At 40.6% G+C, this 140,504-nt stretch overlaps 22 protein-coding genes across 25 annotated transcripts; 14 read left to right on the forward strand and 8 right to left on the reverse strand.

Annotated features, from left to right (window-relative positions):
• The first annotated feature begins 9,737 nt into the window (after positions 1 to 9,737).
• Positions 9,738 to 13,670, forward strand: LOC121869719 (adhesive plaque matrix protein-like). Of its 3 annotated transcripts, none has more exons than XM_042371280.1 (3): positions 9,738 to 9,835; positions 10,006 to 10,221; positions 10,392 to 10,752. In XM_042371280.1, the coding sequence occupies exons 1-3, from the start codon at positions 9,830 to 9,832 to the stop codon at positions 10,677 to 10,679; spliced, it is 510 nt and encodes a 169-aa protein (XP_042227214.1). In that variant the 5' UTR covers positions 9,738 to 9,829; the 3' UTR covers positions 10,680 to 10,752. The 3 variants fall into 3 exon arrangements, with proteins under 3 accessions (XP_042227214.1, XP_042227216.1, XP_042227215.1); XM_042371282.1 differs by lacking the exons at positions 10,006 to 10,221; positions 10,392 to 10,752 and adding exons at positions 13,001 to 13,198; positions 13,317 to 13,670 and having other exon boundaries at positions 9,828 to 9,835; XM_042371281.1 differs by lacking the exons at positions 9,738 to 9,835; positions 10,006 to 10,221; positions 10,392 to 10,752 and adding exons at positions 12,795 to 12,825; positions 13,001 to 13,198; positions 13,317 to 13,670.
• Positions 13,671 to 15,550: 1,880 nt separating this feature from the next.
• Positions 15,551 to 16,594, forward strand: LOC121869721 (cuticle protein 7-like). Its single transcript, XM_042371284.1, has 3 exons — positions 15,551 to 15,693; positions 15,869 to 16,066; positions 16,240 to 16,594. Exons 1-3 carry the CDS (start codon positions 15,688 to 15,690, stop codon positions 16,525 to 16,527), a joined length of 492 nt encoding a protein of 163 aa, XP_042227218.1. The 5' UTR covers positions 15,551 to 15,687; the 3' UTR covers positions 16,528 to 16,594.
• A 3,221-nt stretch (positions 16,595 to 19,815) lies between these two features.
• LOC121869720 (cuticle protein 7-like) lies at positions 19,816 to 21,028 on the forward strand. Its single transcript, XM_042371283.1, has 3 exons — positions 19,816 to 19,839; positions 20,307 to 20,534; positions 20,701 to 21,028. Exons 1-3 carry the CDS (start codon positions 19,834 to 19,836, stop codon positions 20,968 to 20,970), a joined length of 504 nt encoding a protein of 167 aa, XP_042227217.1. The 5' UTR covers positions 19,816 to 19,833; the 3' UTR covers positions 20,971 to 21,028.
• Positions 21,029 to 23,363: 2,335 nt separating this feature from the next.
• On the forward strand, positions 23,364 to 24,611 carry LOC121869715 (cuticle protein 7-like). The gene is made up of 3 exons (XM_042371275.1): positions 23,364 to 23,439; positions 23,925 to 24,170; positions 24,337 to 24,611. Exons 1-3 carry the CDS (start codon positions 23,434 to 23,436, stop codon positions 24,604 to 24,606), a joined length of 522 nt encoding a protein of 173 aa, XP_042227209.1. The 5' UTR covers positions 23,364 to 23,433; the 3' UTR covers positions 24,607 to 24,611.
• A 2,473-nt stretch (positions 24,612 to 27,084) lies between these two features.
• Positions 27,085 to 28,349, forward strand: LOC121869717 (adhesive plaque matrix protein-like). The gene is made up of 3 exons (XM_042371278.1): positions 27,085 to 27,127; positions 27,611 to 27,856; positions 28,022 to 28,349. Exons 1-3 carry the CDS (start codon positions 27,122 to 27,124, stop codon positions 28,289 to 28,291), a joined length of 522 nt encoding a protein of 173 aa, XP_042227212.1. The 5' UTR covers positions 27,085 to 27,121; the 3' UTR covers positions 28,292 to 28,349.
• Positions 28,350 to 30,683: 2,334 nt separating this feature from the next.
• On the forward strand, positions 30,684 to 31,984 carry LOC121869716 (cuticle protein 7-like). The gene is made up of 3 exons (XM_042371276.1): positions 30,684 to 30,759; positions 31,245 to 31,490; positions 31,657 to 31,984. The coding sequence occupies exons 1-3, from the start codon at positions 30,754 to 30,756 to the stop codon at positions 31,924 to 31,926; spliced, it is 522 nt and encodes a 173-aa protein (XP_042227210.1). The 5' UTR covers positions 30,684 to 30,753; the 3' UTR covers positions 31,927 to 31,984.
• A 2,607-nt stretch (positions 31,985 to 34,591) lies between these two features.
• On the forward strand, positions 34,592 to 35,846 carry LOC121869718 (DNA-directed RNA polymerase II subunit rpb1-like). The gene is made up of 3 exons (XM_042371279.1): positions 34,592 to 34,617; positions 35,107 to 35,352; positions 35,518 to 35,846. The coding sequence occupies exons 1-3, from the start codon at positions 34,612 to 34,614 to the stop codon at positions 35,785 to 35,787; spliced, it is 522 nt and encodes a 173-aa protein (XP_042227213.1). The 5' UTR covers positions 34,592 to 34,611; the 3' UTR covers positions 35,788 to 35,846.
• A 1,433-nt stretch (positions 35,847 to 37,279) lies between these two features.
• Positions 37,280 to 38,381, reverse strand: LOC121869724 (DNA-directed RNA polymerase II subunit RPB1-like). The gene is made up of 3 exons (XM_042371286.1): positions 38,341 to 38,381; positions 37,756 to 37,935; positions 37,280 to 37,628 (listed from the first exon to the last, which is right to left on the reverse strand). The coding sequence occupies exons 1-3, from the start codon at positions 38,344 to 38,346 to the stop codon at positions 37,341 to 37,343; spliced, it is 474 nt and encodes a 157-aa protein (XP_042227220.1). The 5' UTR covers positions 38,347 to 38,381; the 3' UTR covers positions 37,280 to 37,340.
• A 4,918-nt stretch (positions 38,382 to 43,299) lies between these two features.
• Positions 43,300 to 47,398, reverse strand: LOC121869725 (cuticle protein 7-like). The gene is made up of 3 exons (XM_042371287.1): positions 47,358 to 47,398; positions 46,835 to 46,996; positions 43,300 to 43,630 (listed from the first exon to the last, which is right to left on the reverse strand). Exons 1-3 carry the CDS (start codon positions 47,361 to 47,363, stop codon positions 43,343 to 43,345), a joined length of 456 nt encoding a protein of 151 aa, XP_042227221.1. The 5' UTR covers positions 47,364 to 47,398; the 3' UTR covers positions 43,300 to 43,342.
• Positions 47,399 to 49,628: 2,230 nt separating this feature from the next.
• On the reverse strand, positions 49,629 to 50,733 carry LOC121869461 (cuticle protein 7-like). The gene is made up of 3 exons (XM_042370812.1): positions 50,645 to 50,733; positions 50,143 to 50,322; positions 49,629 to 49,960 (listed from the first exon to the last, which is right to left on the reverse strand). Exons 1-3 carry the CDS (start codon positions 50,648 to 50,650, stop codon positions 49,673 to 49,675), a joined length of 474 nt encoding a protein of 157 aa, XP_042226746.1. The 5' UTR covers positions 50,651 to 50,733; the 3' UTR covers positions 49,629 to 49,672.
• A 1,099-nt stretch (positions 50,734 to 51,832) lies between these two features.
• On the reverse strand, positions 51,833 to 53,609 carry LOC121869462 (cuticle protein 7-like). Its single transcript, XM_042370813.1, has 3 exons — positions 53,549 to 53,609; positions 52,456 to 52,557; positions 51,833 to 52,297 (listed from the first exon to the last, which is right to left on the reverse strand). The coding sequence occupies exons 1-3, from the start codon at positions 53,552 to 53,554 to the stop codon at positions 51,980 to 51,982; spliced, it is 426 nt and encodes a 141-aa protein (XP_042226747.1). The 5' UTR covers positions 53,555 to 53,609; the 3' UTR covers positions 51,833 to 51,979.
• A 1,999-nt stretch (positions 53,610 to 55,608) lies between these two features.
• Positions 55,609 to 56,369, reverse strand: LOC121869463 (cuticle protein 7-like). Its single transcript, XM_042370814.1, has 3 exons — positions 56,309 to 56,369; positions 56,128 to 56,223; positions 55,609 to 55,990 (listed from the first exon to the last, which is right to left on the reverse strand). Exons 1-3 carry the CDS (start codon positions 56,330 to 56,332, stop codon positions 55,679 to 55,681), a joined length of 432 nt encoding a protein of 143 aa, XP_042226748.1. The 5' UTR covers positions 56,333 to 56,369; the 3' UTR covers positions 55,609 to 55,678.
• Positions 56,370 to 62,355: 5,986 nt separating this feature from the next.
• LOC121869735 (cuticle protein 7-like) lies at positions 62,356 to 63,411 on the reverse strand. Its single transcript, XM_042371297.1, has 3 exons — positions 63,339 to 63,411; positions 62,868 to 62,960; positions 62,356 to 62,686 (listed from the first exon to the last, which is right to left on the reverse strand). The coding sequence occupies exons 1-3, from the start codon at positions 63,360 to 63,362 to the stop codon at positions 62,429 to 62,431; spliced, it is 375 nt and encodes a 124-aa protein (XP_042227231.1). The 5' UTR covers positions 63,363 to 63,411; the 3' UTR covers positions 62,356 to 62,428.
• A 4,308-nt stretch (positions 63,412 to 67,719) lies between these two features.
• LOC121869736 (cuticle protein 7-like) lies at positions 67,720 to 68,796 on the forward strand. Its single transcript, XM_042371298.1, has 3 exons — positions 67,720 to 67,760; positions 68,223 to 68,288; positions 68,473 to 68,796. The coding sequence occupies exons 1-3, from the start codon at positions 67,755 to 67,757 to the stop codon at positions 68,728 to 68,730; spliced, it is 330 nt and encodes a 109-aa protein (XP_042227232.1). The 5' UTR covers positions 67,720 to 67,754; the 3' UTR covers positions 68,731 to 68,796.
• Positions 68,797 to 71,024: 2,228 nt separating this feature from the next.
• On the forward strand, positions 71,025 to 72,283 carry LOC121869733 (cuticle protein 7-like). Its single transcript, XM_042371296.1, has 3 exons — positions 71,025 to 71,064; positions 71,654 to 71,785; positions 71,967 to 72,283. The coding sequence occupies exons 1-3, from the start codon at positions 71,059 to 71,061 to the stop codon at positions 72,222 to 72,224; spliced, it is 396 nt and encodes a 131-aa protein (XP_042227230.1). The 5' UTR covers positions 71,025 to 71,058; the 3' UTR covers positions 72,225 to 72,283.
• A 1,754-nt stretch (positions 72,284 to 74,037) lies between these two features.
• LOC121869732 (cuticle protein 7-like) lies at positions 74,038 to 75,297 on the forward strand. The gene is made up of 3 exons (XM_042371295.1): positions 74,038 to 74,077; positions 74,668 to 74,799; positions 74,981 to 75,297. The coding sequence occupies exons 1-3, from the start codon at positions 74,072 to 74,074 to the stop codon at positions 75,236 to 75,238; spliced, it is 396 nt and encodes a 131-aa protein (XP_042227229.1). The 5' UTR covers positions 74,038 to 74,071; the 3' UTR covers positions 75,239 to 75,297.
• A 1,789-nt stretch (positions 75,298 to 77,086) lies between these two features.
• On the forward strand, positions 77,087 to 78,341 carry LOC121869731 (cuticle protein 7-like). Its single transcript, XM_042371294.1, has 3 exons — positions 77,087 to 77,126; positions 77,712 to 77,843; positions 78,025 to 78,341. The coding sequence occupies exons 1-3, from the start codon at positions 77,121 to 77,123 to the stop codon at positions 78,280 to 78,282; spliced, it is 396 nt and encodes a 131-aa protein (XP_042227228.1). The 5' UTR covers positions 77,087 to 77,120; the 3' UTR covers positions 78,283 to 78,341.
• Positions 78,342 to 80,116: 1,775 nt separating this feature from the next.
• LOC121869729 (cuticle protein 7-like) lies at positions 80,117 to 81,375 on the forward strand. Its single transcript, XM_042371292.1, has 3 exons — positions 80,117 to 80,156; positions 80,746 to 80,877; positions 81,059 to 81,375. Exons 1-3 carry the CDS (start codon positions 80,151 to 80,153, stop codon positions 81,314 to 81,316), a joined length of 396 nt encoding a protein of 131 aa, XP_042227226.1. The 5' UTR covers positions 80,117 to 80,150; the 3' UTR covers positions 81,317 to 81,375.
• Positions 81,376 to 83,168: 1,793 nt separating this feature from the next.
• LOC121869730 (cuticle protein 7-like) lies at positions 83,169 to 84,438 on the forward strand. Its single transcript, XM_042371293.1, has 3 exons — positions 83,169 to 83,208; positions 83,677 to 83,808; positions 83,990 to 84,438. The coding sequence occupies exons 1-3, from the start codon at positions 83,203 to 83,205 to the stop codon at positions 84,245 to 84,247; spliced, it is 396 nt and encodes a 131-aa protein (XP_042227227.1). The 5' UTR covers positions 83,169 to 83,202; the 3' UTR covers positions 84,248 to 84,438.
• A 2,045-nt stretch (positions 84,439 to 86,483) lies between these two features.
• Positions 86,484 to 87,430, reverse strand: LOC121869512 (cuticle protein 7-like). The gene is made up of 3 exons (XM_042370866.1): positions 87,416 to 87,430; positions 86,848 to 87,039; positions 86,484 to 86,741 (listed from the first exon to the last, which is right to left on the reverse strand). The coding sequence occupies exons 1-3, from the start codon at positions 87,428 to 87,430 to the stop codon at positions 86,484 to 86,486; spliced, it is 465 nt and encodes a 154-aa protein (XP_042226800.1).
• A 2,053-nt stretch (positions 87,431 to 89,483) lies between these two features.
• On the reverse strand, positions 89,484 to 94,617 carry LOC121869464 (cuticle protein 7-like). 2 transcript variants are annotated; one of them, XM_042370816.1, is made up of 3 exons: positions 94,585 to 94,617; positions 93,960 to 94,079; positions 89,484 to 89,967 (listed from the first exon to the last, which is right to left on the reverse strand). In XM_042370816.1, the coding sequence occupies exons 1-3, from the start codon at positions 94,588 to 94,590 to the stop codon at positions 89,692 to 89,694; spliced, it is 402 nt and encodes a 133-aa protein (XP_042226750.1). In that variant the 5' UTR covers positions 94,591 to 94,617; the 3' UTR covers positions 89,484 to 89,691. The 2 variants fall into 2 exon arrangements, with proteins under 2 accessions (XP_042226750.1, XP_042226751.1); XM_042370817.1 differs by lacking the exons at positions 93,960 to 94,079; positions 94,585 to 94,617 and adding an exon at positions 90,108 to 90,237.
• Positions 94,618 to 107,887: 13,270 nt separating this feature from the next.
• Positions 107,888 to 110,573, forward strand: LOC121869465. Its single transcript, XM_042370818.1, has 3 exons — positions 107,888 to 107,961; positions 109,356 to 109,793; positions 110,150 to 110,573. Exons 1-3 carry the CDS (start codon positions 107,899 to 107,901, stop codon positions 110,396 to 110,398), a joined length of 750 nt encoding a protein of 249 aa, XP_042226752.1. The 5' UTR covers positions 107,888 to 107,898; the 3' UTR covers positions 110,399 to 110,573.
• Positions 110,574 to 140,504: the final 29,931 nt, after the last annotated feature.

Here is a 140,504-nt window from a genome sequence, read left to right on the forward strand (position 1 = left end):
CAGCATAGTGTCTGCGTTCTTGTGCCTTAATGAGTCAGGCCAGTGGATACCCCTCATCTCTTCCCTCATCCCGTCGTAATTTCCCTTGTAATATTTGCACCTTGGCCTGGCCTTATCTTGAACTAGGTAACAGTTAAATCTGAATGACAACACTATATGGTGACTGGTGCCAACTGGGGCAAGGTGTTCCAGTTTGGCCACCATACCCTCCTCGTTTGTTATGATGAGGTTTAGTGGCTTGGGTGTTTGCTCCCCTCTGTAATGTGTCGGGTCTCTAACATGTTGGAACAAATAATTATCTCCTAAGAGTTTCTACAAAAAGAGTAGCAGGGTTATTCTAGTCATTTGGGGTGAACTCGTTTCTCCAGTCGATGTCGCCATAGTTAAAGTCCCCCATGATAAGGCGGTGGATAGGGTTGAGCATCGCTGCCTTGTCTATTAAGGCTCTTAAGTTTAGGTTATGTTAAAGTTATAAACATAAGAGAAACAGAAAGAGATAGAGAAAGTTTGGGGGGGAGAGATTGAAAAACCCTATAGTCCAAATTAGTTGAGTTTATCAACTTTACATTTTCTTTAATAGCAAAAATTGCATATTAAAGACAATAGTTTATTGGTAACTCAACTATTACGAGTATAGGGTTCCCTCGCTCAGTTTATTTCATCTGATGATTAAACACCCTAACGCTATCTTTGAAGGGGTACTTAGGTTATTTTACATTAGAATAGGCCAGTTTTGGTTAGGATATACTAGGCTTGATGCGGTTAAGTTAGTATTAAGGCGATTAATCTAATGGTGAAATAAGCATGTTGTGCCCAGTCTTCATCGAGCGTTTGTGTGGATATTTCAGTGTTTTCTGCAACCCCTTTTACATTTATATATAGCACTTAAATATGCTCTTATATAAACATTTATAAAAATACGTGAGGAATGTCATAGATTAATTCATCTTTACCTTGACCGTGAGAGTGGCGTAGAACCCTTGGGTTAATGCTTACACCAAAAGGAATTTACCACCAAATTAACTATGATTTAAAATATTCTTGATAGATATGACAAAGTACACATATTATCATCTTATATTATTTCAGTATTACGTTTTCTCTAAATATTTAAGATATGTTACTTGGAAGACATTGTTGTAGGTAATACCTTCACCATTATTTTGTTGAGTTCCCCAGCGAGTATACACCATTTTCTCTTATTGTTAGCATATACAATTCTCAGGCCTTCGGTACAACGTATTCTTAGATATAAAAAGACATACACAGGAATTTATATGTACGTAAACGTATTGGGGAACATCTACGAACTCTTGCACGGGCATAATTATACAGTACACATGCACTCTCGGACATTTGCAAACACACAATAAAACACATCGCCTCTCCACACTCATGATTAACAATAACCTGAATACAAAATAACAAAAACACTAGTAAATAATAATAATATAAACTAGAAAAAAAACAAATGCTGGAATAAATCAAATTGACTTGTTGTGTATATTCCAAGCGTAACTACTGAAGGGTTTCCCACCACTCACCACACTCCACTGAACTGAATACATTTGTTTACTAATTCCACAAATTCCTCTGGTATCTTTAACCCGATCTGGTTGAAACTCAGTGTGTATACTCTCTGGTCCACAAGGAGTGTCCTATTGGGTGTAGATCGTTGGTCCAAGGTTGTAATATATCATGATAAGGAGATAGATTTAGTACGTCAATTCATTATTTCCTCCAGGGTATTTGAGGTGATGTTAGTGATATTTTGCGAGGTATGAGGAACGTTCTTTGAGGTTCAATCTCATCCAGGTTAACGTTCACACTATGATCCTTGAACCTCGGTCAAATCTCACCCCAGTCGATTCCAAGTGACTTGATAATTTGGTGACTACGTTGTAACCTGTTTCTGCGATGACTTGAAATCCGTGAAATGATAGAGAAAAATGAATTTACTTCACGTATAATAGGAAGCTATATTTGTTTAGGAGACCTTGGCTATATAGTAAAATAGACTAAAGTATATATGATTTTGTATTTTGTTTCTTATCATGGTCTTTTGATGATAATATATGGGAATTTTTTAATATAATACTACATATACTTTACATACTTTTGTTTGATAGACTAACAACCATTATTATATTACCAAGAAAATATTATTATTTTGAGAACAACCGATTATAAAATTTGGTAATATGTAAGGATTTTTTTATATATTATTTCTCCTATATATTTGTTTAGGGAAATATTGCATGGTTGGTTTGAGATAAATTTTACCCAGGCATCGTAAATCACTATCTTGCCTATTGTGTAGAGGGATCTTTAACCTTAACAGCTGGATGTCATAAGGGTGAGAATACCTATAAGTTTCGTATGAATGTATGACCCACACTCAGAAAACCACTGAGTGAGGAACTATATATAGAGAAATATACGTGTGGTGAGAGAGAGAGAGAGAGAGAGGGGAGAGTTTAGTGTTGGTCTGTGTGTGTGTTACGGAGGTCGTTCACTTATCCAGACATAAAACAACAAGAATACGAACGAACAGACGTCTGGCGTAGTAGTCAGGGCTCAATGAGGGTATAATATGCGCTAAGATTTCATTCATTAAAAAATAAATCCCTTTACGCTTGTGTTGTATTGCGAGTAATCCATTAAACCTAATTCTAGTTTATACGTGAGAACCAGTATGCAAGAATTAACACGTGTTTGATCAGTTCCGCTCTGAATGAAGATTGTGTACTCGAGTTACCTGACTGTCTCTCAGGTGTGCTATGGTAAACACACCCTCCTTTATTGTCATATATTGTACACCGATAGAGGTGGGGGAGGTGGCACGTGACTCAGGTGTTGGACTTTTCAAAGCTGCTGTGACCTTGACGAGAATTAATCACAGATGCGTCTACCACAGGTGTTAAGAGTCTTGGTGAGATTCGATGCGTGTCTTCCTTGTGCCGTAACTTACATTATACTTACATCATTATATACGAGGAATATTCATCTTACGAAGCTTCGGGATACGACCCATAATCTTACGAAGCTCGGTGATACGACCCCTAGTCTTACGAAGCTCAGTGACACGACCCATAGTCTTAGGAAGCTCAGTGACACGATCCATAGTCTTTCGAAGCTCGGTGATACGACCCCTACTATTACGAAGCTCGGTGATACGACCCCTAATGCCTAATGATGCCTGAAACCAAGTGTGTGTGTGTGGAAACGTTATCGTACCGTACTTATTGTTGTTGTGTAAAATCTACATTGATAAAATTCATGTCTTGTCCCTGTATAAACACACATATACACTGACCCATCCTAGTTCCTACTCTCTCTCTCGTCGGCTTTATTATCATAGATAATGACAACGCGGAAAACAATTTAGGTGTGTTTGTGTGTGGTTGGTTGGTTGGTTGGTTAGGTATGTCGCATGCTTATATATGTGTGTGTGTGTGTGTGTGTGTGAATGCATTTATTTGTGCTTGCCTCCGTGTGTTTGTGTGCTCGGTGTGGGCGCGTGTTTGAAAGCATTCAGAATAAGATCTCGTGTTTATTTTACACTCACTTTTAACCAGTACGTGACCTTGTGCTTTTGTGTGTGTGATAGACGTCTGTTTGTGCCTTCAAGCCTCGGTAACAGCAGAGGAAAGTGAGGGTGAAGTAAGAGCAGACAGCAGACACTTCAGGTTTAGCAGGCAGCAGCCTCTTCAGGTGTAGCAGGCAGCAGTCACTTCAGGTGTAGCAGGCAGCAGTCACTTCAGGTGCAGCAGAGAGCAGACACAGCAGGCGTGTCAGGCAGCAGACACAGCAGGCGTGTCAGGCAGCAGACACAGCAGGCGTGTCAGGCAGCAGACACAGCAGGCGTGTCAGGCAGCAGACACAGCAGGCGTGTCAGGCAGCAGACACAGCAGGCGTGTCAGGCAGCAGACACAGCAGGCGTGTCAGGCAGCAGACACAGCAGGCGTGTCAGGCAGCAGACACAGCAGGCGTGTCAGGCAGCAGACACAGCAGGCGTGTCAGGCAGCAGACACAGCAGGCGTGTCAGGCAGCAGACAGGGCAGCAGACACAGCAGGCGTGTCAGGCAGCAGACACAGCAGGCGTGTCAGGCAGCAGACACAGCAGGCGTGTCAGGCAGCAGACACAGCAGGCGTGTCAGGCAGCAGACACAGCAGGCAGTGTCAGGCAGCAGACACAGCAGGCGTGTCAGGCAGCAGACACAGCAGGCGTGTCAGGCAGCAGACACAGCAGGCGTGTCAGGCAGCAGACACAGCAGGCGTGTCAGGCAGCAGACACTTCAGGCGTAGCAGGCAATAAACACAGCAGGTGTAGCAGGCAGCAGGTGTAGGAGGCAGCAGACACTTCAGGTTCAGCAGGCAACAGACACAGGAGGTTCTCGGTCACACAGTCGCCGGTAATGACTCGAGATGATTACACACTTGGCCGGGCTGGAGGTCTGGGTCAGCCTGGTGAGAGGGTGTGGCCTGGTGACCTTGTTGGTGCACCTGTAAGTTACCACAACCAGTCACCAACTATCACTTATCGACCACACTCCCCTCCATTCACGCTCACCACTATCACTTAACGACCACACAATCACCACTCACGCCTACAAACAAGTCACCACTACCAATCACAGTCATCAACACCACTCATAACCCAGTAGACACAATTACCACTACCAATCACCAAACATAAACCACCACTACCACCAGTCACCAAACATAAACCACCACTACCACCAGTCACCAAACATAAACCACCACTACCACCAGTCACCAAACATAAACCACCACTACCACCAGTCACCAAACATACCACCAGTCACCAAACATAAACCACCACGTCACCAAACATAAACCACCACCACCAGTCACCAAACATCACCAAACCACCACTACCAGTCACCAAACCCACCACACCAACCAAACATAAACCACCACTACCACCAGTCACCAAACATAAACCACCACTACCACCAGTCACCAAACATAAACCACCACTACCACCAGTCACCAAACATAAACCACCACTACCACCAGTCACCAAACATAAACCACCACTACCACCAGTCACCAAACATAAACCACCACTACCACCAGTCACCAAACACCACCACCCATCAACCGCTGTCACTACCACCACCACCATCATCAATCACTAACCACAATGATCACTGCCACCACCAATCACCCACCACAATCACTCACTCTGTATAAACGACAATATCTTAAAGTATTATTCTGAATTTCTGAATGACAGTAAAAGCTCTGTAACTTGGTCATTTGGGTACAGTGGCTGAGTAGATACAGTACTCGCGTCTTGTCTGAAGGGTCACTGGTTTGATCCCTAGGCACTCTTAGTCCACCCAGCTGTAAATGGGTCCCTAAATTTACAAGTTAGGGAAGTAATCTGTGACTTAATATGATGTTTTGCCTTTATAACTTATAGCCATTGCTCAGGTGAAAATAAGCTTCGGTGTCTAATCTTCACGTGATCCAAATCTTGTTTTATAGCTTGAAAGAAGTATTCCTATAATCTTCCCATATATCATTGGTTGTAACTTAACCTGGATATAAGTAGGAATAAACGTACAATATACTAAACTAGGTCATACACTTAGTTACCTGGCAACTAGCCGTGATGACCGCGGGGTTCTCACGAGCTTACCTGTGTTAGGAGTCAGGATGTATTAATTGGATCACCTGAAGATTTAGGCACCTTAGCTTGTTTTACCTGATGACTAAATACCCTAGCAGTTGCCTAACCTATCCTACCCTATCGTAACATATACTACCCAACCTACCCTAACCTACCCTAACCTAATCTATCCTATCCTAACCTTATCTATGCTATCCTAACCTAACTGAACCTCATGAAAACGCCTCTAGACTCCTTGCCTCTCTATTGGTTGTTGCTATTAATAAATAAATTCATATTTGTTTTTCTGACGTCTGTGGTTCACTGTAATTGGCTGTTGTTAGTCTGTGTTTCTCCTCGTAGGTGGAACTTAGCCTAAGGTTCGTGTTTTATGGCTGGGGGGGTGGGGGGGAGGAAGAAGTAGAGAAGGTGGACGTGGAGAAACAGGAGGAGAGAGGAGGAAAACAAAAAGAGAGGGAAGGATAATTATCCCCATATTCTATACACATAAGGGACCAATACACACACACATACATACATACATACACACACATACACACACACATACACACTCGAAAACACAAAATCATTCACGTGGAAAGTAGTTTCTATAAATATAATATCCACAATGTTTCTATATCTATCCAGTAATTCCTAAACATAGTGAGTGTACAATAACAACACACACATACACACACACACACACACACATATACACACACACACACATACACATACACACACACACACACACACACACACAGACAGTCACATCAGCTAGTCAGCATGAGACAATAATATAGCAGGGGTCGGAGGAAGGGAGGGGAGGGAAGGGAAGGGACGGGACGGGAAGGAGGGAGGGTAGGGTAGGGAGGGTTACTCTAGGTGTTAGATAATGTTGTGCTGAGAACCCAAACTCAACCAGATCACTATTAGGTAGCCCCACTTTCACTGCCACTCCTCCACCTTGGTTACAACAGCGGCGAAGTCAGACCTCTCTCCCCCTCTCTCACCTCTCCACCACCGCCTCCTCCATCACTACCTCCACCCACATACCTCCACTACCTCACCTCTCCACCACTTCCTCCACCCACCCCATCTCCAATACCTCCTCCATCACCCCCCTAATTCGGAAAGACATTATCAGTTTGTCAGAAAAGACGGGCATAGGGCTGACTTACGCAACCAGAAATATTCAACCTCGGTTTTTCTGTAGAAGGAATTAAACCATTACAATTACCAGATAAACTATATATATATATATATATATATATATATATATATATATATATATATATATATATATATATATATATATATATATATATATATATATATATCTCTACCCAAGGTTCAGTGACATGACTTAATGGCTCGAGTCAGTGATATGGCTTAATGGCTCGCCTCCGTAGTATAGAGTATGATGGATAAATCTCTCATGACTTTAACTCTTTCAAGTCTTGGTGGTTTAAGTTTTAATGGTTTAACTCGTAACGGTTTAATTACTCAAGTTCAATTTGGTTTAACTTTTCATCTTAATGGTTTAATTTTTTATGTGGAATTGGTTTATTTTTTTAGTTCTAATGGTTGATTATCTTTAAGTTTTAATGGTTTAATTATCCTCTTCTAATGGTTTAACTCCTCTATATGGTTTAACTCCTCAATGTGGTTTAACTTTTCAGGTTTAAGTGGCATAATCATACAGGCATAAATACATATAATACAAATAGGCTAATTACAGGATCATTATAGTTAAAACCATTAAGCCTGAGTAATTATACAACAATAATCTAAACCACTATCTGCTCATTATTTAATCACCAAATAGTAATTAATTAAGAAGGCAATAATTAATAACTTTATTATTAATACAACAAGGTGTTAATAGTGGGGTTGTAATTTATTTATGTCTCAGATGTTCAGTTTATAAATTAATTTCTTAATGGTGTCAATTAATGGTTCTCTGTTTAGATTCTAATGGTTTATTGGTTAATGGGTTTATTGGTTAGGCTTTGTGGCTTTATTGGTTAATGTATTATGGCTTTATTGGTTAATGTATTATGGCTTTATTGGTTAATGTATTATGGCGTTATTGGTTAATGTATTATGGCGTTATTAGTTAATGTATTAATGTTAATTATTATGGCTTTATTGGTTAATGTATTATGGCGTTATTGGTTAATGTATTATGGCGTTATTAGTTAATGTATTATGGCTTTATTGGTTAATGTATTATGGCGTTATTGGTTAATGTATTATGGCGTTATTAGTTAATGTATTATGGCTTTATTGGTTAATGTATTATGGCGTTATTAGTTAATGTATTATGGCGTTATTGGTTAATGTATTATGGCGTTATTAGTTAAGGTATTATGGCGTTATTAGTTAATGTATTATGGCGTTATTAGTTAATGTATTATGGCGTTATTGGTTAATGTATTATGGCGTTATTAGTTAATGTATTATGGCGTTATTGGTTAATGTATTATGGCGTTATTAGTTAATGTATTATGGCGTTATTAGTTAATGTATTATGGCTTTATTAGTTAATGTATTATGGCTTTATTAGTTAATGTATTATGGCGTTATTGGTTAATGTCTCAAGCTTCATTGGTTAAGGTCTTCTGGTTAATATCTCGTAACTTTATCACATTAGTCCTCATGATGTAAGGGTAAAGTGGGTGGTGTGGGTGCAGGGTGTGTAAAGTGTGGGTGGGTGGGTGGGTGGGTGTAGTGTGGGTCGGAGGGTAAGGTGGGTGGTAGATGTGTGGGTGGGAGGTTGAGGTGGGTAATGGGCGTGTGAGTGGAATGGGTGACTTAGGTGGATTGATAAAGTTGAAAAATTGGATGCGCGGATGTGTGTGTGTGTGAAGGGGGGGAGGTAATAAAGGTCCTATATACTGTGAAAGAAAACATAATTAGAACGCTTTGATAGACTGAATAAGTTAAATACTCTTGAATAAAAAAAAATCATTTGTTTCACATTGATCTGACACTGGAATTTTTTTGGCCCACAACTCAGACGACAAGGTGACAATACCCACCTGTACCCGTGAGTAGGTCAGTAACTGCTTCATTGTGTCTCGTGTGATAGTTCATTCAAGTGGTTCACCGGTTATAAGACGATGTAACTCATTATCTTCTGATGTAATGAAGAAAATTTGCATTCCAATGGCTTATGAGGCAACGATGAAACAATCAACGAAACTGGTTCATGAACTAACGAGGTTGTTCATGATGTAATAACAAGTAACGATGGATTGTGTTGATTCAGAGACAAGAGATGAATCGTCTAGTAGTGTTTTCGTAGTTTACACCGTGAAATTCTTGATCTCTAAAGTGCTCAAGGCTAAATAGATACTTATTATAGTTTCCTCTGAACCACAACCCACATTTCTATGGATTTGTTATTATTTCCTCTTGACTTGGAGTGTCAGAATGTATCTCACCGACTCACTGAACTGGTATACAGATAATTAAAAAAAAATGGATCGAAAGTGCACAAAAAATCTACTATACTATACATCACCTTTAAAAAACATCAAGACAAAACACAATATAATCTCTCTCTCTCTCTCTCTCTCTCTCTCTCTCTCTCTCTCTCTCTCTCTCTCTCTCTCTAATGATTCATATGCAATAAAATAAGAAAATTATACGGATTTTGGAAGATAATTGTTTGTCCCAACGTCAAAAATATTAAATAAATCTGGACTAAGACGGATAACATTACATTCGGCATTCTTAATATGTTCTTCGTGTCTAAATAATAACTCAGTGATGCGGAATTTTATGCAGCTTAGATTAATAGTTTTGATGAATGAGTATCTGTAATGAATAACTGTGATGGATTAGTAAGTGTGGTGAATAAACGGCTGTGGTGAATACATGTAAGTAACTGTAGTCAATAATTACGTATAAAGTATAAGTGTGAATAATTATCTAACTTAAAATCACATTAAGTAACAGTAACAGTTTTATTATGTCATGCAGGAACTAAAATTGGTGATAGGATGGGCGTGGTAAATGACAGAAGTAATGCTGGACCCTCCCACCTGTCATTCACCTGAGGACCTAGAACACCGCCCTGCCTCACCCCTCCTCCTCCTCCTCCACACACACTAACCTTGGCAGCAAGTATATAAGAGGGAAGTGTAATGGCCACAACACAGTCTCTCAACAGTAACCAACATGAAGGTGAGCCAATACTACTATACGGATTTTTGGTTTTTTTCCTTTTGATTTTTAAAAATATTTTCGTTTTAGACATATTGTGATATATTGTTTATATGGCTGGTGTATTTAGATTATGATTGATGTTGTTGTTATATTTTACTAAATATTAGGTTTGTCTTTCCTCTATACAGGTCGTTCTCGTTTTAACACTGGTGGGTGTGGTTATGGCTACCCCGTCCTACAGGCCCACTCCATCCTACAGACCCGCCCCGTCCTACAGGCCTGCCCCGTCCTACAGGCCCGCACCGTCCTACAGGCCCACTCCATCATACACTCCCGCCCCAACCTACGCCCCAGCTCCCTCCTACAGGCCTGCTCCATCCTACAATCCAGCCCCATCTTATAATGTAAGTCACTTGTGTCCATTTCAAATTTTATGTCAGATCTTGTGTCGTCCAGATAAAAAAAAAATGCATCAGCTGTGTAATAATAGGATCGTGTTATTGTTTATTAGAAGTTGAACCAACTTTTATTTGAAAACCACAATGTATAACAAATCTTTACTGCAATCTTCCAGACTGTTCCCCAGTACAACTTCAACTACGCTGTGAAGGACGACTACTCCGGCAACGACTTCGGCCATGATGAAGCTCGTGACGGTTACAACACCCAAGGGTCGTACTACGTGCAGCTTCCCGACGGTCGTCTGCAGACTGTGACTTACACTGTCAACGGAGACTCTGGCTACGTGGCCCAAGTCTCTTACCAGGGAGAGGCTCAGTACCCCCACTACCAGCCATCCTACTCCCCCGCCCCAGCCTACAGACCTGCACCAAGCTACACACCCACACCCTCCTATGGCTAACCGTCATTATTGGTGGAAAAAGTGTTGATATATATGTATTATTTTTAATAAAGAAGATTCAAGAAACAATGAATTTCATGTTTGAGATCTTTCTTCAGTACATGACAGTTATTTACATCAGGTAGACTCAAGAACACCTCGTCATACATTGAGTTTTTATTGCCATCTGCTAACAAGACGACACCATCGATAGTGAGATGGTGGGTCGGTGTTAACACAGTACCTGTCTACCCACCAGTCGAAAAAACAGGAGACATTTATAAGACCAAAACACAGGCCACTGGAACACCAAAAACCTGTTTATCCTTACACTAAAATACTGAGACGGGTCATCCTCAGAAGCAGTTGAAGACAAGACACATGTGGAGAAATGTGTAATGCGTCATAGAGCGGTTGATGAACACTGCCATAACCAACCAATGTCATAGAACTATATTGAAAGGATTTATGCATGAAACGGCAGAAGACGAAATCGGAGTTACAAAATGATGACTAACTAAACTCACTCCAAGAATTCTTAAGTATAACGAGTCTACTTGCGAGAGCTGTACTAATCTTTAACCTATTGATAACTAGCTATTGATTGTGTCTTTGAGGCATTATATTAAGCTTCAGCCTACCAACAACTCAATAGTGTTCGTGTAGTGAAGTAACGCCAGCAGAAACATGTCCATGCTCAAGATTACGTCACGTGTCACTACAATGAAAATCAGTGGAATCGGACACAAAAGTTGCCCTGTTTATAGAGAACCCGAGGAAACGTTGGTGTTTTTACTAAGTTGTCCATCTACGCCAATACACAGGGACCTATTTTTGGAAACATTTCCCTGGTTAAACTTTTTAGTTGAAAACTTTCAATAATTTGTATACTTGAAATAATGAGAATTGTTACACGATATACAAGACTTCATTAGACCTCAGCACACAAGCGTCTTTTTTCTACTGTGGACACAACCCTTTAGTTTCCAATAGTACAAACTGTTAAGGTTTTATGGATCAAAACACACTGATGGACTTGATCTAATAAGCATTTTACACCGGTTTCTTATACCAGCATCAGTCATCAACTCAGTCGTCTGATCATTACGAAGAGAAAAAAATAGCAAAACGGACAAGTATCACATACCTCCAGGACCAGGCAAGTATTCTCACCTGTCTTCTTACAATAACAATGTTTCTGCAGTCGACCAGTTTACTGTTGGCTTCAATTTAAAGGAAGCTGTGGATTCTGTAGACTATGGTAGCGGTAAGTTGCGTAATAATTAATGGCTCATACCAAATTAATAAGACTCTCCAGTCTAGTGTTTACCGTCTCGCCCCTGTCACCCCTGCTGCTTCATGTGATACGGTTATCCCAGATTGTATTACTCCTCAGTCTTACACATTCCCTTCAGCTTAATTCATCTTAGCAGTGTAAAACAGGATTAATGAAAATGAAAAGGAAGTTATGAAATTTGTCTTAAAGTTCAGCATATTAGGAACCATAGAAATAGGCAACACAGTGATACAATTCTCCTATCTGAGTTTTGAGATAAACATCACAAATGCACTGCATGTTGCAGACTATACTGTAAGGGAGGGTAGTTATTTAACTTTCATTTAACGAAGTTAATGTCTGATAGAAAGTAAGTTCATAGTCAATGGACAACAAACAACGACAGATAGTTATTTCGTAATTATTGAAGTCCGGGATCAGTCAAGGACCAAAACATGTTGGTTATACCCTGGAGCTGTAGACACACCTAAAAATTCACAAGGAAGTTAGAGAAAATAGAAAGGGAAGTATGTTTAGTCTCGACAGTATTTCAAGTCCTCATCAGAACATAAAATCAAATGGTCAGAGCCTTTGCTTAATTTCTAATAGAGAGTTTTAGTCACTGACTTAATTTTACGTGTTTGTGAAATTTTATGATAACATGTATACATATCTCGACACCAATCTCTTATGTAAAGGTTAATGCCCTGTAGGTAAGTTGGCATGGTAGTAGTGGTGACCTGAGACCCTCCCACCTGTCATTCACCCGAGGACCCAGAACGTTGCCCAGCGTCCCCCCTCCTCCTCCACCCACACTAACCTTGGCAGCGAGTATATAAGGGAGAGGAGAGGCGTTCACAACACAGTCTCTCATAACCAACCAACATGAAGGTGAGCTAATACTACAGGGTATACGGATTATTTTTAATGTTTTCCTTTTGATTTTAAAGATGTCTATGTTTTAGACATTTTTTGATATATTGTCTATATGGCTGGTACGTTTAACATGTGAGTGATGTTGCTGTCGTCTTTTACTGAACATTATGTCTTTTGTTCCTCTACACAGGTCGTTCTTGTTCTAACACTGGTGGGTGTGGTTATGGCTGCCCCGTCCTACAGGCCCACTCCATCCTACAGGCCCGCCCCGTCCTATAGGCCCGCCCCGTCCTACAGGCCCACTCCATCATACACGCCTGCCCCGACCTATGCCCCAGCTCCCTCCTACAGGCCTGCCCCATCCTACAATCCAGCCCCGTCTTATAATGTAAGTCACTTGTGTCCATTATTTTTTTTTGTCGGTTCTTGTGGCGTGCAGATAAGAAATATATTGACATCAACGGTGTAATAATAGGATCATGTTATTCTTTACTGCAATCTTCCAGACTGTTCCCCAGTACAACTTCAACTACGCCGTGAAGGACGACTACTCTGGCAACGACTTCGGTCACGAGGAAGCTCGTGACGGCTACAATACCCAGGGGTCGTACTACGTGCAGCTTCCCGACGGTCGTCTGCAGACTGTGACTTACACTGTCAATGGAGACTCTGGCTACGTGGCCCAAGTCTCTTACCAGGGAGAGGCTCAGTACCCTCACTACCAGCCATCCTACTCCCCCGCCCCAGCCTACAGACCTTCACCAAGCTACACGCCCACACCCGCCTATGGCTAACTCTCATTATTGGTGGAAATAGAGTTGATAAATATGTATTATTTTTAATAAAGAAGATTCAAGAAACAACGAATTTCATGTTTGACCTCTTTGTTCAGTACATGACAGTTACTTACATCAGGTAGACTCAAGATCATCTCGTCTTAAATTGAGTCTCTTACAAACTACCAATATAGTTCTTCAGGTCTCATCATCAGAACAAGTTTTTCTTGCCATCTGCTAACAAGACGACTCCATTGATAGTGTGATTCTTGGGTTGGTGTTAACCCAGTACTTGTCTACCCACCAGACGAAAAACAGTTGACGTTTATAAAACCGCAACAGTGATTAATGTAAAACACAGGAGACTGGAACAGCAAAAAGCTGCTTATTCTTACATTAAAATAGTGCAACGGGTCATCCTCAGAAGCGGTGCCCTGAGAAGAGTTCCAACTTAAATGGTTGAGGACAAAATAAGTGGGGAGAAATGTGTAGTGCGACATCTGACGGTTGATGGACACCGCCATAACCAACCAATGTCATAGAAGTATATTGAAAGTTTTTATGCATGAAAGGGCAGAAGATGAAATCGGAGTTAAAAAAATTAAGACAACTATCAGATCACACTCCAAGAATTTTTAAGTATGACAGAGTCTACCTGCGAGACATAACTAATTTTTTGCCTGCTGATAACTAGCTATTGATTGTGTATTTGAAGCATTAACTTTCAGCCTTCCAACAACTCAACAGTGCTCGTGTAGTGAAGTAATGCTCAAGATTACGTTACATGTCACAACATTGAAAATAAATTGAATCCGTCCCCAAAATTTGCCCTGTAGATAACCCTAGAAAGCATTGGAGTTAGCACTAAGTTATCCATCCACGACAATACTTGGGGACCTAAATTTATAAGCATTTCCCTGGTTACAATTTTTAGGTGAAAACTTTCGATAATTTTTATACCTGAAAACATGAGAACTGTTTCCACGACTTATAAGACTTCATTGACCCTCAGTACATAAGCAGTTTTTTTCCTACTGCGAACACAACCCTTTAGTTTCCAATTATACAAACTGTTAAGGTATTCCAGCATTAGTTATCACCTGAGTCGCCTGATCATTAAGAAGAGAAAATTAATAGCAGAAGGGTTAAGTATCACGTACCTCCAGGACCAGGTAAGTGTTCTCATCTGTCTTCTTACAATAACAATGATTCTTTGGTTCACCAGTTTACTGTTGAATTCAATTTGGAGGAAGTTGTGGTGTCTGTATGCTATGCTAGCGGTACCATCCGAGCTCATATGCACTGGTCCTACTGCTTCATGTGATACAGTTATCCCAGCTTGTATTGCCCCTCAGTCTAAGGTGTTCCCTTCATCTTAATTCACCTTAGCAGTATAAAACAGGATTAACGCGAATGAAAAGGAACTTATGGCATTTGTTTTACCATTCAGCATATTAGAAACCATAGAAATAGCCAAAATAGTGATATAATTCTCCTATCTGAGTTTTGAGATCAACATCACTGAGGGTAGTTGTTTCAGCATCACTTTACAAAGCTAATGTCTGATACAAAGTGAGTTCATTGTTACTGGACAACAACAGCGGCAGAGAGATATTACGTGATTACTGAAGTCATGGATCAGTCAAGGACCAAAACATGATATATCAGTAATGTAGGTAATACCCTGGAGCTGTAGACACACCTAAAACCTCACAAGGAAGTTAGAGAAAATAGAAAGGGAAGTTTGTTTAGTCTCGACAGTATTTCAAGTCATCATCAGAACATATAATCAAATGTTCAGAGCCTTTGCTTCATCTCTAATTAAGAGTTTTATTTTGTAACTTAATCTTACGCGTTTATGAATTTTATAATAACATGTATACATATCTCGACACCAATCTCTTATGTAAAGGTTAATGCCCTGTAGGTAAGTTGGCATGGTAGTAGTGGTGACCTGAGACCCTCCCACCTGTCATTCACCTGAGGACCCAGAACGTTGCCCAGCTTCCCCCCTCCTCCTCCACCCACACTAACCTTGGCAGCGAGTATATAAGGGAGGGGAGAGGCGTTCACAACACACAGTCTCTCATAACCAACCAACATGAAGGTGAGCTAATACTACAGGGTATACGGATTATTTTTAATGTTTTCCTTTTGATTTTAAAGATGTCTATGTTTTAGACATTTTTTGATATATTGTTTATATGGCTGGTACGTTTAACATGTGAGTGATGTTGCTGTCGTCTTTTACTGAACATTATGTCTTTTGTTCCTCTACACAGGTCGTTCTTGTTCTAACACTGGTGGGTGTGGTTATGGCTGCCCCGTCCTACAGGCCCACTCCATCCTACAGGCCCGCCCCGTCCTATAGGCCCGCCCCGTCCTACAGGCCCACTCCATCATACACTCCCGCCCCAACCTACGCCCCAGCTCCCTCCTACAGGCCTGCGCCGTCCTACAATCCAGCCCCGTCTTATAATGTAAGACACATGTCGATTTCCAATTAGTATTAAAGATTCGTGCCACACAGGTAAGAATTAATGTTACATCAACTGTGCAATAGTAGGCCCATTCGTTATACTTTATCAAAGATGAACCAACTTTTATTTACTGAAGCACAAGGTTAAAAACAGTCTTTAATTCAATCTTCCAGACTGTTCCCCAGTACAACTTCAACTACGCCGTGAAGGACGACTACTCCGGCAACGACTTCGGCCACGAGGAAGCTCGTGACGGCTACAACACCCAGGGATCGTACTACGTGCAACTTCCCGACGGTCGTCTGCAGACTGTTTCTTACACTGTCAACGGAGACTCTGGCTACGTGGCCCAAGTCTCTTACCAGGGAGAGGCTCAGTACCCCCACTACCAGCCATCCTACTCCCCTGCCCCAGCCTACAGACCAGCACCAAGCTACACACCCACACCCGCCTATGGCTAACTCCCTTTCTTGACCGAAAAGGGAAAGAAATATTTATCATAATTTCTAAGTAAATCTAAAGAAATCATTCATTTCCTTTTGCTATCCTTTTCGACGATTGATTCTCATATCATATCATCAAAGTTCAAGAGTTCCTCGTTACATATTTGTCAATCTGATTTTTTTTTCAGGTTTTGTTATAGAACGTTCTACAGTATTATTATTTACAACTTGGCTCAACTTTAGTAAGGAATTATTTTCATCCATTAGCCAATTTTGACCTGAAGGTTATTTTTGTGATCCATACCGTGTGTTTATTTGTGGGCGGATCTGTAACTCGAAACTTGTAAGTAGTCTACAAAAATGAGTTGGATCAACTTGAAGGTTGGTTGTCTTCACCATTACCACTCAGGCGAGTCCATAAACATTTTGGGGGACACAGACTAGGAGGAGAAAGTTACTCCTGGAAAACAAACCTGACTTAGTTTTATATAGAAGTAAGATTAATCATAGTATTTCTAGATAAAGTATCAGCGTAAGACACCTCTAAATTTTCCTTCTCGGTTCCTAAATTCAACCACTAGTTTAAGTGAAATCTGGAGTTCTGCTTAAAACACAAAAACAAAAGGTCATCTGCCTGATTTGGTAAAGTAGTTAGCTCGTGGTTACAAGCACAACAAATCTTGGTTATACCTGTCACCTCAACCTGTATTAGTTGTCACAAGACTCACTAGATGGAGTAACTAAAGAAGAGGAAACTGAATGGATGAAAAAGTATTTTTTGTTTTTAGTATTTCACTTGAGAAGGGACGTGTAGCATGCACAGACCTACAGGGACTTATCTGCTAGTGTATTTGGAGGCAGAGATAAAACAAAACTGCGAGGCAGACGGTTGTAGGACTACTGCTGCTGCTGACATTCCTGTAATTGTATTATACCAGTGTGAATGTTTTATGGTCCAATAATATCTATCAATTTATTGTTGCCTTTAATTAGGAGGGAATTCTAGATTATGTACAGTGAGGTAGCGGCTTCAGGCGCGTGGGACTTGACAAACTAATTGAAGTGTTATACCAGAGAAGTTTCTGATTGATGCAGTATTGGGCGTCTTGCAGTATTAGCGAATATGAAGAAGTCACTTAAATTTAGTTTTGTTTCACAATATGAAATGAAATTGATGTGATAAACAACGTCTTGCATCAGCGCCTTCTCTAGTGTTCGACAATTACGAAAAATCATCAATAAGGAACACAGAGTTGTGATACTGATATCTAAACTTAAACAGCGCTTATATGTATCAAATTCCAAGTCATGGCGGTAGTTAGTTCACCTGAGTTTATCGTGAAAGTGAAGGTGAAAGAGGGTCCCATAGCCATGACTGTTTGTAAGGGACAGTGTCAACACAGCACACAGGGCGGCATCGTGGTCGGCACTGCATTCGAATACCTTCACCTCCCAACTATATAGTTAAGTACGGTACGAATTACAGCTGGGTGGAATTGGGGTGATCCGGGATCGAACCAACAACGCTTAGTACAAGAGGCAAGAGATGTGCCCTCATCCCGTGAACTTATCGTAACAAGTGGAAAAATATGAGCTTGCGTTATAGAGATGGCTAAGCTGTTTTAACCTGCTGAAACACTACCATCTGAGGTCTGTTAAAATATAGTGCGCCATACTCTTGACGTGCTTACCTGAGCTGTTCTTTCCCGCTCTCACACTTACTCCGGGGTACTGGACCACCCTCACATCGTCTTCTCGTGTTTACACCCAATCTGGGTGCACTAGGCTGAATCTCAGGTTTTCCTTGACGTCCACCAGCACATAACCACAATCATTTCCTTATTTCCTTCCCAGGAGGAACGTTAGGGGCCTCCAGGGTGCAGACGGCTCCTTCGTCTTAAAGAGGGTGGATTGTCGGGGGACAGTAATTGCTGACTGACGTAAGACCCGACTCCACTTCCTTCTGCAGCCTTCACTGCTTCCCTGACAACCATTCCTCTGTGGAATGTTATCATCTGTCTATATCTCCTGACATTATCTTTCTCTCTGACACCAGTTATCTAGGCTGCCTCTACTCACCTCTACCAGATATCTGACAACAAACTTCACCATTAAATCTTCTTTACCTTCTATGTCCTTTATCTTCCACCTGACTCCTCAGTTATGTGGAATTCTTCAACTACTTCACCACTTGTCACGGATATTGATCTCTTCGCGGGATCCCTTGTTGCAGGAGAATACACTTTACACAATAAAGAATGTTTCAACACTACCGTGGATGATCCCAGTAGAGTCAAGACCCTTTATTCACTCCAGGTTAAGGTCATAGATAGATAATAATCAAGCATCCAATCCTAATACCTTGTTATCACAAACAGTTTTCTTACACAATTGAGTTCTTTTTCACTTTTAACTTTTTGGGGAGTTTCCTGGTGGTCTTCTAGTCATAATACATCCACCCTCACTCCCTCCCTGTCCACACCGACGGCTACGCTCTGGGAAGGCTCGGTGGTCTTCCTCGCGTGGTTTAAACTATGAGTTTCCCTGGGATGATTATCGCTTAACTGGCCACGACGCCTCAGGATATGCTGACCACAAAGCGGAAGTCATCGTGTCTGGGAAGTAATCCAACATCTTTTATTTTACTAAACTAAGTCTTTCTCTTAGTCGTTCGTGCTCTGACGTCAGAGATAAAGCATCATACCCTGAAACTCTTCCCTTCTCCTGACTCTCATTCTGCCTTTACTCCTACTCCTACTCGTCAAAACAAGTACACTTATATTCAGATTAAGTATGTCTTCACTTCCTCTTCATCTGATAACATTATTTTGCTTTTACCTATCCACTTAATTCTTTTGATAATTGAATATCTTTCTTCACTTTCTATCCCTACAAACACCCAGAGATGTTGTTATGATTGTGTAAATAATCTATTGCATTATTCAATGTTTTTGAAATTTAAACAAACTTGAATGGTAAATGCTGATTAAAAAGAAATGAAAGAATTTTGATTTAAATATATTTTTTTTCATACAATTCGCGGCTCATAACAAATATATAGTTGCCGACCAACACGTACCAACATGAGAGTGCATCGAGGTGTTTGGTACAGTTCACAAGGTTAACGATTTGACAGTAAGAGGGCGTGGCCTATGACAAATCAGGGTCAAGACCCACCTTTCAGAGGAACCCAGAACTCCCCCTCACTCCCCCTTCCTCTCTCCTTGCCCCCCTCCCTGCCTCCTCCTTCACCATGGCACTGAGTGAGTATATAAGTGGGAAGCTCTGGCAGTCAACAACACAGTTCCTCTCATCTCCCACAATATGAAGGTGAGCCAAGACTACACTAGTACATCCTATAGAGTGTTGTTGTTCATATACTTACGCTACGATGATAATATTTGCTATAACACAATGTACTCCAATATGACTTCTTTACATATTAATTATATCGAGTTGTTTCAGATATCATTCCAGTGTTAGTCTTGACATTGAAAAACGGATTAAATACAAAAAACTGTAAATAGATTGATAGACTATGTTAACCTTAAATAATTATCGTTTTAAAGTATTGAGTTAAGTTACGTCTTGCTGCCTATAGGAAGTATGAGAACTGAAATATCGTGAAGAGCAACAACCTTTTCATTACAGTTTAGCAAATTGCATAGTGGCTAAAAAAAATGTTAGTTCAGGTCTATATTACTGCACCAAACATAGGAAAAAGAAAGTGGATCATGTGAGGCTGGTGCGTGTAAAATACTGGTGTGGTGAATTACGTCCGCTGTTCCTCTACACAGGTCGTTCTTGCTCTAACTTTATTGGCTGTCGTTGTGGCTGCCCCGTCCAGGCCCCGCTATGGTCACTCTCCAACTCCATCCTACAGGCCTGCCCACTACAGGCCTGTTCCATCATACAGTCCCACTCCCTCCTACAAGCCCACTCCATCATACAGGCCCACTCCATCCTACAGGCCCACTCCAACCTACGCCCCAACTCCATCCTACAGGCCTGCACCATCATATAATGTAAGTCCCCCTATTAGTTTTATATTTTCTCTCAAGCAAATATATAGTTATTCTGTCATACAAAAGACTGTAAATATAATAATGCATTACAGGGTTCAATAGATGTGTTGCGAAGTAGAATATTTGTCCATTATATATAATAATATTTTTATTGAATCTTCCCCAGACTGTTCCTCACTACACCTATAACTACGCCGTGAAGGACGACTATTCCGGTAACGACTTCGGCCACCAGGAGAACCGTGACGGCTACGACACCCAGGGGTCGTACTCTGTGCAGCTTCCCGACGGTCGTCTGCAGACTGTGACTTACAATGTCAACGGAGACTCAGGCTACGTGGCCCAAGTCTCTTACCAGGGAGAGGCTCAGTACCCTCACTACCAGCCATCCTACTCCCCCGCCCCAGCCTACACACCCACACCCTCCTATGGTTAACTGATAACATATTACCTTGTTCATATTTATTCCTGACCAATAAAACGCAAGAACTTTACCCAGAAGTTATCTTTCCCTGATGAAGTGTGTAAGAAGGACAATTATCCACACAGCCATCGCCAGTCACTTAAATGGTGATCAGCTGCTAGTTACAAAATATATATGAAGTTTGTAGCTTTTAAGTAAATATAATCTTTACTGACCCAATTAGCGTACCTTACCCAATCTAAACTAACCTAGCCTAACCTAACCTTACCTTACCCTAATAATTCAGGTACACTTTGGTCTACAGTGCATTGTGATATTGAAAAACGTCTTAAATTAAATAAAATCAATGATATAATTTACTGACTAATTTCCATAAAATTATACCATGTCATTTTTCCTACTAGTCTTGTTATTGTAAACTCGACCACTGATAAAATTTTATCCTGGTGACTTGAGTGTAGACCTTCCTGATGGTGGTGAAGTGATGGCTAATGGTAGTGAGTGTTTGTTATGTGTTTTGTCCTTACTCGTGAGGAAGGTGTTAAGGGGTGAGGGTGAGAGAGGGTGACAGTGAGAGGGGAAGAGCACTTAGTCTTATAAATATAGACTGCGCGGACGTGTCTCACATGAGGTGCATAGAAGAAAGAATAAAATTAGAAGAGTAAGAAGAAAGAAGAAAGAAGAAAGAAAAGAGCAGGTCCAGCCAAAACAGCAGAAAGGTAAAGTGACCATTTATCCCAACACCAGGCAGCCACACACCACCCACACCTTCCTACACCCATGTTGTAACCTCCTACACCTTCAGTCAACACCTTCACCGGTCACTAAGCATGGCAACTCTGTGAACATTCATACTCAGTCACCATGTAGTACAGTGAAACTCTACCGAGGATTTACACTATTTCTAATCAACTAAATTCTCCCAGATGCTATAGAAATGGTTAGTCTTATTACAGTATTATAACGATAAGTCAGGTTAATCACTAGGCCTCAGTTCATGTGCAACTATTTGCATCGTTACACTGCAATAATGTTACACTGCAACACCTTGTTACAATGTAACACTCTGTAACACTACAACACCCTGTAACAAGGCAATACCCTGTAACATCGCAACACCCTGTAACAAGCCAATACCCTGTAACATTGCAACACCCTGTAACATTGTAACACCCTGTAACACTACAACACCCTGTAACACTAGGACATACTGTAACATTGCAACACCCTGTAACACTGCAACACCCTGTAACATATCATAATACACAAGTAGAAAAGTAACTTGTATCAACATATTCTCACAGCTATTAAGAAAAACACAATATTTATAAAGTAATCATAAACTCTATATTTGTTAGGAAGTAGATGTGATGTGTTATAGAGTGGTAAAGTGCCTCTCTACCCTCGGGAACTGAGGAACTGACTCTCCCTCACCTAGACCTTTATCAACATCATGACATTTACTTTCATTGGTCGTCTGTTTATTTTTTCTTACTCATTTGTCTTTTTCCTCTATGGTTATCATGTAGTGGTTATCATGATTTGTGGTCATCATGCACTGTGGCTATCGTGCAGTGTGGTTATCATATAGTGTGGCCGGATTCAAGAACAATCACACACTCTCCCTTCTCGCGTTGCCATTCACTCACTCGTTTCTTGTTTTCGTAAATGACTTTCCGAAATAAACATCTGATGGTCTGAAGACAATAGCTTGAACCGCTTAGACCTAAAAAAACAAAAGGGCAATAATTATTATATCGAGAGACAGAGACACTTCGACGTATTCCATAATTGACTTAACTAATGATTGTGTTAATTAGCTTTTGGAGACGCAACAAGAGAAGCACAGTTGAGGGTGTGTCCTGACATTATAAGTCTATTACCTATACTCAAGCTAGGCTGACACAATACACCGTGGGGTTTGTGAATCAACCCAAGGCGTCAGTCGCATGGGCCTGGCCTCATATATCACAGATAGGTTGAGACATATAACTTCTCCTGTGGTATGGAGATTTGTGAGTCAGTTGTGTTTTTACGAGGTGATGGTGATATGGTTTTACTACTGGTACTGTCTCACTCCTGTTATCAGTCACTTATTACATCCTGAGACACGATAACTATCAACCCAGTGTGATAGCCATCCTAGCAACGCATACAGATATAATGTGTTGATCCCCGTAAAGAAAAACAAAGACGGTCATAAGAAAGTACATGTTCGTTGCTGACCAAAATATGGGTATTATAGAGTGAGTCGAGGTGTTTGGTGCAGTTCACAAGGCTAACGATCTGGTAGTAAGAGGGTGAAGAGGGCGTGGCCTATGACAGACCAGGGGCAGGACCCGCCCACCATGGAACCCAAAACACCTCCCCCCCTCACTTTCAGCTCCCGACCTCCTCCCTCACCATGGCACTGAGTGAGTATATAAGTGGGAAGCTCTGGCAGTCAACAACACAGTTCCTCTCATCTCCCACAACATGAAGGTGAGCCAAGACTACACTAGTACATCCTATAGAGTGACGTTATTCATATATCATGTTACGATCGTAATATTTGCCGTAACACAATGTACTACAATATCACTTCTTTACATATTAGTTACTTCGACTTATTTCAGATAGCATTTCAGTGTGAGTCCGGACGTTGAGAAAAGGATTAAATACATAAATGGTAAATCGAGTTAGACTCGATGTTAAACTAAAATAAGGATCGTTTTAAAGTACTGAGTTAATTTTCATCTTGCTGCCTCTAGGAAATTATGAGAACTAAATATCATGTAGAGTAAAAACCTTTTTCTTTAAATTTTAGCAAATTGCGTAGTAGCTAAAAAAAATGTTAGTTCAGGTCTATATTACTGCATCAGACATAGGAAAGAGAAACTGTATTATGTGAGGCTGGTGCTTCTAAAATGTTGGTGTTGTGGTGGTGGTCCCTGACTGAATATTACGTCCGCTGTTCCTCTACACAGGTCGTTCTTGCTCTAACTTTGGTGGCTGTCGTTGTCGCTGCCCCGTACAGGCCCCGCTATGGTCACTCCCCAATTCCCTCCTACAGGCCTGCCCACTACAGGCCTGTTCCATCATACAGGCCCACTCCATCATACAGGCCCACTCCATCCTACAGTCCCACTCCCTCCTACAGGCCCACTCCAGCCTACAGGCCCACTCCATCCTACGCCCCAGCTCCTTCCTACAGCCCTGCACCATCTTATAATGTAAGTCCCCTTATTAGTTTTATATTTTCTCTCAAGCAAATATAAAGTTATTCTGTCATATAAAACACTGTAAATATACTAATGCATTACAGGGTTCAAATGATGTGTGGCGAAGTAGAATGTTTGTCCATTATATATTATAATATTTTTATTGAATCTTCCCCAGACTGTTCCTCACTACACCTATAACTACGCCGTGAAGGACGACTATTCCGGTAACGACTTCGGCCACCAGGAGAACCGTGACGGCTACGACACCCAGGGGTCGTACTCTGTGCAGCTTCCCGACGGTCGTCTGCAGACTGTGACTTACAATGTCAACGGAGACTCTGGCTACGTGGCCCAAGTCTCTTACCAGGGAGAGGCTCAGTACCCCCACTACCAGCCATCCTACTCCCCCGCCCCAGCCTACACACCCAGACCCTCCTATGGTTAACTGATAACATATTACCTTGTTCATATTTATTCCTAACCAATAAAATGCAAGAACTTTACCCAGAAGTTATCTTTCCCTGATGAGTGTGTAAGAAGGACAATTATCCACACAGCCATCGCCAGTCACTTAAATGATGATCAGCTGCTAGTTATAAAAATATATGAAGTTTGCAGCGTTTATGAGAATCGAATTTTTACCAACCAAATTAGCCTATCTTTCCCAAAATAAACTAATCTAACCGTAACTAACCTAACCATACCTTAGCTGATTCAGGTATAGTTTAGTCTACATTATGAGACTAAAAAACGTCTCTAATGAAAAAGAACCAATTTCATCATTTGTTGACTGATTTATATTAAATCATGTCAGGAAGGACTTAAATACTTAAAAGCTCCCTAAAACAATATCGTGTCCCTCTTCTTACTAGTCTTGTTATTGTAAACTCGACCACTGATAATAATTTCCCTTGCTGACTTGAGTGTAGACCTTCCTGATGGTGGTGAAGTGATGACTAATTTTAGTGAGTGTTTGTAATGTGTTTTGTCCTTACTCGTGAGGAAGGTGTTAAGGGGTGAGGGTGAGAGAGGAGGGCACGGGGCGGTGGTACGAGGGTGACAGTGAGAGGGGAAGAGCACTTAGTCTTATAAATATAGACTGCGTGGACGTGTCTCACATGAGGTACATAGAAGAAAGAATAAAATTAGAAGAGTAAGAAGAAAGAAGAAAGAAAAAAGCAGGTCCAGCCAAAACAGCAGAAAGGTAAAGTGACCATTAATCCCAACACCAGGCAGCCACACACCACCCACACCTTCCTACACCCATGTTGTAACCTCCTACACCTTCAGTCAACACCTTCACCGGTCACTAAGCCTGGCAACTCTTTGAACATTCATACTCAGTCACCATGTAGTACAGTGAAACTCTACCGAGGATTTACACTATTTCTAATCAACTTAATTCTCCTAGATGCTATAGAAATGGTTAGTCTTATTACAGTATTATAACGATAAGTCAGGTTAATCACTAGGCCTCAGTTCATGTGCAACTATTTGCATCGTTACACTGCAATAATGTTACACTGCAACACCTTGTTACAATGTAACACTCTGTAACACTACAACACCCTGTAACAAGGCAATACCCTGTAACATCGCAACACCCTGTAACAAGCCAATACCCTGTAACATTGCAACACCCTGTAACATTGTAACACCCTGTAACACTACAACACCCTGTAACACTAGGACATACTGTAACATTGCAACACCCTGTAACACTGCAACACCCTGTAACATATCATAATACACAAGTAGAAAAGTAACTTGTATCAACATATTCTCACAGCTATTAAGAAAAACACAATATTTATAAAGTAATCATAAACTCTATATTTGTTAGGAAGTAGATGTGATGTGTTATAGAGTGGTAAAGTGCCTCTCTACCCTCGGGAACTGAGGAACTGACTCTCCCTCACCTAGACCTTTATCAACATCATGACATTTACTTTCATTGGTCGTCTGTTTATTTTTTCTTACTCATTTGTCTTTTTCCTCTATGGTTATCATGTATTGGTTATCATGATTTGTGGTCATCATGCACTGTGGCTATCGTGCAGTGTGGTTATCATATAGTGTGGCCGGATTCAAGAACAATCACACACTCTCCCTTCTCTCGTTGCCATTCACTCACTCGTTTCTTGTTTTCGTAAATGACTTTCCGAAATAAACATCTGATGGTCTGAAGACAATAGCTTGAACCGCTTAGACCTAAAAAAACAAAAGGGCAATAATTATTATATCGAGAGACAGAGACACTTCGACGTATTCCATAATTGACTTAACTAATGATTGTGTTAATTAGCTTTTGGAGACGCAACAAGAGAAGCACAGTTGAGGGTGTGTCCTGACATTATAAGTCTATTACCTATACTCAAGCTAGGCTGACACAGTACACCGTGGGGTTTGTGAATCAACCCAAGGCGTCAGTCGTATGGGTCTGGCGTCATATATCACAGATAGGTTGAGACATATAACTTCTCCTGTGGTTTGGAGATTTGTGAGTCAGTTGTGTTTTTACGAGGTGATGGTGATATGGTTTTACTACTGGTACTGTCTCACTCCTGTTATCAGTCACTTATTACATCCTGAGACACGATAACTATCAACCCAGTGTGATAGCCATCCTAGCAACGCATACAGATATAATGTGTTGATCCCCGTAAAGAAAAACAAAGACGGTCATAAGAAAGTACATGTTCGTTGCTGACCAAAATATGGGTATTATAGAGTGAGTCGAGGTGTTTGGTGCAGTTCACAAGGCTAACGATCTGGTAGTAAGAGGGTGAAGAGGGCGTGGCCTATGACAGACCAGGGGCAGGACCCGCCCACCATGGAACCCAAAACACATCCCCCCCTCACTTTCAGCTCCCGACCTCCTCCCTCACCATGGCACTGAGTGAGTATATAAGTGGGAAGCTCTGGCAGTCAACAACACAGTTCCTCTCATCTCCCACAACATGAAGGTGAGCCAAGACTACACTAGTACATCCTATAGAGTGACGTTATTCATATATCATGTTACGATCGTAATATTTGCCGTAACACAATGTACTACAATATCACTTCTTTGCATAGTAGTTACTTCGACTTATATCAGATAGCATTTCAGTGTGAGTCCGGACGTTGAGAAAAGGATTAAATACATAAATGGTAAATCGAGTTAGACTCGATGTTAAACTAAAATAAGGATCGTTTTAAAGTACTGAGTTAAGTTTCATCTTGCTGCCTCTAGGAAATTATGAGAACTGAATATTATGTAGAGTAAAAACCTTTTTCTTTACATTTTAGCAAATTGCGTAGTAGCTAAAAAAAAATGTTAGTTCAGGTCTATATTACTGCATCAGACATAGGAAAGAGAAACTGTATTATGTGAGGCTGGTGCTTCTAAAATGTTGGTGTTGTGGTGGTCCCTGACTGAATATTACGTCCGCTGTTCCTCTACACAGGTCGTTTTTGCTCTCACTTTGGTGGCTGTCGTTGTCGCTGCCCCGTCCAGGCCCCGCTATGGTCACTCCCCAATTCCCTCCTACAGGCCTGCCCACTACAGGCCTGTTCCATCATACAGGCCCACTCCATCATACAGGCCCACTCCATCCTACAAGCCCACTCCATCCTACAGGCCCACTCCATCCTATAGGCCCACTCCAACCTACGCCCCAGCTCCTTCCTACAGGCCTGCACCATCATATAATGTAAGTCCCCTTATTAGTTTTATATTTTCTCTCAAGCAAATATAAAGTTATTCTGTCATACAAAGACTGTAAATATAATAATGCATTACAGGGTTCAATAGATGTGTTGCGAAGTAGAATATTTGTCCATTATATATAATAATATTTTTATTGAATCTTCCCCAGACTGTTCCTCACTACACCTATAACTACGCCGTGAAGGACGACTATTCCGGTAACGACTTCGGCCACCAGGAGAACCGTGACGGCTACGACACCCAGGGGTCGTACTCTGTGCAGCTTCCCGACGGTCGTCTGCAGACTGTGACTTACAATGTCAACGGAGACTCTGGCTACGTGGCCCAAGTCTCTTACCAGGGAGAGGCTCAGTACCCCCACTACCAGCCATCCTACTCCCCCGCCCCAGCCTACACACCCACACCCTCCTATGGTTAACTGATAACATATTACCTTGTTCATATTTATTCCTGACCAATAAAACGCAAGAACTTTACCCAGAAGTTATCTTTCCCTGATGTAGTGTGTAAGAAGGACAATTATCCACACAGCTATCGCCAGTCACTTAAATGGTGATCAGCTGCTAGTTACAAAAATATATGAAGTTTGTAGCTTTTAAGTAAATATAATCTTTACTGACCCAATTAGCGTACCTTACCCAATCTAAACTAACCTAGCCTAACCTAACCTTACCTTATCCTAATAATTCAGGTACACTTTGGTCTACAGTACATTGTGATATTGAAAAACGTCTTAAATTAAATAAAATCAATGATATAATTTACTAACTAATTTCCATTAAATTATATCATGTCATTTTTCCTACTAGTCTTGTTATTGTAAACCCGACCACTGATAATAATTTATCCTGGTGACTTGAGTGTAGACCTTCCTAATGGTGGTGAAGTGATGACTAATGGTAGTGAGTGTTTGTAATGTGTTTTGTCCTTACTCGTGAGGAAGGTGTTAAGGGGTGAGGGTGAAAGAGGGTGACAGTGAGAGGGGAAGAGCACTTAGTCTTATAAATATAGACTGCGCGGACGTGTCTCACATGAGGTGCATAGAAGAAAGAATAAAATTAGAAGAGTAAGAAGAAAGAAGAAAGAAGAAAGAAAAGAGCAGGTCCAGCCAAAACAGCAGAAAGGTAAAGTGACCATTTATCCCAACACCAGGCAGCCACACACCACCCACACCTTCCTACACCCATGTTGTAACCTCCTACACCTTCAGTCAACACCTTCACCGGTCACTAAGCATGGCAACTCTGTGAACATTCATACTCAGTCACCATGTAGTACAGTGAAACTCTACCGAGGATTTACACTATTTCTAATCAACTAAATTCTCCCAGATGCTATAGAAATGGTTAGTCTTATTACAGTATTATAACGATAAGTCAGGTTAATCACTAGGCCTCAGTTCATGTGCAACTATTTGCATCGTTACACTGCAATAATGTTACACTGCAACACCTTGTTACAATGTAACACTCTGTAACACTACAACACCCTGTAACAAGGCAATACCCTGTAACATCGCAACACCCTGTAACAAGCCAATACCCTGTAACATTGCAACACCCTGTAACATTGTAACACCCTGTAACACTACAACACCCTGTAACACTAGGACATACTGTAACATTGCAACACCCTGTAACACTGCAACACCCTGTAACATATCATAATACACAAGTAGAAAAGTAACTTGTATCAACATATTCTCACAGCTATTAAGAAAAACACAATATTTATAAAGTAATCATAAACTCTATATTTGTTAGGAAGTAGATGTGATGTGTTATAGAGTGGTAAAGTGCCTCTCTACCCTCGGGAACTGAGGAACTGACTCTCCCTCACCTAGACCTTTATCAACATCATGACATTTACTTTCATTGGTCGTCTGTTTATTTTTTCTTACTCATTTGTCTTTTTCCTCTATGGTTATCATGTATTGGTTATCATGATTTGTGGTCATCATGCACTGTGGCTATCGTGCAGTGTGGTTATCATATAGTGTGGCCGGATTCAAGAACAATCACACACTCTCCCTTCTCTCGTTGCCATTCACTCACTCGTTTCTTGTTTTCGTAAATGACTTTCCGAAATAAACATCTGATGGTCTGAAGACAATAGCTTGAACCGCTTAGACCTAAAAAAACAAAAGGGCAATAATTATTATATCGAGAGACAGAGACACTTCGACGTATTCCATAATTGACTTAACTAATGATTGTGTTAATTAGCTTTTGGAGACGCAACAAGAGAAGCACAGTTGAGGGTGTGTCCTGACATTATAAGTCTATTACCTATACTCAAGCTAGGCTGACACAATACACCGTGGGGTTTGTGAATCAACCCAAGGCGTCAGTCGCATGGGCCTGGCCTCATATATCACAGATAGGTTGAGACATATAACTTCTCCTGTGGTATGGAGATTTGTGAGTCAGTTGTGTTTTTACGAGGTGATGGTGATATGGTTTTACTACTGGTACTGTCTCACTCCTGTTATCAGTCACTTATTACATCCTGAGACACGATAACTATCAACCCAGTGTGATAGCCATCCTAGCAACGCATACAGATATAATGTGTTGATCCCCGTAAAGAAAAACAAAGACGGTCATAAGAAAGTACATGTTCGTTGCTGACCAAAATATGGGTATTATAGAGTGAGTCGAGGTGTTTGGTGCAGTTCACAAGGCTAACGATCTGGTAGTAAGAGGGTGAAGAGGGCGTGGCCTATGACAGACCAGGGGCAGGACCCGCCCACCATGGAACCCAAAACACCTCCCCCCCTCACTTTCAGCTCCCGACATCCTCCCTCACCATGGCACTGAGTGAGTATATAAGTGGGAAGCTCTGGCAGTCAACAACACAGTTCCTCTCATCTCCCACAACATGAAGGTGAGCCAAGACTACACTAGTACATCCTATAGAGTGACGTTATTCATATATCATGTTACGATCGTAATATTTGCCGTAACACAATGTACTACAATATCACTTCTTTACATATTAGTTACTTCGACTTATTTCAGATAGCATTTCAGTGTGAGTCCGGACGTTGAGAAAAGGATTAAATACATAAATGGTAAATCGAGTTAGACTCGATGTTAAACTAAAATAAGGATCGTTTTAAAGTACTGAGTTAATTTTCATCTTGCTGCCTCTAGGAAATTATGAGAACTAAATATCATGTAGAGTAAAAACCTTTTTCTTTAAATTTTAGCAAATTGCGTAGTAGCTAAAAAAAATGTTAGTTCAGGTCTATATTACTGCATCAGACATAGGAAAGAGAAACTGTATTATGTGAGGCTGGTGCTTCTAAAATGTTGGTGTTGTGGTGGTGGTCCCTGACTGAATATTACGTCCGCTGTTCCTCTACACAGGTCGTTCTTGCTCTAACTTTGGTGGCTGTCGTTGTCGCTGCCCCGTACAGGCCCCGCTATGGTCACTCCCCAATTCCCTCCTACAGGCCTGCCCACTACAGGCCTGTTCCATCATACAGGCCCACTCCATCATACAGGCCCACTCCATCCTACAGTCCCACTCCCTCCTACAGGCCCACTCCAGCCTACAGGCCCACTCCATCCTACGCCCCAGCTCCTTCCTACAGCCCTGCACCATCTTATAATGTAAGTCCCCTTATTAGTTTTATATTTTCTCTCAAGCAAATATAAATTTATTCTGTCATATAAAACACTGTAAATATAATAATGCATTACAGGGTTCAAATGATGTGTGGCGAAGTAGAATGTTTGTCCATTATATATTATAATATTTTTATTGAATCTTCCCCAGACTGTTCCTCACTACACCTATAACTACGCCGTGAAGGACGACTATTCCGGTAACGACTTCGGCCACCAGGAGAACCGTGACGGCTACGACACCCAGGGGTCGTACTCTGTGCAGCTTCCCGACGGTCGTCTGCAGACTGTGACTTACAATGTCAACGGAGACTCTGGCTACGTGGCCCAAGTCTCTTACCAGGGAGAGGCTCAGTACCCCCACTACCAGCCATCCTACTCCCCCGCCCCAGCCTACACACCCACACCCTCCTATGGTTAACTGATAACATATTACCTTGTTCATATTTATTCCTAACCAATAAAATGCAAGAACTTTACCCAGAAGTTATCTTTCCCTGATGAAGTGTGTAAGAAGGACAATTATCCACACAGCCATCGCCAGTCACTTAAATGATGATCAGCTGCTAGTTATAAAAATATATGAAGTTTGCAGCGTTTATGAGAATAGAATTTTTACCAACCAAATTAGCCTATCTTACCCAAAATAAACTAATCTAACCGTAACTAACCTAACCATACCTTACCTGATTCAGGTATAGTTTAGTCTACATTATGAGACTAAAAAACGTCTTTAATGAAAAAGAACCAATTTCATCATTTGTTGACTGATTTATATTAAATCATGTCAGGAAGGACTTAAATACTTAAAATCTCCCTAAAACAATATCGTGTCCCTCTTCTTACTAGTCTTGTTATTGTATACTCGACCACTGATAATAATTTCCCTTGCTGACTTGAGTGTAGACCTTCCTGATGGTGGTGAAGTGATGACTAATGGTAGTGAGTGTTTGTAATGTGTTTTGTCCTTACTCGTGAGGAAGGTGTTAAGGGGTGAGGATGAAAGAGGGTGACAGTGAGAGGGGAAGAGCACTTAGTCTTATAAATATAGACTGCACGGACGTGTCTCACATGAAGTTCAAAGAAGAAAGAATAAGATTAGAAGATTAAGAAGAAAGAAGAAAGACAAAAAAAGAAGAAAAAAGCAGGTCCAGCCAAAACAGCAGAAAGGTAAAGTGACCATTAATCCCAACACCAGGCAGCCACACACCACCCACACCTTCCTACACCCATGTTGTAACCTCCTACACCTTCAGTCAACACCTTCACCTGTCACTAAACATGGCAACTCTGTGAACATCCATACTCAGTCACCTTGTAGTACAGTGAAGCTCTACCGAGGATTTACACTATTTCTAATCAACTTAATTCTCCCAGATGCTATAAAAATGGTTAGTCTTATTACAGTATTATAACGATAAGTCAGGTTAATCATTATGCCTCAGTTCATACGGGAGGAAGACATCGATCTTGCTATGTTGACTTCAGAGACGACTTGGTAATACTGCAACACCCTGTAACACTACAGCTGCCTGTAACACTGCAACACCTTCTAACACTGAAATACCCTGTAACACTGCAACAAACTGTAACACTGTATAACCTGCAACACTGCAACACCCTTTAACACTGCTACACCCTTAACACTGCAACACCCTGCAACACTGGAACACCCTGTAACACTGCAACACCCTGTAACATTGCAACACCCTGTAACCCTGCACCACCCTTTAAAACTGCAACACTGCGACACACTGTAACACTGCAACACCCTGTAACACTGCAACACCCTGCAACACTGGAACACACTGTAACATTGCAACACCCTATAACACTACATACCCTGCAACACTGGAACACACTGTAACACTACAACACCCTGTAACACTGCAACACCCTGTAACACATTATAATACACAAGCAGAAATGCCACTTGCATCAATATTTTCTCACAGCTATTAAGAAAAGCACAACATTTTTAAAATAATCATAAGTTTTATATATATTAGAAAGTAGATGTGATGTGTTATAGAGTGGTAAAGTGCCTCTCTACCCTCGGGAACTGAGGAACTCACTCTCCCTCACCTAGACCTTCAGCATCAACGTGACATTTACTTTCATTGATTTTCCATGTTTGTTTTTGCATTTAAGTTTTTTCCTCTGTGGTTATCGTTTAGTGGTTATCATGATGTGTGGCTATCATGTAGTATGGTTATCAGGCAGTGTGGCTTTCATATAGTGTGGCCGGATTCAAGAACAATCACATACTCTCCCTTCTCTTGCTGTCATTCACTCATTCGTTTCTTGTTTTCGTGAATGACTTTCAGAAATTAGTCATCTGGTGGTCTGAACACAATAGCTTGAACCATTTAGATATAGAAAAACAAAACAGAAATAATTATTTTATCGAGAGACAGAGGCAGTTCGACGTATCCCATAATTGACATAACTAATAACTGTGTGAATTAAATTCTTTTCGATGCACCAAGAGAAGCACAGCTGGGATTGTGTGTCCTGACAATAAGATCAACATTCAAGCTAGGCTGACACAAACCAGGGCGTCAGTTACATGGGCCTATATAGTGTCACATATCACAGACAGGTTGAGACATTTAATTTCTGCAGTTTGGAGATTTGTGAGTCAGTTTAGATTTTTATGGGCAGGTGATGGTGATGTGGTTATACTACTGGTACTGGCTCACACCTGTTATCAGTCACTTATTACATCCTGGGTCCCGATAACTATCAACCTAGTGAGATAATCAACCCATCAACGCACACTGATACACTGTGCTGATCCCCGTAAACGAAAACAAAGGCAGTCATAAGAAAGTACATGTTAGTTGCTGACCAAGACATGGGAATTAAAGAGCGAGTCGAGGTGTTTGATGCAGTTCACAAGGTTAACGATCTGGCAGTAAGAGGGTGAAGAAGGCGTGGGTCATGAGATACAAGGAGCAGGACCCGCCCACCAGGGGACTCAAAACACCCCCTCCCTCCCTCCATCCCTCCCTCTCCCGGCCCCCTCCCTCACCATGGCACTGAGTGAGTATATAAGTGGGAAGCTCTGGCAGTCATCAACACAGTTCCTCTCATCTCCTACAACATGAAGGTGAGCCAAGACTACACTAGTACATCCTATAGAGTGATGTTATTCATATACTTACGCTACGATCGTAATATTTGCTATAACATAATGTACTACAATATTACTTCTTACATAAATTAGTTACTTCGAGTTGTTTCAGATAGCATTCCAGTGTGAGTTTGAAGCTAAAAAACGGATTACATAAACAGTGCGAAGACTTATACTCGATGTCAACCTAAACTAAGGAATGTTTTAAAATACACTGCTTAATTACGTTACAGGAATTTTACTGGCTGTAGGAAATTCTGAAAACTGAAGTATCGTGTAGAGCAACAACCTTTCTCATTATACTGTTTGACAAGTTTCGAAGTAACCAAAAGAATTATTTAGTTAATTAAATAATTATTGCACAAAAAATGAGAAACTGTATTATGTGAGGCTGGTGCTTCTAAAATGTTGGTGTTGTGGTGGTGGTCCCTCACTGAATATTACGTCCACTGTTCCTCTACACAGGTCGTTCTTGCTCTAACTTTGGTGGCTGTCGTTGTGAGTGCCCCTTCCAGGCCCCGCTATGGTCACTTCCCAACTCCCTCCTACAGGCCTGCCCACTACAGGCCTGCTCCATCCTATAGGCTCACCTCATCATACAGGCCCACTCCATCCTACAGGCCCACTCCATCCTACAGGCCCACTCCATCCTATAGGCCCACTCCAACCTACGCCCCAGCTCCTTCCTACAGGCCTGCACCATCATATAATGTAAAGTCTCCTTATTAGTTTTATATTTTCTCTCAAGCAAATATAAAGTTATTGTCATACAAAACACTGTAAATATAATAATGCATTACAGGGTTCAAATGATGTGTGGCGATGTAGAATGTTTGTCCCTTATATATATTAATGTTTTTATTGAATCTTCCCCAGACTGTTCCTCAGTACAACTATAACTACGCGGTAAAGGACGATTACTCCGGTAACGATTTCGGTCACCAGGAGAACCGTGATGGCTACGATACCCAGGGGTCGTACTCTGTGCAGCTTCCCGACGGTCGTCTGCAGACTGTGACTTACAATGTCAATGGAGACTCTGGCTACGTGGCTCAAGTCTCTTACCAGGGAGAGGCACAGTACCCCCATTACCAGCCATCCTACTCCCCCGCCCCAGCCTACACACCCACACCCTCCTATGGTTAACTGATAACATATTACCTTGTTCATATTTATTCCTGACCAATAAAATGCAAGAGAATTTACTTATTATTAACTTATCCGAATGTTATATCTAAATTGGACATATGCCTCAACACCACTATTAGCCACAGCCAGATAAGTTTATTCAGCATCTGGAAACCTCCAGGAGCCAAAGGGTTAAGTGATTTTCATTTTAAACAAGAGAAAGTAAAAGTTGTTCCCAAAGGCCTGATATCAATGCAGATGCAACTAAGGCTATTGCATTCAAAGAGGTAGTTTGGCCGGCACTGTACCTCATCACCTTTATTCCTTTACTGTAAAGATTGTCGCAAGTTACTCTTTCTGAGTTGAGTGGTCTCCGAGGACACGAGGCTAGTCCTGCATCCATTCGGACGTAATACTTGTGAAATTTATGTAAAATATATTATGATAGAGTAGTTTTGTTGGTTGTTGCTTAGGACGTCGATAAGAAGCGCCAAGACAGTGTCGTCATGCTGAGTCTTACAGTAGATGTTTCTTGTACAGGTTATTGTTACACTGTCTGGTGGCCTCCGCTGTGGCTTTCCCACCCACGTCCTGTCATGGTTATTCCTCTGCTCCTTCCTACAGGCCAGCCCAATACTACACCTCACCCACCCCGTCCTATCAACCACCTTTATTGACACCATTGTTGTATGCACGAAAGACTTCAGGTCATTCGTATACTGATTATTTTCTCTAAGGACCTCTGAGTATGACTAACTATTCCCTGGAGGACGAGTAACCCTACAATGGCGACACCCAGAAGTCTTATTATGTACTACAATATTCTACAATCATGGGCAGAGTATCGTAAGTAGTTGTATATAGGGTGTCCCCGTAAAATGTCCCTGCCTCCCTCATTCCCTGCCTCCCTCCTTGCCAGTTCCCTCCCTCCCTCCCTCCAACTCATAGTGTCTCAGGGAGCAGGCCGAGAGAGAGGCAGGGAGCAGGCAGGGAGGGAGGGAAACAGGGACATTTCTCTGGGATACTCTATATATTGTCATAATCCTGTACTGTACGTGTCTCTTGTTATTATACTCAACCATAATGATATTCACGGACAGTTCTTCGATTACTGATATTGTTTTTTTTTTGTTTTTGTTTTTTATAAATTAAATATAATTCATATGATTTTATACATTTCATTTTTTGTTCCATAATTAGTCACTATAGGTTAAAGAAGTGATGTGTCCGAGTGGATGTATTACTCGGTTCCTGTTCAAAAAGTTCCTCTCGGGAGACCCCCATTCCACTTAGTTGTGAATGGGTACACAACTTTATATTTAGACAAGTGAAGGTGATCACGTGCAGAGTCAGCTAAACTGTGCATAATAGGTGACATAGTCAGCATGTCGTATCTCCACTATGGGTCCATCTTTCAGTATCGAGAGTTTTAGTTGAACGGATTGTGATGGCGGTGTAGAGGTCATGCATAACCGGAAGGTATGTCACATGGATGAGATAAAAGTTAATAAAACTTTATGAAACTTTATTAGTCAGAAATAAATATGATCACGGTGATATTACATTATCAGTTAGCCATAGGCGGGTGTGGGTGTGTAGCTTGGTGCAGGTCTGTAGGCTGGGGCGGGGGAGTAGGATGGCTGGTAGTGGGGGTACTGAGCCTCTCCCTGGTAAGAGACTTGGGCCACGTAGCCAGAGTCTCCATTGACAGTGTAGGTCACCTGCTGCAGACGACCGTCGGGAAGCTGCACGTAGTACGACCCCTCGGTATTGTAGCCGTCACGGTTCTCCTCGTGGCCGAAGTCGTTGCCGGAGTAGTCGTCCTTCACAGCGTAGTTGAAGTTGTACTGGGGAACAGTCTGGAGAAGATTCATAGTGGGTTAATAAACTGGAATATGTACAATGACTTATAGTAAAAAAAGAATATTTCCTATTCATAGATTAAAAATGATTGAGAAAAGACATGAGACTATTAAGGTGACTTACATTATAAGACGGAGCTGGACTGTAGGACGGGGCAGGCCGGTAGGAGGGAGCTGGAGTGTAGGATGGAGTGGGCCTGTAGGATGGAGTGGGTCTGTAGGATGGAGTGGGCCTGTAGGACGGGGTGGGCCTGTAGGACGGAGCAGCCAATACCACACCCACCAGTGTTAGAGCAAGAACGACCTGTGTAGAGGAACGACAGACATATTTCAGTAAGCCACGACCACTAGCTGCATATAATGCACTTTCTACTTTTTATTCTGTGTGTTGTAATATCATTAATAAACCATATTATTAATGCAAACCTATATCAGCTTCTAGGAAATTATCAAATGATAACAAAATAAGCAGTGACTTTGCTTTTTCTTATCTGTTCTACATAATTTCCTACTTACAAGGCGTCTCATTATAAATGTATTTCAGGTATAGATACTGGCTCTTTCTCTAACATAATATAACAACGTTTAGTAACAAATAACCTCAAATAACTCTGGCACTGAATTATAACAAATGGCTTTCCAATATATTACACTTTGATATAACTAAAGTTTACAAAGGAGTTGGAGCACTGTTGTGTCACTGCTTCACCTTCATGTTGTAGGTGGTGAGAGTTTGAGTGATGCTGGTCGTCCATAGTTCCTCGCTTATATACTCACTTTTCCTCAAGGCTAGTGAAGGTTTGGGGAGGGGGTGAAGCAGGGCGGTGTTCTGAAGCCTCCGAGGAATGACAAGTAGGCGTGTCTTACCTCGAGGTTAGTCTCCTGCCACGCCCATTGACCGGGGGTCCTTAACTTTCCATCCCAGCCAAAGTACTCTGAATACTCTATAATTTTCATAGAATGGTTGGTATGCGAGCCACTTAAGCATTGGCCGAATTTGTTCATATTGTTACGAACCCCTCCACCAATTGTCATGATCTACCTACCCAGCACTACGAACCACGCCATCTATTGTCCTGATCTACCTACCCAGCACCACGAGCAACGCCATCTAGGGACGAGACACGAGTATGACTCGTCTTAGTTACCACTCCGGGGTTTCCCTTCTCCATATCCTGGTTGTTGCGTCACTTCCTCCAAGTCTTCTTTGTCAGCTCGAGTTCGAGGTGAGAGCACTACACTCTGGGAAGTGACCACAGGATCACCTATCGTCTAAACCTACGGCACAGTGACTACCTACCGTCTTCTACAGCCATCTCAGCTCCTCACTTAAGTATTTGTAATCTTGTATTGCCTCTCCCACCTCCACCTTGCTTCACGATTGTTTTATGTTGTATTAATATGTATATACTGTTAATGTTTAGGTTAAGTTTGGTTAAGGGTAATTTATAGGAAGCTGAATATTTTGTTAAGGAATTTATGGTACTATATAATCCATACTCCTGATCGCAGGAAAGCTTCACAACTTGTTCACATTAATCTCATGAAACTTTACCATTCCAGGCAGTCAGAGGAAGACGTCCCAGAGGCTATAAGCTTGCCTGTATTGCATACGGTTTTGTCAGGGCCGGAGCCGGAGACAGATGACATGGATCTATTGGAGAATTTAGACTTCCCTCTACCTAAAGAAAACCCTGCTAACAGTCACATACTCAACAACTTGGATGAGTATTTTTCTGTTCTGAATCCATCTCAAGCAAAAGATCTCACTAAGTTATTATCAACATTTCCTAAAGTCACGTCAGACCTCCCAGGGTTTTGCAATATACTTAAACATGATATTAAGCTAATCTCAGATGATTTACAACCCATTAGGCAATCAGCCTATCGACTAAATCTACAAAAAAGAGATTATGGAAAAGGAGGTAGACTTTTTGTTAAAACATAACTTAGCTGAGCCTAGTACCTCCCCCTGGGCTTCACCTTGCCTTCTCATTCCAAAACCCGATGGCACTTTTCGTTTCTGTACCGATTATCGTAAAGTGAACCAGGTCACTGTCTTAGACTCCTACCCTTTACCTTTGATTGAAGATATAATAGACAGCATAGGCTGTGCCAAATTTATATCTACCGTGGACCTGTTGAAAGGATATTATCAAGTGGGACTCACGGATAGGGCAAAAATAATCTCGGCATTTATAACTCCATTTGGTCTTTTTCAATATTTGGTTATGGCGTTTGGCTTTTCTAATGCTCCGGCCACATTCCAGAGGGCCATCAACTTCCTAATTCAGGACCTAGGTGGGACGTTCGCCTACCTGGATGACCTGGTGGTGGTGTTGGACGGTTGGGGCGAACATCTGGTGCGTTTGGAGATACTGTTTGCACGACTGCAAGAGACTGGATTCACCATAAACCTGGCTAAATCTACTTTTGGCTGGGCCTCAGTGACTTACCTGGGACATATCGTTGGGCATGGTATGGTGAGACCCAAGGACGCAAAAGTTAGAGCCATCTTGTCCTTCCCCCACTCCAAGGACGAGGAAGGAACTCGTGCGCTTCCTGGGGATGTGCAGCTACTACCGTCGGTTCTTCAGTAACTTCTCCAGCGTGGCCGGACTCCTCACAGACCTTACCAGTTCTACGGTCCCTTACATCTGGAACCAGAGGTACGACCAGTCTTTCCACCGCCTCAAAGCCTTCCTTGCCTCCAAGCCTGTAGTCCACCCCCCTGACTACACCTTGCCCTTCCATCTGCAAATCGACGCTAGCGGTGTCGGAGTGGGGGCTGTGCTCCTACAACCCGACCCAACCACTGATGTCCTTCACCCTGTGGCATACTACTCCGCCAAGTTGAAAAAACATCAGACCAACTACTCGACCATAGAGAAGGAGGCCCTGGCTCTGGTGTTGGCAATAAAGAAGTTTGAATGTTACCTCCAGTCTTGCCCACAAACAACCCTAGTCTTCACCGACCATAACCCACTCACGTTCATCCAAACCAACAAGACTCCAACCAGCGAATCCTCCGCTGGGCTCTCCTCACCCAGCCCTATAACCTACAAGTCCGGCACATAAAGTGGGTGGACAACCTGATTGCAGACTCCTTATCCCGAGCTCCAGTGGAAATGCAGCAGCTACTCTCCAGACGCACCAGGTGATCACCTCCTTCGTGCCCGCGCTAAGGAGGTCTTTGGAGGGGGGGTGTGTTACGAACCCCTCCACCAATTGTCCTGATCTACCTACCCAGCACCACGAGCAACGCCATCTAGGGACGAGACACGAGTATGACTCGTCTTAGTTACCACTCCTGGGTTTCCCTTCTCCATATCCTGGTTGTTGCGTCACTTCCTCCAAGTCTTCTTTGTCAGCTCGAGTTCGAGGAGAGAGCACTACACTCTGGGAAGTGACCACAGGATCATCTATCCTCTAAACCTACGGCACAGTGACTACCTACCGTCTTCTACAATACTCAGCCTTACTCGTCAGCCATCTCGGCTCCTCACTTAAGTATTTGTAATCTTGTATTGCCTCTCCCACCTCCACCTTGCTTCACGATTGTTTTATGTTGTATTAATATGTATGTACTGTTAATGTTTAGGTTAAGTTTGGTTAAGGGTAATTTATAGGAAGCTGAATATTTTGCTAAGGAATTTATGGTACTTTATTATACACAACGAAAACTCGCATCCTTTGTCTACCCTTTTATAGTCCGATTGTCTTTGTTTTTTTATTGTTGTTACCTGTTGGGATCTGGGTGGACTTAACTATATTCTAAATCCCCAACTCGTAACAATATGTTATTCATGTAACGAAAATATTTTTATTTTCTGATATGAAGGTGATTCAGTAATAATGTACGAGAATAACTATTGAAGCAGAACAAAATAACCAGACACAAAACATAACTTTATACAGTAATGTTATGAGTTCCTAAGACTTTCTGATTCAACTTTCCTAAGCCCTGGTCTTCAAGCTTCTTAAGTCCTGTTTATTCAAGCTTTATAAGTCCTGGTATTCTAACTTCCTAAGTCTTGGTATTCAACCTTCTTAAGTTCTGGTATTCAAGCTTCCTAAGTCTTGGTATTCTAGACGTAATACAGACACTTGCTTTCCTGTGTACAGTACGTCGGAATATCTCGGGATATTATTAGCATTCCAAGAGGCAGTGTTTCAGTATATTCAAGAATGAGATTAGATACACCTTTATGATATTTAGATTCTACATAATGAGAGATATTAAATGACAACGGATAATCGTACCCAATTAAGTAGTAAGTGGGGACCGCGAAGGTGACGTCACAGCAACAAAATATTCGCCATCGGTACAATTGTAGGGATTTCTCACTATAATTACTCTAATTATACGTATTTTGAGCAGAAATTAGTGAGATTTTCACTGTATGTTACGTAGTTTTAGTTGACATGCATTCATTTTCTATTGGGTTAATCTGAAAAGTCGCAACATACTGTAGGTACTTAGGACCACTCTACTGCAGCCTGCGCATATTTACGTTAAGAGTTCATAGCACAGGTACTAATTTTTTCTACCAGCTCAGAATGTCCGGCCAAGAACGTGTCTTTGATCCTCGTCTTGACCTCATTTACGCACTGTCCTTGGTATCGAGTGATGTTGAGTGATATCTGATGTTGGTAATTTTCTTATAACTTTCCCCAAATCTAACAAAGTGGGTGAGAGAGATCTTAATCTAAAAGAATAACTGAAAAACCAAAGCCAATCATGATGGCAGACGACCAAAGTATAGAACGAAATATATATATTGGTGAAGCAGAGGAGGGGATTGTGTGTTGCTTCAGCTAGGAAGGAAAGATTATCTGATCCAACTTCTCTTCACACCTTCAAGTTTTGTTCTTCCTCCACGTCCTCCTGAGCAAAGAAAAAAAACCTCCGTCATCAACATCAGACGATAAGGTGATGCTGGAATTTCGCCTCAACACGCAAATGTTGGCGAGTACAAATTTACGTCTATATTTTGTTTTAATGTATTTATGGGGAGTTTTCTTTTAGTTGTGTATTTAGTGATTTTTAATATTGGTTTATTGAGCAATATATCTTTTTTATCTGGTTCGGTTTAGTTCGTTATCTCAGGTGTCCTAAAATCAACTCCCATGTATTCACCCTCGCTTGATTACGCGGTCAGTGGGAAAAAATCGCTCCTTCTATACGAACTCTTTGCACTACTCACCACTTCCGCGGAACACATCCCTTCCGTATAGTTAGGACTGCCAATACTGGGAAATACAGAAATATTAGAAGTTGTAATCTTAGATCCTTCCTCCTCCCATTTACACTTAAGCTTTTACACACGCATTTTATACCTGGTGCCTGAAAATCTGATCCATTTTTTCCTAACTATTCTTTTTACTGTTTTTTTTCGTAATCTGTCTCTTCGTGACCTTATTGCCATTACTTCTCTATTTTTTGTTAGTGTATTTAATATAATCTGGTGACTGGATACTTTTTGGGAACAGACGTAAAACGCCCCTAACATCGCGTCCGCCAGATAATTTTTACGAAGAGTAATTTATCAGATATTTTTATACGAAGTTGGACACAAGACTATATCAGGAACGTAGCGGCAGAGTATACTAAACGTTTCTTGTCAGCAATTGATTTCAGGCAACTAAAGGGTACAGGAAAATACAATTTATCTCGAAAACTTTATATATAATTTTCCAGGGAATGACAGTTAGCCATAGGCGGGTGTGGGTGTGTAGCTTGGTGCAGGTCTGTAGGCTGGGGCGGGGGAATAGGATGGCTGGTAGTGGGGGTACTGAGCCTCTCCCTGGTAAGAGACTTGGGCCACGTAGCCAGAGTCTCCATTGACAGTGTAAGTCACCTGCTGCAGACGACCGTCGGGAAGCTGCACGTAGTACGACCCCTGGGTATTGTAGCCGTCACGGTTCTCCTCGTGGCCGAAGTCGTTGCCGGAGTAGTCGTCCTTCACAGCGTAGTTGAAGTTGTACTGGGGAACAGTCTGGAGAAGATTCATAGTGGGTTAATAAACTGGAATATGTACAATGACTCATAATAAAAAAAAAATTTTCCTATTCATAAATTAAAAATGATTGAGAAAAGACATGAGACTATTAAGGTGACTTACATTATAAGACGGAGCTGGACTGTAGGACGGGGCAGGCCGGTAGGAGGGAGCTGGAGTGTAGGATGGAGTGGGCCTGTAGGATGGAGTGGGCCTATAGGACGGGGTGGGCCTGTAGGACGGGGCAGCCAATACCACACCCACCAGTGTTAGAGCAAGAACGACCTGTGTAGAGGAACGACAGACATATTTCAGTAAGCCACGACCACTAGCTGCATATAATGTACTTTCTACTTTTTATTCTATGTGTAGTAATATCATTAATAAACCATATTAATAATGAAAATCTATTTCAGCTTCTAGGAAATGATCAAATGATAACAAAATAAGCGGTGACTCTGCTTTTTCTTATCAGTTCCACATAATTTCCTACTTACAAGGCGTCTCCTATAAATGTATCGTTTAGTAACAAATAACCTCAAATAACTCTGGCACTGAATTATAACAAATGGCTTTCCAATATATTACACTTTGATATAACTAAAGTTTACAAAGGAGTTGGAGCACTGTTGTGTCACTGCTTCACCTTCATGTTGTAGGTGGTGAGAGTTTGAGTGATGCTGGTCGTCCATAGTTCCTCGCTTATATACTCACTTTTCCTCAAGGCTAGTGAAGGTTTGGGGAGGGGGTGAGGCAGGGCGGTGTTCTGAAGCCTTCGCGGAATGACAAGTAGGCGTGTCTTACCTCGAGGTTAGTCTCCTGCCACGCCCATTGACCGGGGGTCCTTAACTTTCCATCCCAGCCAAAGTACTCTGAATACTCTATAATTTTCATAGAATGGTTGGTATGCGAGCCACTTAAGCATTGGCCGAATTTGTTCATATGTTATTCATGTAACGAAAATATTTTTATTTTCTGATATGAAGGTGATTCAGTAATAATGTACGAGAATAACTATTGAAGCAGAACAAAATAACCAGACACAAAACATAACTTTATACAGTAATGTTATGAGTTCCTAAGACTTTCTGATTCAACTTTCCTAAGCCCTGGTCTTCAAGCTTCTTAAGTCCTGTTTATTCAAGCTTTATAAGTCCTGGTATTCTAACTTCCTAAGTCTTGGTATTCAACCTTAAGTTCTGGTATTCAAGCTTCCTAAGTCTTGGTATTCTAGACGTAATACAGACACTTGCTTTCCTGTGTACAGTACGTCGGAATATCTCAGGATATTATTAGCATTCCAAGAGGCAGTGTTTCAGTATATTCAAGAATGAGATTAGATACACCTTTATGATATTTAGATTCTACATAATGAGAGATATTAAATGACAACGGATAATCGTACCCAATTAAGTAGAAGTGGGGACCGCGTAGGTGACGTCACAGCAACAAAATATTACCCATCGGTACAATTGTAGGGATTTCTCACTATAATTACTCTAATTATACGTATTTTTAGCAGAAATTAGTGAGATTTTCACTGTATGTTACGTAGTTTTAGTTGACATGCATTCATTTTCTATTGGGTTAATCTGAAAAGTCGCAACATACTGTAGGTACTTAGGACCACTACTGCAGCCTGCGCAACTTTACGTTAAGAGTTCATAGCACAGGTACTAATTTTTTCTACCAGCTCAGAATGTCAGGCCAAGAACGTGTCTTTGATCCTCGTCTTGACCTCATTTACGCACTGTCCTTGGTATCGAGTGATGTTGAGTGATATCTGATGTTGGTAATTTTCTTATAACTTTCCCCAAATCTAACAAAGTGGGTGAGAGAGATCTTAATCTAAAAGAATAACTGAAAAACCAAAGACAATCATGATGGCAGACGACCAAAGTATAGAACGAAATATATATATTGGTGAAGCAGAGGAGGGGATTGTGTGTTGCTACAGCTAGGAAGGAAAGATTATCTGATCCAACTTCTCTTCACACCTTCAAGTTTTGTTCTTCCTCCACGTCCTCCTGAGCAAAGAAAAAAAACCTCCGTCATCAACATCAGACGATAAGGTGATGCTGGAATTTCGCCTCAACACGCAAATGTTGGTGAGTACAAATTTACGTCTATATTTTGTTTTAATGTATTTATGGGGAGTTTTCTTTTAGTTGTGTATTTAGTGATGTTTAATATTGGTTTATTGAGCAATATATCTTTTTTTATCTGGTTCGGTTTAGTTCGTTATCTCAGGTGTCCTAAAATCAACTCCCACGTATCCACCCTCGCTTGATTACGCGGTCAGTGGGAAAAAATCGCTCCCTCTATACGAACTCTTTGCACTACTCACCACTTCCGCGGAACACATCCCTTCCGTATAGTTAGGACTGCCAATACTGGGAAATAAAGAAATATTAGAAGTTGTAATCTTAGATCCTTCCTCCTCCCATTTACACTTAAGCTTTTACACACGCATTTTATACCTGGTGCCTGAAAATCTGATCCATTTTCTTTCCCAACTTTTCTTTTTACTGGTTTTTTTTTTCGTAATCTGTCTCTTCGTGACCTTATTGCCATTACTTCTCTATTTTTTGTTAGTGTATATAATATAATCTGGTGACTGGATACTTTTTGGGAACAGACGTAAAACGCCCCCAACATCGCGTCCGCCAGATAATTTTTATAAAGAGTAATTTATCAGATATTTTTATACGAAGTTGGACACAAGACTATATCAGGAACGTAGCAGCAGAGTATACTAAACGTTTCTTGTCAGCAATTGATTTCAGGCAACTAAAGGGTACAGGAAAAAACAATTTATCTCGAAAACTTTATATATAATTTTCCAGGGAATGACAGTTATCCATAGGCGGGTGTGGGCGTGTAGCTTGGTGCAGGTGTGTAGGCTGGGGCGGGAGAATAGGATGGCTGGTAGTGGGGGTACTGAGCCTCTCCCTGGTAAGAGACTTGGGCCACGTAGCCAGAGTCTCCATTGACAGTGTAAGTCACCTGCTGCAGACGACCGTTGTCGGAGTAGTCGTCCTTCACAGCGTAGTTGAAGTTGTACTGGGGAACAGTCTGGAGAAGATTCATAGTGGGTTAATAAAGTGGAATATGTACAATGACTCATAGTAAAAAAAAAATTTTCCTATTCATAAATTAAAAATGATTGAGAAAAGACATGAGACTATTAAGGTGACTTACATTATAAGACGGAGCTGGACTGTAGGACGGGGCAGGCCGGTAGGAGGGAGCTGGAGTGTAGGATGGAGTGGGCCTGTAGGATGGAGTGGGCCTGTAGGACGGGGTGGGCCTGTAGGACGGAGCAGCCAATACCACACCCACCAGTGTTAGAGCAAGAACGACCTGTGTAGAGGAACGACAGACATATTTCAGTAAGCCACGACCACTAGCTGCATATAATGCACTTTCTACTTTATATTCTATGTGTAGTAATATCATTAATAAACCATATTATTAATGAAAATCTATTTCAGCTTCTAGGAAATGATCAAATGATAACAAAATAAGCGGTGACTCTGCTTTTTCTTATCAGTTCCACATAATTTCCTACTTACAAGGCGTCTCCTATAAATGTATCGTTTAGTAACAAATAACCTCAAATAACTCTGGCACTGAATTATAACAAATGGCTTTCCAATATATTACACTTTGATATAACTAAAGTTTACAAAGGAGTTGGAGCACTGTTGTGTCACTGCTTCACCTTCATGTTGTAGGTGGTGAGAGTTTGAGTGATGCTGGTCGTCCATAGTTCCTCGCTTATATACTCACTTTTCCTCAAGGCTAGTGAAGGCTGGGGAGGGGGTGAGGCAGGGCGGTGTTCTGAAGCCTCCGAGGAACGACAAGTAGGCGTGTCTGACCTCAAGTTTACTTCCCTGTCACGCCCATTGACCGGGGGTCCTTAACCTTCCACTCCAGCCAAAGTACCTTTAATACTCTATAATTTTCATAGAATGTTTGGTATGTGAGCCACTTAAGCATTGGCTGAATTTGTTCATATCTGTTATCCATGTAACGAAAAAAACCCATATTATCTGATGTGAAGGTGACTCAGCAATAATATATGAGAATAACTATTGGAGATGAACAACATAACCAGACACATAACATAAAATTGTACTGTAATGTTATGAATATCTACGACTTGTTGATTTAGTGATAATTTTATTCCTAATAAATTTCATCTGCACAAAGAATGACGTGTTAGACTTAATTAAATAAGACCAGTATAAATAAGCATAATATATAAATTCCCTTAGTTCACCAGATATTACAGGACCATTCAACAGTAAACACTCAGTTGGATCATAATTCTAATCATCTGTGCACATTACGACTCAGTAAACTTAAATAATAACGTGACCTTCCCTGAATTTAATCCAGTACTATAAGCTTTCCTTTCATCGTCGGTCAAGCTTCCTAAGTCCTGGTATTCAAGACGTAATCCAGACACTTGGCCTCCAGTGCAAAGTACGTCAAAACATCGCAGGATATTATTAATATTCGAAGAGGCAGTGTTTCAGTATATTCAAGAACGGGATAAATTACGCCTTTATATTTAGATTTTTATATCATTGAAGAGATTAAATGACAACGGATAATCGTACCCAATACAGTAGCAGCGGGGACCGTGAAGATGAGTGGGTACTGCGAAGGTGAGTGGGTACTGCGAAAGTGAGTGGGTATCGCGAAGGTGAGTGGGGATCGCGAAGGTGAGTGGGGATCGCGAAAGTGACGTCACAACAACAAAATATTCACCATCGGTCCAGTTATAGGGATTTCTCACTCTAATCACTCTAATTATACGTATTTTTTGTATAAATTAGTGATATTTTTCACTATATGTTACGTAGTTTTAGGTGATATGCATTTATTTTTTATTGGGTTAATCTGAAAAGTCGCAACCCAGCTACGTTGGACCACTCTACTGCAACCTGCGCCACTCCACAATAATACAGTAGTTCGCTGCACAGGTGTTATTTTCGAAGAACCCAGGATGTCAGGCCAAGAACGTGTCTCTGACCCTCGTCTTCACCTCATTCACGCACTGTCCTTCGTATCGAGTGGTATTGAGTGATATCTGATGTTGGTAATTTTTTTATAACTTTCCCCAAATCTAACAAAGTGAGTGAAAAGAGATCTTGATCAAAAAGAATAACTGAAAAACCAAAGCTAATTATGATGGCACACGATCCCAGTATAGGAGGAGGCTGTGTGTCGCTACAAAGAGGAAGAAAAGATAATCTGTTCAAGCTTCTCTTCACACCTTCGAGCCTCGTTTTTCATCCACGTCCTCTGGTGAAGCTCAATCATCTAGGAGACAAACTTCAGAAGCACAGTTGCCAATTTGAGCAAAGAATATACCTCCGTCATCAACATCATACGATCAGGTGATCCTGGAGTCTCGTCTCGACACGCATTGGTTGGTTAGTACTAATTTACTTTGATGTTCTGTTTTAATGTATTTATTGGAAGTATTCGTTTAGTTATATATTTAATGATGTTTGATATTGGTTTATTGAGTAATATGTCTTTTGTATCTTGTTCGGTTAGTTCGTTATCTCATGTATCCGAAAATCAACTCCCATGTACTCACCCTCTCTTGATAACGCTGTCAGTGGGAAAAAAGTGCTCCCTCTGCCTAGGAATTACAGGCATTTTATACCCGATGCCTGAAAATTTGATACATTTTCTTTCCCACCAATTTTTTTTACTGTTTTTCATAATCTGTCTCCTCCTGACCTTATTGCCCTTACTTCTCTAGTTTCCGTTAGTGGATATAATATAATCTGGTGACTTTGATAATCGCGGATACTTTTTGGAAATGGCGTAAAACGCTTCCAACATCGTGTCCGCCAGATAATTCGACTAAGAATAATTCATCAGGTTTTTCATTTCAAATTGGATACGAGTATATTAAACGATTCTTGTCAGCTAATGATGTCAGACAACTATAGGGTACAGGTAAAAACAATTTGATCTCGAAAACTTTATTTATAATTTTTACGGGAATATCAGTTAGCCATAGGAGGGTGTGGGTGTGTAGCTTGGTGCAGGTCTGTAGGCTGGGGCGGGGGAGTAGGATGGCTGGTAGTGGGGGTACTGAGCCTCTCCCTGGTGAGAGACTTGGGCCACGTAGCCAGAGTCTCCATTGACAGTGTAAGTCACAGTCTGCAGACGACCGTCGGGAAGCTGCACGTAGTACGACCCCTGGGTGTCATAGCCGTCACGAGCTTCCTCGTGGCCGAAGTCGTTGCCGGAGTAATCGTCCTTCACGGCGTAGTTGAAGTTGTACTGGGGAACAGTCTGAAAAAAAAGGATTATTAAATAATTAATGTGTATAATTTTAGCCCAAAATTCGATAAGGACTGGTTCATATTGTGATAAATTTTCAAAACGGTTCAGTTTATGGTTTACATATTTTGTTATTTACTCAGAAATTATTAAATATACATTAGAAAGACCTTGTAAAGACACAAGTGACTTACATTATAAGACGGGGCAGGCCTGTAGGAGGGAGCTGGGGCGTAGGTCGGGGCAGGAGTGTATGATGGAGTGGGCCTGTAGGATGGGGCAGGCCTGTAGGACGGGGCGGGTCTGTAGGACGGAGTGGGCCTGTAGGACGGGTCAGCCACAACCACACCCACCAGTGTTAGAACAAGAACGACCTGTGTAGAGTAACGATAGACATAATGTTCAATAATGGACGACCTTCACCACATGTCTCATTTACTGAGCTGCCGGATTGATATATGAGACAAACATTCTACAGAAGTTTACCATCCAATAATTTTTAATTTCATAGTCGTAATTTTTAATGCGGTTTTAGTGCCACCTTAAGATTAACCATCCTCACGTTTACCTAACCTAACCCCACCAAGTGCCTTTAGTGTATTTAATCATCAGGTGAAATAAACTACAAAGATTTATCATCACGTGATCTGAAACTGAATACAGACGAATATGCTCAGTGAAGTAGTTTTAGTTCACCTTCATGTTGAGAGGAACAGTGATGGAACATTGATAGTGATCGCTATGCCTCCTGGCTTATATACTGACTTTACCAAGGTCGGGGGGAGAGGAGGGGGAGGGAGAGGTTGGGGGAGAGGAGGGAGAGGGAAGGAAGGGAGACAGGGGGGTGTTCTGGAGACTGACAGGTGGGTGGGTGGGTCTCGCCTCACGTCTTACACTACTACCACGCCCACCTATCCAGACAACTTGAACTTTCCACTCGAAGCAACAAATTCCTTCAGCACTCCATAATTTTACAGAATGGTTGACAGTGCAGTTGTTGCAAAGAATGTGAAATATATTTTTCCTTTAACCATAAGAATGATACTACTACTACTACTACTACGACTAATAATAATAATATACCCATCATCATCATCATACTATCCCTACACTTTAAGCCGTAATTCCTCCTCTACACTAAACACAAAACAGTCTTACACAAATCCCTTCCTCTTACAACCTACATTTCTTTATCGGCAGCTATGAAAGTGAATCAGTTATGGTCGATGCGTTATCTGGTGAGCCAAAACATAAGATCTAAATCAAATCAGAACAAGATCTCGTATTGTTAGGAGTCTATGAATTATGGATGACAGAGTGATTTTACGTGTAGTTACTCAGTGTTGACCTGATCGATTGTGTTTCTGAAATGTTTATCTGGTTCTGCTACAGATTGGAATACGTGTATATTAGGCACCCCAACTTATTTCAACTGCTGAGTAAACACCCTAGCACTACCTTAAGGGGTTTGTTTAAGTTAGGGTGTTTAATCATCAGGTAAAACAAGTTGGGGGCCTAATCTTCACGTAAACCTCAATTGTTTTAAACTTGATATCATAAAACATTATCTTCGGTTTAGTAACAAGGGGTGGACTATATATTATAACTTTAATAGTTGTTGTCGAGTATAGAGACAGATACGTAAATGACGCTTAAAAACAGCTTTACAGTGATAAGTAGGAGTGATCAGCGCCTCCCCACACGTGATAGCAGTAAGACAGGTGAGGGCAGATACTGGTGTTGTTAAGGGGAAGACGTTGTGTAGAGGCAGAGGATGTCGTGAAAGTGCGAGAGAAAGTGAGACATAGAAAGAAAACATGAAAGAAAGGGTTATTAGGTTTTATAATTTAAGTAATGAAGGTAATGCACAATAAAAAAATAAAATTATTTTAAAAAACTTTGGCTTTATTATTAGTTTGGCGAACATAGTCCCATATTTGACACATACAGTAAAGCTGGTTAGTGATGAGTTTTTTCTTCACATTTCTAGACTAATAATAATCTTGCATAAATAATATTCTCCATAACCTTTCAGCCATATACTGGGGAGGGCCTGTATGCTGGGACAGGCTTGTAGGCTGGGGTAGGGTTATAGGCTGGGGCAGGGTTATAGGCTGGGGCAGGGGCAGGCTTGTAGGCTGGGTAATGAGCCTGCCCGTAGTAGGTGACCTCAGCCACAAAGCCAGAGTCTCCGCTAACACTGTAGGTCACCTTCTGCAGACGACCATCGGGGAGCTGCACGAAGTACGACCCCTTGGTGCCGTAATCATCACGAGTCTCCTGGTGACCGTAGTCGTTGCGGGAGTAGCCGTCCTTCACGCCATAATTAAAGTGGTACCTCGCGGGGACCTGGAGGGGGGAAGGAGAGAGAGGGGTGTCAGGACAATGATACAGAGAACAGGAATAAGTTGATGAAGACAGTGAAACAGAACATACTATATATTCTATGTAAACAGTGAAAACTTATAAACTTATATGATTTTATTGAATATTTCCACCTTCATTACCTGGTAGTACGGGGCTGTGTAGGCGGAGGCGGGGGAGTAGTCATGAGGGGGCCTCAGGGGGACAGCCACAACGGCAGCCACCAAGACCAAAACAATAATAACCTGTATGATATAGAGGTCTGTGTTAATTATACTTTATTGCCTATATTCTTGCCATTATATAGCTTGAAATTATTTGGTTAGGATTAAGTATAGATATACACCAAAACCAGAATGTGAATTTTCATTGGCCAACACTTCTCACTACTAAATTGTGATTGGTCGATGTAAGGCTCTGATCGTCTATGATACCCAGAATACTCTCGAATTAGTAAACAGAGACAGGGAGAGGAAACGGACGCGAATTGATCTATGGTTTAAGAACTGTAATTTGATTCGTTATATAGATTCGTCATTCGTTATCATTACTATTTATAACACTAGCAAAGCTCAATAAATGCGATGAACACACAAGTTTATGTGATTTTATAAATTTTGATGTATGAGGAACAATAACTTTACTCTGGGGTTATAATTTGAAGGAAAGTTTGAACAATATTAAACATGGTGGTTCATAATGTTTATATCCCTCGTGGTGATGTGTGTAGTAAAGTTGTAATACGTCTGGGTTACTGTATCATTGAAAACTGGAGACTTGATACACAGGATGGAGAAGACACGAGTCATATTAGTACCTGCGTGACATAATGTATTACAACAATATCAATCTTTCTATGTACATTAAGCCACTGTGCGATCTTCAGTCTGGAGAACTCGTCTTTTGTGTCACTTGTCGTAATACTTAGTTAGTTAGTGAGGGCGTTTATGGTGTTGCCTGATAACTAAGAGTACTAAATATGATCAAGTCATCCTGGAAGTCTTTTCATTAGTGAGAGTTGATCCCCACAAGATGGATGTTATAGCCATTGCGTCCTTCACTACTACGCTTAGAGTCAGAAGACCAACAGAGCCCAGAGAGAGTTAATACTATAGGGATACACGTAATCTATGTCGAATATCAACTTTCAATGTAAATTTGGTTAAACTTTCTGCTGTTTGTTATTAACCAAGAGACGTACAGACAAGAATAAAATAAATGAGATTTACCATTTACCTTCATATTGTTGATGATGTTGACGAGTGAGTGAGTGTGGTGCTCCCAAGCTGCCTCACCACTTATATATACATACTGTACTAGCAAGAGCCTCTGGGCGGGTCCTCCCAAAGGTCGACCAAACAGGTTTAATAAAAAAACACAAACAACATGAAGCGGATGGAAAGGTTTTGATGAGGTTAATAAGACTAAGAATATAATGAATATGTTCCAGCTTGCGTAACTTAACCAACACGCAATGCACAACCTGTTACCTGTTAGTCTCTCATCACCTGGCCAGACATCTTGACTACACCTGGCGTATGACACAACCCTCTGAGACAAACACTTCCATGAGAATTATTTCCGGTTGATTATTAAGGCGCTTGGTGGTGGTGTAGCTTCCAGTAGAGACAAGCTTAAGAGATTTATACCATCTACAGTGATATTTTTAGCCCTCAGCCGCCATGATCAGCTTAGAGGTGTCAGGAAACATCTGTAAGTTTGTCTTCCTATTATCCATTACGTTAAGACAGTTTCCCTAGAGAACTAAGCAACGTTAATAAGTGAAACAGACCAAAGGTTATATATTATTATATTATGGATCACCTGAGGATTATGCACCCCCTCTCACCTGATGATTAAACGTCCTAACGTTAACCAAATATAACGTGGCCTTACATGAAAGACTCTACTGGGAAAGTAGGTTTATCAGCATCTAGCCTTATGGCCTTGTTGTGGTGTGAGGGTCCCACAGTCCTGGAGGAAGTGACGTTTCATATTGCACGGTGGATCAGTGAGAGTTGTCGACGGGCCAGTCTGCGTTAGTGCCTACGTCACTCACCTGAGCAAAAAGCAGACCCAGCGGTACTTTACCTCACCAAGCGTAAGACCAGCTCGTCATTCCTTGTACTACTACTCAGAAAATTATGAATCGCGATTAACTCGACTATTTTATAATTTTTCATTTCACTTTCTCTGACGGGAGTAAAATCCGAGACACATTCACATAACTCGATACGGGAACACATCCTCTCTTGTCCGTCTGGATGTATGAAGACTGACAACTTAACCTAATTTAACCTAACCACCCCCCCAGGTAGCATTAGGATGCTTAATCAGGTGAAATATGCTGGGTGCCTAATCTTCAGGTAATCCCGTCAACATAACACTCTTTCATTAATGTTGATGTTGTCTGCTCATAACACTTACAATATATCATTTGGTTTTCTTAAGTTGTGGTTGTTGAGGAAGCATCATAACACCCAGAGTTTGAGGCGAAAAGATCGTCTATTAGACCAGTGTCGTCAAAGGGTTAATTCACCGTCTTCAAAAGGTTAAACCATGATCTTCAGACGGTTAAATCATCTTCCTCAAAGGGTTAAACCATCATCCTCAAAGGGTTAAGTCATCGTCCTCAGAGGTATAAATCATCATCCTCAAAAGGTTACACCATCATCCTCAAAGGGTTAAGTCATCGTCCTCAGAGGTATAAATCATCATCCTCAAAAGGTTACACCATCATCCTCAAAGGGTTAAGCTGATGACTCATATGAGAATTTTAGTCGCTATTGTTTAGTCTTTATATTATTCTGTAATAAGATCGTGTTTTTGTTGCCGTAGTTAGATGGGAAGATTTACTTGAGTGATATAATTCGTCGTTGTGGGGTTGTTATAGTACTGTGTTATGTAGGTGGAATATACTGATGTGTACTCAAAATATCTAGATGTTTGAGGATGTGTTGATAAAGAGACAGAAAGACAGGCAGACAGACTCATTCTGTTAAAAGGAGTTGAAGAGATTTAAAACAGCTGACACTATAGTATGGAAGAGTAAACAAATGTCATGCCTATAAGTTGTTCTCGTGACAATGCCAGAGAGACGTTTAGGTTAGAGGCGACCATAAGTATTTCACGTATACTGTTCTCTGACACTTCTGGGAACAACATCCACTGCGGCACATAAATGTTTAGTATACATATGGGTGTGTAACTTTGCCTCATACATGTTTTATCTCTAAAATGTATGATTCCTTTTAGAGTCTCCCGGACTGTATAATGTATTGATAGATAAAGATATATTTCTGTTTTAGAACTTTATTCATGTCGTTTACAGGTAATTCCAGTTATCAGATGTCTATGCTGTATAGTTTAGCCATACACTGGGGAGGGCCTGTAGGCTGGGACAGGCCTGTAGGCTGGGGCGGGTCTGTAGGCTGGGGCGGGCCTGTAGGCTGGGGCGGGCCTGTAGGCAGGATACTGGGCCTGCCCGTGGTAGGTGACCTCGGCCACGTACCCAGAGTCGCCATTGACAGTGTAGGTCACCTGCTGCAGACGACCGTCGGGAAGTTGCACGTAGTACGACCCCCGAGTGTCGTAGCCGTTACGAGTCTCCTGGTGTCCGAAGTCGTTACCGGAGTAGTCGTCCTTCACTGCCAGGTCGAAGTTATACCGAGCGGGTGTCTGGGGGTGTATAGAAAACTTAATAAATTGACGAATAAATCTGCCTGCGCTAACTATGTGTATTCCATATATAAATTGTAAATATAATCGTTAATGGAATCTTGTGTTTTTGTAATATTCCGGCGTTGTCTTCGTACCTGGTAGGTCGGGGTGGGGAAGTACCCATAGCGGGGCTGGAGGCTAGACGGGGCAGCTACAGCAGCAGCCACAACACTCAACACAACAACAATAACCTGTAGAGAGATGAATAATGATCAGTTTATTTCATGTTATAAGTGTAAATGTTTATAGCAGCCTAGGTGTAGTGAAGTATCTTACCTTCATGATGGTAACACTTCTCATGGATGACTGTGTTCCTACCTCACTACCTCACCCTTTATATACCAGACAGTTAGCTCCTATCTCCCATAACAAGTTGATAGGGAAGTGTTCGTCATTTGGGGTCAATACTAGTGGCCACGCCTCCCGCTCTGGTGACTTGGCTTGACCTTCCTTCCCTCCCACTCCAGGTCATGTGTCTGAATCTCACTGTTCAATGGCTGATTAACTTGTTTGATTTTTGTTATGGATGGTCTAGTTTTTCTCACATATTTCTTTGTTAATGTTGTTACTGAGGAGGGAAGAAGGTCAGGTATTGTGTATAGAGACAAGTGGAGGTGAGGAAACATCTCCTTCAAGGTTAATTAATATAGATCACCTTTCTCGGCAGGTGAGGGTGAATACGTATACATTCATTCAACACAGTGGCGTGAGAACCAGCAGGAACTACGCGCGTACACACACACACACACACATATATAGTCGCCCCCTTTTATGACGACATAACCAAGTGACGCAATATAAACAGGTCTCCTTCCACCCTAACTCTTTGGTGACAGTAATCACGTCACGTTAGCGAGGGAACATCCACACAGAGAGTTAAATTAGTTCAGGTTACTCAGATGGCTCAGTTAGTTACGTCAGTGTGTTGAATCAGTCGGTAATGTCGTTTAGTTAAATTAGTCCGTCACCTCTACATCCTTGTCTCTCTCACACCCCTACCTCCTCCTCCACTAATTCTAAGCCTCCACCACCTCCTCCACCAATACTAAGACCCTCCACCACCTCCTCCACCAATACTAAGCCTCCACCACCTCCTCCACCAATACTAAGCCTCCACCACCTCCTCCACCAATACTAAGTCCGTCCACCACCTCCTCCACCAATACTAAGAGCCTCCACCCACCTTCTCCACCAATACTAAGCCTCACCCACCTCCCCCACCTACGCTAATCCTCACCACCCCCTCCTCACCACCTTCTCCATCTCCACCCTCTCCACCTACGGAATGATTCACGTAGAAGCAATGAACAACTTATTTAGAACTATCATAGCAGCTACATCACAACAGTTCACCAATGATGTTCTCACGGTGTATGATGATGAGTGTGTGTGTGTGTGTGTGTGTGTGTGTGTGTGTGTGTAACGTGAAAACCAATCCATACTCCACAAAAACAACGTGTAGTCCACCTCGTCCCTGGCCCACCACAAATCCTCAAGACTCACGAAGTAGCATAAAGACCTGATAGTGAGGGGCAATTCGTGTTTGATCTCAAGGCTGTGGCAGGTCACCAGAGAAGGAGGAGCACTGTTGACATGAATATTTTTCCTTCATAACAAAACCGATGATCTTTACCCATGACAAATACATCTATATAATGTGTGTGTGGGGAGAGTCAGAAGTCAGTTTATTATGTATGGTGAAACTCTGAAAGCAAAATACAATGTGTAATGTTATGTAATGTTTTGGCCACAGCAGCGTAAATAATGCATCGATTTGTTCTGACATTCACTAAAAAAATCACTTGTTGTTTTTGTTGAGTGGAGTGGGGGTGGGGAGTAAAGAAAGGAGGGAAGGAGAGGAGGAGGAAGGGATAATAAGAAGTAGGGAGGTAGGTTGCGAGAGAGGGAGGAGGTAAGGGAGAAGGGGGGTATAGAAAAGAAGGAGGGAAGAATAGGGGGAAGGGACGATAAGAAAAGGGGAGGGAGGAGAGGAGGAAAGGAAGGAGAGGATGAGGAAGGAAGGGGGAGGTAAAGAAGCAGGTAAAAGGGGGAAGGTGAAGGCAGGCAAGGAGGGAGGGAGAGAGGGAGGGGCGGGGGGTAATTTTACAGAGAACATGATACTGCTTATAATTATCAACTATAAAACTTATTAATAGCAAAAAACTTTAAACCTTCGGATATAACAACAACAACTACACCCATATTGACTAACTTCACCACTAACAAGGTCTCTCTCTCTCTCTCTCTCTCTCTCTCTCTCTCTCTCTCTCTACTCTAAATGTTTTATTGGTTAACACAAAGACATCAACAGGTAATAAATGTACTCCCTGACAGGTAAACCATGAACATTGTGTAAATATGGAAGTTTTCAGTGCCAGGGTGGAAGGTTATGGCGTATGTTCGTATGTCCAGTGTCTTTATCTTCTGATTTATACTTACCTGCCAGTCTTTCCATTTACTCTCTCTCTCTCTCTGTCATCCCTTACTCTCCCCGCTGCCATTCCTACTCTTCCTGCCACCCTTCTTACTCTCCCTGACACCCTTCTTACTCTCCCTGCCACCCTCTCTCTCTCACTGGACAAGAACTCCCATGTTGTGGTGAAGGTCTCAGTTAAACTCCCGACAGGTGGTGTTGACGAGGAGGGATGGGAGGGGGTAGGCATGACGTGGTGAGATGGGGAGGGGTAGGCATGACGTGGTAGGGATGGGGAGGGGGCATGACGTGGTAGGGATGGGGAGGGGTATGACGTGGGGATGGGGAGGGGGCATGACGTGGGATGGGGAGGGGGGGCATGACGTGGTAGGGAGGGGGAAGTATAACGAGGTTAGAGAGGGTGGGAGGGGGCAGAGGTATGTAGGTGCTGGTCAGGTTAACACTGCTCTGGTAACCTGCCTACAACCTTGAGTATAAACACGACCTCGTCACCCTCACGACCCAGGTCTTCAGGTTGCTCCGTGAGTATGGTTGACTGGTTGACTGGTATTGTTGGTCAAGGACGAGATGGTTGACATAATGCTTTTGTGAGGGTACAGTCTCTCTCTCTCTCTCTCTCTCTCTCTCTCTCTCTCAATGGGGTAAATATGGTGAAGTTGCTGACAAGATAATTGTAAACTTGCTCTTCACTCCATCATACATGAATGATTGAGGGGTTACCTACAACATGTGTGTGTGTGTGTGTGTGTGTGTGTGTGTGTGTGCACTGTAGAAATTACTCGTACATCAATTGAAGTATATACTGTACGTATGAATGTATGTTATCGGTTTAGATAGATAGATAGATGACACCGACACACAATACCCTATTCTTCCTCCTTCTCTTCCTCCTCTCTTCTTCCACCCCCTCCTCCTCCTCATCCTCATCTTTTCTTCTCCCTCCTTTTCCTCCACCTCCCTCATCACATAACACACCTACCACCCATAACACCTGGAGGGGGAGGGGAGATGTTCCACCTGGCCTCCACCTCCACCTCTACCTCCACCTTATAATAATAGCCTCAGTGGCCTCTTATCCACAAAAACGTGACCTCCTCTCTCACCGCTTGACCTCTTATGGGTGGAGGCAATATTTCCCAGGATGATACATCTTCCAGTCCTCTTTATGTTTCCACTATTTTTAAAACTTTGGGTAAACTAGTAATTTGTTTAATATATTTTGCTTATTTTTTGTTTTAGATGTATTTGTTATAGGTACTGACGGGGTAAGAGTTTGTACTGGTGTTTGGCTTTCAGCTATCGAGATAATTAAGGCTAAACCAAGTGATTAAACTAACTACCTGACTGACTAAATTATCTAAAAAAATAACTAATTAACTAATTAACTAACTAACTAACTATCATGACTAGCTAACGCGATTGTCTTTTCTCTGCTTGATATCAACTCACAATTACCCCACAATTAGGTCACACACAGATTGGTTACGTTGCATCATCGTGTTTCATCTCCTGTGTGTTGTGTTAGTGTACGTGTATTAGGTGTGACAGGTGTTAATTAGATGTATGTACTCTTGGTGATACTTGTTCTCATGACTGTGTATTGGATAATGATGATGATATTTCTTTGCTGGAATTCGGGGGCCTCGCGAATTCTGCATTTTCTTCAAAATCAAAATCTAAACCAGCCATGGAATCGAGTTCTAATTGCGCTCATTGATGCGGCATCCTCAGAAACCCCTTCTTGGCTAAAGCTTTCTTTGCGAAATTAATTTCAGAGCGATTAGAGCAATATTAAAGGAAATACAGATACATTTATTTCCAGGAAGTGTCCTCTGTTAATATTGCTATTACTGGCCCCAGGGTATATTTTATCGGTTTCGAAAGTAAATAATACCCCCAAATTGAATTCCATATATATGTTTGCTGGGTGTAGTAAAATTTTGGTTGGTATATCACCCTGAAGAGGGATTAGAGCAATATTAAAGGAGATTTGGAGACTTTACCTTTCAGGAAATGATGAAATCTGGAGCTTTCAACACTGGAGATGTTGACAGGAAATGGCATATTCTTCTAAATGCCAACTGACACTCTGTAGTCCATTCAAATGGTTTGTTTGGACTCCCTAAATCTGTGAGGCGCGCTGCAACACAAGCAAAGTTAGGGCAAGATTTGTTGTAGAAGCCAGCGATTCCCAGGAACCTCATGACTTCTTGTCGGTTGTTAGAGACATGAAACTCCTTTATAGCTTCCAACTTGGCTGCTACAGTACAGGCGACAATTTCCCATAGCCAACCACATGCCCTAAATATGTTACCCGAGCATGACCAAATTCACACTTGGCTAGATTTACAGTTAGGTGGTAGTATGCCTTTCGTTGGAATAGCTCTCTCAGGTACTTCATATGTTCCTCCCAAGTGTTTGAAAAAGGACAAAATCATCGATGTAGACTCGCACATTGTGGAGCCCCGCTACCACTGTGTTCATTAATCGTTAGAATGTGGCAGGTGGATTTTTCAGGCCAAACGACATCACACGATATTGATATAGACCATCCGGTGTCACAAAGGCAGATATCTTCTTAGCCCTGCAAGTCAGTGGCATCTGATAATACCCCTTCAGCAAGTCATGGGTGGTGATGTACTTGGAGTCTCCGATCTCATCAATCCTGTACAAGTCTGTCCGGGTGATCGCACTGACTTTGCGATAATCGGTGCACAACCTTTTGCTGGAGTCAGTTCTTCTCGTATATTCTGGGAATGTCAATGGCATTTTGCCATCTGCGACACCTGTCAAATTCGTATCAAGTGAGTCGGAGTTACTGATGAAGCTGCTGCCTCTGATTTGAAATGATTTGGAATGTATTTCAGTATACACTTGCACATTTTCACTGTAACTCACAAAAGGTTAAATACTTAAGTTACCTATCTCTGTCCTTTGGAAACCGATGAAAATTAAAATGTGGATGTGTATCCTTTCTCCTTTTGCAAATAACGCAGGGATGCGATCTACCCGGCATGAGGCTTCCAGAAGTCTTGGCTACTGTTGCCAGTGGGGAAAAATCAAATCGTATCCACAGAAGTATTAAAAAAGTAAAAACGTATCCATAATCTTCTAAAAAGTATCCAAAAAGTATCCACTTTTTTCTTTAATAAAATGACGAATTTCTTAGTATCTATGACAACAAAGTTAAACTGAAATATAATGGTATCATCAATAATTTTACTGGTTATAGAATGGCTGTAGTCCAAGAGTTTGAAAATAAACAGACGACAACGTTACGTCAGAGAAGAACGACTCCAGCGCCATCCTAATTCTCGACTACATAAAATGACGTCACTGTGGCTTGAGGTCCCAGCTAGTATTATTACCGACTATTTTACACTCATTCCTGTCTTGAGTATACAGTCTTTGGTGCAACTGTTTCGGTATATAGTTCAAGCTTTATGAAGTGCTTCCGATATAATGAATCACCTGCAGTTTTGCATCACCTGTAAGAGATATGATATATTATGAGCTGTTAAAGTTAAAGCATCATATTAGTGAAGTGTCAGTAACAAACACTCGTATCTTAAGGTAGAACATATCTTATGAATGAGGAAATATTGGTTCATACGAAACAGTAAACCCGAAGCACAAGGATTCACTCAGAAGGCTTCAAACTGCTCATCACATGTAAGATCCCTTCATAAACACTACTATTAATCATAGACTTTATCCCATATTAAATTGTTTGTTATAACTTACAACAACATTACCATCTCTAACAAAGCATAACATGACCTAATTAACTTAACAGTTAATTATAGACGCATCCAGTTCTAAATCTATCACAGTGTGGGTGACCGTCACCTATTTGGATTTTTTGTAGGATTGGTGAAATAAAGAAATGTTTTGCTTGTTTTCCTACTTAGCTTTATTAATAACTTATATAACTGTTAATTTACAATTATCATATATATGTTTTAACCATACACTGGGGCTGGATTGTAGGATGGGGCTGGCCTGTAGGATGGATACTGAGCCTCGCCTTGATAGGTGACCTCGGCCACGTACCCCGAGCCGCCGTTGACAGTGTAGGTCACCCGCTGCAGACGACCGTCGGGAAGCTGCACGTAGTACGACCCCTGGGTGTTGTCACCGTTACGAGTCTCCTCGTGGCCGAAGTCGTTACCGGAGGGAGCGTCATTCACCGCCCAGTCGAAGCTGTACTGAGCAGGACCCTGGGAAGAGAGGGGTAGAGGAGCATGTAACCTGGGTATTTTAGAACGTGTCTAAATGAAATCATCAGTTATTACCGCCATGTATCTCTTTACGGATAAAGAGATGAACGATCGATATAATATTCATTAAAAGCTTCTTATAATTGACATAATGTTATGTTACGGCGTTGTCTCCCCGTACCTGGTAGGTCGGGGCGGGGGAGTACCCATAGCGGGGCTGGAAACTGGACGGGGCAGCCACAGCAGCAGCCACAACACTCAATACAACAATAACCTGTAGAGAAAGAGTATGAACTTCTACAGTATATATTATAAAGGAATGTGATGACGTACTTTGATCAATTATGGTGGCTAAGACTTAGAACATATACACAGGTAATGGCTTAGAGGTTTTATAATGAAGACACAGACACTAAACTGTAAATATGAATGTGTCGGAGAATCTTGTCAGTATGAAACACAACTAGAACAATGTCTTCCCCTGAGATAATGACCATCTCCCAGCCTATACCTTACTACTCATATCAACCTTAAGTACATGTTATAATAAATGAACTTCAGTAAAAAGCTTGTATGTCAATGAGGAATTGTAGATGCTGTTAATAGTGTCTGTCTAGATCCGTTAACCAGTATAGGTGGTGAAGTATCTTACCTTCATGATGGTAGCACGTCTCATGGATGACTGTGTTCCTACCTCACTGAGTCACTCTTTATATACCAACCAGCTGTCTCTTATCTCCCTGATGGGAAGGTATTGGTCATGAGGTCAATACTAGTCGCCACGCCTCCCGCTCTGGTGACTTGGCTTGACCTACCTTTCCCCCCACACTCAGCCTCACTCCAGGTCAAATCTCTGCCTAAGTCTCACTGTTCAATGGCTGATAAACTTGTTTGAGTTTTATTCCAGATGATTGAGTTTTTCTAGCATATTTCTTTGTTATTGCTGTTACTGAGGAGGGACGAAGGTCAGCTATTGTGTATAGAGACAAATGGAGGTGAGGAAACATCTCCTTCAAGGTTAATTGACACAGGTGAACTACGATATAGAGAGTGAGTCGAATATTGCCAAATATATTTTTCGAATAAATTCCAAGTACAGAGCACAGTTTCTCTACCCTGACCTTGACGTATGAGCTAATTTCACAACATTGGCATTGGTCACCATTAAAGGAAGCCGTGACCCCTAATGACCTGTGTGATACCAGTTTATGTGGCCAGATGCTTCCCCTGACGAACTTACCATCTGACATGAATTAATCAGTGTAATCTCTTGTGTCTCTGGTAATTAACTGTTATTATTATTATTATTATTATTCATCATCATCATCATCATCATCATCATCATTATCATCCAATACACAGTCATGAGAACAAGTATCAACAAGAGTACACACATCTAATTAACACCTGTCACACCTAATACACGTACACTAACACAACACACAGGAGATGAAACACGATGATGCAACGTAACCAATCTGTGTGTGACCTAATTGTGGGGTAATTGTGAGTTGATATCAAGCAGAGAAAAGACAGTCACGTTAGCTAGTCATGATAGTTAGTTAGTTAGTTTATTGAGGTAGTTAAGTCAGGCACGTAGTTAGTTAGATTAGTTGGTTCTGTTAGATATTTTAATCGCTCGGTTTAGGTTAAATTATCATGAGGGTTTGTTTGTGTTCGCGATTATTTCACTTCATTCCCACTCTCATATTAACCACGTACAGTACACCAGCGCCACCTACACCAACTACTACCTACACCACCTCCATCTACACCCCCTACTACCTACACCACCTCCACCTACACCCCCTACTACCTACACCACCTCCACCTAAACCCCCTACTACCTACACCACCTCCATCTACACCCCCTACTACCTACACCACCTCCACCCCTCACTACCTACACCACCTCCACCACCTCCACTACCTACACCACCTCCATCCTACCCCCCACACCCCACTACCCCACCAACCCCTACTACCCACACCACCTCCCCTATCCCTACACCACCCCTCCACCACTCCCTACCTACACCACCTCCACCACCCCCCTACCCACACCACCTCCACCCAGACCACCATACCCACCACACCACCTCCATCCACCACCCTCTACTACCCACACCACCTCCACCTAAACTCCCACTCACCTACCACCTCCACCCACACCCCTCTACCACCCTACACCTCTACTACCTACACCACCTCCATCCCACACCCCTACCCACACACACCCATCCCACACACCCTACCACACCACACCACACCCCACTACCTACACCACCCCACCCCCCACCACACACACCCCCACTACTACCACACCTACCCCTACCCTACACCATACACCCACTACCACACCTCCCATCTACACCCCTACCACACACCACCCCACCCCACACCTACCCACCCACTACACCCCCACACCACCTCATCACCCCCCTACACCTACACCACCTCCATCTACACCCCCTACTACCTACACCACCTCCACCTACACCCCCTACTACCTACACCACCTCCACCTAAACCCCCTACTACCTACACCACCTCCATCTACACCCCCTACTACCTACACCACCTCCACCCCTCACTACCTACACCACCTCCACCAACCTCCCTTTATCCTCACGCCTCACGCAAAACTCAATTGATCACCTGAAGAACCTCCACCCCAACTTATTTCACCTTAGCATTAACCATCCTAACATTAACCTAACTTTATGGCGATTGCAATAGTAATAAGATAACTAACGTATAAAACCTTTGAGTAATGTTCAGAATACAATTAAGGTTTATAAGTTCCCACCGTGGTTACTTGGGGTAGTGGAATCATTTTAAACCACGTCAAGAATGGTTAGTGTTTCCTAAGAAGAGGAGAGAATAGTTTTTATTTAGTTTCATCTGTTGGAGTTTTAGCGTTTTGTTTTATTATTATTATTAGTATTAGTAGTAGTAGTAGTAGTGGTAGTAGTATTTTTATTATTATTATTATTATTATTATTATTATTATTATTATTATTATTATACTTGAAAATTATTTGATACTTAACGGTTAACTATATGTATAATTTCTATGTATATCTTAAATTATACCTGAACAAACATGTATCATTTAACATATATCTACGGGTATAATCGTTACGTATAATGAATAAGAATCTGTTATTTAAATATCAAATTCACGTATTATAAGCAAGCATGATCATTGCTTTTGTTTATGTCTAGCAATAATGTGTAGTAAACATCTGTGCATGAATATTGCTTTTGTTTATGTCTAGCAATAATGTGTAGTAAACATCTGTGCATGAATATTGCTTTTGTTTATGTCTAGCAATAATGTGTAGTAAACATCTGTGCATGAATATTGCTTTTGTTTATGTCTATCGTATTTTTCTTGCTGCTTTGATGTAACTTTATGCTCAGTCTGCTTTAAATAACAAATATACTTCAGTAATTCGGTGAGATTGTGAATAATTAATATTGGTGTAGGATTCAGGTATTATTTTATGTGACTGAGTTACTAACCTCTTGTCACGCCTGAAAACACCTTTTGTACGAGTTTTTCAGTGAGTAAGCGAGTGTAGTGATGATAAGAGTGACTGTCATTATGTCAATTTTTTGGATTATCTGTAATTCATTCTTTTTGTTTTTTCTCTAATGATCATTTAAGTTCTTGTCATGCATAATGGTGAAAATATTTCCTTTTTTACACCTTTTTTGTAGTGTTTTATCTATAAGTGTATTACTATTTCGGATACTAAGTGTTTTTATGAGCATTACCAACCTTAGGAAATAGAATGTAACTACGTGACTTCATTTACTGGTAAGGATGAATTCTCTTGATGTGGCAAATAATATAAGAAATATCATATTCATATATTGGAGCAACTCGGTGATAAAAATATAATATCTTTTTTTATTTATAATTCAGAAATAACATAAAAGACATTCGCAATGGTCATATGAACTTCAACCATACTCTAGGGCTGGTCTCTAGGCTGAGGCAGTTGAGTAGGGGGTACTGGAAGGGGGTACTGAGCCTGTTCGTGGTAGAAGCCCTCGGTCACATACCCAGAGCCGCCGTTGACAGTGTAGGTCACCTCCTGTTGACGACCACCAGGAATAAAAACTCATATACTGTATGTTAAGAGTGTTGAGAGGGACGTTGGTTGAGAGGGAGTGATAGAGAAGGAGAATGGGAAAGAATGTACACAGACTCGTAAACATCACCTTGTTAATATAAGATTTCTTGTCATTATCGAGCCCACGAGGACGTCTTTGAGGCCAATGTTTTCTTATGTTGGAATTCCCTTCTGTGGAATCAGTATAACAAAACTCCTTATAACCTGGACTGGCTCTGTGTAACTCCCTGCCACTAATTGTTTCTCCTATGTTCTTATGTTAAGTATCCGTCAGTTCTAACCATTCTGCTTTTATTTTCTATTGTCTTTGGCCAGGTAATGCCTCTGAGAGTAAATATGACACGAAACTTGTTATAATATCATAGTTAAGGTTATAAACTATTTAAAGCAAGTTATCCCTATATACAGTATGTAAACGGTTTCTCCTTGAATAATGTCAAAAATATCTTAATTTGTTCATATATCTAACAAATCTGTCATACGTGGCCCTCATCACCCCACAAAGGAACACAGGTAGTAAACAATGACGTTTTGCTGCAGTTCTCCCAGACAACAACCTCAATAAAATTGTACCACACGAATCTTTGTTTTTTAAGTTTCTCTGCACAATCTTATATAAATATGTATATCTCGACAGTGATGAGAGAATACTATGTAATTTTAGCTGCAATATCGTGACAGTTTGTATATAGTGTGTTGGCGTTACGTAAGTTTGACCAATTTTAGATAATTTCTTGTCTTGTTCAGCACCTTTGCAGCCCCTCCCGCCTCCCTCAATATGACACTCTTCTGATTATGTTTTTAAACCAGTTTTATCGACCTTGGTGAGGACCCGCCCAGAGTCCTCGGTAGGTATATAAGTGGTGAGGTGTCTGGGATGACCACAGTCACTCACTGACTCCTTCACCAGCATCATCAACATCATGAAGGTAAAACTCTCACATTTATTACGTCACTCACTATAATTCTCTCACTCACTCATCTTGACCATCCACCAGTGTGTAAGATCACTCAGGTAAACGTATTTAGTTTTCTATTGTAGTCGAGGGAACCTTTTTGTGCCATAACACACACATACCATACCAATTTAACTGTATTGGTTATTTATACTTCTCAGCAGATTAAATCAAAAATTTTATTTCATCATTCAGAAAATGAATAGTTTACCCAGATATATCAGAATGTTTAGATATAGATAAACAATACGGGAACAAAACAACATTAGTTCTCTGTTTATGTAAGTGATTAGTGAACATTTGTCTTGCTTAATACTTTAGTTAAAACTAATAGGCAAGATCAATTAATAGCGAGATATACTGTTTGGAACTTTTTGGGAACTTACTCGTAGGGTCGTCAATAAAACTAAGATTATCACATGTATCATCAAACAGGTGGTTCTCGCCCTGACTCTGGTGGCTGCCGCTGTGGCTCTCCCGTCCTACGCCCCATCCTATTCGGTAATAAACACGGATAATGTATTTGTGAAATTAATTTACTTATATTTAGTAAGTTTAGTTCAGAATGTATCAGCGTGTTTTACATATAAGAGAGTAACTTCTCACGAGGGGTTTGGTTAGTCATCTACTATACTTGGGTGGAGACAAGTTATTCAGAAGACTTACTTTACTCTCCTCCTCCCAGGGTCCTGCTCAGTACAACTTCGAGTGGACCGTGAATGACGGTCCTTCCGGTAACGACTTCGGCCACCAGGAGAATCGTAACGGTGACAACACCCAGGGGTCGTACTACGTGCAGCTTCCCGACGGTCGTCTGCAGCGGGTGACCTACACTGTCAATGGCGGCTCTGGGTACGTGGCCGAGGTCACCTACCAGGGCGAGGCTCAGCATCCATCCTACAGGCCAGCCCCATCCTACAACCCAGCCCCAGTGTATGGTTAAAACATATAATCATGACCATTGTGATTTAAATATTATGTAATTTATCAATAAACCCCCCAACTATAATGACTTACTTTATTTAAAATATTTATATAACCCTGTAGAGGCCTTTTTACTTTCCTTGTTCTGTTTTCAATGATATTTAATAAAAGTAAAAATAGTGCTTATTATCTTTTTTTCCTCTCTCTCTCTTTTCTGGTTTTCTCTAAGAATTTTGAATTCTTGATTATTTAGTATTTCGCAGCCTAAGATTATTCTTTAAATGCTTCGTCCATAAAATTGTTCACTTCAAAATCATTAAAAGTAGTTACCTGAACGACATCACGTTGTTAATGTCAATCATCAGGTAAATATATAATAATGATATTTATTCAGTAAAGTTGTTATACTGCTTTACAATTGAATAAGCATATTTATAAACTAGGCAGTTATATAGTTCAGCATTAATATTGACAAGGTTGGTATACGGTGCATTTAGCTTGTGGTAGTATACAGTTTCCTGTGTGCCGAGACAGTGCTGGTAAACAACAATGGTAAACAGTAAGACAATTTGACCAAGGATAACCGACAAAGCTGTCAGATGCTTATTTCCAGGAGGGTCCTTTTCTTAGGTGAAATTTACCAGTGAATTATTGTAACTTGTGACCTGTAACCAAACAACGCCAGCTGTATCATTATGCTATTTTTGTAAAAGTTGTAAGATTATGTATTATGTATCCGTAATATGTAGAATATACAACATACTGATTCTCCTAATGACAACAGTGTCCTAGGATTAGTCGTGACTTCTCAGTTCACTGTTGATGGTTCTCCTTTATCGTATATACTAAGACATAATTAGAAAGACTCCATCAAGCAGAACAATTATTTCCGCTCAATCAATAGAGAAAAGCAGGAAACTGATCTAACGAACGCAGCAAAAAGACAAAATTGATGGGAAAAATCTGTGTCGATTTTTCAAGAAACTTATAATCCGTTTTTCGGTGTTTTATTACTAAATATGATCTTACGTCCACTGGATGCAATGAAATTTCATAGTATGTGATATAAAGTCTTATCTCTTTATGTTATGTAAGTTGACATTTCTATAAATTATGAAAGTTATCATCGTTTTTTCTCAATTATATATGGATGGTATAAACCAGACGAGTTTTAATAGGGAGTCTTACGTATCATTGTTTTAGTAATATTGTAATGTAATTTTCTAAAACCATAGACTGGGAGGGACAAACAGAAAACATCGTTGTATCATTGTATATAAAACATTAATACTAAATAAACGTCAGAATAATGTTATTTTCGCTCGTTAATTCTCTAGTTATTTATTTGTCATAATAGTACGGATTTGAGAGCATAGTGGTGATGGTAATATTCAATTATAGGTAGTTTGATAAAAACGAGTGAAATCATCATCACCATCATCATCATCACAATCATCAAGTCCTAAGTCATCGTCTAGACATCTTCAGTCTTACATGATATGTGTTTTCCTCAGTTCAAGATGACCTCCATCAGCTGACCTTCCCTCACCCAGTCTACACAGGCACGAACCTATACAAGCTGCTGGACAGGTTATTCTTGCCTAGACTCCATTCACAGTCATCTTTATCTCATGTTGACTTGTTGCCAGAAACACAGTAACAATGTTGTATAGTTTACACGGACACTAATGGTGGACTGGCGTGGTAGTCTGCTACTGTGAGGACGAGACGGCGCTTCAAATACAAAATTTCATTTTCTTCTCATTATAATTGTTTTGTTGTCATTACCAACTCTACACGCAGACAAGTTAAGAGATTATCACAGGCAAATTGTTCATCTGTTGAAGAGTTGGACGTTGTGCCTTGAAAAATAGACCTGATATCTAGTACCATATAATTGATCTTTATCTTTAGTTATACTTCTATAATATCCTTATAAACAATTTTCATTAAGCAAATTATCATTATTATTCAACATAGGAGCGACATTTTTATTACTCCTCTCAAGATTTTTTATTTTTTTAATTATTCTTAACTTTAATTAACATGTGTATCTCACCAGTGATGAGAAATGAATTGGCAGTGTTTGGTGCAGGTTTTAAGAGCTTATGTAGACTATGATGGTCTTACACAAGATTGACCCAATTCATGACATCTCTTGTCTCACTGAGCACCCCCAGAGCCCCTCCCTCCGCCCTCATCGTGTTACTCTTCAGGAAATATTTTTAAACCAGTTTTGTCGACCTTGGTGAGGACCCGCCCACAGTCCTCGGTAGGTATATAAGTGGTGAGGCGTCTGGGATGACCACACTCACTCACTGACTTCTTCACCAGCATCATCAACATCATGAAGGTAAAACTCTCACACTCACCCACTCACTCACTCACTCACTCACTCTCCTCGTGTGTATCAAAGCAGCAAGATCTTTACTAACGTTTGATTCTTATAAGTTCATTCATAAATAGATAGTGGCGTTTAAGTCACTCCAACTCCTTAGTTCTGGCACATTATGCAACACAACGAATACTGGAATAATGACCCAGAGGAACATCATTGCATATTATGATTAGGGACAAACACACCACATGTGTATGAGACTCAAACTCTACAGACTGCGAGTATATATAAACAGAGTAAGTCGTCGTAATTCTCTCCATTATTCAGAAACAAAATAGTTTATTCAGATGTTACAGTACAGGGACAGATTTATGCCTAAATTACAGGAATACATGACAATCAATTAGTCAATTCCCATATAACTGTACAGAAACTCTGGACATGAGTGTTAGTTCTAAATGACATTAGGTAAATATTTGCCAGCCATTATATATACACAAGTTTGTTTAGCATCACTTAGTAATGACAGTTGATATTTGCAGCCTCACCACAGGGTCACTGATAAAATAATATGAATAATTGTCACACATGTGTCATCACACAGGTGGTTCTCGCTCTGACTCTGGTGGCCGCCGCTATGGCTGCCCCGTCCAGACGTGGCTACGGCTTCTCCCCAGCCCCCGTCCCTGCCCCTGCCCCGTCCTACAGACCAGCCCCGTCCTATAGGCCAACTTATGTAATAAATATAGTTTTTTACGTAGATAACGTGCTTAAGAATATCACTTGTTTATATTTGAAAGTTCAGATAAGAATGTATTAAGTGTTTTCCAGGATAATTTATTACTAGTGCTTTTGTTTCATTTCTACTGTACTTAAACAAGTTATGAAGAAGACTTATTACACTTTCCTATTCCCAGGGTCCTGCTCAGTACAGCTTCGACTGGGCTGTGAATGACGCTCCCTCCGGTAACGACTACGGCCACGAGGAGACTCGTAACGGTGACAACACCCAGGGGTCGTACTACGTGCAGCTTCCCGACGGTCGTCTGCAGCGGGTGACCTACACTGTCAATGGCGGCTCTGGGTACGTGGCCGAGGTCACCTACCAGGGCGAGGCTCAGTATCCATCCTACAGGCCAGCCCCATCCTACAACCCAGCCCCAGTGTATGGTTAAAACATGACCATTGTGATTTAATTATTATGTAATTTATCAATAAATCTCTACAAAAATTATTTATTTTATTTAAAATGTTTATATAACCCACTAAGAGCCTTTTTTTACCTTTCTTTTTCTGTTTTTAAGAGTAATCAGTAGAGGTTATCAGAATATTGCTTATTGTCTTTCTTCCTCTCTCATCTTCTCTCTCTCTTTTGGTTTCTACAAAATATTCGAGTTTATGATTATGTAATACTTGGTAGTCAATAAGGTCAAGATCTGCGACCAAACAACACCACTTGTATTATCACGTCAGACAACTTGTATAATATGTTACCTTGATAACAAAGGTATGATTTCCTTTTCATTTCATCACTTTTTTTATTATATATCAGTAATAAGCAGCAGATGCGAGATTTATTCTTCAATAAACTGATTCTCAAAACGACACAGGAGTGTCCAAGGGTTAGTTCTGACTTCTAAGTGCATTGTTAACGATCCAGCTGTGTTGCATAAGACGTAGATGAAGAGACTCCTTCAGTCATTTTGGACAGTCAAGAGAGAAAATGTGGACACTGAACTGACTATCGCACCCAAAGGACAATGTTGATGGAGGTGAATCTATGTCAACTTTTCGATCATTTGTTAACTCATTCCTCAGTGGTTTATATCAACACCTCAGGTAATTTCTTTAAATAGAATGGTACCTTTTGTGATTTAAGAGTATAATTAGGTAATATAACATCTCAGTTCTATTAGTATAACAGTTTTGTTATTTTATCATAATGATAATTAGACGATTTGAACCATGTGGCTTTTAATAGATAGTTTAAAGTTTCATTATGCACACTGTCCTGTACTTCTCTAAGACTTAAACTGGGAGGAACAAACAGCAAACAACATTGATAGAAATAAATGATGTTGAAATAAACGGCAAAATAATAGTATCTCTACCCTTTTATTTTACAGTTATTTATTTTGTCGTAACAACAAGAAAATAGAAGTTATTAGAGTACAATGGTTAAGGTAATATTCTTACACATGTAGTTAAACATGAATAACTAATATGATCATCATCGTCATCATCATCATCATCTTCACTTCCTAAGTAACAATGTCGCATAGTTTACCAGAAGACTAATGGTAGAGTGGCGTGGTAGTCTGCTACTGTGAGGGCGAGACGGGTTGGTGGGAGGTGTCCACGATCCTGCTGATGTTATTGTTGGTCTTACAGTTTTAAGTTCCTCTATTGTTCTTATTCCCATTAACAGCCTCGGGGAATAATCCCATATGTCCCCAATACACAGACAAGTTAAGGAGTATTATAAGCCATATGTTCCCTATTACAGTGTTTGACGTTTTAGTGAAATAGATCTGGCAGCTTCTTCTTGTATCAAATTGTTGATTATTATCATTCATTCTGATATCATTCTATTTTATTCTTAACTTTTGTTATTTCGGATACTTGCTTCTTATTGCCCCATAACAAAGCAACTGCTGGACAGTCTTATTCCTCTTCAGCCAGACACAACCTGAATAAAAATGTCTTTTTAAGAATAATATTTTCTTTATTATTCAAAATCATTAATTAATTTGTAATTGTCACCGATGATGAGAAATTATTTGGTAATTTTAACTAAAATAATTTAAGAGCTTCACCCAATTCATAACATCTTTTGTGTCACTGAGCACCTACACAGCCCCTCCCACCTCCCTTATCGTGATTATCTTTAGAAAATATTTTTAAACCAGTTTTGTCGACCTTGGTGAGGACCCGCCCACAGTCCTCGGTAGGTATATAAGTGGTGAGGCGTCTGGGATGACCACACTCACTAACTGATTCCTTCACCAGCATCATCAACATCATGAAGGTAAAACTCTCACACTCACCCACTCACTCACTCACTCACTCACTCTCCTCGTGTGTATCAAAGCAGCAAGATCTTTACTAACGTTTGATTCTTATAAGTTCATTCATAAATAGGTTAGTGGCGTTTAGGTCACTCCAACTCCTTAGTTCTGGCACATTATGCAACACAACGAATACTGGAATAATGACCCAGAGGAACATCATTGCATATTATGATTAGAGACAAACACACCACATGTGTATGAGACTAAAACTCTACAGACTGCGAGTATATATAAACAGAGTAAGTCGTCGTAATTCTCTCCATTATTCAGAAACAAAATAGTATATTCAGATGTTACAGTACAGGGACAGATTTATGCCTAAATTACAGGAATACATGACAATCAATTAGTCAATTCCCATATAACTGTATAGAAACTCTGGACATGAGTGTTAGTTCTAAATGACATTAGGTAAATATTTGCCAGCCATTATATATACACAAGTTTGTTTAGCATCACTTAGTAATGACAGTTGATATTTGCAGCCTCACCACAGGGTCACTGATAAAATAATATGAATAATTGTCACACATGTGTCATCACACAGGTGGTTCTCGCTCTGACTCTGGTGGCCGCCGCTATGGCTGCCCCGTCCAGACGTGGCTACGGCTTCTCCCCCGCCCCCATCCCTGCCCCTGCCCCGTCCTACAGACCAGCCCCGTCCTATAGGCCAACTTATGTAATAAATATAGTTTTTTACGTAGATAACGTGCTTAAGAATATCACTTGTTTATATTTGAAAGTTCAGATAAGAATGTATTAAGTGTTTTCCAGGATAATTTATTACTAGTGCTTTTGTTTCATTTCTACTGTACTTAAACAAGTTATGAAGAAGACTTATTACACTTTCCTATTCCCAGGGTCCTGCTCAGTACAGCTTCGACTGGGCGGTGAATGACGCTCCCTCCGGTAACGACTTCGGCCACGAGGAGACTCGTAACGGTGACAACACCCAGGGGTCGTACTACGTGCAGCTTCCCGACGGTCGTCTGCAGCGGGTGACCTACACTGTCAACGGCGGCTCTGGGTACGTGGCCGAGGTTACCTACCAGGGCGAGGCTCAGCATCCATCCTACAGGCCAGCCCCATCCTACAACCCAGCCCCAGTGTATGGTTAAAACATGACCATTGTGATTTAATTATTATGTAATTTATCAATAAATCTCTACAAAAATTATTTATTTTATTTATAATGTTTATATAACCCACTAAGAGCCTTTTTTTACCTTTCTTTTTCTGTTTTTAAGAATAATCAGTAGAGGTTATCAGAATATTGCTTATTGTCTTTCTTCCTCTCTCATCTTCTCTCTCTCGTTTGTTTTCTACAAAATATTCGAGTTTATGATTATGTAATACTTGGTAGTCAATACGGTCAAGATCTGCGACCAAACAACACCACTTGTATTATCACGTCAGACAACTTGTATAATATGTTACCTTGATAACAAAGGTATGATTTCCTTTTCATTTCATCACTTTTTTATTATATATCAGTAAAAAGCAGCAGATGCCAGATTTATTCTTCAATAAACTGATTCTCAAAACGACACAGGAGTGTCCAAGGGTTAGTTCTGACTTCTAAGTGCATTGTTAACGATCCAGTTGTGTTGCATAAAACGTAGATGAAGAGACTCCTTCAGTCATTTTGGACAGTCAAGAGAGAAAATGTGGACACTGAACTGACTATCACACCCAAAGGACAATGTTGATGGAGGTGAATCTATGTCAACTTTTCGATCATTTGTTAACTCATTCCTCAGTGGTTTATATCAACACCTCAGGTAATTTCTTTAAATATAATGGTACCTTTTGTGATTTAAGAGTATAATTAGGTAATATAACATCTCAGTTCTATTAGTATAACAGTTTTGTTATTTTATCATAATGATAATTAGACGATTTGAACCATGTGGCTTTTAATAGATAGTTTAAAGTTTCATTATGCATACTGTCCTGTACTTCTCTAAGACTTAAACTGGGAGGAACAAACAGCAAACAACATTGATAGAAATAAATGATGTTGAAATAAACGGCAAAATAATAGTATCTCTACCCTTTTATTTTACAGTTATTTATTTTGTCGTAACAACAAGAAAATAGAAGTTATTAGAGTACAATGGTTAAGGTAATATTCTTACACGTGTAGTTAAACATGAATAACTAATATGATCATCATCGTCATCATCATCATCATCGTCATCATCATCATCATCGTCATCATCATCATCATCTTCACTTCCTAAGTAACAATGTCGCATAGTTTACCAGAAGACTAATGGTAGAGTGGCGTGGTAGTCTGCTACTGTGAGGGCGAGACGGGTTGGTGGGAGGTGTCCACGATCCTGCTGATGTTATTGTTGGTCTTACAGTTTTAAGTTCCTCTATTGTTCTTATTCCCATTAACAGCCTAGGGGAATAATCCCATATGTCCCCAATACACAGACAAGTTAAGGAGTTATTATAAGTTATATGTTCTCAATTACAGTGTTTGACGTTTTAGTGAAATAGATCTGGCAGCTTCTTGTATCAAATTGTTGATTATTATCATTCATTCTGATATCATTCTATTTTATTCTTAACTTTTGTTATTTCGGATACTTGTTTCTTATTGCCCCATAACAAAGCAACTGCTGGACAGTCTTATTCCTCTTCAGCCAGACACAACCTGAATAAAAATGTGTCTTTTTAAGAATAATATTTTCTTTATTATTCAAAATCTTTAATTAATTTGTAATTGTCACCGATGATGAGAAATTATTTGGTAATTTTAACTAAAATAATTTAAGAGCTTCACCCAATTCATAACATCTTTTGTCTCACTGAGCACCTACACAGCCCCTCCCACCTCCCTTATCGTGATTATCTTCAGAAAATATTTTTAATCCAGTTTTGTCGACCTTGGTGAGGACCCGCCCACAGTCCTCGGTAGGTATATAAGTGGTGAGGCGTCTGGGATGACCACACTCACTAACTGATTCCTTCACCAGCATCATCAACATCATGAAGGTAAAACTCTCACACTCACCCACTCACTCACTCACTCACTCTCCTCGTGTGTATCAAAGCAGCAAGATCTTTACTAACGTTTGGTTCTTATAAGTTCATTCATAAATAGATAGTCGCGTTTAGGTCACTCCAACTCCTTAGTTCTGGCACTTTATGCAACACAACGAATACTGGAATAATGACCCAGAGGAACATCATTGCATATTATGATTAGGGACAAACACACCACATGTGTATGAGACTCAAACTCTACAGACTGCGAGTATATATAAACAGAGTAAGTCGGCGTAATTCTCTCCATTATTTAGAAACAAAATATTTTATTCAGATGTTACAGTACAGGGACAGATTTATGCCTAGATTACAGGAATACATGACAATCAATTAGTCAATTCCCATATAACTGTACAGAAACTCTGGACATGAGTGTTAGTTCTAAATGACATTAGGTAAATATTTGCCAGCCATTATATATACACAAGTTTGTTTAGCATCACTTAGTAATGACAGTTGATATTTGCAGCCTCACCACAGGGTCACTGATAAAATAATATGAATAATTGTCACACATGTGTCATCACACAGGTGGTTCTCGCTCTGACTCTGGTGGCCGCCGCTATGGCTGCCCCGTCCAGACGTGGCTACGGCTTCTCCCCCGCCCCCATCCCTGCCCCTGCCCCGTCCTACAGACCAGCCCCGTCCTATAGGCCAACTTATGTAATAAATATAGTTTTTTACGTAGATAACGTGCTTAAGAATATCACTTGTTTATATTTGAAAGTTCAGATAAGAATGTATTAAGTGTTTTCCAGGATAATTTATTACTAGTGCTTTTGTTTCATTTCTACTGTACTTAAACAAGTTATGAAGAAGACTTATTACACTTTCCTATTCCCAGGGTCCTGCTCAGTACAGCTTCGACTGGGCGGTGAATGACGCTCCCTCCGGTAACGACTTCGGCCACGAGGAGACTCGTAACGGTGACAACACCCAGGGGTCGTACTACGTGCAGCTTCCCGACGGTCGTCTGCAGCGGGTGACCTACACTGTCAACGGCGGCTCTGGGTACGTGGCCGAGGTCACCTACCAGGGCGAGGCTCAGTATCCATCCTACAGGCCAGCCCCATCCTACAACCCAGCCCCAGTGTATGGTTAAAACATGACCATTGTGATTTAATTATTATGTAATTTATCAATAAATCTCTACAAAAATTATTTATTTTATTTAAAATGTTTATATAACCCACTAAGAGCCTTTTTTTACCTTTCTTTTTCTGTTTTTAAGAATAATCAGTAGAGGTTATCAGAATATTGCTTATTGTCTTTCTTCCTCTCTCATCTTCTCTCTCTCTTTTGGTTTCTACAAAATATTCGAGTTTATGATTATGTAATACTTGGTAGTCAATAAGGTCAAGATCTGCGACCAAACAACACCACTTGTATTATCACGTCAGACAACTTGTATAATATGTTACCTTGATAACAAAGGTATGATTTCCTTTTCATTTCATCACTTTTTTATTATATATCAGTAATAAGCAGCAGATGCCAGATTTATTCTTCAATAAACTGATTCTCAAAACGACACAGGAGTGTCCAAGGGTTAGTTCTGACTTCTAAGTGCATTGTTAACGATCCAGCTGTGTTGCATAAAACGTAGATGAAGAGACTCCTTCAGGCATTTTGGACAGTCAAGAGAGAAAATGTGGACACTGAACTGACTATCGCACCCAAAGGACAATGTTGATGGAGGTGAATCTATGTCAACTTTTCGATCATTTGTTAACTCATTCCTCAGTGGTTTATATCAACACCTCAGGTAATTTCTTTAAATAGAATGGTACCTTTTGTGATTTAAGAGTATAATTAGGTAATATAACATCTCAGTTCTATTAGTATAACAGTTTTGTTATTTTATCATAATGATAATTAGACGATTTGAACCATGTGGCTTTTAATAGGTAGTTTAAAGTTTCATTATGCATACTGTCCTGTACTTCTCTAAGACTTAAACTGGGAGGAACAAACAGCAAACAACATTGATAGAGATAAATGATGTTGAAATAAACAGCAAAATAATAGTATATCTGCCCTTTTATTTTACAGTTATTTATTTTATCGTAACAACAAGAAAATAGAAGTTATTAGAGTACAATGGTTAAGGTAATATTCTTACACATGTAGTTAAACATGAATAACTAATATGATCATCATCGTCATCATCATCATCATCGTCATCATCATCATCATCTTCACTTCCTAAGTAACAATGTCGCATAGTTTACCAGAAGACTAATGGTAGAGTGGCGTGGTAGTCTGCTACTGTGAGGGCGAGACGGGTTGGTGGGAGGTGTCCACGATCCTGCTGATGTTATTGTTGGTCTTACAGTTTTAAGTTCCTCTATTGTTCTTATTCCCATTAACAGCCTCGGGGAATAATCCCATATGTCCACAATACACAGACAAGTTAAGGAGTTATTATAAGCCATATGTTCTTCTATTACAGTGTGTGACGTTTTAGTGAAATAGATCTGGCAGCTTCTTCTTGTATCAAATTGTTGATTATTATCATTCATTCTGATATCATTCTATTTTATTCTTAACTTTTGTTATTTCGGATACTTGCTTCTTATTGCCCCATAACAAAGCAACTGCTGGACAGTCTTATTCCTCTTCAGCCAGACACAACCTGAATAAAAATGTGTCTTTTTAAGAATAATATTTTCTTTATTATTCAAAATCATTAATTAATTTGTAATTGTCACCGATGATGAGAAAATATTTGCTAATTTTAAAAAAAATAATTTAAGAGCTTCACCCAATTCATAACATCTTTTGTTTCACTGAGCACCTACACAGCCCCTCCCACCTCCCTTATCGTGGTTATCTTTAGAAAATATTTTTAAACCAGTTTTGTCGACCTTGGTGAGGACCCGCCCACAGTCCTCGGTAGGTATATAAGTGGTGAGGCGGCTGGGATGACCACACTCACTAACTGATTCCTTCACCAGCATCATCAACATCATGAAGGTAAAACTCTCACACTCACCCACTCACTCACTCACTCACTCACTCTCCTCGTGTGTATCAAAGCAGCAAGATCTTTACTAACGTTTGATTCTTATAAGTTCATTCATAAACAGATAGTGGCGTTTAGGTCACTCCAACTCCTTAGTTCTGGCACTTTATGCAACACAACGAATACTGGAATAATGACCCAGAGGAACATCATTGCATATTATGATTCGGGACAAACACACCACATGTGTATGAGACTCAAACTCTACAGACTGCGAGTATATATAAACAGAGTAAGTCGTCGTAATTCTCTCCATTATTCAGAAACAAAATAGTATATTCAGATGTTACAGTACAGGGACAGATTTATGCCTAGATTACAGGAATACATGACAATCAATTAGTCAATTCCCATATAACTGTACAGAAACTCTGGACATGAGTGTTAGTTCTAAATGACATTAGGTAAATATTTGCCAGTCATTATATATACACAAGTTTGTTTAGCATCACTTAGTAATGACAGTTGATATTTGCAGCCTCACCACAGGGTCACTGATAAAATAATATGAATAATTGTCACACATGTGTCATCACACAGGTGGTTCTCGCTCTGACTCTGGTGGCCGCCGCTATGGCTGCCCCGTCCAGACGTGGCTACGGCTTCTCCCCCGCCCCCGTCCCTGCCCCTGCCCCGTCCTACAGACCAGCCCCGTCCTATAGGCCAACTTATGTAATAAATATAGTTTTTTACGTGGATAACGTGCTTAAGAATATCACTTGTTTATATTTGAAAGTTCAGATAAGAATGTATTAAGTGTTTTCGAGGATAATTTATTACCAGTGCTTTTGTTTCATTTCTACTGTACTTAAACAAGTTATGAAGAAGACTTATTACACTTTCCTATTCCCAGGGTCCTGCTCAGTACAGCTTCGACTGGGCGGTGAATGACGCTCCCTCCGGTAACGACTTCGGCCACGAGGAGACTCGTAACGGTGACAACACCCAGGGGTCGTACTACGTGCAGCTTCCCGACGGTCGTCTGCAGCGGGTGACCTACACTGTCAACGGCGGCTCTGGGTACGTGGCCGAGGTCACCTACCAGGGCGAGGCTCAGTATCCATCCTACAGGCCAGCCCCATCCTACAACCCAGCCCCAGTGTATGGTTAAAACATGACCATTGTGATTTAATTATTATGTAATTTATCAATAAATCTCTACAAAAATTATTTATTTTATTTAAAATGTTTATATAACCCACTAAGAGGCTTTTTTTACCTTTCTTTTTCTGTTTTTAAGAGTAATCAGTAGAGGTTATCAGAATATTGCTTATTGTCTTTCTTCCTCTCTCATCTTCTCTCTCTCGTTTGGTTTCTACAAAATATTCGAGTTTATGATTATGTAATACTTGGTAGTCAATAAGGTCAAGATCTGCGACCAAACAACACCACTTGTATTATCACGTCAGACAACTTGTATAATATGTTACCTTGGTAACAAAGGTATGATTTCCTTTTCATTTCATCACTTTTTTATTATATATCAGTAATAAGCAGCAGATGCCAGATTTATTCTTCAATAAACTGATTCTCAAAACGACACAGGAGTGTCCAAGGGTTAGTTCTGACTTCTAAGTGCATTGTTAACGATCCAGTTGTGTTGCATAAAACGTAGATGAAGAGACTCCTTCAGTCATTTTGGACAGTCAAGAGAGAAAATGTGGACACTGAGCTGACTATCGCACCCAAAGGACAATGTTGATGGAGGTGAATCTATGTCAACTTTTCGATCATTTGTTAACTCATTCCTCAGTGGTTTATATCAACACCTCAGGTAATTTCTTTAAATAGAATGGTACCTTTTGTGATTTAAGAGTATAATTAGGTAATATAACATCTCAGTTCTATTAGTATAACAGTTTTGTTATTTTATTATAATGATAATTAGACGATTTGAACCATGTGGCTTTTAATAGATAGTTTAAAGTTTCATTATGCATACTGTCCTGTACTTCTCTAAGACTTAAACTGGGAGGAACAAACAGCAAACAACATTGATAGAAATAAATGATGTTGAAATAAACGGCAAAATAATAGTATCTCTACCCTTTTATTTTACAGTTATTTATTTTGTCGTAACAACAAGAAAATAGAAGTTATTAGAGTACAATGGTTAAGGTAATATTCTTACACATGTAGTTAAACATGAATAACTAATATGATCATCATCGTCATCATCATCATCATCGTCATCATCATCATCATCGTCATCATCATCATCATCTTCACTTCCTAAGTAACAATGTCGCATAGTTTACCAGAAGACTAATGGTAGAGTGGCGTGGTAGTCTGCTACTGTGAGGGCGAGACGGGTTGGTGGGAGGTGTCCACGATCCTGCTGATGTTATTGTTGGTCCTACAGTTTTAAGTTCCTCTATTGTTCTTATTCCCATTAACAGCCTCGGGGAATAATCCCATATGTCCCCAATACACAGACAAGTTAAGGAGTTATTATAAGCCATATGTTCTTCTATTACAGTGTGTGACGTTTTAGTGAAATAGATCTGGCAGCTTCTTCTTGTATCAAATTGTTGATTATTATCATTCATTCTGATATCATTCTATTTTATTCTTAACTTTTGTTATTTCGGATACTTGCTTCTTATTGCCCCATAACAAAGCAACTGCTGGACAGTCTTATTCCTCTTCAGCCAGACACAACCTGAATAAAAATGTGCCTTTTTAAGAATAATATTTTCTTTATTATTCAAAATCTTTAATTAATTTGTAATTGTCACCGATGACGAGAAATTATTTGGTAATTTTAACTAAAATAATTTAAGAGCTTCACCCAATTCATAACATCTTTTGTCTCACTGAGCACCTACACAGCCCCTCCCACCTCCCTTATCGTGATTATCTTTAGAAAATATTTTTAAACCAGTTTTGTCGACCTTGGTGAGGACCCGCCCACAGTCCTCGGTAGGTATATAAGTGGTGAGGCGTCTGGGATGACCACACTCACTAACTGATTCCTTCACCAGCATCATCAACATCATGAAGGTAAAACTCTCACACTCACCCACTCACTCACTCACTCACTCACTCCCCTCGTGTGTATCAAAGCAGCAAGATCTTTACTAACGTTTGATTCTTATAAGTTCATTCATAAATAGATAGTGGCGTTTAGGTCACTCCAACTCCTTAGTTCTGGCACATTATGCAACACAACGAATACTGGAATAATGACCCAGAAACAAAATAGTTTATTCAGATGGTACAGTACAGGGACAGATTTATGCCTAGATTACAGGAATACATGACAATCAATTAGTCAATTCCCATATAACTGTACAGAAACTCTGGACATGAGTGTTAGTTCTAAATGACATTAGGTAAATATTTGCCAGTCATTATATATACACAAGTTTGTTTAGCATCACTTAGTAATGACAGCTGATATTTTCAGCCTCACCACAGGGTCACTGATAAAATAATATGAATAATTGTCACACATTTGTCATCACACAGGTGGTTCTCGCCCTGACTCTGGTGGCCGCCGCTATGGCTGCGCCGTCCAGACGTGGCTACGGCTTCTCCCCCGCCCCCGTCCCTGCCCCTGCCCCGTCCTACAGACCAGCCCCGTCCTATAGGCCAACTTATGTAATAAATATAGTTTTTTACGTGGATAACGTGCTTAAGAATATCACTTGTTAATATTTGAAAGTTCAGATAAGAATGTATTAAGTGTTTTCCAGGATAATTTATTACTAGTGTTTTTGTTTCATTTCTACTGTACTTAAACAAGTTATGAAGAAGACTTATTACACTTTCCTGTTCCCAGGGTCCTGCTCAGTACAGCTTCGACTGGGCGGTGAATGACGCTCCCTCCGGTAACGACTTCGGCCACGAGGAGACTCGTAACGGTGACAACACCCAGGGGTCGTACTACGTGCAGCTTCCCGACGGTCGTCTGCAGCGGGTGACCTACACTGTCAACGGCGGCTCTGGGTACGTGGCCGAGGTCACCTACCAGGGCGAGGCTCAATTCCCTACCTACAGTGCAGGGCCATCCTATAGGCCAACCCCAGCGTATGGTTAAAACACATTTAACCATATAATTAATAAATCCCCCTACATATGTATTTATATATAGAGAAAGAAATAATATATCACTTTTGATGTGGAAATGTTGCAATATCTATGTATAGAAAGCTTTTACTTGCAATGTTAATTTTATTTTTATTTTGTTGCTTTGATTTCATAGAGAAGTAATAAATGTTATTAGACTTCTTAAAATTTATGCTTTTCCTTCTCTGTTAATCTCTGTCTGTCGTTGGGGGCTTTCTCGAAGACTGTCTGTTTAATAAGCATATAATAATAATTTTAGAGAGGCATTTTATTAAAGACACGTAAATCTGTTAGGCCAAATACTAGGTGACACTATAAAGTAAATTACTTCAAGACAAGATCTAACAACCAAAACACAAGCTGTATTATATTGTCAACTTATCTATAAATTACATTACCTTGATAACAGATGTAATGTTGGCTCTTTATCATATCGACTTTGTGTGAATTAGTAATATGAAACAGTTTTGAAATTTAATCTTCACTTGAATAAACTGTTGAAAATGAATTTGAAATTGTTGAACAAAATGGTTAAGGAGTGTGATATTTTCTTGTAAATTTTAAATCATTGTTGTATTTGCCCTAAGAACAATGGCCACTGTTGTCAAGTCTAAGACCAACAATAACATCAGCAGGTTTGTGCATACCTCCCCCATCCTGTCTCGTCCTCACAGTAGCAGCTACCAAACAGGGAGGAACTACCGACTGGGAAGATAATGGAAGCATAATGTGTTGTCTAATGGTAGACCCTGCTGCCATATGGCATCACGAAAATTGTGACCAAGTCCCACGTTGTTGATCTGTCTTTCTGCCACATTTACACACAATTGCAGGTCTCAATTGTTTCTCTTACTTGACAACACAACATACATAAAGCGTTTCTCACTATTGATTTTTTTTCGTTTTTGTATTTCTTTATAGTTCTTTATTATTATTATTATTATTATTACTATTATTATTATTATTATTATTATTGTTATTATTATTATTATTATTATTATTATTATTATTATTACTATTATTATTATTATTATTATTATTATTATTATTATTATTATTATTATTATTATTATTATTATTATTATTATTACAGAGTTATTATTATTATTGCTATCATTATTATTTTATTTTACTTTTTATTATAAATTTTATTTACTATGAATGATTATTACATTTTCGCCCCCCAGGCCCCGATGTGGGTCAGTGACCTGTGCCCGGGAGGGCTAATACCCATAAAAAAAAAAGACTACCACACCCCTCTGCCGTTAGCGTCCGTGTAAATTATACAACACTGTTACTGTGTTTCTGGCAACATGAGATAAATATGACTGTGAATGGAGTCTAGGCAAGAATAACCCTTCCAACAGGTTGTATAGGATCTGGTGTAGGCTGGCTGATGGAAGGTCAGCTGATGGAGGTCATCTTGGACGGGGAAAAACACACATCATAAGACTGAAGATGTCTAGACGATGACTTAGGACGTGATGATGATGATGATGATGATGATGATGATGATGATGATGATGATAGTAATAATAGTATTAACAATCAACATGAGACTAACTCCCACACAGTATTGTATTACCATAAACATTCTCTGATAATTTTGATTTTCCTTGATGACATGACAACTTGGTTTGAATGTAAAATTCAAAAACAGGTAGTTTAGTTGAATAAAGTAAACCGTCGTACTTGCTGGATATTATATATACAACTTAACAAAATCAAACAAAATCAATCCAATTCCAAGATTTATTACTAAGGTGAAATAATTCATAAATAAACTGACATGATGATACAGTTGGTAGGGTATTGGCTTGTGGTAATTCACAGTGTAACATAACTTGCATAATCACTTGATCAATTTTCTTGATATGATTAAATAAGCTATGTCTTAGTGCTTCTGAAGTGACAACTGCTGTATAGCTCAAGACGTTACACGAATGTTTTGATCAATGTTACGTGTGAAGGAATCAGAGTATAGATAGTCTTGGAGTAAATAGAAAGAGTTACCGAACTTTAGAGAAAAAGAAGTGATGAAAACATTGATTACTTTAAGTACTGTTATGGGATAAAACCTTTCAAGAAATTTGATAAACAAAAATATTTATATTAAAATGGACAAATTCATTAATATGTACATCAAATTTAATTTATGGTTTATTGATAATTTACGTAATCGGTCATACAATGGAGATAAGTATATTTCAACCATACACTGGGGTAGGCCTATAGGCTGAGCCTGCACCATAGGTAGGGAACTGAGCCTCGCCCTGGTAGGTGACTTCGGCCACGTACCCAGAGCCGCCGTTGACAGTGTAGGTCACCCGCTGCAGACGACCATCAGGAAGCTGCACGTAGTACGACCCCTGGGTGTTGTCACCGTTACGAGTTTCCTCGTGGCCGAAGTCGTTACCGGAGGGAGCGTCATTCACCGCCCAGTCGAAGCTGTACTGAGCAGGACCCTGGTAGGAGGAAAGTACAGTGAGAAACAAAACCTCTCGTATTAGACGTAAGAAGAATGAATATTTGTCACTATAATATCGATACACAACAGTATTCATTACTCACATAGGACGGGGTTGGCCTGTAGGACGGGGCGGGACTGAAGGAAGGGCCAGGGTTGAAGGAAGGGCCGGGGTTGAAGGAAGGGCCGGGGTTGAAGGAAGGGCCGGGGTTGAAGGAAGGGCTGGGATTGAAGCCATAACGGGGACCGGACGGGGCAGCCACAGCGGCGACCACCAGAGTCAGGGCAAGAACCACCTGTGTGATGACAAAAATGTAACAATTAATCCTCTTACTTTAGCAAGGATCCTGTGGTCATGACCCAGAGATTTAATTTAATTTATGTTGATACTTTATATTCTTAACAGATCACTTACATACCAAGTGACCTGCTTCGTAATTTACCTATGTTGTTAGAAACTAAAACACGCACACAAAGTTTTTTGTTTTCGAGTTACTTAAAGAAAAGTTATGAATAAAGTCATGGGAAGCTAATATTTGCAAAAATTTCAATTTTAATCATAAGGAGAGTGAGTGATTGAATAAGTGAAGGAGAAGTTAAGGGAGTGAGAAATAGAGAGAGTGTGAGAGTTTTAGGAGAGTGACTGAGAGAGTTAATGAGTGAGAATTTTACCTTCATGATGTTCATGATGCTGGTGAAGAAGTCAGTGAGTGAGTGTGATCATCCCAGAAGCTTCACCACTTATATACCTACCGAGGACTGTGGGCGGGTCCTCACCAAGGTCGACAAAACTGGTTTAAAAACATAATCAAAAGAGTGTCACGGTGAGGGACACGGGAGAGACTGTGTAGGTGTTCAATAAGACGTGTTATCAATAGGGTCAACTTTGCGCAAGACCAACACAAATTATACAGATTTTTCAGCTTAAAATAGGAAATTATTCATATTAATTTACGATTGCGAATATAAGAGAAAAAATAGGGTGTTTTAAGATTCATATATATGGAGGTCGTGTCTGGCTTTACTATAAAACGATAATGGTTACTACTGACTCTGATTCAGCCTCAAGAAGACAAGAACATCATACTTCCTTAACTCACCATCATCGGCTTCCTGTACAGGAAAGTTATTATCAAAATTTATTGCTCTCATTATTATTAGTAGAGGTAGGTGTCGTAGTAGTGGTAGTGGTAGTGGTAATGGAAGGTGTAGTGGTAGTGGTAGTGGTATTGGAAGGTGTAGTGGTAGTGGTAGTGGTAGTAGTAGTGGTAGTACTTCCCGAATCTCCTACCACGCCCACACAACCCAAGCCCACATGGTCCAGGTATCCGTTTGGTCTTGTGTTTATAGGGGCCTCTCAACCTAAATTAACACTATCCATAACTTACCAAACGTCACTAGTACACCTCATGGATGAACGGTGCTAGTTATAAAGGATAGCATCGTCTCATCCACCCACTCTACTGGTGACCAATGGTACGGTAAAGATGTCTAGAGTAGTTTGTTAAATGTTTGGTGATTGGCTTAGGACAATGACTAGGCTGCCATCAGGTGCGGATGTCAACTCCAGCGAGTAAGTGTTAATCCTTTGATGGCCCTGTACAAGTTAGAAGGCGGCCCCGGGTATTATAAGTTAGTTGGATATTATTTTAGTCGTCGGTTCGATTAAAGTTTAATGTTAAATAAACCAGAGTTAATGGTATAGAAACTTTTACTGACACCCTGCCACTTTGAACACAATTACAGAGTTGTGGTGTTAATTGGCAAACACAAAGAGACAAAAGGAAATCATGTTTTAGTCCTTTATTACATACAGTAGCAGACTACCACGCCGCTCTACCACTAGTGTCCGTGTAAACTATATAACATTGTTACTTTGTTTCTGGCAACAACTCAACATGAGATAAAGATGACTGTGAATCGAGTCTAGGCAGGAATAACCTGTCCAACAGCTTGTATAGGTTCGTGCCTGTGTAGGCTGGGTGAGGGAAGATCAGCTGATGGAGGTCATCTTGGACGGGGAAAAACACATATCATGTAAGACTGAAGATGTCTAGACGATGACTTTGGGTCTTCATATTATATAACACACGAGTGGAAACTTTGTTAGTTACAATGAAAAATGTTGGTCCAGCCTTTGTTCTTCCGCGAAGGTTAACTTTCAGAGTAATAAAAGGTCATAATTTGGGGTAATTAAATTGACGAAATATAATATCTCTTATGAAAGTTGTTCAAATAGGTTATGCATGAAAATAATGAAATAGTTGTTAATAGTTATTCTCTCCAAGTAGAATCTCATATCAAATAACAGAAGAAGTCAATGACTGATACAAGCTTGTGAAAAATGGATTATGAACTACCTGAAAACTAGCACAGTTCCGTTTCCATCATCCTTGCCGTTTTGGTTGCGTTAGTCAACTCATTGTCCGCCTTCTATCGCTTGACTGACCGTATTTTTTAATGCATGAAGGAGTCATCTCAAGTAAAACTCATATATATATATTACACAGGAAGACCATAACAACGTAATAGGAAGTCATGACTGATACTTTGACATTTAACTTGAATGAGAATCATCCTAGGAATTATAAATGTCACAAAAGTGATAACATTATAAGAAAATCTTCCATTTTTTACCAATATTTTATAATGTAAAGTTCTGTTGATCGGTGACCCAGCTGGCGGTCATGTGAGAGTTAATAAACACAAATAGAGACAAAGGAAGAGAGAAATGGTAGGCAAGAATCTATATTTTAATTGTATTTATTCATTATCCGTAAAACAAGAGTGGAAAAAACACCTTTGCTGCTAAATAAAGACTTTATACATAGAATTTCTACAAGCATTTTCACATTAGGAGTGAACCATTAATTTGTATATAATTTATTTATATTAGGCAATTCATTTATAAGTTTCATAATTGGCCATTAACGATGGTTTTATATGTTTTAACCATACACTGGGGCAGGTCTATAGGCTGGGGTTGGCCTATAGGATGAGCCTGGACTGTAGGTAGGGAACTGAGCCTCGCCCTGGTAGGTGACATCGGCCACGTACCCAGACCCGCCGTCGACAGTGTAGGTCACCCGCTGCAGACGACCGTCGGGAAGCTGCACGTAGTACGACCCCTGGGTGTTGTCACCGTTACGACTCTCCTGGTGGCCGAAGTCGTTACCGGAGGGAGCGTCATTCACCGCCCAGTCGAAGCTGTACTGAGCAGGAGCCTGGGAGGAGGAGAGAACGGTGAGAAACTACACCTTTGGTGAGTAATTTATTCTCACACATAATAAACGTCTTGGTACAGTCTTAACTGGGATTACATGTATGAAGAATAAGATTTGTAACTACAATATTCATTACTCACATAGGACGGGGTTGGCCTGTAGGAAGGGCCTGGGTTGAAGGAAGGGCCGGGGTTGAAGGAAGGGCCGGGATTGAAGCCATAACGGGGACCGGATGGGGCAGCCATAGCGGCGGCCACCAGAGTCAAGGCGAGAACCACCTGTGTGAGGACAAAAATGATATTTAATCGTTCTAGTGTATCAAGGATACGCTATGTTATTGAATACAGGAAATGAATTGTTTACTTTTTAATTATATCATTTGGAATTACACACACATTCATTTTTAATTATTCCTATAATTCATTCTAAATATAACTATACTTACAATGGTACTCTTGATTTCCTTTTTTTGCACGTTATCATAGTGATTTATACAGCTTTAAGTCACTTATAACAGCAGGGAACAAAAGTGTTGCAAATGACGACTTTTCTAAGTTGTTCTTCCAATGTTATGGAGGATGAAAACATTTAATGGGATGTGTTTCACCTCGCCTTACTCATTATCAATTAATGTATATAATAATTTAGTGATATGAACAACTCGATGTTTTGATGCACTCGAGGAGGATGAAGAAAAGTGAATGAGGGAGAAAATGAGTTAGAGTTTTACCTTCATGATGTTGATGATGCTGGTGAAGAAGTCAGTGAGTGAGTGTGGTCATCTCAGACACCTCACCACTTATATACCTACCGAGGAATCTGGGCGGTTCCTCACCAAGGTCGATAAAACTGGTTTAAAATTAATATGAGAAGACTGTCACGTTGAGGGAGACTAAAGAGGTTGTCGAGATGCTCAATAAGAAGTGTTATCAATAGGGTCAAGCTTGTGCAAGACCAACACACATTATACAAAATTTTTCAGCTAAAGTTTCCATTCATTCTCTCATAACTGGTAAATTGTTCATATTAATACACGATTGTGAATATAAGAGAAAAAATAGTGTTATAAGAGTCATATTTATGGAGGTCGTGTCTGGGTTTACTGTATAAAACGATAATGGTTAATACTGACTCTGATTCTTTCTTAAGTAGACAGGAGCTTCATATTTCCATAACTCACCATCATCGGCTTCCTGTACAGCATCTTATAAGGAGTTATCCCTCTCCCGTGTTTCATAATTCTACAGGAAGGTACCGATCAAAATTTATTACTATCATTGTTAATAGTAGTGGTATTAGTAGTGGTAGTGGTAGTGGTAGTGGTAATAGTAGTGGTAGTGGTAGTGGCAGTGGTAGTGGTACTGGTAGTGGTAGTGGTTGTGATTGTGGTAGTGGTAGTGGTAATGGAAGTGGTACTGGTAGTGATTGTGGTTGTGGTAGTGGTAGTGGTATCCCCAATGCCGACAACTGCTTCAGATATTGACTTTGAGGCTACAGTCACTGAATGCTGCATAGATCTGCGGCTCAACTAATTCAACACAGATAGGATAGCTACTTTTGTATTAGGATATTTAATATTAAGGTAATAAAATGGCGGCGAAGGTGTGGCTATTGGGGGACGCTGGAGGCCACGTATAAAAAAATAAGTGGTATTTGTGGTAGTGGTATTTGTGGTAGTAGTAGTAGTTGTAGTAGTAGTCGTAGCAGTAGTAGTACTTGTGGTATTAGTGATTCTTCTCAAATCTCCTAGCACGCCCAGACCATCCACGCCCACATGATCTAAGTGTCCGAGTGATCTTGTGTTTGTAGGAGTCCTTCAACCTAAATTAACACTATCCTAACTTACTGACCATCACTAGTACACGGGATAATGTACAGTCGGGGTCAAAAGTCTTGAACACTTAGCAATATCTGGCATCTACTTGTGAGTTATACATATATGATTGGGATATACTAATAACACTACTTGTCATCACATATTATGCCTGAACCACAAAAGGGGATAAAACTCTCCTTAATACCTAAGATCTTCGGGTACTTACATGCCAAATACTGTCAAGTGTTCAAGACTTTTGACCCCGACTCTATCTTATGGATGAACGGTGCTAGTTATACGGGATGGCACAAGGCCTGTCTTCGTCTCATCCACCCACTCTACTGGTGACCAATGGTACGGTAATGGTGTCTTGATGGTTTGTTAAATGTTTGGTGATTGGTTGAGGACAATGACCAGGCTGCCATCAGGTGCGGAAATCAGCTCCAGCTAGTAAGTGTTAATCCTTTGAAGGGCTTGTAGATATCAGGAGGCGGCCCCGGGTATTATTAGATAGTTGGACATTATTTTAGTCGTCAGTTCGATTAAAGGTTAATGTTAAATAAACCAGAGTTAATGGTATAGAAACTTTTACTGACACCCTGCCACTTTGAACACAATTACAGAGTTGTGGTGTTAATTGGCAAACACAAAGAGACAAAAGGAATTCATGTTTTAGTCCTTTATTACATACAGTAGCAGACTACCGCACCACTCGACCACTAGTGTCCGTGTAAACTATATAACATTGTTACTGTGTTTCTGGCAACAAGTCAACATGAGATAATGATGACTGTGAATGGAGTCTAGGCAAGAATAACCTGTCCAACAGCTTGTATAGGTTCGTGCCTGTGTAGACTGGGTGAGGGAAGGTCAGCTGATGGAGGTCATCTTGGACGGGAAAAAAACATATCATGTAAGACTGAAGATGTCTAGACGATGACTTTGTGTCTTCATATTATATAACACACGAGTAGAAACTTTGTTAGTTACAATGATCAATGTTGGTCCAGCCTTTGTTCTTCCTCGAAGGTTAACTTTCAGTGAAATAAAAGGTCATAATTTGGGGGTAATTAAAATGACCTTATATAATAATGAAATAATTTTTATTGTTATTCTCCCAAAGTAGATTTTCATATCACGACATAAAAAGTCAGTTTCTAATACAAGCCAATAAAAAATGGATCATAAATTCGGTGAAAATTAACACAGATCTTTCTCCATCATCATTGTCTTTTTGGTTGCGTTAGTCAACTCCATGTCCGCATTTTTTATGCGCGAAGGAGTCATGTCAACTACATTCCATTATATATTATGAAGGAGGACCATAACAACGTAAAAAGAAGCCATGACTAAAACTTTGATATTTAACTTGAATGATAATCATGCCAGTGACGTATAAATGTCATGTCTGTTGCATTTTGTTGAACCATTTTAAAAAAGTGAAAGAATAATAAGAAAATCTTCTAAGTTGTGTTGATCGGTGACCCAGCTGGTGGTCACGTGATAAATAATAAACACAAATAGAGACAAAGAGGGAGAGAGATAGGGTAGATAATAATCTATTTGTTAATTATATTTATTCATTATTCAAAAAACAAACGAGGAAAAAACACCTTTGGTGCTAAATATTGACTTTATACATAGAATTAATGAAAGCATTTTCACAATAGGAGTGAACCATTAATTGGTGCATAATTTACTTATATTCGGGAAATTATTAATAAGTTTCATAATTGGTCATTAACGATGGTTTTATATGTTTCAACCATACACTGGGGCAGGTCTATAGGCTGGGGTTGGCCTATAGGCTGATCCTGGACTGTAGGTAGGGAACTGAGCCTCGCCCTGGTAGGTGACATCGGCCACGTACCCAGAGCCGCCGTCGACAGTGTAGGTCACCTGCTGCAGACGACCGTCGGGAAGGTGCACGTAGTACGATCCCTGGGTGTTGTCACCGTTACGACTCTCCTGATGGCCAAAGTCGTTACCGGAGGGAGCGTCATTCACCGCCCAGTCGAAGGTGTACTGAGCAGGAGCCTGGGAGGAGGAGAGAACGGTGAGAAACTACACTTCTGATGAGTAATTATCCTCACACATTATAAACGTCTTGGTACAGTCTTAACAGGGATTACATGTATGAAGAATGTGATTTGTATCTACAGTATTCATTACTCACATAGGACGGGGTTGGCCTGTAGGAAGGGCCGGGGTTGAAGGAAGGGCCGGGGTTGAAGCCATAACGGGGACCGGATGGGGAAGCCATACCGGCGGCCACCAGAGTCAGGGCGAGAACCACCTGTGTGATGAAAAAAAATATACTTAATCTTTCTAGTTTATCAAGGATCCTGTGATCAGGTTCCAAAGATTAAATCTGGTTGATACATCAGAATATGAAACGTTATGTTTTACAGTAAATGAATTGTTTACTTTTTACTTATATTATTGAAAACTACATACACGTTTAGAGATAATTATTCCTATAATTCACTGTACTTACAATGATACCTTTGATTTGCTTTGTTTACTCATTCTCATAATCTTTACTACTAGTGGTTTATACAGCTGTAAGTCACTTATTACAGCAGGAAACAAAAGTGATACAGGTGAAGGCTTTTCTAAGTTGTTCTTCCAATGTTATGGAGGATGTAAACATTTAATGGGATGTGTTTAACCTCTCCTTACTCATTATCACTATTGATGTATAATAATGATTTGACGCTAATAAAGAACTCGGTGTTTTGATACACACTCGAGGAGGATGAAGAAAAGTGAATGAGGGAGAAAATTAGTTATAGTTTTACCTTCATGATGTTGATGATGCTGGTGAAGAAGTCAGTGAGTGAGTGTGGTCATCCCAGACGCCCCACCACTTATATACCTACCGAGGACTCTGGGCGGATCCTCACCAAGGTCGATAAAACTGGTTTAAAAATATTTTCTGGAGAGCATTAGGTTAAGCCAGGTGGGAGAGGCTATGGAAGAGTTCAATAAGACCAGAAATGTTGCAAATGGGGTCAAGCTTTTGTAAAACTAATACTTATTCTGCAACCAGTCAACATATTGCAACTAAGATTACCGGGTGGAAGTGCCATTAACACAACGAATTAGACAAAAAGAAAATGGAAAATAGGAAAATCAAATTGTGTTGGATTCCTTACCTCGCCATCATACTGGAATATCAAACCATCTGGATGATCCTTAAATGATAGAAGCAGATGAAAAACGCTAAGAAACATGACTCTGCTCTGAAGGGCTATTAAACCACCTCTTAGCCCCTATTTTACATGTGTTGTAGTTGTTAAGTAGTTTATGATGGGGTACATTGCCTTGCTGCAGAAGAAAGGCTTTGGACTGTAGGTTACGATGTTTTGCATTATGGTTGCGTGTACACTATTCAGACGAGGTCTCTCTCTCTCTCTCTCTCTCTCTCTCTCTCTCTCTCTCTCTGCATGACAAACACTCAAAATAACATACGTGAAGCCTAATACACATATGAGTTATTCCACTTGATACACTTAAATAGCTCCACGAGAATGTAACACTGCTTGACTGTTGATAATCTTTCTCTCCCTGTTTTTTTTTTGTTTCTATTAATCGTTTTATCGTGCACCAGTTCCACAGATCCTCTCAGTTTCTTCCTCAACACCATAAGTAGGGCTGTTTGTGTCACGTTTCCTTTGTGAACTTTCATGGTCGGTCATGAAAGAGAGCAAAAACTGGCAGGGAAATTTCTCTCCAGTTTTGATCACGGTTTTTCCCGATGGTACTGCTGGTCTAGGGGAAAATATTGGTATACGGAAGAGACAAAACAAAGCTAATGACTTATTCTATTTTATTCTAGAGGTTTGGTCATCGGACTTACGGGGTTAAATCATCGTACTCAAGGGGTTAAATCATCGTACTCAAGGGGTTAAATCATCGTACTCAAGGGGTTAAATCATCGTACTCAAGGGGTTAAATCATCGTACTCAAGGGGTTAAATCATCGTACTCAAGTGTATCAGTTTAGTATCACGTAACATTAGAATCATCACTCACATCACATCACAAAATAGCAGGACTTAAAGAGCTGTAGATTTTCTAAAATAACCTAACCTAACCCACATATTTTTCCTCATTGAAATTGGTTTTATAATTATTTCAATACTGGGAATAAGGTTCTGTGGGAAGGTTTTTTTTTTTTTTTGGTCATAGAAAAGATAACTAGAGAGAAATTATTATATATTAGTAGCATTCCTTTTATTTATTTCTTATTTACTATATTTTTTATCTATTTCAGTTTTAATTAGACATTCACAAAAAGACGTGTCTAATTATCTTTAAAAACAACGCAAATCCTAAAATCTGGTTGAGAAATAGTTCTAAATTTGTCCAGATTTTCCTTTCACGTCATAAAAAGATTTTAATATCGTGTTATCAGTATAATCTGCTGATGACGATGATACTTGAAGTTGGAAAGGGAATAAACTGGTGAGGAAATTCTTGAACAAATAATGTATGTAAGTATTTTCTGAGTATTGCTGACTGTATTATGTGTGTGTGTGTGTGTGTGTGTGTGTGTGTGTGTGTGTGTGTGTGTGTGTGTGTGTCTGTGTCTGTCTGTGTGTGTGTGTCTGTGTCTGTGCATATTTTTCACGATAAATTTCTGCACGTCTGTCTGTCTGTCTGTCTGTAAAACTCCCATATCAACATCATATTTAATTTGGGTCTACACGTATATCACCCTAACACCTGTCTAATTTGACCTCACTGATACGATACTTTCTACGTGAGAGAATTTTTTGGTTTACCGAGTACACCTGAGCATCACAGGTAGCTACTAATGTGGTCAGCCTTGGTGCTAAATACAACTAATATCTATAAGTTGCCGGACACACACACACAGAGGCTTCAAAACAGCATCGTGATGTTATGCCCAGGTATTTATATAATTTTTTTGTTCATCCTTGTTAAAAATTTTCGTTTTTAGTCGTTTTTATAAATAAGATTTTATGAACGCTGCTTAATAACCCTGATAGTTGAAGCATAAAAGTTCAAGAAGAAGAACTACAACAAAAATAAGAAGAAAAGAACAACAACAACAACAATAACAACAGGAAAGAAGAACAAAAACAAGAACACGAACACGAACAAGAACAAAAAAAGACCCCCACCAGACAGGCTGCTTTCTCACTGCTCACTCAGCATTTTTTTCATTATTTACAACATATACTAATCGGTCGTCCAAGCAGGCAAGTAATTATATACGCTTGTTGAAATCTGATGGTATCTATTATTTACTGATTATATATATTGTAAATTATAGGTGTTGAATTAGTTAGAATTTGTTGGTTATTTGTTTTAAGTTATTGATAATATTTTAAGTTGTGATTTATTGGTTATTTTATTGTGTATTTTGAAGTATTGTTGGTTGATTAGTTGTTTTATTTATAAGTTATTTGGTTATCCTACTCCTCCTCCTCCTCCTCCCCGTTTCTTCATCTCCTCCTATTCCTCCTCGTTTCTCCTCCTCCTCTACTCCTGATCGTTCCTCCTCCTACACTTCCTCCTCCTCCTTCTTCACTGATAAAGCTTTTTGACTGCAATCTCTCTCTCTTTGTATTCAGTCTCACGGGAACCTCCACAGATGTTGATCAGTGGAGCTGCCCTGATAATAATGGTTGCCCTTCGTGTAACGAGGATGGCCGGCCCAAGGGCCATCTAGGTGTGAATTTGTTTAAGGTGTAGAAGCTGTCGCCAACACAACAACCACACCCAAGTTAACGAGCTGCATGACCCAGTGTCAAGGAATAGTCCGAGAAGACCGGACAACTCGCCAACTGCACTAGCTAACTATTACCCCGGAACACGGTCCGCAAATCGATTAACATCCAGGTTCCCAATTACTGCTGGGTAGACAGAGGCAAATGGCGTAAAGAAACTTGCCCATAGTTTCACCCGGCCCGGGATCGAACCCGGGTCCTCTCGCATGCGAAGCGAGAATGACCATTACACCACAGGTTCGTCCTAAACACACACGCACACACTTAACTGGTTGACTTAAACTAAAAATAATACCCCAAAATAAGAACACCAACACTACACTATGAATTTACCTTAATAAGATACGTTCTCTTAGAACCTGTTAGGAAATAGATTTATGTTTACCTCATGTTAAATAAACGTATCTACTTAAGTTAGTCTTAGTGAAGCATTGAAAATATTTCTGTAAGATATTTTTGGTGTTTTATCTTAAGTCAATTAGTTAGGTTAATAATTATATGTTGTTTAGAGAAATTTTGATCGCATGAGCCTTTGTGAATCAGGAATCGGAAGAGGTCTCGATCGTGCATGGGAAAAATATGTTATCGAATCTTCTTGTTCACTTTCACACTGCAAGATGAAGCACCGGGTGAATCAGGTCGATTTAAAATATTACAAATTGTGAAGCATTTTCTATACTTTTTTTCTTATTATAACTGGTCTTTAATATGTTACTGCAGGAAACACCTCAAGGAAATCTGGCTATATTTTATTACGAAAGCAAGAAGCGTGAGTTTTATAATTCTGATTCTGAGTTCATAAGTCCGAGGAAATAATTTTGGGAGAAATATTATAAATTGAAACTATTTTTATTTATTTTTTCAAGGTAATAGATCGTAAAATGGCCAAGGCGTGTATGTTCACTGTTCACATCTTTATCTACCTTGAAGAGACGTGAGAGACTCGTAAAGGCTCAAGTATATCAGATAATCTTAAGTTTAATATAGATCACATTTCCAAGGCACTTCCTCGTGTATATTTCCTCATCCACCAAAAATACAGAAAAAAAAATAGGTGAATTTCCCTAGTCAGTAGAGGTGTAAGAACGCATCTGCAATACCATCAAAATTAATACGTACAGTATATACATTTCACTCCCATTGCTCTAGGCGTCTGTCTGTCCATTAGATTATTTTTTCTTTTTTATTATTAATGTAATTTTTTTCTGCTAAAAACTTCCTAGCTAGTACGATATGTTTTCCAGTTTACCGTAAAGTACTACTCGTTTTGTCTCTCTCGAAATATTTGCTCTGTGGATTTTTTTAAAGGTCCAACCTCACCCAGTGGACGGAACTGGTTTAATGTCTCCGTGTTTGTTTGGTATCCTCTTTTTTTGTTGCTGTTTGTGTGTTTATCATACGTTTGGAAGCGCTGTTTGGGTAAGACAGTGTCAGTTCTGTGTTGTTGTGAGATCAGCTGTTGTGGTTGGCTCCTCCTTTTATGAAATCTGCTCTAATTCATCGCCCTACCGAAAAGAAACTCTAAGACGAGCAGTGAGAGGAGAGAAACGGAGCAAAGTGTCACAAGAGTTGGGGTAAAGAATGAATTTAGACATTTTCAGTGTTTGGTTTTTTATTGTCGATTGCAGGGCCTCCCTCACTCTCTCCTTGTGCATTAAAAAACGAAGGGCTCTGTTTACATTATGCTATATTCACACTTTACCGAATGGGCCGTCAAGCTTACGAGACCAATTTTCACCCAAAACGACAGAAAACGACATACTGAAAATATTATACTGAAAAAAAGTGAAAACAGTAGGAGAAATGCACTGGTTCTGAGAGCGTCATTAATGTGGTGAAATAGATGTCTTTCTAAACATTCACGTTCTTGTAATTTCCCGTAAAATCTTTCGAGTGAGAAAACTTTAAAATAAATGTGTTGTAAAAGTGAAGGATGTTAGGGAAAAAACTCTACCTGGGCGTTGTGTGTCACCTCACCTACATCAGCTACCATGACCAACAGGGTGAGTACTGATCCAACAGACTGATATAGATAAACATTGCATCTAGTTGAACGGTTTACTTGTAGTTAATGAACAAAAACAGCTAGAAATACCCATATATTAAAGTCAATAATTATAATAATAATAATAATAATAATAATATTAACCTCTTCAATTACTCTATATTAACACCCTACACCCTGGCCCTCAGTAAGTGTCTATAAGTACACCCTGAACCTTAATTACACTGTGTAGTACAAGACCATTGACACCCTGACAAAGCACATTGTTAGGTGGAGTGTTTTTTGTCACAGCTCAGAGTGTGTTGAGTGTAATGAGGCATAACGCCTCCAGTGTTGAGTTAGTAATGATGCTGTCAGTGTACCTCCCAGTGTTGCCATTCCCTCTTGTCATACGTTCAGTTCCGTTCAGAAGTTCGTGGTACACTGGCGGTGAATGGTGCATAGTCTGTTGTACCCTTCCTGGACGACAGGTCACTACACCGACCCTCCCACCAGCACACACAGTGGAACTGGCAACGGAGCAATGTGATTCGTTCGAATTATGGGATAAGTCTGGAAATGTTAGGTTAGGTTCGGTTTGATTTGATTTTGTAAAGTTATGTTAGGTTCGAGTTTAGTTTGGTAATGTTAGGTTAGGTTAGGTTGGGATTTATTTTTTATTTTTTGTCTTCTCTTCTGTTCTTTTTAGAGAAGGTTAGTTGAGGGTACTGATGGTTGCCATAATTTTAAGCTCACTTTAGAGTTCGAAGGAACACTCGTATTCAAAGCTTCCAGCGCATCCCTGGCGAAGTTATAAGTCTAAAAATTTTAGAAAGAAAAAAGAAGAAATCATTGAGACAATTAACACCACATACAACAAAGGCAAAAACTTGCAAAAAAGAAAGATGTTGAAAAAGTTGCAAAATGGTAAAATTATGGGGTGTGCTAAAGGCTTTGAATCACACTGCTCCGTTGCCAGTTCCACTGTGTGTGTTGGTGGGAGGGACAGGCGATGCACCCTTCACCTCCAGTGTACAGTACCACGAACTTCTGAACGGAACTGTACATCTTATCTCCCACCAATCAGCGTTACCAGTTTTCTCTTGTCACCCGTACACCATATCTCGCATCAGTCAATGTTACCAACTCTATCTTGTTACGCGTACCTAATCTCCCACCACCCAGCGTTACCAACTTTATCTTGCTACCGTCCGTCCCACCAGCATCACCCAGTATTACCAACTCTTTAAGTGTACTCTTTCACCTTTCCCACTAACGACAATAAAGTTAGGTGTGTGTGTGTGTGTGTGTGTACCAAACTAATCCCACTGAAGTATCGACCTTACAGTAACTAAGAGACCAAATGTAATTACGCAACATTACCGTGATTGCCGTGTCATAACAGAGGAAAAACAAATATTTCTGGTGATTTTTTTTACGATTTTTATATGAAATGATTTGTGTTGATAGCAAAAGATATCAAACCAGTTAGGTTATTTAAATGACCTTCTTACGGGTAATTAGGGTGATTATATTACTAAATTATGATATATTTTTACAAGTTAGAGTAGTTATGGTACGTTAATGACCTTGTTAGTTAGTTATATAAGACTGAATTACTGTGATATGCAAATAGGCACCGCCCGTGAAAGTAATCTAGTGTACGTATGTTTATAACTGAGGTAATGTGTGTGTGTGTGTGTGTTGTTTGCATATGCGTGTGTGTATATGCGTGTCGTGTATGTGCCTGTGTATGTATGTATGTGTGTGTATGTATGTATGTGTGTGTAAGTATATCGCAGACCCTGCTATAATGACTCATCGACCTCGTTAGTGGGCACCAGTAGACAGATCAAGGTAAGCACATTATCATACCTGTCGCCCGTGAACAGTTTTTTTTTTAGCTCGTTATAATTTTTATTTTTTACATATAACATTAAACAAACAAGCTGTCAGAGTAGGTAATGTAATAAAGTGTTTGAGGACATACCTACACGCTAATGGGTCAAGGTAATGATAATAACACCTACCTTGCCTCCTGAGTGTGTGTGTGTGTGTGTGTAGAAGTAATGATAACTTATGAATCATGATAACTGGCCGCCCACCACCCACCATTGGCCGCCAACCACCCACCATTGGCCGCCAACCACCCACCATTGGCCGTCAACCACCCACCCCTAGCCGCCCACAAGTCACCTGAGATCACGTCACCAACACCATCATCACGACTACCAGATGTGGTTAGAGAAGTGACCCAAGTATGGTGAACGATGATACCAGGTCACCAGTGTTGACCCTGACCTAGTTAACCTCTCCCATAATCTCCGCTACCACCACCACTACTACTACCATTCACCACTATTCATTACTACCACCACTACCACCATTCACTACCACCACTACCTACACAAAAGTATCACATCTACAAATAATACGTACATGAACAATACAGTGTAGGGCTCATGGAGATCTGACATTCCACAGTGACGTCATTCTAGCATTTAATAATAGTTCCCATTGTTGTTATTTTTGTTGTTGTTTTGTTATTGTTATTTTTTGTTGTTGCTTTGTTTTTTTCTTATTGTCTTCTTGTTGTTATTGTTGTTTTATTGTTGTTGTTTGTTAAGAAAATTTGTCTCCAAGCAAAAGGGTCAAGGGTTTGATTCCCGGCCGTGGAAGAGGATAGGGTTTTCTCTCTCTCTACACGTCAGACTTACAACACTCAACACTAAATTAAGAACACCGTCTTGGCGTCCTACCTAATGGAAGAACAGCCCTTGAGTGTACCAGCATCCTGCCAAGGGGGGGGTAGAGTACCACCTATTCATCCATGCTGCATCACGCTGGGTGGAAACTTATACGAATGGAAATAATATTGACCAGGAACACCAACTCTAATTATAATCTAACATTGTACAGTCGCTCAAAAAAACTATCTGTACTCCGGGTGATCGATGAATTCCAGAATGAACACTGTGACTCCTGTTGTCACGTAGGGTTGTCAAAATCCTTCGTGCGTTGTGTCATATTTTTTCAACATGATTTTGTATGGATATTTTTTTTGAGTGACTGCACATAAAGATTATTCATAATAAAGTAATATTTTGATTATATTTAACTTCAATTACCATATATCTACATAGGTATATAATGTACAGTATATGTTATAGGATTAAATAAGCAAGTGTCTGTGGATACAAGATTGACTTCATTACGTTATTAGGAAAGATTGTACGGGGTTAACGTCAGTTCAGATCAGTATATTGCTACACTTTTTCCTACGGTTCATAACAAAGGTCCTTGTTTGACCCGTCCACCAGTCCAGTGTATTAGATTAAATTATTTTGTTCATTATTTTTTTTTGGTGTGAAACTGTTTAATATAGATGCCTGCAGCTCAGTATATTACACGGGAACATTTTGTGGAGTCATATACACCAACACTCTCCTCCAGCATTCTTCTCCAACACTCTCCCTCACACTCTCCCCCACACTTTTCCCCCACACACTCTTCCCCACACACTCTCTCCCCCACACACACTCTCCCCACACACTCTCTCCCCAAACCTCCCCCCACACACACTCTCCCCACACACTCTCTCTCCCACACTCTCCCACACACTCTCTCCCACATTCTTCCTCACTTCTTTCCCCCACACTCTCACCACACTCACCCCCACACTCTCCCCAACACTCTCCCACACCCTCATACTCTCCCCCACACTCTCCCCAACACTCTCCAACACTCTCCCACACACACTCTCCCTCATACTCTCCTCCACACTCTTCCTCTCTCTCCCTCTCCCTCACCCACACTTCCAACACTCCCCCCACACTCTCCCCCACACTCTCTCCCACACTCTCTCCCACACACTCTCCCCCACACAGGTGATACCCATCAGAACGCTCCCACCTGCTCACGACTATGACATATGACGGTCGGGAGTCTTGGCCAGCGGGTCTTGGGGTCAGCAGCGGCCCACACTGTAATCTGGACCAGAAAAACGAAACTTTACATAATTGAAACAAACTGGTTTATTCCGTAACCCACATCAATATACATTTCAAATTTCGTGAGCACACCTTGACACACCTTGACACACTCATTACCTGGTGACTGAAAGGCCTCATACTCGCCATCATTCTAACGTGAAGTAATATTTTGTGGTTTACTTTCCCGAGTTTGTGTTAATAAATCCGCTTTGATACCTGAGTCTTGTGAAATATTTTTGGTGAATCTTGTTGAAGCTTCACATTGACGATTAGTTGAAGTTAAGTAATAATATGTAGTGTTGTAGACTAATTAAGTGATGGAGAGGTGAAATTAGTTCATTCAGAAGCACTCAGGAAAGATGATGATGATGATGATGATGATGATGATGATGATGATGATGATGATGACGATGATGATGAAGTAAACGAGGGAGACTTTTAACAACAGACCAATAAAAGATAATAATAATAATAATAGAGATATGATATAAATACAATGAATGATACAGAGAGTTAAAACCTGTGTGTGTGTGTGTGTGTGTGTGTGTGTGTGTGTGTGTGTGTGTGTGTGTGTGTGTGTGTCGTGAGTCTCATCCATGAACCTTACTCAAGAGCTTCACGTTCATTAACAATTGACCTAAAACTTTATATCAACGTATTGGTGATAGTGATGATGATGATGATGGTGACCTAAGTTAAGCAATGGTGAGAAGACTTGTCATGGTGATCACACATTATAACACCATTTTTATCATTATATTTTTTTTTCCATTGTTACTTATTTTATATAAATGTATAAAGGTGTTTTATATATACACCTGTGTTAATTATCTTACCTGCGAGCCTGAGGATTAAATTATCTATTTCTCACTTGAGGTGTTGTGTATCTGATAATAATTTCTCATCATGACCAGTAGGTGTGTGGGGGGTGTAGGGGGGTGGGGGAGGATGGAGGAGGATGGGTTGGAGGAGGGGTGGGGTAGGGGGAGAGGTGGGTGCAAGCGAGGAGGGAGGTGTGTGACGAGAGGGTGGGGAGGGTGTGTGGAGGCTGGTGTGTGAAAGATTGAGAGGGAAAGTGTGTGTGTGTGTGAGAGAGGGAGAGTGAGGGAGAGCACTGGGGTATGAAGAATTAGATCAACAGTGCAAGAATGTCCGCCCCGTGATGACAGGTGAAGGGCAACACCTGGCCGTGTGAACACCTCTATTAATATTACCTTGTATGTGTGTGTGTGTGTGTGTGTGTGTGTGTGCGTGTGTGTGTGTGTGTGTATCATATTTTTTACATAATATTTCAACACTTTCGCCACCTTTTCTTCGCATTTCTTCCACCATTATCATACTATATCATCATCTCCCATATCTTTAGTTTTCATTTATCATTTTCCTTTGGTCAACTAAACACGAAAAACGAAGAAGATGAGTAAAGATGACAGCTAGATTGCAACAGTTCCGGTCTCAATGTGTCACTGTCGTTCCTAACAATACTTTTAAGCCAGAAAATCGCCTCCAGGACCAATAAATCACCTAAGAATCACCAAAGTATTAACGCCATCAGATAAAGTTTACTTTCATCTGCGCCTTCAGTTTCACCCTCAGTTGGTGCTTAGTCGTCCTTATCCCCTTAGTATTACGCTACAGAACCACAACATCGTTCCTATCACCTCACTCTCGCTCTATACGGCCTCAAAGACGTCCCTATCACCTCACTGTCACGCTAAAGGACCACAAACTCGTCCCTACCACCTCAGTATCGTGCTACATGGCCACAATGTCGTCCCCATCACCTCACTGTCACTCTACATGGCCACCTCATTGTCACTCTACAGGGCCACAAAGTCGTCCCCATCACCTCACTGTCACTCTACATGGCCACCTCATTGTCACTCTACAGGGCCACAAAGTCATCCCTATCACCTCACTGTCATACTACAGGGCCTCAAAATCGTCTCTATCACGTCAATATCATGCTACATGGCTACAATATCGTCTCCATCACCTCGTTATCCCGCTACGAGGCCACAAACTCGTCCCCATCATCTCACTGTCACGCTACAGGGCCACAAAGTCGTCCACCTCCTTAGTGTATCTTTATACACCATAACCTTGCCCCCATCCCCTTACTCTCACCCTCCCAAGGTAGCTATTATTAGTTCTCGACGGCATTAATTCCGGGTTCCAGCTTCACGATTTCCATCCCTCCCATTGGACGCCACTGTTAATAATTCCCCCATGCTTCTTCTGGAGCCTCCCTCACGAACACCCTTCACAACACGTAGAAGAAAAGAGAGAGAGACAGAGAGACTGAGAACGAGAGAGACAGAGATAAATATTCAAAGCTGTGAGGGTTTTTTAAGTGAGAAACATCAATGACTGATCTACTTACATCATCTCGTCGATAGCGTGTAATAACCAACTAACACGATATTCTCCCATAACATTACGTATAGTGTCATTAGTATCGTGAGAGGCATGATAGTACAGATTGTATACTAAAGAATGTAAGTGTTATTGTTAGCGTGGAAGAATTTGATGATTCACGTTTAGTATAAGTGTATTGATCTCAGGTGTTGGGTATTGAGTAGGTGGCTTAGGATTAGTGTGTGTGTGTGTGTGTGTGTGTGTGTGTGTGTGTGTGTGTGTGTGTTTTGTCTCGGCAAATTACTATCGTTATTCACACCTGTTTTACGTCGTCAATCTCCCCTACTATCTGAGGTGTCTCTTTACCTTGATGTAACTTATGTAACAGAGAGAGACAGAAACAGAGAGAGACAGAAACAGAGAGAGACACAGAGAGAGAGTCAGAGATAGAGAGATATAGAGAGAGAATATGCGTGTGTGTGTGTGTCGGGCCAGGTATACACCGTGCTAATTAGACTGACACATCCTGTACCAGGTGTCCGGCCATCACAATCACATCCTGTCTCATGGATTATATTCTGTCGTGACCATATTGGTGTGAAAATTAATGACACCTGTACAAAGTTTATGACATATATGACACCTGTACAAAGTTTATGAAATACATGACATCTGTACAAAGTTAATGAAATATATGACACCTGTACAAAGTTTATGAAATATATGACATCTGTACAAAGTTAATGAAATATGACACCTGTTCAAAGTTAATGAAATATATGATACCTGTACAAAGTTAATGAAATATATGACACCTGCACAAAGTTAATGAAATATATGACACCTGTACAAAGTTTATGAAATATATGACATCTGTACAAAGTTAATGAAACATGACACCTGTTCAAAGTTAATGAAATATATGATACCTGTCCAAAGTTAATGAAATATATGACACCTGCACAAAGTTAATGAAATATATGACACCTGTACAAAGTTACAGATTCTTACAGTAATAATTCACTTCACAAATTCTTCCTCAAGCAACTAATATTTGTCTGTATGTATGTGTGTATTTATTTATTCCATATATACTTCCTAGTGTACTTACGTATATGATAATCTCCCTCATACCGACAAACACACTCATACATAAACACAAACACACCAAGATTAGACAGCTATACACACACACATACAAGCAAGTCAGGATCCCACACATACAGATGGAAGCTCAGGCCTCGATGTTTGTGCTTACTGGTACCAATACCTACTCACCATTCCCACACACGATAACACTCATTACCGTGATTAAAAAAACAGGTTATCATTGGTCCTTTCTCCCAGAGCTGTAGTGACCCCGGGCAAGGTAGTGGTGGCAGTGGTGGTAGTTTGCCCCCAAGCGTCTACGGCAATTATGAATACTCACAACTATGAGCACACGAGGTAACTGAGTATACCCACGGTAACTGAGTACTCCCACGGTAGCTGAGTACACCCACGGTAACTGGGTACACCCACGGTAACTAAGTAAATCCCACGTTAACTCACCTTAACCCACCTCAACGCCCACGCCAAATTCCCACCCCACACAAACGCCCACAGTAACCGCAAAATACAGACGATGTGTATCGGGTAATAATGGTACTATCCCCTCGCTTCCCATAACAAATACAGTACACTTCTACTGTAACATTAACACCTCGGGCACATACCCTGCGGTCAAGTAGTGGTGGTGGTATGTACAGTAGATGTTGCAGGCCAAGGTATTTCAGATGGGAGGGGCACCACCAGTGACCTGCAGTTGTGACCCCGAGAGATGGATGCCAATATGACCCCCACCCCTAACCACCATCCCAATCTCCACCTCCACCACCATCCCTCCTACTACTACTACTACTACTACTACTACTACTACCATCCCTCCTGCCCTATCTCCTCCCCCACCCCGGTCCACCCCCCACCCCCCACCTCTCACCGCTAACAGGAGTAACCTGTAGGGCAAGAGGTCGGGTATATAATGCAAGTTGAGGTGCCACACACACACATTCACTCCGACCCTCGTCATAACACCACCATGAAGGTATTGTGCCAATGTTTATTTACCATCTAGGGACGTACTAGCCTTACCTACTTACCTAGATATATTACCCTAACCTACTAACCTGCTATTGTACCGGGATACATTACTCTGTTCTACTAGCTTGCCATTTTCTATGGATTTATGGCCGGGAACTTTAAAAAAATGATGTTTACTTTTGCTTTCCTATAACAAAATGGGTTGATAGTCTTGTATGTGCTTGGATGTTGTTTTGAAGTGCGGCGGCGGCGTAGTGGACATAGAACTCACCTCCTATCGTAAGAGTTTCTGGTTCGATCTCAGTGTATTCCCAGTCAATCCAAACGGTAAATGGGTATCTAATTTCACAGTTGGGGATGTAAAGACAGTTAAGTGCAGTGCCAGCTACACTGTCCCCTTGCGTCCTGGAGACCTAGAGTACAGTGAGGTGTCCTTAGCGGGCAGTCAGGCATATGGGGCCTATTCCTTCCATTATGTTTTGTTTATATTTACGAGTCAGAGAAATAAGTCTTAGCCTCGAAGTATTTCGTTAATGACTAATGATTCTCACACCGCCTTTGAGATGGACCTTGACTAAAGTGTTGAGAGTTGGAGAGATGTTACACATGGCCTTTGAGCGACAGAAAGAAAACAGAAAGAAAGTGAGGAAAAGGCACAAATAGGGAGAACGAAAGTGACAAAGAAAGAAAGTGAGAGAGAAAGAAAGAGTGAGAAAAGAATAAACAAATAGTTGAAGGAAGAAAAGGAGAGAAAAAGAGAAATAGAAAGAAAAACATAAGAAGAGGAAAAAGATAGAGAAAGAAAGGGAGAGAGAGAGAGAGAAAGAGAGAGAGAGAGAGAGAGAGAGAGAGAGAGAGAAACACTCTCTGGCTGGTGTTGAAACGAGAAATAATGACGAGAGTGAACAGGTACTGAACAGGTGAGGCCCTTAAGGTGTGACAGGTGACTAGCGTATAATTATAGTCTTTATTCAATGTAATAGGGTGCTGGCTCTCTCTCTCTCTCTCTCTATCCAAGATGTCTCACTCACTCCCAGATAACCAAACCATCACTGCATATTAAAACCCACTCAATCTAACACAACAACAATGAACCACTGAACCATTACCAACTGGCTTCATCAGAGAGTGTCGAGAAGGGCAGATCTGTAATGCCTTTCCTACAGATGAATCACCCTTATGGTACAACTGAATCATGCTTCGATCTTAATTGAGTCGTTAATGTTAAAGTCGTGTTCATTTGTGTTATTACGTGAGTGGTTATTAGTGAGTATTGGTTAGTGTTGATGTTATGGTTGAGTTAGGTTAGGTTAGGTTAGGTTAGGTTAGGTTAGGTTAGGTTAGATTAGCCCAAAATTCTCGTTTCAAATCAGTAATTACAATATCTTGGTACCCCAGGCCGCCCTCCTTCTGCCTCTGGTGGCCTCCGTCGTGGCTGCCCCAGGAGGACCCAACCCCTTCTTCGGATACAACCCCACCCCCGCCCCGCCCCAGGAATCCATCTCCTCCTACACCTCCATCTCCTCCTTCGCCAGAGCATACAAGCTTCCAGAGTTCATTAGGCCAGCCTCTTCAAGTGAATCAACAACGTTCATAAAGCCACTCTTATTAAACAAGCCAGTTCTATCACCACAGTCAGCTACGTTCAAGCGACCAGCTTTATCCCTCAGGCCAGTCTCACTAAGCCAGCCAGTTATATTACAAAAGCCAGTTCTATTGGATCATCAGCCAGTTCTACCACAACCACTCCCATTAAACCAACCAGAGGCGTCATCCATCAAGCCAGCAGCCACCAACAAGTCACCCACGTATTACAATCCAGTTACATCCTATGAGGTAAGAATCACCAACTGTGTCATTGTCAACAAAGTCAGGCAGCAACCCCAAAACTTATATCAATTCAGAGTTTACATCAGTTCCGACACATATTCGTCAGCCATTTGATAAACCGCAGCAGCAGACGCCAGTAACACTTTATCGACTTTCTACAAATTTTCTCAACTTTTCATGGTCGGTTGTTTGGGTTTTAGTGAACCGGTGTCTGTATCTTGTGTTATTTATATTAAGAAGTTATTGTTCACGTTTGTTTAGTTTTTAGATGTGAATTCAAAGTCAAAATTGAATTCATCCTTAATGACGTAATTCCTTTATCTAATAAGTACAGAAGTAATAACATAGGTATCCTTCTACAGGCACCCGTCAACTACAACTACGACTGGTCTGTTAAGGATGACTACTCCGAGAACGACTTCACCCATCAGGAGACCCGAGATGGCGACCACACCCGAGGGTCGTACTCCGTGTTACTCCCCGACGGTCGTTTACAAACTGTTACTTACTACGTGGACGGTGACTCAGGCTACGTGGCCGAGGTGACTTACCGACAGGTCAAGTACCCCGCCCCTCAGCCCGCCTACATCCCCACCTACACTTATGGCTGAATGTCCAGCTACTACGATCAGTGACATATTTATTTTATTTATTTCTAAAGATGTAGAATAAACTTGTAATTAACAGTATGTAGGTGTTGTTCAGAAGACCCTAAATGTAAGAAAGTTATGGAGGATGAAAGAAGTAGAGAGGGAATTAGTTTTATTATAAAAATACTATAAAGAGGATAGAGTTTAAATGTCCAATGTGTAGAAAATAATAGTAGTAGTAGTAGTAGAAGTAGGAAGAGGAGTAATGGCCTTGAGTAGAGCAGTATGACCCACAGAGAATCTTTATTGATCTTGCCCTTTGACCTTTGACCTAGTAAACCCCTATAAGCATAGGTCCATCTCTGAGTGACCTTGATGGCATAAGACAAGTATCAAATCGATTCATCCAAAATTATGAAAATACCGAGTTGACAAGATCCAGGTTACCCCCCCCCCCCCTTCCACACACACACACACACGAAATACTACATCTGTCAAGGGTTAGTGTCAAGATTCTACGATAATTCTGATATATTTCTACTTCCGTCATTTCTACATTAAACCTCACATAACGTTAATATAAATCCAGAATCTACGTCTTGGTGTGTAAGAGATCACCTGTGTGGCTTCCCTGACCTCAGAATCCTTCACAGTGACGACCTGTATTCAGAAAAATACTATTTTTTTTTCCTCGGGTTGACAACTTTGACTTCTGCCATTTTCCACCTCGAGGAGAAGACTGTGTTGCAACGTCAGACTTGTATATTATTTATGAAGGGGAATTATTGAAAACTAGAGCAAATTGATACCTGCGGTTACCCACACCTGCCGCACCTGACCGTGACTCATTATATAAGATGTGCCTGACTCTGTGCGTGTGTGTGTGTGTGTGTGTGCATAAAAATCTCATTGAACTTGAGAAACAAAATACAAGTTATAGTTCTCCCGGTACTGTGTCTCTCATGCTTGTATTTATCTCTCATCTCTCTCTCATTTCTCATTCTCACTCGTTAAAATCTCATCTGGTCTATCTCACTTACACTCAGACTGTTTCAACAATCGTCTTTCCTTCCTACATGAAATTTACAGTTAAGCTACCTTGTTAAACGTGAGGCGAGCAGCACAGGTGAAAGAGAAAGAGGGAGTGGGAGAATTTGGGATAGTGAGCGATAGAGGGGGAGGGAGAGAGATAGAGAGGGAGTATGGAGCTGGAAATATTCTCTAGTTCGTCCGTAGTAGTCGTAGTAGTTGTGGTAGTAGTAATAGTAATCACAGTGGATATATTCTCTCGTTCTTCCGTAGTAGTAGTAGTAATATCATTAATCACTGCATGGCATCACAGTAAGTCAAATATAAACAGTTTTTTACCCCTCAAACAAGAGTGAGTCACCACGAATCATGTAATAACGAGCTGTGTTTTATAAGACCATTAGAGCGAGTTTGGTGACACACTGATAACTCCACACAACACAGCCCCGCCCTGTACATAACCACACTCTCTTCATAAACCAAACATCTTACGAAATAAAAACAAAAAACAAAAGAATGTACAAATCCTCATCAGACGAAATCATATTGTAAATAAAATCCTATTAGACATAAGTAAACAAAATCTCATCAGACATAAAGTAAAATAAATCCCATTAAACATTAAGTAAAGTAAATCCCATTAGACATTAAGTAAAATAAATCCCATTAGGCATTAAGTAAACAAAATCTCATCAGAAATTAAGTAAACAAAATCTCATCAGACATTAAGTAAAATAAATCCCATTAGAAATTAAGTAAATTAAATCCCATTAGACATACAGTAAACGAAATCTCAACAGACAAAATCCTAAAATTAACAAAATCTCACCAACAGAGGAGACAACAGAATACCGTTGAAAGTAAACAGGTGATATTAAGTACAACGGAAAACACAACAGGTGATAACAGAAAAGTACACTTATGGCGCACTTAGAAATTTAATTAACCATAATTTGTATATGAATTAAGGTGAGAAAAACACATAATACATTATTTTTATACCTGAACTCTTTATGTACATGTATACCTGATCTATGTAAATTGTTGTTTTACCTGTACTCTCTATGTTCATTGATTGTACACCTGGACAATCAATGTACTGTAGAGGATATGTTAGATCAATGTAAACCTGTCTGTCTGTCTGTCTGTCTGTCTGTCTGTCTGTCTGTCTGTCTACTGTACCATATTGTTTCCCGACTACATCACACAACAAGACCATCGCCGCATCATACAGTCATCTTATCTCTAATGAACTGATAAATTCTGTAATGAAAATGAGACCTTCCCATGACTCTATACTATAACACAGACCCAATTATAACACAAGTGGGGTGGGGGTGAGGTGTCGTTGGGTGGGGGTGGGGTGTCGTTGGGTGGGGGTGGGGTGGTTGTGGGGAGTGGGTGGGGTGGGTGGGGAGTGGGTGAAATGATTCGGGTCCAACCTTGACGTCACCTGCCCACTTGCGGCTGCCCTCACCAGGTGTGATAATTGGCCTCGTGGGAACTGTGTATTGGTAGGTGCTTATGGGGTGGATGTAGTGGTGGTGCTCTCTCTCTCTCTCTCTCTCTCTCTCTCCGTTGCTTAGTAGTGCATTTCTTCTCCATTTCGTGAGATGGTAAAGAGAATGTGAGAGACAATAAAAAAAACCCAGAATTTATCAAAAGAGATAGACAAATAAGTAAACGAGAGATTAAAAGAGAGAGAATATCAGAAGAAAACTGGATAAGAGACATATAGAAAGATAGTGAGAAAGAAGGTACAGGAGCTACACACACACACACACACACACACACAGAAAAGAGTGAAAGCTTAATACGCCCCGTGATAAAACACTTCATAAAAACAAGGCGCTATTATATACATTAATACATAAATTACTTTTTTTAATTCGAACCAACGACTCGTAGAAGTAATTGCTGATCTCCTTAGCCACTCAGCCAGAGGGTGCAACGTGAATGAATGTCAATGTCAACATATAGTAACCTCGTCACCACAACAACCGCCACTAGCTAGAGCCAGAGAGGATCATAAGTCGAATTTTTCCTCTTAACACAAAGATGGATTCTCAAAAGCTCGTAATAAAGATGGATTTTCACCTGTTTTTACCTGGCTGATTAATTAACCTGGCCAAAATGCAATCGTAATTACTTTGAGACTTTACTAACGCTGCTGCTACGCTCTCTTATCTTAAGTTAAGGAAATAAACTTTGTGAATAAGACGTAGATACTATCAGACTTAGCTGGCCTGTACCTCATTGCCAGACGTATGATCCAAAGCCCGGATGGACCAGAAAAACACACGTTGCAGAAAAGGAATGTGTGAGTGTGTGTGTGTGTGTGTGTTACCTTGTTCGTGTTTATCTTCATGTTTTTCTCGTGTTTTTTAGGGTAAATATTGTACTGTAGCTAGAGACTGGCCCCTCATCCAGGCTGTAATTGGTTCAATTATATGACCTAACCCAAGCACAGTTATTTTAGGATCGTTAGGTCAGTTTTGATTGGTTCGTTATGTCTCTTGTTATATGAGACGTGAGTTTTCATGATCTGTATTTAGAAACATGACGTCATATAGGTTTCATCCAATCACAGTTTAAGGGAGTCACGAGAGAGGAGGCATTTTTTTTAGCAAGCAAACACACACACACACACACACACACCACTTCAACATTAATCCCTTACACAACAAAAGAGAGACATTATCACGAGCCGACCACCAGCGTGACTCCCTACCTCCCTCCCTCCAGCTCTCCCTCCCTCTCTCCCTCCTTCCCTCCCACCTTCCCTCCCTCCCTCCTTCCCTCAGATCAACACACACATGCTCACTCCAGTTCTGATTTGAAGACTTTACACTTTTTGGATTTTCCGCACAGTTAAAGAGAGGTCAGTCATGATGGGAGGCGGGCTGGGTCGTGACTAACAACTTGACCTCTAATTGACCTGATTAATTGATGACCTCCGATGACCTACTTTGTGTGACGTTCTCCAGTATATCCAAGACACTTAACTTGATTTCTTGAGGGTCTTAAAGCCCTTCTTAAGATAATATCATTTTGCATATGATAATTTAGGAATGATTTTGTCTCATGGTGAAATATTTACGTGAAATTGGTTTGAGTTTTCGGGTCCGGCAATTAAGAAGACGTCATTAAGAATCCGTTAAATGTGAATCCGGTATCAATAATCTACGAGAGAACCTTTGAGAACCCGGTATTGAGAACCCAGTATAATGAATCTGCGAGAGAACCTTTGAGAACCCGGTATTGAGAACCTAGTATTGAGAACCCAGTATTGAGAACCCAGTATAATGAACCTACGAGAGAGCCTTTGAGAACCTAGTATTGAGAACCCAGTATTGAGAACCCAGTATAATGAATCTACGAGAAAACCTTTAAGAACCTAGTATAATGAATCTGCGAGAGAACCTTTGAGAACCCGGTATTGAGAACCTAGTATTGAGAACCCAGTATTGAGAACCCAGTATAATGAATCTACGAGAAAACCTTTAAGAACCCAGTACGAGGAAAGACCTATTGCTCCCCTGTGTGTTCTTGTGTCATAATCAGTCAAGTCAGTTTGGCTGTTACTTGACTTATGTTCCAATAATATTTTTCTCTGATTCTTGTGACTATAAATGTTTCTGTTGTTAGAGGAATAGTTAATGGGGGAGTATTAGAAGAAAGAGAATGGGAGGTAGAGAAAGAGAGAGGGGGAGAGAGAAAAAGATGGATAGAGAGAAAGAGAGAGAAAAAGAGTTGGATAGAGATAGAAAGACAGGTGGATTGAGAGAGAAATGGAGAGAGGGAGAAATGGATAGAAAAAGAGAACGAAAGAAAATGCAAGTCAGTGAGAAAAATAGAATGGAAGGAAATGAAGGAGACAACGAAAAAGAAAACGAAAGGGAGAGAAAAGAAAGAACTAAAGATTAAGAGAGAGAATGAAAGGGAGAAATAGACAGACAGACAGACAGACAGACAGACAGATACACAGACAGACAGACAGACAGACAGATACACAGATAGACAGACGGACAGACAGAGAGATACACAGACAGACAGACAGACAGAGTCGTAGTGGAACTAACTAGTGCTCAGAGGCTGACAGCAACCACCTCACTTTCCAACACTTGAGCCGTTGTGTTGTGGACTGAAAGACACTGGTGTAGGTGTATGTGTGTCAGCAGGTGTCAGCAGCTATGTGTCAGCAGGTCTTAGCAGCTAAGTGTCAGCAAGTGCTCAAAGCTATGTGTCAATCGGTGTCAGCAGCTATTATGTCAGCAAGTCTTACAGCTATGTGTCAGCAAGTGTTACCAGTTATGTGTTAATCGGTGTCACCAGGTATCAGCAGCTATATAACAACCAATGTCAGCAAGCGTCAGCAGCTAAGTGTCAGCAGATATAGTTATGTTATTATTATTATTTTATTATTATTATTATTATTATTATTATTATTATTATTATTATTATTATTATTATTATTATTATTATCATCAAACATCTTCTTCTTCCTCATTTCCTCCTCTCCTCCTCCTCCTTTTCTCCCACTCCTCCTCTTTCTCCTCCTCCTCCTCCTTCTTCTTTCACCCCTCCTTTTTCCTCTCCCCCTCCCCTACTCCACCTCCTTCTCCATCTTCCTCTTGTTCTTCCTTCTCCTCCTCCTTCGTCTCCCACTTCCTCATCTACTCTCCCTCTCATCCTCCTCCTCTTACTTCTTCCTCTCCTCCTTTTCTCTTCCTCCTCCTCCTTCTTCTTCCTCTAAATCCCAGGAAGGTCATAATAATATACACAGTCTGCCTCGCCTCAATACGTTCCTTTGTATTTGACTGCGGCCGTGTATGATTGCGTATAAAAGTCGTGTATACTTTGTGTATGAGTCATCTGTAAGTCGCGTGAGTCAGGTAAAAGTCATCTATGAGTAAGGTATATCGTGTGTGAGTCATGTGAGTGGTGTGTTGAGTGTTTGTGAGTCGTTTGATGTATGTATGAGTTGTCTGAGTCTTGTATGAATCGTGTGAGTCATATATGAATTGTGTGAGTCATGTATGAATAGTGTGAGTCATGTATGAATCGTATGAGTCATGTATGAATCGTGTGAGTCATGTATAAGTCATGTAATTCGTATGAGAAGTTTATTGGCGAAATTTTTATGTATACGAGACGTGTACATGTATATATAATTGTAAGAAACATATATCACATATGTATTGTATATTGTCTCTGTATCACGTTTCATTAAGTATATTCTGCATATGAGTCATGTATCATTTAGTGTATTCTTGTGTATACATACATAACAGCCAGCAATAGTTATACAGATTATTATGATTATACTACATAGCTAAGAACTGGTCTCTTTGTAGTATAAGTGAGGGCCGTGTTTTGTTGGGCCAGACTGCGTCACATCCTTCTCACATATAACCCAAATGGATATCGAACCATAGTCACAATGGTAAGAGGGAAGCGAGATACCACTTTACCACCGTATAGATTAGAGACAGGAGACAAGACCAAGGTGGACAAGTAGGCTCTCTTTGTCTCTCACTGTCTCTCTGTTTTGGTTGATTAGTTTTCTATCTCTTTATTCCTGTTTCTTTGTAGTGAGGAATCGTTGACCGACACTGGGGGAAGACTACGGTCACCAAGGCTACCCTATGGTCTAGACTAGGACACTGTAGCCTAAGAGCTCTGTAAACACACGAAGGAGCTCTGTAAACACACGAAGGAGCTCTGTAAACATAAACATCAAGTAACTCTGTAAACACACAGTAGGATTTCATGTGACGAGACAATAGGAAACAATTTGTAATTTCTCTTGAATATTTGTGTGTGTGTGTGTGTGTGTGTGTGTGTGTGTGTGTGTGTGTGCGTGCGTGCGTGCGTCCGTGCGTGCGTGCGTGTAGGTGTGTTTGCGTCAGTAAGTGAATCCATCCACTCACTTTCTATATATACTCATTGTTAGCGTATACAAGTTAGTCCCCTCAAAACTACCAAGAAGAATGCTGGTAATGCTTCAGAGATTTAGAACTAAAATTACCTGTTACGACTTAGCTTATATCTCTGACCTCAAACACAACACTCAAAGACTTTCTATTCTGTTGGTCATGTCAAGTACAGTACCTTCCATTAGCCTTTGTGTTGTCTGTGTACGTGATCTGGTTCAACCAATCAGTAGTCAGGGGGAATATAAGTAATCTGGTTCAGTCAATCAATAGTCAGAATGTGCCGTATGTCATTAGTCATTTGTCTGTTCTCGTAATCTTGTTCAACTAATCAAAGGGTCCAAATGCACCGTCTTTTGTTTGTTTATGTATCTTATTTCAGCCAATCAGAAGTCAGAACGCACCATTTTTTTATTTACGTAACAAATTTCAACCAATTAGTAGCAAGGACGCCATCTCACGGCTATTAACAGAACTAAGAAGGTAAACAAAACACTTGGTCACTGTTCCTATTCTCCCACACTTCATAATAAACTGATGATAATTGTATGAATAGTTATGCATAATGATAACCAGGTCAAGGGACGTGTGAGAGTGGGGAGAGGGGAGTGTGAGAGTGGGGAGAGAGGGGAGTGTCATAGTGGGGAGAGGAGAGTGTGGGAGTGGGGAGATGGGAGTGGAGAGAGAGGGGAGTGTGATAGTCGGGAGAGAGGTTCGTATGATAGTGGGGAGAATGAGGAGAGAGGGGTGTATGGGAGTGGGAATAGAGGGGCTTGTAATAGTGGGGAGAGAAGGGAGTGTGGGGAGAGTGGGACGTGGGTTATTAAAAAGAGAGAGGAATGTGTAGGAGTAAAGAGAGAGGGGGGAGGGACGAGTAGCGGTAGTAGATCAGTAAAGCAAGAACCACAAACTACCACCCACACGTCTCGGTAACTTCACAGCAGTGCTTTTTAACTCAGTAATTACTGCCTCTCATCCTCTAATCATTCGTCATTTTCACCTCTTTATTCCACCTAATTCCTCTTCCCTTATTTATCTACATATTCTTATTTTTATTTGTGTTTATTTACTTATATTTCATTATTTTTCTGTTTGCCTAAGTATTGAGAATGTGAAATGAACCTAAGTTCTGGGAGTAATTTAGGGAAAAATTATAAGATAAACGCAAATTTCAGGGAATAAAGGTAGATTTTACATCACTAAAATAGGGTGAAATTTGGTAATTTACATCACCTGAGGATTCCCCCTTCCCCCCTCCCTAGATTACTCCACCTTAAGATTAACCACCCCAACGCTAATATAATCCCCTCAGGTAGCGTCAGAGTGTTTAATTACCTGGCAATATGAGGGGGTTAATCTTCAGGTGATTCGATAATATTTTAATTTTGTAGAGTCCAATGTTAATTTATGGACTTAATAAGAATTGGTATAGACGTGTTGATACGATATTGACACTCACAACATGGGACTTTGATCTAAGCTCTGATAAGCTTATTTCGAATACACCTAAGTTTAATTTTTTGCTCTTCGTTGATTGTCAAAATAAAAAACATGAAAAACAGAAAACTTAATGATAAAACATCTTAAAACAACGAATTCATGATAACAACAACAAAGCATTATCGATAGAAATCGGAATAATAAATTAGATGGGTAACTTTGCTATTACATCATAAACTCTGTATACATGTGTCAAGGCCGCATACAACAACTTACATATCTCTTCCACAAACACTGAATCCACAGAACTCCTCACCAGGGAATCACTGAAGCGTTACACACAAAACATTCCATTTGGAGAATACGAGAGAATTTTGTTCTGTGGTTACGTTACAGCCACGAACTGATGCTGTGGTCTGTTGGGTGACCTAGCCCCGCCCTCCACCATATCTGCTCAAGGCGGGGCAAGAAGGTATTGGGGAGGGAGTGTGTGGGTGGGATGGGAGTGTGGTTGAGTGTGTGTGGGCGGGCTGGGAGTATATGTGAGTGTGTGTGTGTGGGCGGGCTGGGAGTATATGTGAGTGTGTGTGTGGGCGGGCTGGGAGCATGTGTGAATGTGGAGGATTGGAAGAGTGTGTGACTGGCTGGGAGCGTGTGTAAGTTGACTAGCAGAGTGTGTGGGAGTGCAGGAGAGTATGTGACTATATGATGGTCTGGGAGAGTGTGTAAGTGGGCTCAGAGCGAGGACTAAAGTAATGCGGTTGTATGTGAGGACTAAGAGAGTGTATAGACTATAGAGAGACTGTCAGAGTGTGTGGGAGGACTGAAAAGTGTGTAGAGAGGCGGAAGAGTGTGTGTGTGTGTGTGTGCCAGTGTGTGGGCTGGGAGTGCTGGTAAAATGTGTGGGAGGAGCTAAGAGAGCGTGGAAGGGCTGGAAGAGTGTGTGCGAGTTGGTGGGGAATGAATGGATGCGTTAAGTGTAGGTACAGATGTGATGGTGAGTGGGTGGGTTGTAAGTGTGTATGGGTGGGTTGTAAGTGTGTATGGGTGGGTTGTAAGTGTGTATGGGTGGGTTGTAAGTGTGTATGGGTGGGTTGTGAGGGAGTATGGGTGGGTTGTGATGGTGTATGTATGGGTTTTGAGGGTGTATGGGTGAGTTTTGAGGGTGTATGGGTGGGTTATGAAGGTGTGGTGGCTATTTGTGAATGGGTGTGAGATAATAAAGTGTGAACGAGCTTGAAATTTTTTTATTTGTGTGTGTGTGTATGTGTGTGTGTGTGTGTGTGTGTGTGTGTGTGTGTGTGTGTGTGTGTGTGTATGTGTGCGTGCGTGTGTGTTCCAGCACCACACAGTAGGTCACAAACACCTCACCTTCTCACTATTATGATTCAGTAGAGGTAAACAAGGTGAGAGTGAGAGACAGAGTAGCAGTGCATGACGACAAGGGTGTGGCTCTCTGATGTGTGTCATAACTCGTAGATAATGAGGCATCACTTGAACATTAGACACTCCTAGTTTATTACACCTGATGATTAAACAATTTAGTGGAGGACAGAATTAGTTTTAAGTTACGTTAGATTCGATTTTATGTTAATTTGGGTTAGATTAGGTTAGGGTACATTAGGTTAGCATTTGGGCGTTTCAATCCCATAGGTGAAATAAGCTGGGGTGTCTAATCTTCAGGTGACATAAATAGCTCGAATGTTATTTTACATTCTTCAGATGAGATAATTTATTCCATAATTAGTTTATTTAAGGAAATTTGAATTTATAGGGTAAAAACAATTACCTTTCTTTTGAATTAGAAACCTTGGCTTTTGTTTTTTCTTACTTTCTATAATGGAATGAAAATCTGTTTCTCTGTTGTTGATTTCATGTGAGGAAAAATTACATCAATCACACCGAGTAAAAACCTTTTCTTTTCTTTTTCTTTATTTTTGAAGGAAAATCACAAACAACGGTGCACCTTATTGCGATATATTGTATTCAAATTACAAGTTGCAACAATGTATAGAAAATTGTAAAGGATTTGTCCAATAAAAATTACCTTAGTATCAGTGCAAAGTTGTGCATATTTATGACTGATCCAGGCAGAGTGATCCTGGCAGACACCACATTGTTAGGTCATACACTACACTACACTACACTAACTTTCTTCACTAACAACTAGGTCTCTGCCTAAGTGTGTGGCTGATCTGTGGCCCCATACCAGTATAGTTGTTAGTTGTGTCTGTTTACTTGACCTGACCACCTGAATATTGCTTCATCACAGTGTTTGGAAAATTTTCAAGAAATGAGAGATCTTATCCAATCATTCTGGAAGTTTTTTTTAGGTAACAGTTTTAAGTGAGGTTTAGTCTGTTAACTGATAAAATACCATAATAATAAGTTTATATTCAAACTTCTAATACCTTCTCCCTCTCTCCCTCCCTCCTTCCTCCCCCTCCTCCCTCAGTTCATTTCCAGGTGCCCCGCGAAGTGTGTGACCTGAGAATAAGTTTTTCGCCATGTATTTATTTTCCTCGTTGTGTGTGGTCATGTGGACGATATCTGAGGCATTTTTTTTGAGATAGACGCAATTCTAGTCAAGTGCTTTGTCAAATATGAACCTTTTTGAGGGGGGCAGGGAGGTTAACTCTGAGGGGGGAAGGGGAACCAAAGTGTAATGGGGAAAGGGGAGGTAAGGTGGGAAATAGGGAGGAGGAAAAGGAAAGGGGGAAGGGGTTGGGTACAATGGAAGGGGGTAAGGAGAGAGGTAATGGGACAGGGGAAAGAGGGAAGGAAAAGGGGAAGAATGGAAATTGGAAAAGGGAAGGAAGTAAGTAGGGGGACAGGGAAGGGTAGAAGAGGGAAAGGTGGGAGAGGTAAGGTACAAAGGAAAGAAAGTGGAAGGAAATAAGGAATGGGAAAGGGAACAGTACTGCAACGAAACTTTTACCCTACGGAGAAACGTTGCAGTAATGTTGTAAGTTATAACAAACAACTTTTGTGACGTCATTAAGTTATTATTTGAGTTATTTAATATGAGATAAAGTCAATGATTTAATAGAAGTGTTAGTGAAGGGATGATGAATGTAATGAGTAGTTTGAAGCCTTCCTAGTGAATCCTTGTGCTTCGGGTTTACTGTCTCGTATGAACCAATATTTCCTCATTCATAAGATACTTTCTACCTTAAGATACGAGTGTTTGTTACTGACACTTCACTAATATGATGCGTCAACTTTAACAGCTCATAATATAGCACATTTCTTACAGGTGATTCAAAACTGCAGGTGATTCATCATATCCGAAGCAGTTCATAAAGCCTGAACTATGTACCGAAACAGTTGCACCACGACACCTCTGACGTCACACACCGGCAGTGTCTCACCAGAGCTCTTAGAGGGAGGACGTGTGACTGTCTGGCTCAATGGGTTTGTATCATATTTCTGCCTATACTTGGTCATATATATTGCTTGGGAAATGTTTATAAAGAACCAATACAATATTTAACTCCAATTTATATATAGATATTAAAGTGAGTTTATATAAATTACCAGTTCTGGTTTTACACATGAACTGGGCAACATAGTACCCACATCGACCCTTTAACCAGGTTGTTTAGTTTCATGTAATAACGAACTTAACATTTAATAATTATACACCAAAACATTTTGTTCACGGTCTCATAGGCAGTGTGGCTCCCTGGCCTTGACCGCTGCTGGTAACTGAGCTGGGGCATAGTGGGTGATGGCCATAGGTTATTGCACTGAAGAATGAGAGCGGCTCACCCCACACCTGAACTCATGCCGGGCTGGACCACCTCACTCCAGTATTATCGTTACCGTTCATACCTGTTATCTACTTGAGACACATAAGTGACTTATCATCTACTTGTGTGTTGGAAGTGACTGGAACAGGTGTATGTCTTTATATTGAATCAACAGGTGTAATAGACTAATAATAATCCAACAGGTGAATGGAGGACTCTGGGTAATGTGTCAACAAGATGGTGGACCTGTACCTGTCAAACTGGAGGCCAACACCTGCTAATGGAGTTGGAGAGGTCAGGTTTCTACTGGAGGTCACTCAATGTGGCGGTTGGAGAGGTCAGGTCAGCCACTTCAGGTCATCACTCCTGCAATAAACTTCTCAACAAAACGAGTTATAACTAATAAGTCCTGACATCATGGCAGTAAACTTACACATACACAAAAATAAAATACTTGAGGATACACATGCAGAAAGTCACCTCGTGAAAAATATGAGGGTGTAGCATCATACAGAATTATCTATCAAACACGAATTTACAGTATCATCAATTTCACCTCCAAACACTTCATGGCTGCCAAGATTGACACTGAACAGACAGATAACAGTTTGCAGGAATATACTTTGAAATTATACTCCTATACAGAAGCAGGAACCCCTCCATACTAAACAGAACCAATACACCATACCCACCCACCCACTCTAAACGATAACACGGGTTCAGAGACACGGTCAGTGCGGCGGCTTGGGGTGTCCCAGAAAATTTATGAACAACCCTATCGCCATCAGCCAAACGGTGTTAAGCCAAGACACCCTTCCATCCACCTTGTACCCTTCCACTGGTGTAGTTTTGTGTAATTTTTCTCTGGGGGGAAATTTGGGGTGAAGTCAGGATGAACATTATAATCTTTGTAGATAATTAGACTTTACTGGACATTTTTGTCAAGATCTGTTAAGGTAAACTAAAGTAAACCAAGTACACGAGTAATATATGCCTATACTTGTAGAATGTACACTAGTGAGTTTTGCGTATAACGTTATGTCAGACGGGAATATAAGACTGCAGACAGCAGCGTCCGCCGCCAACATTTAGTAGACATAAGCAGCCCTGCCCTTCAATTAACAGCAAAGTCGGCAACCGTCAGCAGCACAAACAAAATGAGACAGAATAGTATGTGCCAGCTCCGTTACCTCTGTGTGAGGCTACGAGACTTGTGACTGAGGCCACGATTCCCCTGGACAGAACCATCAACTCCACTTCACTGATTAAAATAATTCTTGCAATGATTAAAAATTTTGCTCTAAGGATGTAACATTTAACTTCGTGTAAGATTACAATATCTGTTCTTTTAATGTAGTACAGTTTTCATGTCAAAATAAACTACTTCATTGATGTAAAAATATTGATAGTATTATTATAACATTTATAACTTTTTGTAAGCCCCAGAAGGGGATGACAAAGGTGAGGCTTGGAGTAGTATACTACCCTGTCCTATTGATGTAATAGTTTTATTGTCAATAAAGCATTTCAATTTCAACCACTTTACCAACAATATATTAACGTTATTAGTAAACCACCAACCACATAGTAAAATAATTAATTTAATAAACCTTAAATATGGAGACATTATCCTTCAGTAGTCTTTTCGTAACTGTAGGTATCGATACAGCATGTTCGAAAACCCTATCTTCGTGAAAGGTTTCTTTGCTCATAAGTAATTTCTTAGCGATTAGAGCAATATTTATGGAATTGCAGCTACATTTCTTTCCGGGATGTCTCCGCTCATAATATTGCTATTATCGGCCCCAAGGTATATTTTATTGATTTCGGAAGTAAATAATACACCCAAATTTCATTTCCATATACAGGTTTACTGGTGTAGTAAGGGTTTGACTGGAATATCATCCTGAAGAGTGATGAGAGGTACCTGTAAAGTCACTTGGAGGGTGTCTGGGATGCTTTATTGCTATTCTTTTATATTGACAACATTTATTCCATCAAATGGACAAATAATCATCGATTTAGAAGAATTACTAACAACGGATTTCTTCACATTCAACGAAGAGACTGGTGAAGGGTAAAGTCTCCATATCTTCCTTAATATTGCTCTAATCCCTCTGAAATTCATTATGAGCAAAGAAACCTTCACTAAAGAAAGAGTCTTTTAATACGCCGCATCTAATGAGCGCAATCGGGACGCGATTCCATGGCTGGTTTAGATTTTGATTTTGAGGAAAAATGCAGAATTCGTCTCATCTTGGGCTGTGGGTGTGTTTGTGGTGGTGGTGGTGGAGGCGACGTCCGGCTGAATCCTTCGAATACTGTATTTTTACCTTTAGATTTGGTGTTGAGCGCAAAATAGAGTATTGTCTAGAGGTAGGCGACGACGGTGATGTATGTGTATGTTTGTGGTAGTGTGTACGTATTTGGTGCTGGTGACGGCAGCGTCTGACCTGGTCACGCGAATTGTGCATTTTTCATCAAAATCAAAATATAAAGCAGCCACGAAATCGCGTTCTGATTGCGCTCCATCGATACAGCATGTTCGAAAACCCTTTCTTCGAGAAAGGTTTCTTTGCTCATAAGTAATTTCATAGCGATTAGAGCAATATTAATGGAATTGCAGCTACATTTCTTTCCGGGATGTCTCCGCTCATAATATTGCTATTATCGGCCCCAAGGTATATTTTATTGATTTCGGAAGTAAATAATACACCCAAATTTCATTTCCATATACAGGTTTACTGGTGTAGTAAGGGTTTTGACCGAATAGTCCTGAAGAGTGATGAGAGGGTACCTGTAAAGTCACTTGAGGGTGTCTGGGATGCTTTATTGCTATTCTTTATATTGACAACATTTATTCCATCAAATGGACAATAATCATCGGGACGAAGAATTACTAACAACGGATTTCCTTTCATATTCAACGAAGACTGGTGATGGGCAGTCTCCATATCTTCCTTATTGTTTAACTTTCCTGAAATTCATTATGAGCAAAGAAACCTTTACCAAGAAAGGGTCTTTAATACGCCGCATCTAATGGAGCGCACCGGGACGCGATTCCATGGCTGGTTTAGATTTTTGATTTTGCGGAAAAAGCGCAATCTGTCTCACCTTGGGCTGTGGGTGCGTTTGTGGTGGTGGAGGCGACGTCCGGCTGAATCCTTCGAATACTGTATTTTTACCTTTAGATTTGGAGTTGAGCGCAAAATAGAGTATTGTCTAGAGGTAGGCGACGACGGTGATGTATGTGTATGTTTGTGGTAGTGTGTACGTATTTGGTGCTGGCGACGGCAGCGTCTGACCTGGTCACGCGAATTTTGCATTTTTCATCAAAATCAAAATCTAAAGCAGCCACGGAATCGCGTTCTGATTGGTGCTTTCTTCAATCGATATTATATGCCTGAAACCCTTCGTTAAAGGTTTCTTTGCTCCTAAGTAATTTCAGAACGATTACAGCAGTATTAGTGGAATTGCAGCTACATTTTTTCCAGGATGTCTCCGCTCATATTATTGCTATTATCGGCCCCAAGGTATATTTTCTTGATTTCGGAAGTAAATAATACACCCAAATTTCATTTCCATATACAGGTTTGCTGGTGTAGTAAGGGTTTGGCTGGAATATCGTCCTGAAGAGTGATGAGAGGTACCTGTAAAGTCACTTGGAGGGTGTCTGGGATGCTTTATTGCTATTCTTTTATATTGACAACATTTATTCCATCAAATGGACAAATAATCATCGATTTAGAAGAATTACTAACAACGGATTTCTTCACATTCAACGAAGAGACTGGTGAAGGGTAAAGTCTCCATATCTTCCTTAATATTGCTCTAATCCCTCTGAAATTCATTATGAGCAAAGAAACCTTTACTAAAGAAAGGGGCTTTTAATACGCCGCATCTAATGAGCGCAATCGGGACGCGATTCCATGGCTGGTTTAGATTTTGATTTTGAGGAAAAATGCAGAATTCGTCTCACCTTGGGCTGTGGGTGCGTTTGTGTGGTGGTGGTGGTGGAGGCGACGTCCGGCTGAATCCTTCGAATACTGTATTTTTACCTTTAGATTTGGTGTTGAGCGCAAAATAGAGTATTGTCTAGAGGTAGGCGACGACGGTGATGTATGTGTATGTTTGTGGTAGTGTGTACGTATTTGGTGCTGGTGACGGCAGCGTCTGACCTGGTCACGCGAATTGTGCATTTTTCATCAAAATCAAAATCTAAAGCAGCCACGGAATCGCGTTCTGATTGCACTCCATCGATACAGCATGTTCGAAAACCCTTTCTTCGAGAAAGGTTTCTTTGTTCATAAGTAATTTCATAGCGATTAGAGCATTATTAATGGAATTGCAGCTACATTTCTTTCCGGGATGTCTCCGCTCATAATATTACTATTATCGGCCCCACGGTATATTTTATTGATTTCGGAAGTAAATAATACACCCAAATTTCATTTCCATATACAGGTTTACTGGTGTAGTAAGGGTTTGACTGGAATATCGTCCTGAAGAGTGATGAGAGGTACCTGTAAAGTCACTTGGAGGGTGTCTGGGATGCTTTATTGCTATTCTTTTATATTGACAACATTTATTCCATCAAATGGACAAATAATCATCGATTTAGAAGAATTACTAACAACGGATTTCTTCATATTCAACACGTAGAAGAGACTGTGAAGTGTAAAGTCGATATCTTCCTTAATATTGCTCTATCCTCTGAAATTCATTATGAGCAAAGAAACCTTATAAAGAAAGGGTCTTTAATACGCCGCATCTAATGAGCGCAATCGTGGACGCGATCCATGGCTGGTTTAGATTTGATTTTGAGGAAAAGTCGAAGAATCTGGCTTCACCTGGGCTGTGGGCGCGTTTGTGCGGCAAGGAGGCGACGTCCGGCTGAATCCTGAATAATGTATTTTTACCTTTAGATTTAGTGTTGAGCGCACAATAGAGTATTATTCAGAGGTAGGCGACGACGGTGATGTATGCATGCCAGGTAGTGTACGTATTTGGTGCTGAAGGACGGCAGCGTCTGACCTAAATCACGAATTGTGCATTTTCATCAAAATCAAAGTCAAAGCAGCCACCAGAAATCGCGTCTCTGATTGCGCTCAATCGATACAGCATGCTCGAAAACCTCTTTCTGTTAGTTTTTGCTCATAAGTAATTTCTATAGCGAGCTTGCTAAATAGCCACGGAATTGCAGAAGATTTTTTCCGTGATGTTCTGCTTGCGCTATTGCGATGACGGGCCCCAAGGTATATTTTATTGATTTCGGAAGTAAATAATACACCCAAATTTCATTTCCATATACAGGTTTGCCGGTGTAGTAAGGGTTCGGCTGGAATATCGTCCTGAAGAGTGATGAGAGGTACCTGTAAAGTCACTTGGAGGGCGTCTGGGATGCTTTATTGCTATTCCTTTATATTGACAACATTTATTCCATCAATCGGACAAATAATCATCGACTTAGAAGAATTACTAACAAAGGATTTCTTCACATCCAACGAAGAGACTGGTGAAGGGTAAAGTCTCCATATCTTCCTTAATATTGCTCTAATCCCTCTGAAATTCATTATGAGCAAAGAAACCTTTACTAAAGGAAGGGTCTTTTAATACGCCGCATCTAATGAGCGCAATCGGGACGCGATTCCATGGCTGGTTTAGATTTTGATTTTGAGGAAAAATGCAGAATTCGTCTCACCTCGGGCTGTGGGTGCGTATTTGGTGGTGGTGGTGGGGACGACGTCCGACTGAATCCTTCGAATACTGTATTTTACCTTTAGATTTGGTGTTGAGCTCAAAATAGAGTATTGTCTAGAGGTGGGCGAAGACGGTGATGTATGTGTATGTGTGTGGTAGTGTGTACGTATTTGGTGCTGGTGACGGCAGCGTCTGACCTGGTCACGCGAATTGTGCATTTTTCATCAAAATCAAAATCTAAAGCAGCAATGGAATCGCGTTCTGATTGCGCTCAATCGATACAGCATGTGCGAAAACCCTTTCTTTGGTAAAGGTTTCTTTGCTCCTAAGTAATTTCAGAACGATTACAGCAGTATTAGTGGAATTGCAGCTACATTTCTTTCCAGGATGTCTCCGCTCATAATATTGGTATTATCGGCCCCAAGGTATATTTTATTGATTTCGAAAGTTAATAATACACCCAAATTTCATTTCCATATACAGGTTTGCTGGTGTAGTAAGGGTTTGGCTGGAATATCGTCCTGAAGAGTGATGAGAGGTACCTGTAAAGTCACTTGGAGGGTGTCTGGGATGCTTTATTGCTATTCTTTTATATTGACAACATTTATTCCATCAAATGGACAAATAATCATCGATTTAGAAGAATTACTAACAACGGATTTCTTCACATTCAACGAAGAGACTGGTGAAGGGTAAAGTCTCCATATCTTCCTTAATATTGCTCTAATCCCTCTGAAATTCATTATGAGCAAAGAAACCTTTAGTAAAGAAAGGGTCTTTTAATACGCCGCATCTAATGAGCCCAATCGGGACGCGATTCCATGGCTGGTTTAGATTTTGATTTTGAGGAAAAATGCAGAATTCGTCTCACCTTGGGCCAGGGTGTGTTTTGGTGGTGGTGGTGAGTACGTCTGCCGAATCCTCTGAATACTGTATTTTTACCTTTAGATTTAGTGTTGAGCACAACAGAGAAATAGTTCAGAGTGTAGTGTGCTACGACGTGATGTATGTGTATGTTTGTGGTAGTGTATATTTGGTGCTGGTGATGTGTTGCCCGACCCGGTCACGCTGAATTGTGCATTTTTCATCAAATCGTCAAAAGCTTAAAGCAGCCACGAAATCGCGTTCTGATTGCGCTCAATCGATAAGGTAGCATGCTCGAAAACCTCTTTTCTTCGTTAAGCGTTGGTTTTCTTCTCATAAGTAATTTCCTTTACAGCGATTAGAGCACATGTCGAATGCAGCTACATTTTTTCCAGGATGTCTCCGCTCATATTTTTGCTATTATCGGCCCCAAGGTATATTTTCTTGATTTCGGAAGTAAATAATACACCCAAATTTCATTTCCATATACAGGTTTGCTGGTGTAGTAAGGGTTTGGCTGGAATATCGTCCTGAAGAGTGATGAGAGGTACCTGTAAAGTCACTTGGAGGGTGTCTGGGATGCTTTATTGCTATTCTTTTATATTGACAACATTTATTCCATCAAATGGACAAATACTCATCGATTTAAAAGAATTGCTAACAACGGATTTCTTCACATTCAACGAAGAGACTGGTGAAGGGTAAAGTGTCCATATCTTCCTTAATATTGCTCTAATCTCTCTGATATTCATTATGAGCAAAGAAACCTTTACTAAAGAAAGGGTCTTTGAATACGCCGCATCTAATGAGCGCAATCGGGACGCGATTCCATGGCTGGTTTAGATTTTGATTTTGAGGAAAAATGCAGAATTCGTCTCACCTTGGGCTGTGGGTGCGTTTGTGGTGGTGGAGGCGACGTCCGGCTGAATCCTTCGAATACTGTATTTTTACCTTTAGATTTGGAGTTGAGCGCAAAATAGAGTATTGTCTAGAGGTAGGCGACGACGGTGATGTATGTGTATGTTTGTGGTAGTGTGTACGTATTTGGTGCTGGTGACGGTAGCGTCTGACCTGGTCACGCGAATTGTGCATTTTTCATCAAAATCAAAATCTAAAGCAGCCACGGAATCGCGTTCTGATTGCACTCCATCGATACAGCATGTTCGAAAACCCTTTCTTCGAGAAAGGTTTCTTTGCTCATAAGTAATTTCATAGCGATTAGAGCAATATTAATGGAATTGCAGCTACATTTCTTTCCGGGATGTCTCCGCTCATAATATTGCTATTATCGGCCCCAAGGTATATTTTATTGATTTCGGAAGTAAATAATACACCCAAATTTCATTTCCATATACAGGTTTACTGGTGTAGTAAGGGTTTGACTGGAATATCGTCCTGAAGAGTGATGAGAGGTACCTGTAAAGTCACTTGGAGGGTGTCTGGGATGCTTTATTGCTATTATTTTATATTGACAACATTTATTCCATGAAATGGACAAATAATCATCGATTTAGAAGAATTACTAACAACGGATTTCTTCACATTCAACGAAGAGACTGGTGAAGGGTAAAGTCTCCATATCTTCCTTAATATTGCTCTAATCCCTCTGAAATTCATTATGAGCAAAGAAACCTTTACTATACAAAAGGGTCTTTTAATACGCCGCATCTAATGAGCGCAATAGGGACGCGATTCCATGGCTGGTTTAGATTTTGATTTTGAGGAAAAATGCAGAATTCGTCTCACCTTGGGCTGTGGGTGCGTTTGTGGTGGTGGTGGAGGCGACGTCCGGCTGAATCCTTCGAATTCTGTATTTTTACCTTTAGATTTGGTGTTGAGCGCAAAATAGAGTATTGTCTAGAGGTAGGCGACGACGGTGATGTATGTGTATGTTTGTGGTAGTGTGTACGTATTTGGTGCTGGTGACGGCAGCGTCTGACCTGGTCACGCGAATTGTGCATTTTTCATCAAAATCAAAATCTAAAGCAGCTACCGTGAAATCAAGTGCTCCCCTGATTGCGCTCAATTGAGCAGCATGCTCAAAAAACCTCAGTTTCTTCTCATAAGTAATTTATAGCGATTAGAGCAATATTCTGTAGCTATGGCTCTTCTGGATGTCTCCCCGTTCATAATATTGCTATTATCGGCCCCATCATATTTTATTGATTTTGCTAAATAATACAATCTAAATTTCATTTCATATACAGTTTACTGGTGTAGTATGGTGTTCAATTCGAAGAAGCGTCCTGAAGAGGATAGAGAAAATTGCAAAAGTCACTTGGCGGCGTCTGGCTTATTGCTATTCTTTATATTTACGATTTATTCCATGAAATGGAAGAACAATCATCGATTTAGAAGAATTACTACCGTTCGATTTCTTCGCACCAACGAAGAGACTGGTGAAGGTAAAGTTCCATATCTTCCTTATTGCTCTAAGCTCTGAACTATTATGAGTAAAGGAAACCTTTACTAAAGAAGAAAGGGTCTTTTTAATACGCCGTGACCTAATGAGCGCAATCGGGGAAGCGATCCCGTATGCGGCTGGTTTAGATTTTGATTTGAGGAAAAATGCAGAATTCGTCTCACCTGGGCTGTGGGTGCGTTTGTAGGTGAGGCGACGTCTGCTGAATCCTTCTTCGAATACTGGGGCGTATTTTTACCTTTAGATTTGTAAAGTTGAGCCAAAAATAGAGTACGCCCGGCGTAGGCGACGACGGTGATGGCGTGTATACGGTAGTAATGTATTTGGTGCTAAGGACGGTAAAGGTTCGATTTGGTCACGCGACCAGATTTTTTATCAAAATCACCAGCAGTTACGAACAGAAAACTTGATTGCGCTCCATCGAGCAGTAGCCTGGAAAATTTTTCTTCGAGAAAGTTTTCGCTCATAAGTACTTTCATAGCGATTAGAGTAATAATGAATTGCAGCTACATTTTTCCGGATGTCTCTGCTCATAATATTACATGATGGCCCCAAGGTAGTTTTTTTTATTGATTTCGTGAAGCAATAACATGAATTCCAAATTTTATTTCCATACAGGTTTACTGGGTGTAAGGGTTTGTCAGAATATCGTCCTGAAGAGTGGCGAGAGGCAAATTTGCAAAGTTTACTTGGAGGGTGTCTGGATGCTTTTATTATTATTCTTGATATTAAGCAACATTTGTTCCATGAAATATAACAATCATCGATTTAGAAGAATTAATAAACAACGGATTTCCTTCATCCTAACGAAGAGACTGGCAAGGGTAAAGTTCCATATCTTCCCATTATTGCTCTAATCCTCTGAACTATTGCGAGCAAAGAAAACCCCAGTAAAAAGGGTCTTTACGCTGCATCCACGACGAGCGCAATCGGGACGCGATTCCATGGCTGGTTTAGATTTGATTTTGAGTAGAAAACGGAATCTGGTTCCACCTGGGCTGTGTGTGTTTAGGTGTGGTGGAGGCGACGTCCGTTTTGAACTCCTTCTTTAACACGAATTAGATTTAGTAAGAGCTAAATAGAGTATTGTCTAGAGGTAGGCGACGACGGTGATGTATGTGTATGTTTGTGGTAGTGTGTACGTATTTGGTGATGGTGCCGGCAGCGTCTGACCTGGTCACGCGAATTATGCATTTTTCATCAAAATCAAAATCTAAAGCAGCCACGGAATCGCGTTCTGATTGCACTCCATCGATACAGCATGTTCGAAAACCCTTTCTTCGAGAAAGGTTTCTTTGTTCATAAGTAATTTCATAGCGATTAGAGCATTATTAATGGAATTGCAGCTACATTTCTTTCCGGGATGTCTCCGCTCATAATATTGCTTTATCGGCCCCACGGTATATTTTATTGATTTCGGAAGTAAATAATACACCCAAATTTCATTTCCATATACAGGTTTACTGGTGTAGTAAGGGTTTGACTGGAATATCGTCCTGAAGAGTGATGAGAGGTACCTGTAAAGTCACTTGGAGGGTGTCTGGGATGCTTTATTGCTATTCTTTTATATTGACAATATTTATTCCATCAAATGGACAAATAATCATCGATTTAGAAGAATTACTAACAACGGATTTCTTCACATTCAACGAAGAGACTGGTGAAGGGTAAAGTCTCCATATCTTCCTTAATATTGCTCTAATCCCTCTGAAATTCATTATGAGCAAAGAAACCTTTACTAAAGAAAGAGTCTTTTAATACGCCGCATCTAATGAGCGCAATCGGGACGCGATTCCATGGCTGGTTTAGATTTTGATTTTGAGGAAAAATGCAGAATTCGTCTCACCTTGGGCTGTGGGTGCGTTTGTGGTGGTGGTGGTGGAGGCGACGTCCGGCTGAATCCTTCGAATACTGTATTTTTACCTTTAGATTTGGTGTTGAGCGCAAAATAGAGTATTGTCTAGAGGTAGGCGACGACGGTGATGTATGTGTATGTTTGTGGTAGTGTGTACGTATTTGGTGCTGGTGACGGCAGCGTCTGACCTGGTCACGCGAATTGTGCATTTTTCATCAAAATCAAAATCTAAAGCAGCTATAGAATAGTGTGCTGATTGCGCTCAATCGATACAGCATGTTCGAAAACCCTTTGTTTGGCAAAGGTTTCTTTGCTCATAAGTAATTTCAGAGCGATTAGATCAATATTAATGGAATTGCAGCTACATTTCTTTCCAGGATGTCTACGCTCATATTATTGCTATTATCGGCCCCAAGGTATATTTTATTGATTTCGGAAGTAAATAATACACCCAAATTTCATTTCCATAAGCAGGTTTGCCGGTGTAGTAAGGGTTCGGCTGGAATATCGTCCTGAAGAGTGATGAGAGGTACCTGTAAAGTCATTTGGAGGGCGTCTGGGATGCTTTATTGCTATTCCTTTATATTGACAACATTTATTCCATCAATTGGACAAATAATCATCGACTTGGAAGAATTACTAACAACGGATTTCTTCACATCCAACGAAGAGACTGGTGAAGGGTAAAGTCTCCATATCTTCCTTAATATTGCTCTAATCCCTCTGAAATTCATTATGAGCAAAGAAACCTTTACTAAAGAAAGGGTCTCTGCTTACGCTGCATCTAATGAGCGCAATCGGGACGCGATTCCATGGCTGGCTTAGATTTTGATTTTGAGGAAAAATGCAGAATTCGTCTCACCTTGGGGTGTGGGTGCGTTTGTGGTGGTGGTGGTGGTGGTGGGGGCGACGTCCGACTTAATCCTTCGATTACTGTATTTTACCTTTAGATTTGGCGTTGAGCGCAAAATAGAGTATTGTCTAGAGGTGGGCGAAGACGGTGATGTATGTGTATGGTAGTGTGTACGTATTTGGTGCTGGTGACGGCAGCGTCTGACGTGGTCACGCGAATTGTGCATTTTTCATCAAAATCAAAATCTAAAGCAGCTATAGATAGTGTGCTGATTGCGCTCAATTGATACAGCATGTTCGAAAACCCTTTGTTTGGCAAAGGTTTCTTTGCTCATAAGTAATTTCAGAGCGATTAGAGCAATATTAATGGAATTGCAGCTACATTTCTTTCCAGGATGTCTACGCTCATATTATTGCTATTATCGGCCCCAAGGTATATTTTATTGATTTCGGAAGTAAATAATACACCCAAATTTCATTTCCATATACAGGTTTGCCGGTGTAGTAAGGGTTTGGCTGGAATATCGTCCTGAAGAGTGATGAGAGGTACCTGTAAAGTCACTTGGAGGGCGTCTGGGATGCTTTATTGCTATTCCTTTATATTCACAACATTTATTCCATCAATTGGACAAATAATCATCGACTTAGAAGAATTACTAACAACGGATTTCTTCACATCCAACGAAGAGACTGGTGAAGGGTAAATCTCCATATCTTCCTTAATATTGCTCTAATCCCTCTGAAATTCATTATGAGCAAAGAAACCTTTACCAAAAAAAGGGTCTTTGCTTACGCTGCATCTAATGAGCGCAATCGGGACGCGATTGCATGGCTGGTTTAGATTTTGATTTTGAGGAAAAATGCAGAATTCGTCTCACCTTGGGGTGTGGGTGCGTTTGTGGTGGTGGTGGTGGTGGTGGTGGGGGCGACGTCCGACTTAATCCTTCGATTACTGTATTTTACCTTTAGATTTGGCGTTGAGCGCAAAATAGAGTATTGTCTGGAGGTGGGCGAAGACGGTGATGTATGTGTATGTGTGTGGTAGTGTGTACGTATTTGGTGCTGGTGACGGCAGCGTCTGACCTGGTCACGCGAATTGTGCATTTTTCATCAAAATCAAAATCTAAAGCAGCTATAGAATCGTGTTCTGATTGCGCTCAATCGATACAGCATAAATTCGGAAAAACCAGCAGGTTGCCTTTTGTCCTCATAAGTAATTTCAGATTAGAGCCAGCATTAGGCGGAATTGCAGCGATTTCTTTCCCGGATGTTCCGCCTTATAATATTATCGTTAATATCGGCCCTAAGGTAGGTTTATTGATTTCGGAAGTAAATAATATAACGCAATTTTATTTCCATATGTTGCGGTTTATATCAGTGTAGTAAGGGTTTGACTGAAGACGTCCTGAAGAGTGATGAGAGGTACCTATAAAGTCACTTGAGGCAAGTTCCGATGCTTTATTGCTATTCTTTTATATTGGCAACATTTATTCTGGTGAAATGGACAAATAATCGATTTAGAAGAATTACTAATGCACGGATTTCTTCACATTCAACGTTGTGTAGCTGGTGAAGGGTAAAGTCTCCTTAGACCTTTCCCATTATTGTTTAAGCCCTCTGAAATGGTTCGAGAGCAAGAACCTTTTCTAAAGAAAGCGTCTTTCAACACGCCATCTAATGTGAGCGCAATCGACGCGATCCATGGCTGGTTTAGATTTTGATTTTGCGGAAAAATGCAGAATCTGTCTCCCCACCTTGGGCTGGGGTGAAAGCGTTTGTGGTGGTGGTGGTGGAGGCGACGTCCGGCTGAACCTTCTTAAATACCGTATTTTTACCTTTAGATTTAGTGTTGAGCGCAAGAGAGTATTGTCTAGAGGTAGGCGACGACGGCAGAGGTGAAGGCGCGTGTGGCATGTTTGTAGTACGCGATTTAAACAGCAGACGGCGGCACCCTGACCTGGTCACGCGAATCAGTATTTTTCATCAAAATCAAAATCGCAGCCAGTAAACGCAAAGTTCATTGCGTTCCATCTGATGCTGAAAGATACCGAAAACCCTTCTTCAGCAGCTGCCTTGCTCTGGCGGCACTTCATAGCGACAGAGTGTCATTGGGACTTGAATTCAGCTACATCTTTTCCGAGTTCTGCCTCATAATATTGCTAATATCGTCCAATGGTATTTTATTGATTTTGAAGCAAGTCAAATACACCCAAATTTCATTTCCATATACAGGTTTACTGGTGTAGTAAGGGCTTGATCGGAATATCGTCCCGAAGGCGCGATGAGAGGTACCTTGCAAAGTCACTGGAGGGTGTCTGGGATGCTTTATTGCTATTCTTTTATATTGACAACATTTATTCCATGAAATACCTGACAAATAATCATCGATTTAGAAGAATTACTAACAACGGATTTCTTCACATTCAACGAAGAGACTGGTGAAGGGCAAAGTCTCCATATCTTCTTAATATTGTCAATCCCTCTCAAATCTATTATGAGCGCAAACCGCCAAAAGAAAGGGTCTTTAATACGCCGCATCTAATGAGCGAAACGACGCGATTCCATGGCTGGTTTAGATTTTGATTTTGTGAAATGCAGAATCTGGGTTCCACCTGGGGCTGTCGTGTGGTGGTGGAGGCGACGTCCGGCTGAATCTCTGAATACTGGATGCATCTTTAGATTTGTGCTGAGCGCAAATAGAGTATTTTGTCCAGAGGTAGGCGACGACGCAGATGTATGTGTATGTTTGTGGTAGTGTACGTATTTGGTGACGCGTCTGGACCTGGTCACGCGAATGCGCTTTTTCATCAAACTTCCAAAGCGTTACGAAATTTGATTGCGCCCATCGATATACAAAGACAGCCTGAAACCCTTTCGAGAAAGGCTTCTGTCATAGCAATTTCTTTATAGCGATTAGAGCAACACACGGAATTGCAGCTTACATTTTTCCGGGATGTTCTGCCTATAATATTGCTATTATCGCAATCTCAAGGCATATTTTATTGATTTCGAAGCTAAATAATACAATTCAAATTTCATTTCCACATACAGGCTTACTGCGTAGTGTTCGGTCGAATTCGAAATATCGTCCGGGAGGCGATGAGAGGTACCTGTAAAGTCACTGGAGGCATTCAGATGCTTTAGTCGCTGGCTCTTTATATTGGCGGCGATTTATTCCATCGAAATGGACAAATAATCATCGATTTAGAAGAATTACTAACAACGGATTTTCATATCGTATCCAGAAGAGACTGGTGAATAAAAGTCTATTATCTTCCTAATATTGCTCTGGAAATTCATTATATAAACTTTACTAGCTAAAGTGTCTTTACTACGCCGCATCTAATGAGCGCAATTGAATGATTCCATGGCTGGTTTAGATTTTTGATTTTGAGGAAAGCCCAACTGGTCTCACCTTGGGCTGTGGGTGCGTTTAGGTGGTGGTGGTGGAGGTGACGTCCGGCTGAAACCGAATACTTATTTTTTACCTTAGATTTGGTGTTGAGTGCAAAATAGGCGCCAGAGCCACGGTGATGTAGCGTGTGTTTGTAGTGTGTACGCATTTGGTGCTGGTGACGGCAAAGGTTCGACCTGGTCAAATGGAATTGCATTTTTTCATCAAAATCAAAATCTAAAGCAGCCACGAAATCGCGTTCTGATTGCGCCTCCATCGATAAGAAAGACAAATTGAAACCTCTTCGAGAAAGGTTTCTTTGTTCACAAGTACTCTTTGCGAAAGGGGATTAGGATAGGCTAATAGTGGAATTGCAGCCACATTTTCTTTCCCGATGTCTCCGCCATAATATTGCTAATATCGGCTCCAAGGTATATTTTATTGATTTCGAAGTATATACACCCAAATTTCATTTCCATACAGGTTTACATTGGTGTAAGTAAGGGTTTTCTGATCAATATCGTCCTCGAAGAGTGATGAGAGGTACCTGTAAAGTTTGACGAAGGCCTGGGATGCTTAATGCCATTTTTTATATTATTTTATATTGACGGTTCCAGCATAAAAATGACAAATAATCACTGATTAAGGTAAGAATTACTAACAACGGATTTCCATACCAACGAAGAGACTAGTAAGGGTAAAGTTCCATATCTTCCTTAGCTATTGCTCTAATCCTCTGAAATTCATTATGAGCAGAAAACCTTACTAAAGAAATGGCTCAATACGCGCATCTCATGATCGCAATCGACGCGATTCCATGGCTGGTTTAGATTTTGATTTTGAGGAAAACAAGTAATTCGTCTCACCTTGGGCTGGGGCGCATTTGTGGTGGCGGTGGTGGTGGTGGAGGCGACGTCCGGCTGAATCTCGAATACTGTATTTTTACCTTCAGACGGTGCCAGCACAGCATTGTTTGTATAAACGACGACGGTGATGTATGTGTATGTTTAGTGCTTTATTGCGCTGGTGACGGTAAAGCGTTCGACCTGGTCACGCGAATTGTGTATTTTTCATCAAAATCAAAATCTAAAGCAGCCACGAAATCGCGTTCTGATTGCGCCCAATGATACAGCATGCCTGAAAACCTCTCGAAAAAGGTTTCTTTTGTCGGCATTTATATAGCGATTAGAGCAATATACCTGAATTGCAGCTTACATTTCTTTTTCCGGGATGTCTCTGCCTCATATTATTACATATTTGGCCCTAAGGTATATTTTATTGATTTCAAGTAAATGATAACTCCAAATTTCTATTTATATACAGGTTTACTGGTGTAGGTAAGGGCTTGACTGAACATCGTCCTGAAGAGTGATGAGAAAGTTCCAAAGCTGATCTGGAGGGTGCTTCCGGATAAGCGACATACCTTTGTTGACAAGATGACCCATGAAATGGACAACAATCATCGATTTAGGAAGAAATTCATTAACAACGGATTTCTTCATATCTGCCCAAAGAGACTGTGAAGGCAAGTTCCACATGAATATATTGCGATGTTAAAACATTTACCAAAAGAAAGGGTCTTTTAATACGCCGCATCTAATGAGCGCAATCGTGACGCGATTCCATGAAGTTGGTCTAGATTTTGATTAGAGGAAAATGCAGAATTCGTTCCACCTTGGGCTGTGGGTGCGTTTGTAGGTGGTGGTAGGAGGCGACGTCCGGCCGAATCAATACTGTATTTACCTCAGATTTAGTGCTGAGCGGCTGTACAGAGTATTGCTCCAGGAAGTCGACGACGCGATGGCGTGTATGTGTGTACGTATTTGAAAAGGTGACGGCAGCGGGTTCGATCTTTGGTTTACGCGACCAGATTTTCACCCAAAATCAGTACCCAAAGCAGCCACGAACGTGCTCTGATTGCGCTCCATCGAGGCATAGCATACCGGAAAACCCTTTCGTTAAAGGTTTTTTCGCAAGTAGCTCTTATAGCGAATAGAGCAATATTACGGAATTGCAGCCACATTTCTTTTTTCCGGGATGTTCACCAACATGTTATTATCGGCCCCACGGTATAATATGTTTTATTGATTTTAAAGAAACAATACACCCCAACTTCTATTTCCATGCTACAGGCTTACTGGTGTAGGCGGCTTGACTGGAATATCGTCCCTGAAGAGTGATGAGAGGCACCTTGTAAAGTCACTCTGGAGGGAAGTTCAGATGCTTTATTGCTATTCTTTGTGCTCTATAACATTTATCTGTGTGAAATGGACAAAGAATCATCGATTTAGAAGAATTACTAACAACGGATTTCTTCATATTCAACGAAGTATACCGGTGGAAGCAAAAGTCCTCCTATATCTTCCTTAATATTGCTCTAAGCCCTCTGAAATTCATTATGAGCAAAGAAACCTGCCTGAAAAGAAAGTAATTCGTTATCACGCTGCATCTAATGAGCAACTGACGCGATTCCATGGCTGGTTTAGATTTGATTTTGAGAAAAATGGACCCGTCCCCACCTTGGCCAGGGTGCGCTTGTGGTGGTGGATATGACGTCCGGCTTGAATCCCTTCGAACACTGTGTATTTTACACTTTTAGACGGTGTGTTGAGCGCAAAATAGAGCATGCTTCAGGAGGTAGGCGACGTACGTGATGCTGTGTATGTTTGTGGTAGTGTACGTATTTTCAAAAAGGTGACGGCAAAGGTTCGATTCCGTCACGCGAATTGTGATTATCAAAATCAATGAAGTAGCTGATGGTAATTTGCAAGTTCGATTAAGCCTCCATCGATGTCCGGTGATAAATGGAAAACTTTCTTCGAGAGCGTTTTGCCCAAAGTAAGTAATTTCAGCGATTAGAGCATGACATGTAATCAGTGTTTA

Source organism: Homarus americanus, unplaced genomic scaffold (assembly GCF_018991925.1).
Source record: "Homarus americanus isolate GMGI-L3 unplaced genomic scaffold, GMGI_Hamer_2.0 scaffold23578, whole genome shotgun sequence".
NCBI classification, from domain to species: Eukaryota; Metazoa; Arthropoda; class Malacostraca; order Decapoda; family Nephropidae; genus Homarus; species Homarus americanus.

What these genes read in the sequence shown, in the direction of transcription:
- LOC121869719 (XM_042371280.1), top strand. An exon ending in ATCCAGCCCCATCTTATAAT is followed by an intron (nt 10,222 to 10,391) that starts GTAAGTCACTTG and finishes GCAATCTTCCAG; the next exon opens with ACTGTTCCCCAGTACAACTT.
- LOC121869721 (XM_042371284.1), top strand. An exon ending in ATCCAGCCCCGTCTTATAAT is followed by an intron (nt 16,067 to 16,239) that starts GTAAGACACATG and finishes TCAATCTTCCAG; the next exon opens with ACTGTTCCCCAGTACAACTT.
- LOC121869720 (XM_042371283.1), top strand. An exon ending in GGCCTGCACCATCATATAAT is followed by an intron (nt 20,535 to 20,700) that starts GTAAGTCCCCCT and finishes AATCTTCCCCAG; the next exon opens with ACTGTTCCTCACTACACCTA.
- LOC121869715 (XM_042371275.1), top strand. An exon ending in GCCCTGCACCATCTTATAAT is followed by an intron (nt 24,171 to 24,336) that starts GTAAGTCCCCTT and finishes AATCTTCCCCAG; the next exon opens with ACTGTTCCTCACTACACCTA.
- LOC121869717 (XM_042371278.1), top strand. An exon ending in GGCCTGCACCATCATATAAT is followed by an intron (nt 27,857 to 28,021) that starts GTAAGTCCCCTT and finishes AATCTTCCCCAG; the next exon opens with ACTGTTCCTCACTACACCTA.
- LOC121869716 (XM_042371276.1), top strand. An exon ending in GCCCTGCACCATCTTATAAT is followed by an intron (nt 31,491 to 31,656) that starts GTAAGTCCCCTT and finishes AATCTTCCCCAG; the next exon opens with ACTGTTCCTCACTACACCTA.
- LOC121869718 (XM_042371279.1), top strand. An exon ending in GGCCTGCACCATCATATAAT is followed by an intron (nt 35,353 to 35,517) that starts GTAAAGTCTCCT and finishes AATCTTCCCCAG; the next exon opens with ACTGTTCCTCAGTACAACTA.
- LOC121869724 (XM_042371286.1), bottom strand. An exon ending in GTCCAGCTCCGTCTTATAAT is followed by an intron (nt 37,629 to 37,755) that starts GTAAGTCACCTT and finishes AATCTTCTCCAG; the next exon opens with ACTGTTCCCCAGTACAACTT.
- LOC121869725 (XM_042371287.1), bottom strand. An exon ending in GTCCAGCTCCGTCTTATAAT is followed by an intron (nt 43,631 to 46,834) that starts GTAAGTCACCTT and finishes AATCTTCTCCAG; the next exon opens with ACTGTTCCCCAGTACAACTT.
- LOC121869461 (XM_042370812.1), bottom strand. An exon ending in GGCCTGCCCCGTCTTATAAT is followed by an intron (nt 49,961 to 50,142) that starts GTAAGTCACTTG and finishes CTTTTTTTTCAG; the next exon opens with ACTGTTCCCCAGTACAACTT.
- LOC121869462 (XM_042370813.1), bottom strand. An exon ending in ACACAGCCCCGTACTACCAG is followed by an intron (nt 52,298 to 52,455) that starts GTAATGAAGGTG and finishes TCCCCCCTCCAG; the next exon opens with GTCCCCGCGAGGTACCACTT.
- LOC121869463 (XM_042370814.1), bottom strand. Translation starts at nt 56,332, where the DNA reads ATGAGAAGTGTTACCATCATGAAG. An exon ending in GAAGTGTTACCATCATGAAG is followed by an intron (nt 56,224 to 56,308) that starts GTAAGATACTTC and finishes ATCTCTCTACAG; the next exon opens with GTTATTGTTGTTGTGTTGAG. An exon ending in TCCCCACCCCGACCTACCAG is followed by an intron (nt 55,991 to 56,127) that starts GTACGAAGACAA and finishes ATACACCCCCAG; the next exon opens with ACACCCGCTCGGTATAACTT.
- LOC121869735 (XM_042371297.1), bottom strand. Translation starts at nt 63,362, where the DNA reads ATGAGACGTGCTACCATCATGAAG. An exon ending in GACGTGCTACCATCATGAAG is followed by an intron (nt 62,961 to 63,338) that starts GTAAGATACTTC and finishes CTTTCTCTACAG; the next exon opens with GTTATTGTTGTATTGAGTGT. An exon ending in CCCCCGCCCCGACCTACCAG is followed by an intron (nt 62,687 to 62,867) that starts GTACGGGGAGAC and finishes CTCTCTTCCCAG; the next exon opens with GGTCCTGCTCAGTACAGCTT.
- LOC121869736 (XM_042371298.1), top strand. An exon ending in CCTACGCCCCATCCTATTCG is followed by an intron (nt 68,289 to 68,472) that starts GTAATAAACACG and finishes TCCTCCTCCCAG; the next exon opens with GGTCCTGCTCAGTACAACTT.
- LOC121869733 (XM_042371296.1), top strand. An exon ending in CGTCCTATAGGCCAACTTAT is followed by an intron (nt 71,786 to 71,966) that starts GTAATAAATATA and finishes TCCTATTCCCAG; the next exon opens with GGTCCTGCTCAGTACAGCTT.
- LOC121869732 (XM_042371295.1), top strand. An exon ending in CGTCCTATAGGCCAACTTAT is followed by an intron (nt 74,800 to 74,980) that starts GTAATAAATATA and finishes TCCTATTCCCAG; the next exon opens with GGTCCTGCTCAGTACAGCTT.
- LOC121869731 (XM_042371294.1), top strand. An exon ending in CGTCCTATAGGCCAACTTAT is followed by an intron (nt 77,844 to 78,024) that starts GTAATAAATATA and finishes TCCTATTCCCAG; the next exon opens with GGTCCTGCTCAGTACAGCTT.
- LOC121869729 (XM_042371292.1), top strand. An exon ending in CGTCCTATAGGCCAACTTAT is followed by an intron (nt 80,878 to 81,058) that starts GTAATAAATATA and finishes TCCTATTCCCAG; the next exon opens with GGTCCTGCTCAGTACAGCTT.
- LOC121869730 (XM_042371293.1), top strand. An exon ending in CGTCCTATAGGCCAACTTAT is followed by an intron (nt 83,809 to 83,989) that starts GTAATAAATATA and finishes TCCTGTTCCCAG; the next exon opens with GGTCCTGCTCAGTACAGCTT.
- LOC121869512 (XM_042370866.1), bottom strand. An exon ending in ACAGGCCAACCCCGTCCTAT is followed by an intron (nt 86,742 to 86,847) that starts GTGAGTAATGAA and finishes TCCTCCTACCAG; the next exon opens with GGTCCTGCTCAGTACAGCTT.
- LOC121869464 (XM_042370816.1), bottom strand. An exon ending in ACAGGCCAACCCCGTCCTAT is followed by an intron (nt 89,968 to 93,959) that starts GTGAGTAATGAA and finishes TCCTCCTCCCAG; the next exon opens with GCTCCTGCTCAGTACAGCTT.
- LOC121869465 (XM_042370818.1), top strand. Translation starts at nt 107,899, where the DNA reads ATGCAAGTTGAGGTGCCACACACACACATTCACTCCGACCCTCGTCAT. An exon ending in GTCATAACACCACCATGAAG is followed by an intron (nt 107,962 to 109,355) that starts GTATTGTGCCAA and finishes TTGGTACCCCAG; the next exon opens with GCCGCCCTCCTTCTGCCTCT. An exon ending in ATCCAGTTACATCCTATGAG is followed by an intron (nt 109,794 to 110,149) that starts GTAAGAATCACC and finishes ATCCTTCTACAG; the next exon opens with GCACCCGTCAACTACAACTA.